This window comes from Hemiscyllium ocellatum, chromosome 9 (assembly GCF_020745735.1).
Source record: "Hemiscyllium ocellatum isolate sHemOce1 chromosome 9, sHemOce1.pat.X.cur, whole genome shotgun sequence".
Lineage (NCBI taxonomy): Eukaryota > Metazoa > Chordata > Chondrichthyes > Orectolobiformes > Hemiscylliidae > Hemiscyllium > Hemiscyllium ocellatum.
In genome coordinates, this window is record NC_083409.1 from 72,962,543 (window position 1) to 73,074,976 (window position 112,434).

A 112,434-nucleotide genomic window follows, 5' to 3' on the forward strand; every position below is an offset into this window, starting at 1 on the left:
CCACATGATAGGACACCATGCAAAACCTTCTTGGAACTTTCGCCTAATGTTCAACCATACAGCACTGATGACAGGCTGTTTGGAAGGAGACAAACAATCATAAATAAATCAGAATACAGTAATGTTAACTAAGGTTGTACAATTGCTTTTTTTTATCCCTTAATGACTGATTTTAAAATGCATAATACAAACTGGTGAGTGCAGGACAAAGCCCCTCTGATTTCACTCTAAACCTTTTTGTAGCTGGAGAGTGGGACAAAGAGATTATTCGGTTCCAATCAAAATTCGTGCGCTGAAAATATACTCTCTTATCTACAAGAAAGTAACTATCTTCTGGATTTCCAGCACCTCAAATATAAAGAAATCAGATCCATGTCTTATATACATTTTTTTTCCTAGTCTCACCTTCTCACCAGAATACATTTAAGTAAATTTTAGTTTTCATACAGTATTTAGGAACCAGAGTGTCACATTTATTCTGGTTACACAACCACTAATTCCGACACATATCCCACCACCCACCAAACTTCTAAGCATTAAAACAAACATTACAAGTTCAAAATAATTCACTCAAAGATCTGTTTAATGGGGGATTCTTTTTTTGCAAATGCATCAGTTTGGTCTTTGAAAACACCAGCTTATTTAAGAATTAATCAATGATTGCTCGCCATACAAAACTGATCTGTTCTAAATAAGTAGGTTTGAACAGAGGTAAAATAGGCAAAACAATTTTAAGTTTGATATTCTTCTCAATCAAACCCACTAGTTTAAAAACAGGTCTGCCGAATACATTTAGCACTTACAAAAGAATGCTTCAAGTGTTTTAAATGACATTTTCCAGAAAGCAATGACAAACCAAACTGCATAATTATTCAGATATTTACTGCTTTTCTGCCTCAATAAATTCTGGTGCAAGTGTATCATTATTAGGTGATCACTAAAATACAGACATCAAAATACACTCTTAAATTAACTAGTTATATTGACACACTTGCATATCAAGTTGCACCAATTTATGGTGAAATGCCTCTCCTCCTAAAGCAGAACACCATGAATCAGGATTTAATTTTACATGTAAACTGCATATTCTTAAACAGTGCATACTCTTCCTGTGACCTTCTCCAATTGACAAACATCATTTCAATATTTTATGCAAAGGGTAAAGTTTGAGTTTTGAATTGAATGCAGTTATATCATTAATGGTGGTTGCGTGCTCCATCTGAGGGGTCACAGGTAAGTAAATGAGCTGACATGCTTCTCCATGTACGAATTTTGATTCACATGAGGCGACATTGGTTAGATCTGGTTCATGTTGCCCATGTCCAGTCACCTGCAAAGCATCAAACCAATAAGAATGAGTACATTTGGATCTCCAATGAAATTACTGATATACCAAAAACAAATCTTACTAATGTTTGCATGTCACAGTACTTATTCATCATCCACTAGCAGACAATAAAATTACAAAATTAAATGGTCTACAGTTTCTAACTGCAGTAAGTTGCATACCGGGAGGAAGTACTTACTCAAAGTGAAAAGTCAAGTGCTTAAAACAGAATTTTTAAAAAATGACTGACAGTAGTGTTCATCACTTGTAAACTGTAATTTACTTGAATGTACATTGCAGGAAACATTTGGTTAAAATACAGAAATCAATTTGAAATGGGTGATAAATTTTAGAGATACTATACTACACTACACTTGGTGGAAGTGAATGCTAACCATGCAAGAATGCTGTGCAGTGAATAATTTATTTGCCAAACAAAATGTGACCCTGTAAATAAAGCAGTTAATGCATTCATTTAAAATAGATAATCACAGTTACCCCATACAACAAATAACAGAGTCCAAATTTCTCAAGTAAAAGCAAAATACTGTGATGCTTGAAATCTGAAATAAAAACAAAATGCTGGAGGAACCTGGTAGATCTGGCAATATCTGTGGAGATAGAAACAGGATTAATGTTTTGAGTCCTGCATAACACTTCAGAAAATGAAACAAGCTGGAAATTTGTTTTTTTTAAATGCTTTTGTGTTAGAGGGGGAGGAGGAGCAGATGGTGAGCGTACCCACAGCAACAGAAAAAAAGGCAGAGATATTGGTGGTAAAGGAGAGACAGAGATGTAAACTAACTATAAATGGTAGCTATAGAACAGAAAATTGATCATGCTGCTGACAGCAAAGCCAACAAGTTAGAACAAGACACAGCCCAGGAGAGTATAGAATGGAAGAAAAATGGTGCACAGAGGTCATGCTCTGAAGTTGTGGAATGTGGTGTTGGGTCCTAGAGGCTGTAGAATGCCTAAGTGGAAAAGGAGATGTTGCTCTAGTTTGGATTGAAGTTTCATTGGAACACTTCAAGTAGTGGTCCAGAATGGTCTTTATACTTGAAAACACTTAAGTGTTCACTAGATTTTACAACACAACTTGCATGTGAATATCTGTCAAACTCATTCATAATCAACTTATTGGTGTGAATGGAATAGTTTGAGTAGCTTAGGTAAAAACAAGGACTGCAGATGTTGGAAACCAGATTCTAGATCAGAGTGGTGCTGGAAAAGCACAGCAGTTCAGGCAGCATCCGAGGAGCAGGAACATTGACGTTTCGGGCAAAAGCCCTTCATCAGGAAGGTTTGAGTAGCTTGGCAGGATATTTTTTATGGATTAAACTTGGACACTTTAAAAATTGTATACCATATTTATGGTACAAATTGAGTTTTGAAAATGTTTTGAGCTGAAATTAGGGGGTTGACTTATACACGAGATATTGTTTTTGAGGGGTTGAAATTCATGCTTGGCAAGAGTCAGAAGTTGGACAAACAAGAGCCAGATCTCTACATAAAATCACAAGTAACAAAAGGAAAAATAATTATGGCCATTGTTAAATATTTAACTACAAAATAACTGTCTCCATTCAGCTTGCTATGGTAGTACCATAAAGTGCATATAGGTCTACACATAACGCTACATACAAAAGTTAATAAGCATACCAGCAAATACAATTCACGAAATAAAAACGAGCAGTAAAAAAGACAATATTTTATTTGAATAGACAGTTGTATTTATTAGCAGTTTCATGCAAACATTTTACATCACCATATATCACAAATATTATGGGATAGCTGCTTTAAACAAAAGTTACCGGTACATGCAAAAGTCTATTAGAAACCCTTAGATTCACTGTCCTCATCAGTTGCACCATTAAATAATTCATTCGAGTCGTCCAGGGTCAAGCATATTGTCATATGGATCATCTTCATCTGAACTCTCAAGGGGATCATCAATTGATTTGTCATCACTCCCATCTGACCATAAATAATAAATCATCCTCCATCCCATCTAAAAAGCATTAGAAATTCCACATTTTTTGAAGGCTTTCTCAATAATTTCAGTTTTCATCTCCTTCCAGGACTCAGCAATCCACTCTCATACAGTTGCAAGTAATGGAGCACGCATGTTGCCACCCTTTGTGAAGCTTTTTTTCCCCTTCTTGCATCCAAGTGTCCCATTTCTTCCGTACTAAGTCCTTAAAAGATTTATTGATGCTAACATCCAGTAGCTGCAACATGTTTGTAAGGCCTTCAGGAATCATTGCAATGTCAGGATTCTTAGCTCCAAGTTCAGTGGTAACACTTTTCACTCTGTGTGATTTGAACATATTCCTAACCAGTAAACCTTTTTCCTTTCTAAGTACACCTGGTCGCATATTCCAGATCTCCCTAATCAAAATCTTGCAGCCACCTTCATCCATCCACCCTTTATCACAATGCCTTTTGGAAATTTCTGCCTGGGCAGAGTTTTCTGTTCAAAGATCACCAACGGTTTTAACTTTGTTCCATCTACCATACAACCAATACCACAGTGAATCGAGTCCTTTCATGGCCAGTAATCTTAACCAAAACTGATATGCCAGGGAACAGAATTGTGGATAAGATTGGAGCAAAATCAAAGTTTATTGGGGTTTTATCCATATTGCCGACGCATGAGAGCCTGTATCCATTTTTCTTCCAATTTCCGATTACAGAGGAACATCAATTATCCAAATATCAATTATCGATATTGAATTATCCAAAGGAGATCTGGAGGTCCCGATAGAAACATTACAAAGAGATGTTTCAACCCTGACCGCATGTTTTGTTTACAATGATTGAAAACGTTCTCGGCTCACTGAAATGCTGCTGAGAACAGCTCTGGACATCGATGGGAGCCCATCTCCAAATGACTGACCTCCCACCCACTCACTTTCCCTCTCCCCCCACACTCCCTACCAGTTCTACATAGGGGTGAACCCTAAATTCCCCTTTCCCAGATATTCTCTCTAATATTGTCCTGTACAGGGCAGAGTGGGAATTTGTCAAAACATTGCAGTAAAAAGTTGTATGTGCATGCGCGCTATTTGGAGACTTACCCACAAATGCAGCAGCAGTCTTACTGTTGGTGTACAGTCCAGATGCCAGAGAGGGGCTGACAGGGGCAGGGGTGCAAGCAGGGGGAGCTGGGGGCATGGTGCTGGGGGGTGGGCAGGGGCAATGCTGGCCATGTTTTTGGTGGGTGGTGTAGTGTTGGACACCTGAACAGGGAGCAGACTTAACAGAAAACTCTGAGCCTCAGAGGAGAGGCATTGAATCGATTAACCGAATAATCAATTATCCAAATGAAATAGTGCCTGCCCATCTCAATCGGATAATCGGGGTTCCTCTGTACAAAGCAATGGAACCTCATTAACTTGTCATTAAGTTCTGCAAGTAGACATTGGGCAATCTTGTTTTTCTGTCTAAGCATGAAATCATACATTTTCATAAACCTACTGCACCAACCAGCACTGTCTTTGAAATCACCAAATCCACCCTTTTTTGCTTCGTTTTTGGTGCGAATTCTGATACATTATTGAGTCACAATGCTTCTATTCTGATGTCAGCAACCCTTTCTTCTAGTTGTGGCCGCTTGTTCAGCTTCCCTTACTTTGCATACTTTCTGTTTTGACATAGCCTTTTTCCTCCAATTTTAAACAAATTTTTCAGAAACAAAACTCCCTCGCAGCTATGGTATTGTCGGTCTTCTGTGTAACTTCAACAACATTTCGTTTAAACATTTCGTGCTGTGTATTTGTTTCTTCGTAAAGCCATTTTGTCGAGAAAATTTGGGGGAGCTTTACAAGTTTGGAGCATAACTGTATGCAACACCTACTTCTACGAAACTGAGGCAATGACGGGAAGACAAGGTCGAGGGCTGCCATAATGTATCGTAGATATTTGTAATGACGCAGATATTGCATTTGAATCAAAAATGTACAAGTCATGCCCTTTAAGGTTGCATATATGGTCAGGAAGAGACCCCCGAAGAACTATGGTCAATACATACACGAGGTACATGAAAAATACCAGACTTTGGGGTAAAATAATGCGTTGACTTATACACGAGATCGACATATACACAAGTATAAGATAGTTTGACTGGAAATATATTGAGGGAATGCACTAATCATTTAAGCAGTAGGCATTTAAAACAACTTTTTCTTTGTATGGACAATAAATACATTCGCAACTTACTGTTTTATCATCTCAGAATGAAGTAATTTTGTTTTACATGAGATATTACACCTAAAGATCATTTGAAATCAAGAGGAAATCTAATGGATGCACTGGACTTACGTGAATACTAAGTTTTTTACTCTTGTGTTCCTTGTGAGTTCTGAACCAATTCACCAAGTCTTCTTTGGTAAATGACTGAAGAGCTCGAATCTGTTAAATCAAAGACATATCAGGATAGCAACATATCTGTTGCTCTTCACAATGTAATCACAATTTTGATAGCAATGTTAATTAAAAAGAAAAAAAAACAAGCTAAAAATCATTCTACAAATTGCCAAAGGTATTAAAGACGGTGAACAAAAGGTAAGTCAATAGATGTTGTTTATATAGACTTGTAGAAGGATTTGATAAAGTCCCACACAAGAGTTTGTTAATTGGATAATGGCAAACCAAATCAAATCTGCTGATGAGACAATTGGGTAGCATTGTCGACAGTGTTGATGATCGCATAATATTACAACAGGATATTAGTAATTAGGTGACTGCGCAAAGCTGTGGCAGAAGGATTTTAATATAATCAGGCGAGGTTTCTATTTTGAACTGATAAAGGGTAGATCAGGGTATTTTGTGCCTTCTAAAACTTAAATACATGTTTGCCCAGTGAGATTTGGGGGGTCAGGTACATCGCTCTTTAAAATGCCACAAACAGGTGCAGAAAGTAGTCAAGAATGCTGGTCTTCTTATTGAAAGAACTGGAATACAGAATGCAGATGTTATGCTGCAATTATACAAGACCCTAGTTAGACCTACAGAGTAAGTAAGTAGATCTGGGCATCAGATCTTAGGAAGGATATCTGGGTCCTGGAGGGAGTTAAATGCAGGTTTACAAAGATGACTACCTACTTTTGTATCATCAGCAAAGATACATTGCACTATGCCCCCTCCTCCAAGTCATTATTATAGGTAGTAAATAATTTAGAACAGAGAACTGTCTATGTGATATTCTACTAATTAGGACAAAGCTGAAAAGACAGATTAATTAACACAGAGTCAGAATTAATTATACCCAGTAACAAGAGCTCCCATGCTGTGCAATAAGATAGATAATGTCAGGCTAATGACAGATGTTAGGTTACTAAGCTATAGATTCCTGCTTTCTGTCAGTCTTCCTGACCCCCACCATCATCACCTCTTGAACAGGGGAGGTCATGTTGGTGGTTCTCCAATCTACTGGAACCATTCTGGAATATTCTGGTCCATGTCTTCTCTATCATTGCAGGTACTTCCTTTAAAACCTTTGGATGCAGGCCCTTAGGTCCTGGTGACTTGTCTGCCTTCAATCCCATTTGTTTGTCAATACTTTGTCCCACGTGGTAAAGCCAGTTATAAAATCTTCCCTCCCATTAGCATCTTGCTTATCTGTTATCCTTTGTTTATGCTGTCCTCCTAAGTTTTGGTGAGTGTTATGAAATATCATCAGTTTAATTTTCTGCCACTGCTTAGCCTCTAAGTTTCCCCTTGATCCATTTTTCCAATTTGCTTTAGACAACTCTTTCTGCACACCTCAATCAATCTTTCTGGATTCCAGTACATTTCCCAGAAGAGAGTTGGTGGATTGGATGTTACTCTGTCCAATCTTCCCCAGCCATTAATTCACTTAGAACTGCATTTTTTGTCCTAATTGTCCAACTTTTGACTTTATTTTTCATCAATCTTTTGCAGCTGTATGTCTATTCAGCCATTCAGTCGGCATCTGCTGTTGATAGTTAGTACTCTGAAATTAGGCTGAAGACATTGGTTGGAGTCCCTCAAACTGAATTTGAAATTCTATCATGTTTCAAATTATAACGGGATCTTGATCAGATGGACCAATGGGCTGAGAAGTGGCAGATGGAGTTTAATTCAGATAAATGTGAGGTGCTGCATTTTGGGAAAGCAAACTTTAACAGGACTTGTACACTTAATGGTAAGGTCCTAGGGAGTGTTGCTGAACAAAGAGACCTTGGAGTGCAGGTTCATAGCTCCTTGAAAGTAGAGTCACAGGTAGATAGGATAGTGAAGGTGGCATTTGGTATGCTTTCCTTTATTGGTCAGAGTACCGAGTACAGGAGTTGGGAGGTCACGTTTCATCTGTACAGCACATTGGTTAGGCCAGTATTGGAATATTATGTGCAATTCTGGTCTCCTTCCTATCAGAAAGATGTTGTGAAACTTGAAAGGGTTCAGAAAAGATTCACAAGGATGTTGCCAGGATTGGAGGATTTGAACTATAGAGAGAGGCTGAACAGGCTGGGGCTGTTTTCCCTGGAGCGTCAGAGACTATGGGGTGACCTTATAGAGATTTATAAAATCATGACAGGCCTGGATAGGATAAATAGACAAGGGGTGTGGGAGCCCAGAACGAGAGGGTATAGGTTTAGGGTAAGAGCGGAAAGATGTAAAAGAGACCTAAAGGCCAACTTTTTCATGCTTAGGGTGGTACATGTATAGAAATGAACTGTCAGAGGAAGTGGTGGATGCTAGTATGATTGCAACATTTAAAAGGTTTCTGGATGGGTATATGAATAGGAAAGGTTTGGAGGGATATGGGCTGGGTGCTGGTTGGTGGGACTAGATGGGTTGGATATCTGGTCGGCATGGACAAATTGGACTGAAGGGTCTGTTTCTGTGCTGTACATCTCTATGACTCTATTACATCCTGGAGGACCCTTAACTATGAAACCTCTTGTTAATCCTACCTCTTCACACATCACTAGATCCATAAGAACCTGTTTTGCTGTGTAGGTTCTGCAAATACTACTCAGAAAATTTTGATGGACTCTACAAATATGACCTCCATGTTACCCTTGCCCATCTGATTTGTCCAGTTAATAAGCAGATTAAAATCACCCATAACAATTATAGTGCTCTTTATCATGGCTCCAACATTTCCCAATTTATACATCGGTCTACAGCAAGGCAACTCTTTGGGAGAGGGCCAACAGACAACTCTCACCTGTGACTTCTTGCTATTGCAAACTGAATCTACTTCACAATCTATGTGCACCTATATCACTACTCACTATTGCACTGATATACTCCTTTACAAATAAAGCTACCCCACCTCCTTTTACTTTTTGCCTATTATTGCAGAATACTGAATTCCCAATCACTATGCAACCATGTCTCTATAATAGCTATTTCTATGTGCTGTCAACCCATTATCCTGAATCAGAATAAAAGAGAAGCCATTTAAAACCTTTTAAAACGTGTTAGCTGTAACACAATTACATAGCCAACTTTAGGTACTGTTTCTAACGCGTGATTTTTCTATAATGTGGGGTTGCACAAGAGTGTTACCATTGCTTTATAGAAGAACTACCTGTAATAATACATAAATGGACTTTTGCAAATAAATTTGTCAAGCCATTTACCGTAAGTATGTGCAATTAAAAGCACACAAGGTTGGATGAAAAGCAGTATATCGTGCAAATCTAAAAGAGAATGTATTTTTCCTCAGTAATGCCATATCTAAAGTATCTCTATGGTTCTAAAGACACATGATAGTGGAGAAAAGAAGGCAGGGATTATCTTTGCTGTCCGGGATGATCATGGACCTGTGGGTAATTTTGGCAGATGAGGTCTGATATGTTGTTCAACAAGATCTGAAGACGTTCGTTCAACTACTGCTGTAAGAAATACACTCATATCTGTGCTCCAAGGAAATGAGAGAAAGAAAAGGAAAATATGCAAAAGAAGCACCATTTGAACCTTGACTAGTTTGTCAACAGCAGATGATGACTGAATGGCTGAACAGGCCCACAGCTGCAAAAGAGTGATGAAAAGCAAAGTCAAAAGCTGGACAATTAGGACGAAAAGTGCAGTTCTAAATGAATTAGGGGGTGGGGGGGAAGATTGATCAGAGTTACACTCATCCCATCAACCCTCATTTGGGAAATGTACTGAAATCCAGGAAGAGCAACTGAGTTAGAAAGGGATAGGAAGATGAAAATGGAGAATGTTAAGGAAATGATCAGAGATTTGTTTTTTGTGATTGAAATTGACTATAGAGAAGCCACCCACAGATACGAGGAATTTATCTCAAGGATAAGACTGAGGAGAAGAGGAGGTTAAAGATTACAATTTGCTACATACAAAACCATGTTTACCGCAACACAAACAGATGACATGGAAAATGAGAAATTTAAAACAGATATGATGGTGGTGGGAGAAAGTGAGGTACCATAGCAATAAGAGAAAAGATGTATTTTGATTATTTGAGCCAAACTGCCATGATGAGGGGTTTTAGAGGAGGCAAATATTTAGAAATATGGATTAAGTGTAGCAAGAAGTATAACATTGTTCAGGTTTTTTTTCTATTTAACTGGTAAAAGATAAAAAGCATAAAATAAATTTTAATGCATTTTTCTTGAGTTTCCCTGTACTCATCCTACGAGCTCTCACAATTAAAATCCAGCATTTTAATCATTGAAAGTGCAAGTATGGTATTTTGGTCTACTAATAAAATAATGGCATATTAACATTATTAAGTTTTGTCATTTAAGAAATTGGAATGATGCACAAACTATAAATCATTTATCTGTTGACTCAAGTATACTTAGTTATTTCTGCTGAGTAGTTTATCTTAATACCTCATGGACAAGTCTGTCGAAGAGATACTGTTGTGTGAAAACTTCATCCCAGTTTCTGTCTACTTCTTCTCCTAGATGTGTATCTTCACATAGTTTAAGTTTTATCAATGCTGTAACCTGTTAAAATAAAAAAAGGTGAGAGTTTGTGATGATGAAAAATTTAACTCGGTATGCTGGTTGTTTGAAACTACAGGGTGACCACCATAACCACGGGTCTGGCTACCGTAGTTTCAGTTACCCGCGGTTTAATGCAGCACAAACAGATGACATGGAACATTCCAGAACCAGGGACCAGGGGGCTGCCAGGGAGGTAAGTTTACCATTTAAATGAATGGGTTCGCTATTATACATGGTTTTGGACATCTGCGATAGGTCTTGGAGCGTATCCCCTGCCGACACTGTGGTCGCCCTCACGTTCAATGATTGTTTAATTTGAGAAATACTATCCCAAGTAGTAAATCGGGAAGGAAAAGCCAGTGAAATATCCTTTTCCCTTCAATAATTTACAGCTTGAACATTGGTCTGTAGGTTACTATATCATCAGTATCTACTATAAATTACAACTAATATTTCCTTAAAAAAATGATTAGCATTTCCTAAAAGGTAACACATGCGATCCAATAATCAACAGATCAAATGAAAATTCTGCAGTTTTGCAAAGTTCAGTCATAGATTATGGGGTTCTTCTGTATCATAAGACCTCATGTAATAGGTTCCACAGCAGTTACTTCCTTTCCCCAGACATTGACACTTCCAGTGGGTTACTATGTTCCAATAACCTGATGTCACAATTATCTGGTATCATAATTTACTGTTTAGAACCTGCATAGGATTTAAGGTAAGGGACAGCAGATTTAGAAGGGATGAGAGAATTCTTTTTCACCCAAAGGGTACTGGGAATCTTTGAAGACTGTAAATAATTCAATCATGTAATCAGTAAAATATTGACACAGAGTAGAAGAAGGAGACATTAAGGCAAAGCACTAAGGAAGTTGCTGAAGCTCTGAATTAGAGAGGCAATTCCACAACTTATGCACAAGAGATCATAACTGGAAGAACATCAGAGCAGAAGGAGATTAAGGATAGAGAGGGGTGAACAGTGAGAATTTTAAAATCAGGGTGTTGGTGAACCAGAAGCAAATGTAGGTCATAACTTGATATAAGTTGGGCATGATGTCAGTTCTGGATAAGTTTAAGTTTATGGAGGCTGGAAAATGAGAGGCCAACATGAGAGTACTGGAATATTTGTAATGATGTGGAGGTGCCAGTGTTGGACTAGAGTGGGCTAAGTTAAAAATCCCACAACACCAGGTTATAGTACAACAGCTTTATTTGGAAGTACTATTTGTAAGTGGAGGTAATAGCAGCAAAATAAGGGTTTCAATAATGGGAGAACTAAGAGATGGCTGACATGAAGACAGTGAAGCAGTCTGTGAGAGAGAGAACAAGGAGTTTGAATCTCAGCTCGTGGTCAAATAGGATGGAAAAGTTGGAAACAGCATGGTGCAGCCTCAGGTAGTGTAGGGAAAAGATTTTTTAAAAATCTATAATGAGGGAACAAAAGTTGTGACATGAGTAGAAGACGATGGTTTCAGTTTTCCAATATTTGATTTTATGGTACTTTGTCTCAGGCAGGATTTGACTCAGGTTAACCAGTCTGACAACAGAGAGCAGTGATAAGTTTGAGAAGAGGTATTAGCAAGTTAGAACTGGGTGTCAGGGAATTATAGGTGTCTACTGATAATATTTTTTCAAATTCATTCATAAGATGTGCATGTTGCTGGTTGGCCAGCATTTATTGGCTGTCCCTAGTTGCTTTTGAGGGGATGTTGAGATTCCTTCTTGAACTGCTGCAGTCCACCTGCTTTAGGTTAATCCACAATGCCATTCAGGAGGGAATTACAATATCTGAACCCAGTGACAGAGAAGGACCAGTGATATTTCCAGGTCAGGATGGTGAGTGACTTGGAGGGGAACTTGCAGTTGGTGGTATTCTCATGTAACTACTGCTCTTGGGCTATAGATGGAAATGGTCGTGAGTTTGCAAAGTGCTGTGCAAGAATCTTTGATAAATTTCTACAGTGCATCTTGTAGGTAGAAGACACTGTTGCTACTGAGATTCAGTGGTGGGGGTGTGGATGTTTGTGGTTGCAGTGCCAATCAAACAGGCTGCTTTGTCCTGGTTGGTGTCAAGCTTCCTGAATGTTTTTGGAGCTGCATTCATTCAGGCAAGTGGAGAGTATTCCATCATACTCCTGACTTGTGCCTTGTAGATGAAGAGCTGAAAATGTGTTGCTGGAAAAGCGCAGCAGGTCAGGCAGCATCCAAGGAACAGGAGATTCGACGTTTCGGGCATAAGCCCTTCTTCAGTAAGCCATTCCTGAAGAAGGGCTTATGCCCGAAACGTCGAATCTCCTGTTCCTTGGATGCTGCCTGACCTGCTGCGCTTTTCCAGCAACACATTTTCAGCTCTGATCTCCAGCATCTGCAATTCTCACTTTCTCCTTGTAGACGAAGGACAGGCTTTGGGAAGTCAGGAGGTGAGTTATTTACTGCATATTCCTAGCCTTTGACCGGTTCTTGTAGCCACTGTGTTTATGTGGGGAGTCAAGGTGAGTTTCTGGTCAATCGTAAACCCAAGGATGTTGACAGTGGGGGATTCAGTGATGGTAACACCATTGAATGTCAGGGAATGGTGGTTAAATTGTCTCTTATTGGTGATGGTGATTACCTAGCATTTGTGTACAGTGAGTGTTACTTGCCAATTGTTACCCCAAGTTTGGATTTTGTTGCATTTGAATATGGATTGATTCAGTATCAGAGGAATCATGGGTGGTACTAAATATTGTACAATCATCACAAACATTCCCATCTGACTTCATCATGGAAGGAACATTGCATCTAGATTAGAAATAGTATAATATTGTAGATATATTCACTGTAAATTTTCTGTAACCATTACAAACAATTATTCAAATTAAACCATGTTCAAATGCAGCAAGAAGATCTGGACAATATCTAGGTTTGAGCTGACAAGTGGCAAGTAGCAACAACATCAAGCAAATGCCAGGCAATAACAATTTCCAACAACAGAAAATCCAACCATTGCCCTTTTATATTAAAGGGTCTCACGAATGCTGAATCCCCCACCATCATGGATTTTTCACTGACTAGAAATGGAACTAAATTAGACATATAAACACTGTGGCTACAAAAGCAGGACAATGCCTGAGTCTCACAGCAAATAAGTCTCCTCTTGATTTTCCAAAGCCTGTTTATCATCTACAATGCACATACAAAAACAAATAAGAAGCTTGACACCATCCACTATAAAGCAACCTGCTTGATTGGTATCACATCCACAAACATTCACTGCCTCTACAGTTGACACTCTGTAGCAGCATCTAGAGTACGATGTACCAAGCACATTAAATAATTCACCCAGGATTGCTTCTATAGCATCTTTAAAGCTCACAACCACCTACAAGGTCACGGCAGCAGATCCATGTGACACCACCACCACCCTGACATGGAAATATATGGTCGTTCCTTCAATGTTGCTGGTTCAAAATTCTGGAACTCCTTCCATGATGGAGTTATGGGTCTACCTAAAGTAAATGGACTGTAGCCATTCAAGATTCAGCACCACGTTCTCAAAGGCAACTGGAGATGGGCAATAAATGCTGGCCCAGCCAGTGATGCCCACATTGCATGACTGAATTTTTAAAAAATGGTATAAAAGTGTTTTCAAAACCATACTGAATTCCTTCTAATATAGTTAATCTTCCTCACCTGAGAAGAGAAAGATTCTTGACTCATTGTTGCCAGCTTTGCAGAAAAGCTCTGAAGAAATTCTTCAATTTTGTTGTCCACTAATTCGGTGCTGTTTAAAATTTTAAATGCAATTTAAACATTAAAATTGCAAATCAGTATGATATTGGAAGTAGGATACTCTAAACAAAGATATAAGATGTTATCAAAATATGTAACAATTGAGAGTGGGAAAGACTGTGTTTCTATTAAATTAATATCAAATAAATGAATTAGCACAAGGCGATATCAGAAAATATCTGAGTTCAACCAACATCAAGCACATTGCAAACAAGATTTGACACTCCATACAATGTCTCAAATTGGAGGGCTCACACCTTTTTACTTTGGAATCAGGCTGGATCTTAGTGCTTAGATTGGCAATCTAAATTGAAGTTTTCATTTACTAAGATATTAGAATGGTGGATACTCTTCTGAAGTTGAGGTATAAATGCATTACTGAGCATTGTAAAATGGCATCGGAGTCTTTATTAGGCTATGTTCTACCTTAACTGGAACGTCATGCCACCAATCCTTGATTATAATTCATAGATATCCTTTATCCCTCAGCAATGTTCATTATCATCAAGCAAACATTTATTTCAAAGGCTGTCATCCAAAGAGGTATCATGGAATGATTTTGTCTACATTGTGATATTGTATTGTAACTTTGTACATAATTCCAGCTATATAACAATTGTACAAGAGCCACTGAAAGAGTAATATTGGACACATTACTTTTGCACACCTTAGAGGGGTTTAGAGTGATTATAGACAGGAAAAAATATCCATACAGTGACATAAATCCTCCCCAAAGTATCTTCTGGTTTGGTCATATTTCAAACAACAGCCATATTTCTGAATTCTGTGCTTACTTAGAAGAATGTAAAACTGAGTAAGAAAAATTAAATGCAGAAGCTAGAAGGAAATTTGATGACTGTGGTATTTAGGGCTTTGGCAGCCAGCTAAAAAAAAAATACTGGTGAGTGTCCCACGTTGCTTCTTTTAAGGAAAGCCTGCTGTATCTTATGCCAATCGGGCAGTTCCGAGGACACTGGCCCTTCCTTTGGAATGGTGTCTTTTGGGGCACGGGTCCTACCTGCCAGGAGGTGCCTGCTAAAGGTAAGCAGCTTCTGTATTTGGCAACACCACTGAGCAAGCTGTGGTTGCTGCCAAAATAGCAATCCAACAATCAACCGTGGGTCATGCACCCTGAACTTAATTTGGAAAGTGACAGGAGTATGGTGGAGATCAGGTATACTAACCACACTGCCTAATTAAATGCCCTTTCATGCTCTAATGTCGCTATCCCTGGCAGTACGAGATTCCTTCCAATAACAGGGCATAGAAGGTTAAAGATTAAAAGCTCTTCTACTCTCTCCTAACTTAAAAATTGTGGGTTGTAGGGGGTGGAGGTGGGTTAGGGGTAGTGGTGGTAGTGGTATTGAGCGGAGTGGGAGATAACATTTTATTTGATGCTATACTTTGAAAATCCTTGTGCTATAATTAGTATTTAAGTCAATCTACGCCTGTAATCTCCAGTGATCCAATGCCTTATTCAAAGCATAAATAAACAAGACTCACTTAAACTTTGATGCCTGAGTTTCCACTGTAACTGAAAATCCCAAGATTCCCGACGTGTTTCGGCAGGAAGGATACACATGGTATCTGAAGTACAAAACATAAAATAAAATGAAGTAAGCCATTCTTGAACCAACAAAATGAGCAATTCGTATATATTAATAAAGCTGCATACAGTCATTTCTCCTATAGTGTGATAGTTGTGTTCCTGTGTGATTCCGTGCTATATAAAAATCGTGCAATACAAATAACACAGTATTGGCGATGCAAATATGCTAAAGCCAATACACGTTTTAAAAGTTTGTGCTTTAGAAACAGCGTCCCCTATTCATCAAATGCCTTACTGCAAATTTGCGTTGACAAGATGTGCATTATAGCAGGACAACTTGTACTTTCGTTATTTGCAGTCAAAAAGCGTGGTGCTAGAAAACCATAGCCAGTCAGGCAGCATCTGAGAAGCAGTAGAATCAATGTTTCAAGCACAAGCTCTTCAGCAGGAATGCTCGACTCTGCTGCCTATTAAGTCACTAACCTGGGCTATGTAAGCCTTAGGAAAGATACAGAGCTGAAAATGTGTTGCTGGAAAAGCGCAGCAGGTCAGGCAGCATCCAACGAACAAGAGATTCGACATTTCGGGCATAAGCCCTTCTTCAGGAACGAAACGTCGCTTATGCCCGAAACGTCGAATCTCCTGTTCCTCGGATGCTGCCTGACCTGCTGCACTTTTCCAGCAACACATTTTCAGCTCTGATCTCCAGTATCTGCAGGCCTCACTTTCTCCTTAGGAAAGATACAGAAGTGTTAGAAGCATCAGTAGCAGTTCAGAAAGATCCGAACAGACTGAAACATACTATCAAATTTTCTCAACATAGCAACCATTGTGAAAATAGTTTGATAACTCATTAAGTCTTATAAACAAATAAAGTGAACTAATACCTCCTGACTCTGCAGGGAGAACAATAAGGGTTTTAAAATTTTGTCCTGCTATTAATCAACACAGTAATATTTCTATTCTAGTTCAATCTTACTATATATTTTAAAAAGAATCTTTGTCAACAAAATAACTTTGTTGTACTTTGTTTCCTTCGTATTTTTATTCTTGATTCATGTTTTTCTCATTTACTGTTTATCACTAGCACAGGAATGTTGTACAACCAAAATAAACCATGCATATTTAACATTTACCTTCAAATGTGTACTGGGACCCATATTCATAAAGGGTTATACAAGAGGATGATTTCTTAACACTATTGTGGGTGTTCCATTAACATTCCCCTCTTGTTCCTTCAAGCTGCAGTTGCACCATCCTACATGTGTTTGTACTGCTGTATTTTCAATGTTATGGGATCAAGAGTTAAATACATCGTTTTCCACTCTAAACTGTAAAACAACTTACTTCTTTATTCAATTGAAACCCTGAGCTTGACATCATTTAACAAAAGTGCTGTGGATGCTGGAGATTGAAATAAATACATAAAATACTACAGAAACTCAATGTCTGGCAGCATGTTCAGAGAGAGAAAGAGTTCACTTTGAACTCAACAGACAGTCATTTTGGACTATAAATACTATTTCTGTATCTTTCCGCAGATGCTCCTCCCAGACCTGCTAAAATTCTCTAGCACTTGCTGGTTTTATAGTACTCAGCCATCAATTTTTTTGATTTACATAATTTCTTATGTACTTTTTTCAATCTTCATAGCATCCCATAGTACAAGTGATCATTTCAAAGTACTTTATCAGTAAATTAGAAAACAAAATTCTTGCTGGCAGTGATCATGATACAGTACACTGCAGATCATTAAGCATGAACAGAAAAATACCTACCCAAGTGTTTCTTTTGTCCTGAGAAAATCAAAACAAGGTTCTTCCATGTGCATCTGAAATTCAAGCAGAAAAATCTTAAGAAGAAATACTTTGCTTTCAATTAAATGGTTTTTACTAAATTCATTCATGGGATGACAGTAGGGTGGCATGGTGCTCAGTGGTCAGCATTGTTCCCTTACAGTGCCAAGCACACGGGTTCAATTCCAGCCACCGGTGACTGCCTTGTGAGAGTTTGAACATTTTCCCTGAGTTTGTGTGGGTTTCCTCCAGGTACTCCGGTTTCTTCCCAGTCTAAATATGTGCAAGTTTTGTGGACTGGCCATGCTAAATTGCCCAGTGTCCAGAGATGTCTAGTCTAGATGTGTTAGCCATGACAAATGCAGGGTTACAGGGATGGGGTAGAGTGGGGTGGATCTGGGTAGATTGCCCTTCAGAGAGTCACTATGGACTTGATGGGCTGAATGGCCTGCTCCACACTGTAGGGAGACTATGATTCTGGGATGATGTAGGCATCACTGACTGGGCCAGCGTTTAATGCTCATTCCTACTTTACCTCAAGAAGGTAGTGGTGAACTGATTTCTAGAAATGCTGCAGTCCATTTTATTAGGGAGGGAGCTACAGGAGTTTGATCCAACAACCCTTAAGGAATGGGATATATTTCAGAGCTAGAGTGGTGAGTGGCTTAGAGGAGAACTTCTAGGTGGTGCTGTTTCCATGCATCTGCTACCCTTGTCCTTCTAAGTGGTAGCGGTCACGGGTTTTGAATGTGGTGTTCTTGCAGCCATAGTATTTGTATGGCTAGTCCAGTTCCGTTTCGAGTTAATGGTAATCCTCAAAGGTAAGCAGCTCCTGCATTTGGCAACACCACTGAGCAAGCTGTGACAGGAATGCCATTGAATGTCAAGGGGTAATGGTTAGATTCTCTTGAGAGAGTTGATCATTGCCTGCCATGTGCATAGCATGAATGTCATTTGCCATTCATCAGGTCAAGCCTGGATATTGTCAAGGTCTTGCTGCATTTGGACATGGAGCACTTCAGTATCTGAGGAGTCACAAATGATGCTGAACTTAGTGCAATCATCAACGAATATCATCATTTCTGACCTTATGAAGGACAGAAGGTCACTGATGAAGCAACTGAAGATGGTTGGGCCTAGGACAGTACCTTGAGGAACTCCTGCAGAGACATCCTGGAACTGAGAAGACTGACCATTTTTGTGCCAGGTATGACTCCAATCAGTGGAGAGCTTTCCACCTATTCCTGACTGATACTTCTTTTGCACGCGCTGTTTGATGCCACACTAAGTCAAATGCTGCCTTGATATCAAGGCCAATTATTCTCGCAGTACCTTTGAAATTTAGCTCTCTTGTCCATGTTTTAACCATGTCTGTAATGAGGTCAGAGTTGAGTAATCCTCGTGAAACTCAAAACTGAGTGTAAGCAGATTTTTGCTTGTCAATTGTTGCTCAATAGTACCACTGATGATCCTTTCCATCATTTTACTGATGATAGACAGTCAATATTTATTGGTGGGTTGGATTTATTTTGCTTTTTGTATATATTTCTACATTGCCAGTAGATGCCAGTTCTAGTGCATTTCCCTCTTAACTTTGTATAATTCATTGTGATATAAAATGTATTTCATGGATGCAAATTTGGCTACATGTCAACATGAACTTAAGAGACTTTTGAAATGGAGCTCATAGCAATTAGATACAGACTAAAAACAAAACTCCAAAGATTCTTTTTCTAATTTGGAGCAAACTAAGCTAATCCTAGATGGGATGCTAGGACAGACCGCAGTTATCTGTATTAGGGAGGGAGGGAGGGTTGTAAATAAGATCAACTGTATGCTATTCCTGATTGCTATCCAATGACACAAGATGGAAAGTGTAGACTGAAGATCAATTCACAATGTACAGGCTCACATGAGAACATGAATGGTGCTGAACATTAATCAATCATTGGTGAACATCCCCATTTCTGACATTATGATAGAAAAACCGCATTGAGCTGCTAATGCAATGAAACTGCACATTATCATGAGGTATAGAATTTATACTGTTTTTCTGGGAATTTTTAAAAAAATATTCACTAATGGGCCATGGACATTGCTGGCTGTCCGAAGTTGCTATTGAGAAGGTGGTGGTGGTGAGCTGCCTTTTTAAACTGCTGCAGTTCACCTGCTCTAAGTTGACCCAAAATGCCATTAGGGAGACATTTTCCAGGATTTTGACCCAGTGACAGTGAAAGAACAGTGATATGTTTCTAAGGATGGTGAGTGGCTCAGAGGGCAACTTGCAGGTGGTGATATTCCCATGTACCTGCTGCCATTGTCCTTCTAGATGGAAACAGTTACCACTCCACAGACAGTTGAAAGAACAGTGAGCATTGATTCAGCAAAGCAATGCCCTCTTCACCCAACACACTTTCTCGAAATTCATTACTGATTTGGTCTGCCATCCAAAATATCTTAGACCATAAGACATAGGAGTGGAAGTAAGGCCATTCGGCCCATCGAGTCCACTCCGCCATTCAATCATGGCTGATGGGCATTTCAACTCCACTTACCAGCGTTCTCCCCGTAGCCCTTAATTCCTTGAGACAACAAGAATCTATCAACCTCTGCCTTGAAGACATTTAGCGTCCCGGCCTCCACTGCACTCCGTGGCAATGAATTCCACAGGCCCACCACTCTCTGGCTGAAGAAATGTCTCCACGTTTCTGTTCTGAATTGACTCCCTCTAATTCTAAGGCTGTGTCCACGGGTCCTAGTCTCCTCGCCTAATGGAAACAATTTCCTAGCGTCCACCCTTTCCAAGCCATGTATTATCTTGTACGTCTCTATTAAGTCTCCCCTTAATCTTCTAAACTCCAATGAATACAATCCCAGGATCCTCAGCCGTTCCTCATATGTTAGACCTGCCATTCCAGGGATCATCCGTGTGAATCTCCGCTGGACACGTTCCAGTGCCAGTATGTCCTTCCTGAGGTGTGGGGACCAAAACTGGACACAGTACTCTAAATGGGGTCTAACCAGAGCTTTATAAAGTCTCAGTAGCACATCTCTGCTTTTATATTCCAACCCTCTTAAGATAAGAGACAACATTGCATTCACTTTCTTAATCACGGACTCAACCTGCATGTTTACCTTTAGAGAATCCTCGACTAGCACTCCCGGATCCCTTTGTACTTTGGCTTTACTAATTTTCTCACCATTTAGAAAGTAGTCTATGCTTTTATTCTTTTTGCTAAAGTGCAAGACCTCGCACTTGCTCATGTTAAATTCCATCAGCCATTTCCTGGACCACTCTCCCAAACTGTCTAAATCCTTCTGTAGCCTCCCCACTTCCTCAGTACTACCTATCTTCTCCACAATTGATATGAAACCTAACCTTTTTCAATTGCTTCATCAATGATCTTCTCTCCGTCATAATGTCAGAAATGATATGAATCTTTAATGAATTTCTATAGTGCATTTTGTTGATAGTAAACACTGCTGCTACTAATCAACACTGGTGGAGGAAATGATGCCAAGTGTCCTGCTTTGTCCTGGATGGTGTCAAGTTTCTTGAGTGTCATTGGAGCTGTACCCATCCAGGCATGTGGGCAATATTGCATTATACAACTGATCTGTGCCATGTAAAGAGTGGCCAGGCTTCAGGAAGTGCATTACTTGCCATAGTATTCCTAGCCTCTAACTGTTTTTGTACCCACTGCGTTTATGTCATGAGTCCAGTTGAGTTTCTGGTCAATGGTAACCCCAAGGATGTTGATAGTGGGGTTTCAGTGATACTTTTAACACAATGTCAAGGGGTGGTGATTAGATGGAGATGGGTACTGCCTGGCATTTGCGTGGCATATATGTTACTTGTCACCCTGAGTCTGGATATTGTCCAGATCATGTTGAACATGGACATGCACCTACCTGAGGAATCATGAATGCTGCTGAACATTATACAATCACTGATGAACATCCCCATTTCTGACATTATGATAGAGGGAAGGTCATTGATGAAGCAGCTGAAGAAGGTTGGATTTCATAACAATTGTGAAGAAAATATTTTGGATGATAGCCTAAACCTGTAATGTCTTCAAGGAAGTGTGTTGGGTAAAGAGGGCATTATTTTGCTGAATTAATGCTCCCTGTTCTTTCAGCAGGCTAAAATTTTTCAATTGTCTGCAGAATGGTGAACAGATGACATGGAGTTGATACATATTCAGTTTTCCAAAAACTTTTGACAAAGTCCCAGAAGAGAAATTAATGATTAAAGATATGGGTAAAGAAGTAGAAGTAAGTTATTGAACAGAAAACTGACTCAGAACAGGAAACAGAACATTTTCATGAAGTGCACTGCTCAGGTTGAAAATATTGTAATATTGGGTTACATTAACTTCAAAAGAAATTGTCCTTGCAAAGTAGACTGTGCTAAATAGGTTGCATTCATCCCAAGTTATCCTGAGAAGTTGGTAGCATTGCCTTCTCATGAAACATTCTAATTGACAAGGGAGGAAAGAAATGTTTTGAAGAAGGTTCACTGGTTTCTCTCTGCAGATACTGCCAAATCTGCCGAGTTTCTCTAAAATATTCTGTTTTGGTTTCGAATTGTGTTAGGACTTTATATATTCTTGAAATATTTTTGTACACATGAACAAATTGAGATGTTTGTATTGTATTTATATGACTAGTTTCAACAATGGTAAAATTCTATGGTTATGACTGGAACAAAGGAGTAAGTTTATTTTCACAGTTATTACAACAGAAAACACAAAATTCTAAATAATTAAAATAGATAATTGAGCAGTTATTTGGAGATTATGGATTTCTTGAAAAAGATCATCACTGAGACAAACATTAATGTAGCATCAATCATTCTTTCAATATTTGCCATATTTTAAAATGCTAATCTCGCACAGAAAAAGCTTAGTATAATTTACTTACAATAAGTAGTTCCATGAGAGCATAATCTTTTACCTTTCGAGGACCTGACTGAGAAGCAAGATTAAGGTTAACTGATGGTATTTAAATTAAACTATTAATGAGCTTATTAAGATAAGGAGCAGACCTTTAAAATGAAAGGGCAAAGGCCCATATAATCAAGTGTGAAAGTTGGTACCTGTTTTTAATATTAATATAGTTACATTATATGTAGTTTTAACTGTTAACTAGATAAAATTTTATGCTTTTTAAAAAAACAGTACATGCATGAAAAATTAATTAATTGTTTGAATAAGTTTCCATTTAGCAAAGATATAAACTTTCACGTTAAAATGAAGGTCTCATTAAAAAATCCTCTAAAAATTTACTGTAGTAACAAAGAAATACAGGGACATATTGACAGAATATCAACATCAACAATGTGTTGCTCTGATGTTTTGAACAAAAGTGTGCGCGATGTGGGTATTAGTTCCACTCTTTCAGTAGATACAAAGATTTTTGATACTTAAAACGTTCTTGACTTTGCCACAATTAAGATTGGAACATTGCTTGCGAGTGTACATGTGAATATTACAGCATAAAAGATGGTCCAATAAATATTGAAAACAGATGCAGTTAACACTCCTCGATGGCAATGTGTTTGCTATCTCAGGCAGATTATATTAAAAGTTGCAGAGTAATGTCAGTTATGCTCTCAGAGGAAAAGCAAGGGACTTAGCATCAATTGTTGTTTGTGATAGGTACATGTCAGGCACATTAACCACATGCAGGGCTAATCAGAGAGTTGAAATAACTAAAATAGAGCAAAAAAAAATTACTGGATGTAGGTTTGCTCACTGAGCTGAAAGGTTCATGTCCAGACATTTTGTCACCATACTAGGCAACATCTTAGATGAGTCTCCGGACGAAGCTTCATCCAGAGGCTCACTGAAGATGTAACCTAGTAGGGTGATGAAACGTCTGAAAATGAACCTTCCAGCTCAGTGAGCAAACTACATCCAGAACCTCAACTTGAGCTACAAAACTTGCTTTCAATGAATTACTTTTAGTGACGCACCTGGTAATAAACAGTGACCTCCGAATTTGCGTCATGTTTGTTGAGAGAACTCACTTTACACACATGTGCTTTATTAGGTAGTTCCACTACTTTGAACTGGACAGGTACTGACTTCACCAGTGGCTTACATTGCAGCTTCCTGTTACATAATTAATATATTTCTTATTCATGAACAGAAGCACATAATAAATATCTAAATTTAAAAATCCAGTATGAGATAACAATTAGTAAACAACATAAATAAATCATTCCTAGTAAGCCAAGGCAAGTCAGTTTTTAAAAAAGTGGCGACAAAGTTTTAGAAACAGTACTTAAAAAAAGATATTTAGAGACATTTGAGTTAATTAAGGAGCGTCAGCACAGATTAGTAAAAGACTGATCACTCTTAAGCAATCTGACATGATTTTCATGGATTAACAGAAAACATTGACAAAGAGACTGCCAGCAACACAGACTATAAGAAAGCAAGACTTTAAAGAAAGTATTTAATAAAGTGACACACAAAACGTTAACAAAACGTATTCATGCAATAGGAAGATCACTGTCAGCTTGAATAAAATATCAGCTTAAGGACAGATAATAGCAAGTCATAGTAAATAGATTTTCAAACTGGAGGATGTCGAACAGTGATACACATCATATTTACTAATGACTAAAATATTGGAATATACAGTAAAACTTTAAAAATTTACAATAATATCAAACTTGGAGATTTCACACAAACAGCATGGTGCCAATACATTGCAATATGACATAAACAGGATAAATGGGCAGACAAATGGCTGATGAAATTTAATGCAGAACTATGAACTGGTGCATTTTGCAGATACGATATGTACTGAACCAGTTCTAAACAGCATGCAGGGCAGAAGAACCTAGGGATTCATATGCTTTGATTGTTAAAAATAGGAAATAGGAGCAGGAAGCCATTCAGCCTGTCGAGCCTGCTCTGCCATTCAAACAAATCATAGCTGATCATCTACATCTACACCATTTTCCCCACCATTCCCATATCCCATGATGGTATTTCTACATTAAAGATGGCAACACAAAATGTAAGTGTTCTGAGCAAGGCATATGGACCTTGGGCTTCATAAATAAAGATTTGCACTATAGAAAACTAGGCAAGTTATATTAAGTCTGTCTGAAATTCAGTTACTGCCCAAGTAGAATACTGTATCTAGTGCAGAGCATCACACTTTAGGAAGACCACGAAAGTAAAAGAAGAAGTGCAAAAGAGATTGATCTAAATGGTTTCAAGGATGAGGAAACTGAGCTACAGGGCCAGGCTAGAGAAGCTAGGGTTGTTCTCCTTGAAACAAAAGGAGGTCAAGGGGATGTCTAATAGAAGTGTACAAGATTAGAAGGTAGACAAAAGCATACCTCTTCCTGGCACAAGGATAGATAATGGACATAGATTTTTTTTTAAACAGAATATTGTGCTATTCATTGGAATAATGCACCAAAGAATCAGTATGAATCTAGGCTTTATAGACTAAATGTTTAAAATACCACAAAAATAAAATACTTACTGTACAATATAGTTTAGAAATTCAATAGACTCCTTGGGAGAGGAAAAAAAAACAAACTGTTAGTTTTATATAAAAAATTAATGTTATTTATCTAAAAGTTAAAAATGTCATTTGATTTAAGTGAATAAAGCAAGTTTAATGCGTATACAGAGTATCAGTTGTTTAAATATTAAATATCTTCTGCCAGAATGGGTTTTAATTGGGGTTAAATGTGAGTGATGATTTTCATCTCCGTGATATATAAAAAATATATGTACATCAATACATGCAATTTCCTATACAATAATATTGGAAAATGACCTCATTATGGCCTCATCTGCCTTCAATCAGCCAAGTCCTAATGGCACTGGCAATAATCTGAGGTTAGATCACATGCCGACATATAGAAGTTAAAATGATAAAGATACACACCAGCATTATAAACATGTATTCATATAGTACATTTAACATAGAAAGAACATCACGGGGTATAATGAAGAAAATCAATGCCAAACAAAAGAATATTAAAAAACAATTAAAAGTTTGGTTAAAGAAATGGATTTTAAGAAGAACTTTAAAAGTGTGTGGTGGAACAACAGCGGAGAAGAATAAGGGAATTCTACAGCATGGGACTCCGGTAGCAATGATATGGCCACCAAAACAAGTCAGAAGAGATAGGAGAAATATACAAGCAATTAAAGTGAGAGAATGGTGAACTCTCAAGGAGATGGAATTTTACAGCGTTGAAGAAGTTAAAGATAGAAGATGCCAAGTCATCGGAGGATTTAAACACTGGGAAATGTTACAAATGAGACATCGGTTTGGGTGATCATTCGCATATGCATTAATTCTAAGACTACAGCACCAGAATTTCCAGGAGCATTCAAGAGCAGGACCTCATGACTATTCATACCCACTTCTACCAAGGGAATACAAGCCAGATTTTAGTATTTAGTGGTCACCCTAGCTGAGATTACCTATCTCTCTACAGTTAGAAATTCATGAGATGTTGATGAGATAGGGGAAAAAGGTGATTAGGGAGGTGGCAAAGCCTTTAAACTGGTAAGATAAGGGAAGGAGCTACAAAAATCTCATGTTGTGCATAACCTATATACAGACATTATGCAAAAGAATGATGAAAAATGTAACTCAGTAAGCCTGAAAAAATTATTGTATCAGTAGACAGTAAGTAGCACAATGGATAGCATTCTTGGGAGCCAAGAATGGGAACCCTGAAGGTTGTGTTGCCAAATCAATGGCAACATAAGGAATATTTGACGACGATTGGAAAGGAGATAAGTTCAGCTGTCAAGGCCCAGACTACAATAAACAATGTAGATTGGACCAACATAGTAGGAACAAGGAGAAGGCACTACTGAAAGAATATCAGGAGTTAGGCTTTAATTGAAAAACAGAGCCTTGAGAGTAATCATCTCTAACTGTTATCAATCTTTAATTGTTATTTGAACCACATGTGAAGTGGCACAAAAGCAGACAATTAACATGTTGCTGAAGAGCTAGCATGGAGAAGAAAGGTTCATCAATATGGGACGTTAGCACTAGTTCTAAGTCAAGAAAGCCTGTACTAATGAGAGGAAAATGATGAAATGGTGAAGGCTTTAAACTAATAAAATTGGGGCAGGGATCTACAAAAGAATAAAAGCAGCTTAATGTAAACAACAGAGGAGAACTTAGGAAAGAATAAAGCAAGAGAAGATATCGATGGTAAGGGAATTAATATAGACACTGAAATAGAGAGGCAATCCTATTAAAAATGACACAAAAGATGTGTATGGCAATGGACAAAGTACATATAATAAAAAAGGGAAGCTGGAGGAAATCATGCATTCGAGGAATCAGACAGTAGGGATTACTGAGAAATGACTACAGAAAATAAGATGAGGAATTACAAATCACAAAAAAAAACTACAAAAGATATGGGGAGGAAAGGGAAGGTTGGATAACTACGTATTCAAGATAACAATGGTTGCTGTAAAAAATGACAGATCTCAGCAACGCAAAAAAATCTATAATGATAACATTAATAGATATTGATGGATCAAACACAGCAATAAAAATAGTGTGCATCAACCAAATAGCAGAAGGGAGGTGGAGGAAGAACTATATCTATAAATTGGGAACACAGAGTAAAAATGCAGAATAATTCTCCTGCTCGGGTGAGCGACCTGTTCTGTACCATATTATATGAATGTAGAGAATGGAAATAAGTCTTCATCTACAAAATTAATACCCTGTAATAAAAGCTTCCTGGCTGGTGAACAATGTCACAATTTAAAACATTTACTTTGCTTGTGAAATTTCCTTGCACTAATCCTTCCACAAAAAGATGAGATTTGAAGTTCTTCACAAATGACATCAATGCCTCCAGCGTAATTCCACCTTTCATCAAAGTTTGATGTTTCTGTATCAAAGACCACCGTCCATGTTCTAGAATTGATAGGCGTACATCTCTGCAAAAAGGCAACACAACAGAAATTATATTTATCAGTTTGGATCCAAGACAGTTGATGAGATAGAAAATCAAGACAACTTCACTGTAGACAAACATTTTTCATTTGTTTGTTCTAGCAGCTCCTTCCACCCAGTGTTGAAGGTATCCCTAATTTTTAAATCATCCTGTTCAGATTCAAGTTTGGGACAGGTTAGTCTTGAAGCCAGGTTTTTTAATCCCAGAGGTAGGAACACTACCACTGCTCCACAAAAGCCCTCCACCACCATGTTTTCTAAACACTCTGTCCATAGCTGTCATGACATTTCTGGAACAGATGTAATGAAACTGAGCCTCCTGGTTCAGAGGTAAGGACTCTACCACTGCACCACAAGATGTTCTACCCTCCATATATTTAGGTTTTCGAATCAACCTGTTCAGAGACCTCATTTCACACCTCTGGAGCAGATGTGGACTTACAGCCAGGCCTCCTGGCCCAGAGATAGGGACACAATCACAGCAGCACAACAAATGTACTTACAACCAACCAGTTCAGATATACCTCCCGATCAGGTGGAATTGAACTCAAGCCTTCTCGCTCAAAAGGTAAGGACACTAGCACAAGGACTGGATGGAGAGAGCAAAGCCTCCGAATGCAAATTATGTGGACAATTCACAGCAGTAGTATCCAAACCTATGACTTCAAGGGGACTGAAACCTGAATCCAAAGCCATAGACTGCTCTGTGAAACCATTTAAATTAGACATTTTCAATCAGTCAATCTGTTCAGACATGTTCCAACACACATCCGGAATAGAGGAGACTTGAATCCTAGTTTTTCTGGCTCAATACCCAGAGGTAGGGACACTACCACCGTGTGACAAGAACCGTTATGATATTTATAGATATTTTCTTTATTAACCTGCTCAGAAATGTTAGATATTTCCTAAGCAATTTGTTCAGAGATGTTATTACACACCTCTGGAGCAAGAGGGACTTAAACTTCTTTGTGCAAAGGTAGGGACTCTACCACTGCGCCTCAAGAGCCCCTAACTTAAGAGATGCTAGATATTTTTCTAATCAACCTATTCAGAGATGTTGTAATAACACATCTAGAGCAGGTGGAACTTGAAAAGGAAGGACTGTAAGAAACGGGATAATTTGCTATGAGTGTCTAAGGAAATAAGAGAGGCTATCAAATTGAAATAAAAGCCATACGAAGTGGTCAAAGACAGCATGAAACTAGAAGATGGGGAAAACTTTAAAGGTCAACAGAAAGCCATGAAGAGCTATAAAAAAAGTAAGATAGAACACGAGAAAAAACTAGCACATAACATACCGATAGATAGCAAAAGTTTCTATAAATGCATAAAAAGAAAAGTGGCTAAAATAAATGTTGGTAAATGAGAAGGAGCATTTAGTTATGGGATATGATGAAATAGATGAGGCATTGAACAGATAATTTGTATCAGTCTTCACAGTGGAGGATACTAATAACGCCGAGGAACAGTGTGGTGCTGGACAGGGCTTCCTGAAGAAGGGCTTATGACCGAAATGTCGAATCTCCTGTTCCTTGGATGCTGCCTGACCTGCTGCGCTTTTCCAGCAACACATTTTCTACTCCTGTTCCTAGTTCTTATGTTGAACCCAAGTCTCCTGGTTCAGAGGTAGGGACACTATCAGTGCACCATAAGAACCCTCTGTTCTTCAGAGATGTTAGGTATTTTCTAATCAACCTGTTCAGAGATGTTATGAAACACCTATAGAGCAGGTGGGGCTTGAACCTGGGCCCCCTGATCCAGAAGCAGGGACACTACCCATGTGCCACTAGAGCCCCTATTTTCAACTAATAATTTATTTTATTCAATCTATTTTTCTAATCAATCTTTTTAGGTGGATGGGTCTGGAATCCAGGCTTCTTGGTCCAGGGTAGGGACACAACCACTGCACCATAAGAGGGCCCCCCCCTTCAGAGGATTTTTTTTCCCTCAGTCTGCAACCTTAAAAACAGGTGATCTTGCAGGGGATTTGAATGAAATAGTGAAAAGTGACCAAGTTCTCAAGAAAAATAAATTGGATTGAAGTCCAAAAAAAAATCAGAAGCATCCTGAAACTAATTCATAAACTGACTTAAAAGAACAACTGAAGTGTCCATTAAACCTCCATGAATTCTTGACTTACTTTCCCAGTTTTTCTGGTTTGATTAGAACATTGAAGTAGCACTTTTTTAACTGTTCCCCGATCATCCCAAACACGTCTGGAGTAGTCGTAAACTCAGCCAGGTGATCAATGATGAGTTGGAACAGAAGCTGGAGAGAAACAAAAATTGTTTAAATGATTCACACACATGAATTTACTAAACATCAATTGGAAACTGAGAAAACAATTCTTTCAGACATTTGTTATATAGTATTTTTCATCATTTGATATATTATAATAAAGAATATTCAAAATACATTTTCTCATATACTGTATTGAATTTTTCAAAATATTTTTCTTTAGATAAGCATTAGAAGGTGTTATGGGAATATATCCATATGGGAATATGGTCCTTATGGGAACATACCAATCCAACTTCAATCTGGGAGCTTACAGATTGCAGCAGCCAAGATGAAAACTTGAACTCTAAAACCCAAGACTCCAAGTACACTGTGTGATAATTTACCCCATGCTATTATTTGCTGGCCATATAAGGGACAGCAGCCATTGGAATCTGCTCTGGCAGTCAAGCTTTTTCAGTGGTTGTCACTACAATTCTCAACTGCTTTGCTTTTGAGTCATTCCAGGGATGTAAGGGCATTTGTGTGATCTTAGTTGGCTGCACAGATGTCTAATGCCATACTTGCCTAAAACAAGCAATTATGTAAAGTTTGACACCAATTATACCAATCAGAACCAACAGCTGCTCAGGTTTGTAACTTTGGCTGGTTTCCCCCAAATGCAGGGTGTCACAAACTGCATTTTAATGGCACTACAAGTGATTCAGCTGCACAAGATGAGTTGAAGAAGACAGGAGGAGCAAAAATAATAAAGAATTCATGATGGGAACAGACAAGCATTTGTATGGCCATCAACTTGACTCCAGTGTTGTATGTTGCCTCTCTGGTGCCAGGGCTCAGGGTGTCACAGAGCAACTGCAGGATATTCTTCTAAAGCAGGGTAAAATCCAGGATTTATGATCCAAATTGGTACCAATGAGTTAGGTACTAAATGGGATGTGGTCCTGCAATCAGAGTTAAGGGAGCTAGGTTGAAAGTTAGCAAGCACGTAGTAATCTCTGGATTACTTCCAGTGCCACGTGTGAGAGTACAGAAATAGAATGATAAGGCAAATGAATGCATGGCTGGAAAAAGGAAGGGCTTTAGATTCCTGGGGCAAAAACTGCCTCTGGGGAAGATAGCACTTGTACAAGCCAGACAAGTTCCAGCTGAACAGAGCTGGTACTAAGTTCCTTGCAGCGCATTTTGCTACTGCTATTGGCGAGACTGTAAAGGGAATTGGCAGGGGTGTGGAAATCAGGGGAGAACAGTAGAGAAGTTCAGGGTGTCTGAGATAGAACTGGCAGTAGCACAGACAATAGCAAGTTTAGTAGGCATGATGTGGAGGCACAGGTGTTGGACTGGGGTGAACAAAGTTAAGTTTAGTAGGCAAAGACAGAGTAAAGAAAAAATGAAGTCTAAATCAGGGTCACTGTGCATGCATTTGGATGCAATGAGTATAATAAATAAGATTGGGAAGATACAGTACTATGCGGGATTTTGGTGGTGTGGCTAGAGCAGATACCTGACTCAAGGATGGGCAAGATGAGATTTTAAATATTCCTGAGTACTAAAGTCTTCAGAAGAAAATGGAAAAAGATGGAGAGGAGGAGAGGTAGCATCTTATGTTAAGGAAAACACTGCAGTGCTGGAGAAGAAGGATACCTCCTAAGGCCAAAGCACAGAATCAATTTGGCTAGAACTAAGAAGCCAGAAGGGTACATAAATATGTTGTCTATTGACCACCAACTGTAAGAAAGATGAAAAAGGAAAGATATACCGACACTGAAGACAGTCCAAAGAAGGTTCACTGGACTTATACCAAGGATGGAGAGACAGTCTTATGAGGAAAGACTGAGTAGATTGGGCCTATTTTTATTGGACTTTGGAAGTATGACAGAAATCTTATTGAAACATACAAGATTCTTAAATGACTTGGCAGCGTAGATGTGAAATCTCTTCACTGAGAGTTTCATTATCACAGAGGGGGTGGGATGGGGAGGGCAATTATGTACATTTAAGGCTGAGATAGGCAGGCTTTTAATCAGTAAGGGAATCAGGACTTATTGGGAAAACATAGAAAGGTGGAGTTGAGAATGATCAGTTTAGTTGTGATCGCATTGAAAGGTAGAGCAGACTCACTGGCTGAATTGCAAAGTTCTATTTCTATATTTTATGTCTTAAAGTAGACAGTATCCTCAGCTTTATTAACAGGGGTGTAGAGTACAACAGCAAATAGGTGGTTTTGAAATTGTTAGACCTCTCCTGGAGTACAGTTCAAGGTGCTACAATATAAGAGGGATGTAAGCACATTGTAGAGAGTGCAGAAGCAGTTTACAAGAATGGTTCCAGTGATGAGGAACTTCAGTTATAAGGATAGATTGAAGAAGTTGGTACTGCCCTTCCTGGAACAAAGAAGGATGAGAACTTTCTTTTAAAATCAACAAAAAAATGTCGATAACTAATCAGGGAATATGTTTGATATAGTTCAAGAGTCTGTGATAAGGGGTCACAGCACTTTAAAGCTATCACTCAGAGAATGGAAAACATTGGAACATCATGCACATTTTAAGAGTAAATGGGATAAACATTTCCAGCAGAGCAATATATAAAGCTATTATGCTAAATTTTGAAAACATAGAATCTATTGGATTTATTACTTCTGTAAAGCTTTGTTTTAAACCACTGTTTGTAAACTTCAATGGTATCCATCTCAATCACTTTCCATGACTCTAGTTTTTCATGGAAGATTAATCTTTTCAGAAAAACCAAATTATGTTAGAAATAAAAATATTACAACTGTTCTGCTAGGAGGCCTCCCGGGTTAGGCTGAGGTGTATCATAAAAAGTACATCATTCTGCATTCACGTAATGCCAAAACTGAAAGGAGTAAAGAATTGAGAAAAGAAGAATCAAAGAAAGGATTCAAATATATATATATTTACACTACTATTAGCCAGCTGAAACTTCATATTACTGTTCAATTCTAAGCATTAACTACAGCAGGCATCAAAAAGTTTTAAATGTAGATCTTACTGAAGCTTGTGTGCTAGAAGTATAATAGAATTCAGAATAGCACCTACTTACCCCAAGTTTGTGGTTAAATCCTTTCACTTTAATGATTAGTCCATGTTCTTCAGCCACTAATTTATACTCTAATTGAGCAACATCAGCTTCATATGCAGGTTCAGCTAAGTTATGAGCCACAATATTGACAAATAAGTCAAACAACACCAAGCTAGGGACAAAAAGTGGTCTCATATTATTACTTACATATCAGACATTGGCTATAAATACTCTAAGACTGAGAATTATTATAGCTATTGCTCAAACGCAAACAGACATCATGCAACAAAAAAGCAAGAACCTAAAAGAAACAAACAGAAATTTATGGAAAAACTCAGCAGATCTGGCAGTATCTGTGGAGAGAAAGCAGAGTCGTTACAGATGAAGTGACCCTTTTTTAAAACTTCCAGCACAATTGCTGCTGAATCTGCTGAATTTTTCCAGCCTTTTCTGTTTTTGTTTGCTTTTTATTAAAATTATAGAAATGGCTGCTTTAGCCCAGCAAATTCATTTATATAAGCCACTTAAAGTCTGCTTTGAAATTTTTTTTGATATTTAGTCACGTGGAAAGAAATGTCACAAAACTTTTCTCTGAGCCATGAAGTTAGAGAAGAAAAATTACTAAATTGTTGTTATTTTTGGTAATAAATTATACAATGGAGGAAAGTGAAGGACTGCAAATGCTGGAGATCAGATTTAAGAGAGTGGTGCTGGAAAAGCACAACTGGTCAGATCATTCCTGATGAAGGGCTTATGCCCAAAATGTCAATTCTCCTAGTCCTCGGATGCTGCCCTACCTGCTGTGTTTTTCCAGCACCACAGTCAGTGCTTTGATGAGCTCAGTGGTAAAGGACTGGGTTCGAGTTTGTAGTGAGAGATGAGTTTCTAAAATATACTATTTCAGAAGGTGCACAGGCAGATTCAATTGTGGCATTAAAAAGGGAATAGGACATAGGGACAGTACAGTTAGATGTACAGAATGCATGCAGCACTATGCAGCATTCACCAGTAAGTGACACTGATGGCACAAAGACGTTTGGAAAGAATCCCAGTCACAGAACAACTAATAGTCCCCTCTAATGAGCCAGAGTGACATACAATGGAAGACGACTCAGTGAAGAGGATTCTACCCCCACAAGATGTTGTTATCATCACCATCAGCCCGTTTGCCCTCTAATCGGAGGCTACCCCTGCCTGGAGGCTAGTGCAGCAACCTCTAGAGGTGCTCCCTTAGCATCTCTCTAATGAGGATAACTGCTGCATGCAATTCAATTGCAAGAAGACAAAGCAGGTTCCCTAGATCCATTCTAGAGCACAACATAGAAGCTCAACATAGAAGAGGCTGAGCGCAGAGGCTTCTTGTCAGGCAAATTATATACTTTGTTTTGTTAATATTGAGAGTTGATCCCAGAAGTGTTGGCCTCATTGTTTTCTCAGCAAAACTGGCAAAGAGGGATCAAGTGCTCAGAGAAAACTTTGAATAGAGACAATTGAAATAGCTAGCCAGGTATACACCATCTATTGGTAGTAAGAGTGGATCCTGGGGATTGTTCTCATAACAAATCAAAGTGGGTTCCAGTGCATGTAGTCCACCTGGAGGTTAGGGTTAGGGTTAGCATTATTCAAACCCACCACCATGCACAATAGCAGCAGAATGTGCCACCTAAAAGATGCAATACAGCAACTTGAGGTTCTTTGGATAGTACCTTCCAAACCCAAGGTCTCTACCACCAAGAAGAACAAGGGCAGTAGATGTACAGCAGCAATATTTCCTACATGTTCCCTTCCAAGCCCCTCACCATCCAGACTTGGAAAAACATTGCTGCTCCTCTGCAGTTGCTGGGTCAAAATCCTGGAACTCCCTCCATAATGGCACTGTGGGTGTACCTTGATGACTATGACTGCGGCAGCTAAAGAAGACAGCTCACTGACATCTTCTAAAGGGCAGTTTGGGATAGACAATAAATACTGGCCTATCCAGCAATGTCCACATTCTATGAATGACTACAAACACTGCATACAAAGTCTTGGACTATATCATTCATTAGATTTACATGGAGGTGACAACTGTTCTGACTTCACACCAAAGCCTGAACATTGCTCTGAGCAATATTAACTTAAGGGAGGCTTCCCTCAACATTCCCCCAAATTACTGACAAATACCAAAAGGATATTAATTTCATCTCCACAATATTGTTGAGAACAAGAAAAATATTGTTGCAGCAGTGTACTACATTTTTGTTCCTTTTTTTATTGTTGTACCGCTGGTAAAATATTATCACAAACATATGTCAGTCTTTTGCACTTTAATTAATACATATGAAGCTGCGCCAAACAAGTGTTTGTCAAATTGGTAAATTCCTGCATAACTAATGACAAGCAACAAGAGCTAGACAGTTTGCTGGTCAGCCATAACATGGTTCCCAGTGCCAGATAAATAAGTGCAGAGTTAGCAGCAGTAAGTAATCTGGGAAAAACTAAGAACTGCAAATATTTGGCTGTGATATCAGTTAATTAATTTACTGAAAATAGTCATTCTTAGCCTCAGCTTAACAAATGTGTGATACATCTATGATGAGTTATTTGGTCATTATATAAATAGATGCTTACTTTTCTGGGCTTTTATGAATGTGAGGCGATATCAAGTGGAATCGGATATAACCTGTAAAGTAAAAATGTATGTGAATATCATAAAAAGCCAATATAATTAGCTGAAAATATTTACGTACATGCACATTAAAAACTATAAAGGTATACTGTAAAAGTAATATCCATAATTACACTAGATTATTTGAATAGAAATACATACATAAAATTACAGTATAATGCATAAATTTCACCATTATTACACACTTACCAAGTTTTTTTAAAACATGTCACTATTAATTCCACCATACTGAACTTCACAGAGTAACAATGTTTCAAAGAGGTAAAGCATGTTGACATATGCTCTACAGAGGCAGGAAGAACACAAACTTTAGGATGCAAGAAACATGCTCATGAAAGTTACCATCAAATTAGTGAAAATAGTGAGAAAAACCAAAAGCCATCTGCTCAGGAAGGAATGCGGAATGAAATAAACCAACCATTCATCAAAAAAAAAGCAAAAGAGGAAAGCAAATTGCTTCCTCAATAAAATATAATGGCATAAAAATCATGAATGAGATCAATAATAATATTGTGCTCTAGAATTACAAAGAAGTAAATGGACCTGACATTTATAGTAAGTAGCAACAAAAGAACTGACCTCAATGTCTTTTAGTTAAGAGCAAAACTTAGTTATATTTCTCCTTCTGATCCAGCAGACACTACCCATGGAGTTCAGATCTGGATTTCAAATAGTTGTATTAGGCTTGGCTGTGATGCCTTTAATGGACTTACTAGCCTGATGTCAAGTTTAAGGTCATCTGTCGGGCTACAGAGTAACCTCCAAGGCAAGGGGGAAGATCTGCTTGTTATGGTGGACAAGAGTGCTAACAACATAAGTAGGACTAAGAAAGAAGTTCTGGTTGGAGTATACAAGCATGCCAGGGTCTAAATTCTCAAGGAGAATCTAAAAGATATTAATCTCTAGATTATTACCTGAAGCATAAGCAAATTGGCATTGGGTAAATAGATGACTGAATGGCTCAAAGGTTAGTACAGAAAACAGTTTCAATTTATGACACATTGGCATGAACTGGACAAAGCAAGAGCTGAACTGCTGGGATAGTCTTCACCTGAACTGTGCTGGGGCCAGTGTTAGGATGTGGAGAGAGGCTTTAATCTATAGAGTAGGGGTGGAACTGAACAAGTGAGAAGTGATGTGATAAATCACAGGAAAGAACAAGAAAATAGAGCAGGGTAGTGATTTGGCTAATAATAACTACAGTGTGACAGAAAGAGCCAGTGTACGAACTTTGAATGCATTAGCAGATCAGACCAAAGATTGCAGAAAGTATAAAAAGGCAAAGTTAAAGGCTCTGTTCTGAATGCTTGCAGCATCACAAAATCAACAGTTAGCAGATAGAAATATATAGATATGATTTTAGCCATCACAGGAATGGGTAATCAAATATGGAACCTGAACATTGAAAAGTACCTGACATTCCAAAAACATAAACTAGGAAAACATAATATGATGGCTCTATTAATTAAGGATGTCAGTAATACAGTAATGAGAGGTCATGAGGGCAAGATGTAGAAGCCACCACCATCAATATTCTGTGGGCTATCATTAACCAGAAATGAATTTGGGCCAGCTATATAAACACTGTGGCTACAAGAGCAGATCAGAGATTGGAAAGTCTTCAGCAAGTAACTCATCCCATCTCCCAATGCTGTCCACCATCTACAAGGCACAAGTCTGGAGAATGATACAATATGCTCCACTGGTCTAGATGAATGCAGTTCATAAAACACTCAAGATGCTTGACATCATTCAGGACTGCACCTCCTAGCCACATCCCCCTCACATTTATCTCTCAGCCCCGGCTCACAAGCCTCAATCCTGATGAAGAGCTCATGCCCGAAACGCCGATTCTCCTGCTCCTCGGATGTTACCTGACTTGCTGCACTTTTTCAGCACCACGCTAGACTCTGACCTCCAGCATCTGCAGTCCTCATTTTCCCCATCATTCAGGACAAAGCAGCCCAGTTCAGTGCCAGTTCATCTACCACTTTCACCATTCACGCACAATGCACATCAAAATGTTGCAGTGAATTGAAAGATAACAGGTCATTAGGGGTGATGTTTATACAATTACATGGGACAGTGCATACAGGAATAGGTATTGCAATAATCATGGTAGACTGGATGAATCAGATTAGCAAAGGTAGCCTAGTAAATGCGCTTATGAAATGTAGTTGGGGCAATTTCCTGAGCAGTATGTTCTAGAGTCAACCATAAAATCCCTACAGTGACAAAGCAAGCCATTTAGCCCATTAAGTCCACACTGACCCTCTGAATAGCATCCCTCCAACGTACTCCATTCCCTATAACTGTGCATTTCTCAGGGCTACTCCACCTAGCCTACACATGCCTGGACACAATGGGAAATTTGGCATGGCCAATCCATCTAACCTGCACATCTTTGGACTGCGGAAAGAAACCGGAGCACCTGGAGGAAACCCACACAGACTCAGGGGAAATGTGAAAACTCCACACAGAGACAGAGATAGTCACCGGAGGGTGGAATTAAATCTGGGTCCCCGGCACTGTGAGGCAGCAGTGTTAACTACTGAGCCACAGTGCTATCCCTAAGGGTAGAAAGCTTTTCTAGACCAGATAATAAGCAATGAAATCGGATAAATCAATAACCTCAAAGTAAAGGAGCCTCTACTGACAATGATCATAACATGACAGAATATTACATTTAGTTTAAAAAAAAGGGAGAAGTGTGGGTCTCAAAACAGTGTTTGAAAACCCTAAAGGAATTACAAACAGATGAAGGCAGAGCTAACTAAAGTGGGAGCTAAAGATAAAACAGTATCAATGCAGTAAAAGGTTTTTAAGGATATTTAATAAGACTTATCAATGAATAATCCCTATAAGGAAGAAAGATTCTTCGACAAGCATCAACTCCGACTAAATAAGTGTGTTAGGGATTGTATTAGACAGGAAGAAAACTCTATAAGTCTGTTATTCTTCAGTGAGTGGGTTGGTCAGATTTTAGAAACCAGCAAAAATAAAGACTAAAGAATAAGTAAAAGGAGTAGTAGACGGTAGTAGATTAGCCAGCTTTAAGTACATTTAAGTCATCATTGGACAAGCATATGGACGTACATGGAATAGTGTAGATTAGATGGGCTTCAGATTGGTATGACAGGTTGGCACAACATCAAGGTCCAAAGGGCTTGATAATAAATCTGCTGATAACACCAAGATAAGAGGGAAAGTAAGTAATAAATAGAAGCAAGAAAATATACAAAGGGAAATGGACCAGGAGACTTTGAAAAAAAATGGCAGATGGGCCAGAAGTGGGAAAATGTGAACTTGTCCACTTTGTAATGATGAGAAAAGTTCCTGAACACTCTGAGGTATAGAGAAATCTGGTGTGCTAGTACATGAATCACAAAAAGTGAGTACTATTATGATCCTAGCTGATTTATTACCAGACAAGTATAGAGTCATAGTCATAATCATAAGATCACAGACAGGGTCCAAACTTGATAGATCATAACTCTATTTGCATTAGTTTTAACAAAGTAGTATCTTGCTGAACCCCCAGAAGCACACAATGCTGTAGATCCTACTTTAACTACAAAATGAAGTTTATTACAAAATGAATGTATATAAAATAGAATAATCTGAACGATCGTATCATACAAATTCAAATGGTTCTGAACACAAGATAAAAGTATAAACATATTAATGACAAAACACTTCTTTATAAAATGGAAAGAAAGAGAGAAAGAAAGAAAGCAACTTTTGTATAGCACCCAAAACATCTTTCCTCGAATAGTTCCAAAAATACCACGCATAATAAACTCAAATCCCTGTATCCACACTTTGGTAGTTTACGTCATTTACGACTACAAAGTAGAACTACCAAACATCTTGTTGTCAAGATGCTCACTTTAATAATCACTTCTGGGATTTTATCCTGACATCTTTGATATGGGATTAAATGTTTCATTTCAAGGTGATCTAATTCACTAAACTTATCACTGCATTCTCAGGAGCAACATTCCAAACAGTCATCCTGTTGCAAGACTTTACCAACAACATTATACAAAGATGAAGCTGTAACTAAAAGTCTCAGTTATGGGTATTTCCATTACATTTTTAAAAAATTCTAAAACTCTCTAACAAACTTTTGAGGCCCAATTATTTACCATTCTGATTCACAAATGATTTAAAATAAATAAAACTCCATTTGCGCACAAATCCATTCACTCTGGGGCCAGGCTTCAAAAACTCTTTTTAACAGAAATTGCATTGGTTACAGAAATACTTAAATGTTATCTATTAAGCTAAGAAACAAAGAAAGCCCACCAGTTACTAATTCATACACCAGACCCAAAATCACTCCAAATATTATACATACAAATCCCACAGTTTACATCACTGTATGCAGATACAGCAAGTTCCTAGGTATGCAAATTGATTGTTGCTATTTATTACAAGGAAAATGGAATATACAAGTAGGGAGGTTTCACTGCAACTGTATGGATCCTTAGTGAGGCCGCATATTGAATATAGTGCATAATTTCGGTCTCCTTATTTCTAAAAATGATATAATTGCTTTAAGAGCAGTTTAGAGAAGGTTCACACAAATCATTCCTTGGATGAGGTGGTTATCCTCTGAACGAAGGCTGGACAGGCTAGGCCAGTTTGGATTGATCTTACTGGTACATACAAGACCCTAAGACCCAAGAGGTTGAATACTGGAGAGATATTTTCTTTTATAGAGAATAAAACTAGGAGACAGTTTAAATATAACGGGTTTCCCTTTCAGAGAGATGAGGAGAATCCTTTCTTCTCTCAGAGGACTGTTAGTCAGTGGATTTTTTTTTCTCGAGAAACTAGTGGAGGCTGTATCATTTAATTCACTCAAGGCAGAGTCAGATCAATTTTATGGGAATCTAGAGTTATGAGAGGAGACTGGCAATGGATTAAGAATACAACCATATCAGACATTACCTTACTGAATTGTGAAGCAGACTCAACGGACTGAATGGCCTAATCCTCCTAAGTATTACAGATTCCTACAGATCAGTAATGATCACTTGCTACAGGAAGGTAATCAGCTTTTTAGAATTGTAGAAATGCATGAACTGCTGCTGCCCCTTTCACTTACTGCAACTGAGGCAAAGAGAAGAAATCAGGTAACTTACCTTTAGGAATTTGAAACTTGGTATCTTTTTTGTACCACAGGCGACCATTTTTGTTATCCAAAATTTTCACTGGGTACAGGGTATCTGCACGATCAGATTTCTTCAGTGCAAAATCAGTTGCTAAGAAAAAAAAAGAGGCACCATTAATTTTATTACTGATTTTAAAAAATAATTAATTAAATTATCCTTAATAAACTTCTGTAGTTTTTTTTTCCCCAAAGATCCTATTGTGATTTTATTTAGCTGTAAAGCAAAATACAAACTTTAAAAATGGCTCACCTATATACTTGTTTTCTCTTGGTAGATGAAGAGCATTATTTAATGGAAAGTCACCTGCCCATAAATCAGCCCAATACTTGTCAATGTCTGTCAGCAACAGATGAAAGAAAAAAGTCCTGTTAAGTAATGGACTGCCTGAAAAAATTATGATTTCTTTGCCTCTTCTTAAAGAAGGGATAGACATGTTCATCTATGACGAAATGGATAAAAGAAGCAATGTGCAAGAAGCTGTGCAAGAAATCACAGAGAATGAAAACCATTGAAGATTATTTCAAAACAAATTGATTTTATATAAATTGGTACTTTAAATGTGTTAAAAATATTGACAAGTTTTCTCACCCATAGATATAATACAATTTATCAGTAATTTGACATAGTATTGAAAATATCTAGTCTCAAGTCAAGCATAAACCCAAACTGGCAGGTGACATGTCATAACATTTCGTGGATGCTAAATCATTTAAACAACTACACTCAGGGCATGAAGAACTATATAAAATGACCTACATAAACTGGATCAAAGGGATACTGTAATGCAAGACTTCAACTCAATGGCCTTCTCTACTTGCAACTATCATGCGATCTTATGAAAAAATACACATAACTAAAAACTAAATTTGAAAACACTATTCCAAATGGATTGTTCTGCATAACACCTTCACATCTCAAGTCTACATTTATTCAAATCTAATGTCACTAACTCCATAAAAAAAATAAGAAGCCTGTCTATTCCCTTCATGTCCATACTCTCTTAAAAGCACAGATTTCTTGCTCAGACACAGGTCACTTTACCTTCAGCATCATATAAAGTGCCAAACCAACGCTCTTTTAGTGTACACTTTTCTTTGTGGTTGGGGGAAAGAAGAATCAGATTTGCTCTCTGTGGAGTGAGAAGGGAACATGCAGCAGCAATAACCTGTCAACAAAAATAAACAGAGAAAATCTACTTTGTATTTGAAGTGATAACTCACCTACATAGCAATATTAAAGCATTTGAACTATCTGAAGTGCTCTGGGATATTCCAAGAGATACAAGACATTTCAGTGTCTCTTTCCAATATTCAATTATTCATTAAAAAACAAATATAAAAATTGTAGTTTGTGTATTCCATATGTTTAACTGAATTTTTAAATCATATTAGAACATCAATATCCTATAAATTTATGTGTACAAACCATTAAACATCATTCTAAAACAAAATTGATCAATTCATTCAACATTTCTTTAATGTCTGAAAGGTTCAAAATAGTAATCTGTGCTTTGGAGGACCAAATTCCTTTGCCATCCATTGACAAAACAAAGAGGTGTGACACCCCGAAATTGTGGCTGTACAGCCATTGGAAAACAACAAAGACTAGTTACTTCAATATTGCTCAGAACAAAAAAAGGAAGAAATATTCAATGGAAAAAAGAAACAATGCAGATGATGGAAATCAGAAAAAAAACAATTTGCTGGAAAGGCTCAGCAGGTCTGGCAGTTTCTGTGTTGTCAGAAAACATCTCAGGTTCAGTGACCCTTCCCCAGTCCTGATTTCTCTCCATAGATGCTGCCAGACCTACTGAGCCTTTCCAAGTATTCAACGGACTTCTTTTAAATGGAAATATCCCAGACTCCTGCTTCACACTAATTAGCTAATAACCCCAGAACAATTGTGAAAAGTCAAATACTGTTCATACTGCTTTTGAGTGCAGACTCCAAAAATAGATTCTCAAGTACAAGCTCCAATTAAAAGCACAAAGTTGCATCAAGGTATTCATTGGAGGATGATCCAAAGCAAAATCACGCAACCTCTATAATGTAATAACTTTCGCTTAACTGGTGTGTCAATGGATTGAAGACAAATAAACCAGAGAAATATTTTGTTTGAAGGCAACCCCACATCCTCTAAGACCTCTATTCTCAAGAAAAAGTTAGCAGCAGCAAAAATATCTTTCTGAACAAATCTATAAGAGGACTTGAGAATTGTTGCTCTACAGAAGTATAAATATTAGAATTCATTTGAAAACTATTTGTAATGTTCCTGAAATTATTGTTGCTTCAGAGATTGGGAAAAAATGCCTCACCCATAGCACAGCAATTTTGAATTCAAGGCATATTTACCAGCAGTTTGATAGAAGCAGTTTAGAGAAGATATGCTTAAACTAAGTAAAACTGAGACATATAAAGCAATAAATATGGAGGCAAATTCACTTAATAGTAAACAAATTTGTATATACATATTGTATCAATTATATCATGAAACAATTTACTCTATAACATTTACCTCTGGGTTGTACTCAAACATTAACTGATCTCCAGTGAGGAAATCTTCTTTACTGAAAAGCTGCATATTTTCACAAACATTTTCTACAAAATCAATGGGATCAGTCTAAGGAAAAAGCACCAAAAAGAAAAAGAAATAATTTATTTTAGTTCCTTGCTAAATAATTAGCTTTTAAAAAATGGAGAAAAGAAGAAAGGGAAAGAGAAATGGAACAATATACCTGCTCCTGGTAATGGAATTCGTTTTCTTCAATTTTCTGGATCTCACAATAAATTCTAGGAGAAATGAAGTAGCTAAGTTACTTACACCATTATGTATGAATGAATTTATTTATTACTTCCTTAGAACAGAAAATAAAGCAACACTAATGCTTAGTATACTTAGTTACTACAAATACTAAGCAACATTGTTGCGGTGTTCAAGGATCAATCTCCTGTCGATAATGAACTATTACAGTTAATATAGTCATAAAACACCTGTACAAGAGAAATGATAAAAGAGTCATGGTTCTCATTCTTAATTACTACCCTCATGTTAAGAAGCACTTGTCAATTTCATAGAATCCCTACAGTGTGGAAGCAGGCCATTCAGCCCACTGACCCTCTGAAGAGCATCCCACCCAGACCCACCCTCCTACATAATCCCTGTAACCCTGCATTCCCCATTGCTAATCCACCCAATTTACACATTCCTGGATGCTATGAGCCAATCCATCTAACCTGCACAGCTTTGGATTGTGGGAGGAAACTGAAGCACCCAGAGAAACCCACGCAGACATGGGAAAATGCACAAGGCTGAAATCAAACCCAGGTCCCTGGTGCTGTGAGGCAGCAGTGCTAACCACTGAGCCACCATGCCACCCATGTCTGGGGTACAAATTGAGCCTGTATATAATTTTAGATAGTTTTATCAGAATGTGACAGACTGGATCTCAAAGAACACAATACATAGAAAATATAAACCTAGAACTTCACTCCAAATAAAACTATGAGATTAGGAGATGGTTACAATATGCCCAAATTAACTATTGTCAAATATATATCTGTTGCAGGAAGCTCCTCCTTCAGAAATACAGTGACCAATGCTCCATAAATTTCTGAATAGGCTAATTGAAACACACGCCTCAAATTATTTAAGGAATTGTTGAATTCCTGAATTTTGGTTAGATGAATTATTTTTGTGAGTGGGTTTCCTCATTTATAGGTATCTTGTGATTCACTTGTCTGTCTCCATGATTAACACTGAAACATAGAAACAGGAGCAGTAGGCTATTCAGCCCTTTGAGCCTGCTGCGCCACTCATTATCATTGTGACTGATCATCAAACTCAAAAGCCTGTTCCTGATTTTCCTTCATATCCTTTGGCGCCTTCAGCCCCAATTGCTCCACCCAACTCTTTCCTGAAATCATAAAATGTTTAGATCTCAACTGCTTTCTGTGGTAGTGAATTTCAGAGGCTTATTACTCTCTGGGTAAAAAGATTTCATCATCTCAGTCCTAAATGATTTTCTATGCATCCTTAGACTGAACCCCCCAGTCCTGAATTCCCCTATTGGGAATATTCTTCCCATGTTTATCCTGTTAGAATTTAAAGGTTTCTATGAGATCCCCCTCATTCTTCTAAATTCCACTGATTATAATCCTAACAAATTCAACCTCTCCTCATATGTTAGTCCTGCCATTTCAAGAATCAGTCTGGTTAACTTTTATTGCACTCTCTCTAAAGCAAGAGCACCCTTCCTCAGACAAGGAGGCTAAACTCCAAACCAATACTACAGATGTTGCCTCACCAATGCCTTGTATAAAAGGTAGCAAGACATTCCTGTTCCTGCACTCTCATCCTCTCACTGTAAAGGCCAACATGCCATTTACCTTCTTGACAGCTTGCTGCATCTGCATGCTTATCTTCAGTGACTGATGTATGAGGACACCTAGGTCTCATTGCACATTCCACCTCTAACAATTTATAGTTGTTCAGATAATACTCTGCCTGCCTCTTTTTACTCCCAAAGTGGATAACCTCACATTTATTCACATTATACTGCATTTTCCATGCATTTTCCCACTCACTCAGCTTATCCAAAACATTCTGAAGTATGTCCGCATCCTTCTGATAGCTCACTCTCTCACCCAGCTTTGTCTCATCTGCAAACCTGGAAATAATACATTCAGGTCCGAAAATCATTTATATATTGTGAGTAGTTGTGTCCTAGGGCTGATCACTGTGGTAACCCACTAGTCACTGTCTGCCATTCAGAAAAAGATCTGTTTATTCTTACTCTTCTTGTTTCCTGACTGTCAACCAGTTTTCTACCTATTTCAATCCACTAACCCCAATCCCATGCGCTTTAATTTTACATACTAATCTCTCTTACGTAAGACTTTGTCAAAAGCCTTCCCAAAGTCCAATTAAGTCTCACCTACGGCTCCCCCTCATCAACTCTACCATTTATATGCTCAAAGAATTCCAGATGACTTGCAAAGCATGATGTCCCTTTAATTAATGCTTACTCTGTACAATCTTGCCACTGTTTCCCAAGTGCTCAGCTATTAAATCTTTTATAATAGACTCTAGATTAGATTAGATTCCCGACAGTGTGGAAACATGCCCTTTGACCCAACCAGTCCACACCGACCCTCCGAAGAGTATCCCACCCAGACCCATTTCCCTCTGACTAATGCACCTAACACTATGGGCAATTTAGCATGGTCAATTCACCTGACCTGCACATCTTTAGACTATGGGAGAAAACCCACACAGACACAGGGAGAATGTCACAGGGAGAATGTGCTAACTCCACACAGTCACCCGAGCCTGGAATCAAACCTGGGACCCTGGTGCTGTGAGGCAGCAATGCTAACCACTGAGCCACCGTGCCACACCATTAGCATTAGCATTTGCCCCACTACAAATGTCAGGCTAAATGAACTATAATTCCCAATTTTTTCTTTGCCTCCCTCTTTTAAAAAGATTTACATTTGCTAATCTCCAATCTGTAGGAACTGTTCCAGGGCCTATAGTAGCTTAGAGGATGACCACCAATGCATCCACTATTTCTAGGTCTACCTGTTTAAGTACTCTCGGAAATGCATTATCAAGCCTTATCAGGATTCATTGGTCTTCAATGCCACCTATTTCCCCAACACCATTTACCTACTAACACAGAATTCCTTCAGTTCATGCCTCTCACTAAACCCAGTATTCTCCAAAATTTCTAATATTATTTGTATCCTCCTTCGAGAACACAGAACTTAAGTAAATCTTTAGTTGCTAAGTCATTTCTTTGTTCTCTTTAGAAATTGCCTTGTTCCTGTTTGCAAGAGGCCTCCATTTGTCTTTACCAATTTTTCTCTTCACTTATCTAACAAAAAATTTTATAGTCAGTTTTAATGTTCCCTAAAAGCTTATTCTGATACCTTATATTTATTTTCTTAACCAAAGAATTCTACTAAAGAATTTTACTGATTATAATCCTAACAAATTCAACCTCTCCTCATATGTTAGTCCTGCCATTTCAAGAATCAGTCTGGTTAACTTTTATTGCACTCTCTCTAAAGCAAGAGCACCCTTCCTCAGACAAGGAGGCTAAACTCCAAACCAATACTACAGATGTTGCCTCACCAATGCCTTGTATAAAAGGTAGCAAGACATTCCTGTTCCTGCACTCTCATCCTCTCACTGTAAAGGCCAACATGCCATTTACCTTCTTGACAGCTTGTCAGATCTATTGGGTTTTTTTTCTGGTCAATTATGGACAGCATTGTGGCTCAGTGGTTAGCACTGCTGCCTCACAGTGCCAGGGTCCTGGGTTCGATTCCAGCCTCAGGCTACTCTGTGTGGAGTTCACACATTCTCCCCGTGTCTGTGTGGGTTTCCTCCGGGTGCTCCAGTTTCCTCCCGCAGTCCAAAGATGTGCAGGTCAGGTGAATTGGCCATGCTAAATTACCCATAGAGTTAGATGCATTAGTTAGGGGGAATGGATCTGGGTGGGTTACTCTTCAGAGGGTCAGTGTGGACTAGTTGGGCCAAAGGGCTTGTTTCCACACTGTAAGAGAACCTAATCTAATCAAATTTGTGTGCCTCTTCTTTGGATTGAATATAATCTCTAACTTTCTTTGTAAGCCAAGGTTTGTCCACCTTTCCTGTTTTACTTTTATGACAGACACCTTTTTAACCATCAGTTGTTTAGGTAATGTGCCCCTTTCCCCAATCTATCATAGTGAACTTGCATCAACATAATTTCCTCTATTTAGATTCAGGACTCTAACCTCATAAATAAATATATCACTCTCCATGGTGATGAAAAATTCTATCATATTGTGGTCACTCCTCACAACAGGACTGCCAAATTATTCCATTCAAATTACACAATACCCACTCTATGCTGGCATGTTCTCTAGTTGGTTTCTCAATGTATTGGTCCAGAAAACTATCCCATCTACGCTCCAGGAATTCCTTTTCTATGGCATTGCTACTAATTTGATTTACTGAATCTATATGCAGATTAAAGTTACCTATTTATTGCATGCATCTCTGTTTTTCTGTTTAATGCCATTCCCATTATCATCCCTACAGTTTAGGTATCTATATACAACCCCCACTAATGTTTTCTGCCTTTCTGTGTTGCTCAAGTCTAACCAGACAGATTCCACATTGCCTCTGACAATGTCCTTTCTCTCAACTGTGGTAATTTAATCTTAATCCAGTATTTGTAACTCCTCTGCCTTTTCCTTTTTTTCCTGTCCTTCCTAATATCCCTCAATATCCACTTCCCATCCCTAGTCACCCTGCAGTTATCTGTCTGTAATTCTGACTATATCATCCCAGTTTTCATCTATTTGTGCAATTAGTTCATCCAGAAATGGCATTCATCAAAACCAACATTTGAAGAGGGAAATGGGGAAGACATCCATGGGCTGCCAACAATTGTAAACAAATACAAACTTGAGTAACGAGTTTAAAGAAAGATGGGAAAAGACTAGTCGGAACTTGCACACAGAGCATTTCTTTTAATTTCACCAGCAGTTTTCAAATCACAATGGAAGTCATATATTTCTGGAGGATTATATCAGCAATAACAAACAACACTATTAAAAATAACTACCTTTCCTGAGGGCCAAGCTTTTGTAGCATTTTCATGTACTGAAAAACAATATGTGCAACCTATATTGAAAGTAAAACAATAGTCATGAGACAAAATATATTTAATCTGTTTTTAATGACTTATTTAATAAATTAGCAATACAAATAACTTACTTTGAATTAGGATTGAATGTATGCAATTGTTGGGTAAGAGAGTCAAAATTTTGATATCATACAAATCTAATTTTGTTTGTAGTGCTATTAAACTGAAATCACCGTTCACATTCTATAGTTGTCAGCCTTAAGGCAGTGTTTTAAGAAAACCACCAGTGAAAGTACAGTTGGGTTTAATTAAAGTCAAGTGAAACCGGATTCACATTAAGTGAGCAAGGTATGTCTTTTGTTTTGGGTCTAAATGAAAATAGCCAACTTAGTGCAAATTTGCACTTGAGTGCGACTTACAAGAGAGTAGCAGAGTTACGTGAAATACAGAATTAAGGAATGGAGAGAAAAAGGTGTTCTGTTGCATTTGTGTTTCTTAAACATTTTCAGACTTGGTTCTTACTTAGTTATAGAAAAGAACAAATTGCTTGTTGAGCAAACATCCAGTAAGAGACTAAGGTTTATTGTGCGAGTAAGGTTCATAACAGGTGATAAACATAGAAACATAGAAAATGGGAACATGCACGCTATGCCATTCAGTATCATCAAGCTGATCATCAAACTCAAACTATCCTGTTCCCATTTTCTCCACATGCCCTTCAGTTCTTTTAGGTCAAAGGAATAAATCGGCCTTCTTATTGAAAATATTCCATGATTTGGCCTCAACCATCCCTCTGTAGCGGAGAATTCCACAGGCTTATCACACTCTAGGTAAAGAAATTTTCCTCAGAGTCATACAGCACAGAAACAGATCCTTTGGTCCAACCAGTCCATGCAGTGTCCTAAGTGGCCTCTTCCCTATCCTTCAACCATGGCTCCAGATTCTGAACACACCAGTCATCAAGAGCATACTTCTTGCATCCACCCTCGTAATCCTGTTAGAATTTAATATGTTTCTATGAGATTCCCCTTCAATCTTCTAAACTAAGTGAATTTATTCCTAAGCAATCCAGTCTTCCCTGTGAGTCATTCCAGCTACCCCAAAAATCAGTCTGGTAAACCTTTGCTATGCTCATTCAATAGCTATAACATCCTTTTTCAGATAAGGAAACCAAACAGCACACAATATTCCAGATGTGGCCAGACCAATGCCCTGAAAAATTGCAACAAGACATCCCTGCTGAAGTCATAGAATCATAGAAATGTACAGCATGGAAACAGACCTTTTGGTCCAACCTGTCCATGCCGACCAGATATCCCAACCCAATCTAGTCCCACCTGATGGCAGCCGGCCCATATCCCTCTAAACCCTTCCTATTCATACACATATCCAAATGACGTTGGAATGTTGCAATTATACCAGCCTCCACTACTTCCTCTGTCAGCTCATTCCACACACGTACCACACTCTGTGAAGAAGTTGTCCCGGAGGTCTCTTTTATATCTTTCCCCTCTCACCCTAAACCTATGCCCTCTCGTTCTGGACTCCCCCACCCCAGGAAAAAGACTTTGCCTATTTACCCTATACATGCCCCTCATGATTTTGTAAACCTCCAAAAGGTCACACCTCAGCCTCCGACGCTCCAGGGAAAACAGCCCTAGTCTATTCAGCCTCTCCCTGTACCTCAAATCTCCAACCCTGGCAACATCTTTATAAAAGTTTTCTGAACCCTTTCACATTTCACAACATCTTTCCAATAGGAAGGAGACCAGAATTGCACACAATATTCCAACAGTAGCCTCATCAATGTCCTGTACAGCTGCAACATGACCTCCGAACTCCTGTACTCAATACTCTGACCAATAAAGGAAAGCATACCAAACGTCTTCTTCACTATCCTATCTACCTGCGACTTCACTTTCAAGGAGCAATGAACCTGTACTCCAAGGTCTCTTTGTTCAGCAACACTCCCTAGGACCTTACCATTAAGTGTACCTTAAGACTTGCTTTCCCAAAATGCAGCACCTCACATTTATCTGAATTAAACTCCATCTGCCACTTCTCAGCCCATTGACCCACCTGATCAAGATCCCACTGTAATCTGAGGTAAACTTCTTCGCTGTCCACTACACCTCCAATTTTGTTGTCATCTGCAAACTCACGAACTGTACCTCTTATGCTCACATCCAAATCCTTGTGGCACTCCAATGGTCACAGGCCTCCAGTCTGAAAAACAACCCTCCACCACCATCCTCTGTCTTCTACCTTTGAGCCAGCTCTGTATCCAAATGGCTAGTTCTCCCTGTATTCCATGAGATCTAACCTTGTTAACCAGTCTCCCATGGGGAACCTTGTTGAACACCATACTGAAGTCCATATAGATCACATCTACTGCTCTGTCCTCATCAATCCTCTTTGTTACTTCTTCAAAAACCTCAATCAAGTTTGTGAGACATGATTTCCCATGCATAAAGCCATGTTGCCATCCCTAATCAGTCCTTGCCTTTCCAAATACATGTACATCTTGTCCCTTAGGATTCCCACCACCAATGTCAGGCTTACTGGTCTATAGTTCCCTGGCTTGTCCTTACCACCTTTCTTAAACAGTGGCACCACATTATCCAACCTCCAGTCTTCCAGCACTTCACCTGTAACTATCGATGATACAAATATCTCAGCAAGGGGCACAGCAATCACTTCTCTAGCTTTCTACAGAGTTCTAGGGTACACTTAATCAGGTCTTGGGGATTTATCCACCGTTGTGCGTTTCCCTCTGTAATATGGACAGTTTTTTTCAAGATGTCACCATCTATTTCCCTAGATCTTCCATTTCCTTTTCCACAGTAAATACTGATGCAAAATACTTGTTTAGTATCTTCCCTATTTTCTCCACACAAAAGCCACCTTGCTGATCTTTGAGGGGCCCTATTCTCTCCCTAGTTACCCTTTCTCCTTAATGTATTTGTAAAAACCCTTTGGATTATCCTTAATTCTTTTTGCCAAAGTTATCTCATGTCCCCTTTTTGCCATCCTGATTTCTCTTTTAAGTATACTCCTACTGCCTTTATACTCTTCTATGGATTCACTCGATCTCTCCTGTCTATACCTGACATATGCTTCCTTCTTTTTCTTAACCAAACCCTCAATTTCTTTAGTCATCCAGCATTCCCTAATCCTACCAGCCTTTCCTTTCACCCTAACAGGAATATACTTTCTCTGGATTCTCGTTATCTCATTTTTGAAGGCTTCCCATTTTCCAGCTGTCCCTTTACCTGCGAACATCTGCCCCCAATCAGCTTTCAAGAGTTCTTGCTTAATACCATCAAAATTAGCCTTCCTCCAGTTTAGAACTTCAACTTTTAGATCTGGTCTATCCTTTTCCATCACTATTTTAAAACTAATAGCATTATGTTTGCTGGCCCCAAAGTGCTCCCCCATTGACACCTCAGTCACCTGTCCTGCCTTATTTCCCAAGAGTAGGTCAAGTTTTGCACCTTCTCTAGTAGGTACATCCATATACTGAATCAGAAAATTTTCTTGTCCACACTTAACAAATTCCTCTCCATCTAAAACCCTAACATTATGGCAGTCCCAGTCAATGTTCGGTAAGTTAAAACCGCCTACCATAACAACCTATTATTCTTATAGACAGCTGAGATCTCCTTACAAATTTGTTTCTCAACCTCCCTCTGACTATTAGGGGTTCTATAATACAGCTGAAAATGTGTTGCTGGTTAAAGCACAGCAGGTTAGGCAGCATCCAAGGAATAAGAAATTCGATGTTTCGGGCATAAGCCCTTCATCGGACACTCTCCTCATTCCTGATGAAGGGCTTATGCCCGAAACGTTGAATTTCCTATTCCTTGGATGCTGCCTAACCTGCTGTGCTTTAACCAGCAACACATTTTCAGCTGTGATCTCCAGCATCTGCAGACCTCATTTTTTACCCGTTCTATAATACATCCCAATAAGGTGATCATTCCTTTCTTATTTCTCAGTTCCACCCAAATAACTTCCCTGGATATATTTCCGGGAATATCTTCCCTCAGTACAGCTGTAATGTTATCTCTTATCAAAAATGCCACTCCCCCTCCTCTCTTGCCTCCCTTACTATCCTTCTTGTAGCATTTGTATCCGGGAACATTAAGCTGCCAGTCCTGTCCATCCCTGAGCCATGTTTTTGTAATTGCTATGATATCCTAGTCCCATGTTCCTAACCATGCCCTGAGCTCTTCTGCCATCCCTGTTAGGCCCCTTCCATTGAAATAAATACAGTTCAATTTATTAGTCCTACCTTGTCCCTGCCTGCCCTGACTGTTTGACTCGCTTCTGTTCTCAACTGTACAGAAAGATCTCTCTCTTTCCTCACTATCTCCCTGGGTCCCACACCCCCCCCCCACCTTACTAGTTTAAATCCTCCCAAGCAGTTCTAGCAAATTTCCCTGCCAATATATTAGGTTTCTTCCAATTTAGATGCAATCTGTCCTTCTTGTACAGGTCACTTCTAACCCTAAGTAGATTCCAATGATCCAAAAATGTGAAGCCTTCTCCCATACACCAGCTCCTCAGCCATGCATTCATCTGCTCTATCCTCCTATTCCTGCCCTCACTAACTTGTAGCACCGGGAGTAATCCAGATACTACTACTCTCGAGGATCTCCTTTTTAAATTCCTGACTAACTCTCTGTAATCACTCTTCAGAATCTCAACCTTTTCCCTTCCTATGTTTTGGTTCCAATGTGTACAATGACCTCTTGCAGGCCCCTTGTCCCCTTGAGAATATTCTGCACCCTCTCTGAGACATCCTTGATCCTGGCACCAGGGAAGCAACACACTATTCAGATTTTTTGCTACTGGCCACATAAAAGTCTGTCTGTACCTCGAACTACAGAACCCCCTAACACAATTGATCTCTTGGAACCTGACGTACCAAGTCTCAATACCAGAAACTTGGCTGTTCATGCTACGTTCCCCGTGCTACTTCCTACATGAATCGATCACCCCCTACATTTTCCTAAACAGCAAACTTGTTTAAAATGGGGATAGCCACAGAAGATTCCTGCACTACTGCCTACCTTTCCTGGAGTTAACCTATCGATGTGAGTGTATCTGAGACTTTATCCCCTTCCTATAACTGCTATCCATCACATACCGTTGCTGTTGCAAATTCCACATTCCCTCTAACTGTCTTTCCAACCGATCCATTCGATCTGATAGGATTCACAACCAACAACATTTATTGCAGATACACCCCGCAGTAACCCGCAAACTCTCCTTAAACTCCCACATCTGACAAGAAGCGCATATCACTCCACTAAAGGCCATTTTTGCTCCTTCACAATCTACAGACCCAGAAAACAACAGTCATATTCCTCTCCAAAATACTGGTCCAGGTTAAGTAAATAGTTATTACTTACATTTTAAGTCTGATCAAGAGACTTATCTCAAAAACATATAATCAAGAAAGAACTCACTCTACTCACTACTGCAGACTTCCTATAGGCCACACTTAAAACAATTCATTTATCTGTTTCTGTGCTGTGACTTGGCCCAAACAGTTCCTCCAAGATCAGTTGTGAATTTCACTGTTTGATCATTTGCCCAGACGCACTCTGATATTCAGTGAATTCAAACAGCAAAGGCAGTAACTGTGCAGGTTTACTGTGGTATCAGTTTCTTTCTCTCTGTACTTGAATCCTCTTGCTTTAAAGGCCAACATAACATTTGCCTTTTTCACAACTTGTTGCATCTGTGAGCTTACTTTCAGCGATTGATATAAGAGAACACCTCGTGTCATTGCACCTCTCCCTTTCTCAATCTATCACCAGATAAAACCTATCTATTTTTGCTACCAATGTGGATAACCTCACATTTATCCACATTAATCTTGCATCTGCCATATATATGTCCACTCACTTAACTTGTTCAAATCATGAAGTAGCCTCTTTGCATCCTTCTCACAGCCTGCTCTCCTACCCAGCTTTCTGTCATAGTCAAACTTGGAGATACAGTTTCCTCATCTCAATCATTAATATATATTGTAAATAGCTGGGGTCCAAGCATAGATCACTGTGGTACCCCACGAGTTACTGCCTGCCACTCAGAAAAAAATCTGTTTGCTTCCTGGCCGCTCATGAGTTCTCAATGAATTTCAGTAGACAACCTCTAACCCATACGCTTTAATCTCTCATGTGGGACGTTATTGAAAGCCTTCTGCAAATCCAAGCAAACCACAGTTAAGTAAGGTTAACAAAATATATAAATATAAAAGAAAATATATAATTGAATAAATTATATCCTGACTTAGAATGCATTATGGATGCAAGGATGTATAATATGTCATAATCGTATATATAGACTGTAAAATTAATAATGGAAAATAAGGGAATGGAAAATGAATTGAACAGGTATTTTGCCTTTATCTCAAAGGAATGGAGTCTATAGACATAGCAAAATCATGCTAAAACCAACATATTAATTAGATCACACCTAGAATACTGTGAACAGTTTTGATCTCTTTTTCTGAGGAATGATTTAGTGATGCAGTATAGAGAACATTCACTTGGTTGTTACTGGGTATAGAGAGTTACTCTTACAAGGAGAGATCGGGTATGCTGGGTTAGTACTCATTTGAGTGAAGAATGATATCAGAGCCTATTGAAACATCAAAATTCTTAGGGGGCTCAACACGATAGGTTGTTTCAGTTTGTGGGAGATTCTATGACCTCAATCTCAGAGAATGAGATCACCCAGTCAGGATAGGGATGAAGGTAAATTTATTTTCTTCAGGGGCACTGAATCTGCAGATTTACTATAGATGGTTGGGTTGGGTTACTAAGGATATTCAAGGCTGAAATTTAAATCACTAAGGGAATCAAGGGTTATGAGGAAAAGGCAGGAAGGTACAGTTGAGGATCATCCATGATCTCAATGAATGGGAAAGCACACAGTGAGCCAAATGGACTACTTCTGTATCTATATCTTATGGTTGTCATAAATGATATTGCAGAGCTCTGTGAAGTACAGGAATCTCGGAACACGAATCACAAAAGGTTAATATGCAGCTGTAGTGACTAATTAGCAATGCTAATTGCTAGTAATTATTTATCATGTGGGAAAGTGAATACAAAAGGAAGGAGGTTATGCTTCAGTTATATATAAGGCACAGGTAAGACCACAGCTGGAGTAATTTGCACAGTATTGGTCTTATTTAAGGAAAGATGCAAATGTGATGGAGGCACTTCAGAGAAGGCTTAACAACCTAATGCCTGAAATGATTAAGTTAGCTTATGAAGAAAGGTTGAACAGGCTAGGCTGATCTGCCAAAGTTTCAAAAAGTAAGAGGCGACATGATTGTAACATAAATGATCCTGAGGGGTCACTGTCTAAAAATCAGGGGTCAACCATTTAAAACTTTTTTCAGAGGGTGATGAGTCTTTAGAACTATCTTCCTGAAGAGATGAAGAAACCAGAGCCCTTGAATATCTTTAAGACAAAAGTTGCTATATTCTTGTTAAGCAAAAAAGGCAAAAAAATTATCAGGGCTAAGCAGGAAAGCAGATGAGGTTACTATTAGAGCAGCCATGATCTGACTGAATGGCAGAGCTGGTCTGGCCTACTCTGGTTCCTAATTTTTATATTTATATGTAACTGTAATTTAGCTGTAATTAATAATTTGTACACCAAAGAGAGACTAAAACATTGTGGAAACATTCTTAAAGGTGAATATAAATGAATTAACAATCTCTACTGAAGACCTTTACCTCATAGAACTGTTGGTAACCATCATCAGTTAACGTAATGGAAATGTTGAACACAGAATATGTCGAGTTCTGCTCAAATCCAGTTTCACCATTTCCTCCAAATAAGGCAAGAGCTAAACACCTAGAAAAGATTTATTCTTCAGTATACTATCAGAGCTAAGTGCATGCTAGTGATGCTCTGTACGCACCAGTTCACAGAATACAATGTACCTTGAGTTTTCATTCTTAACCACTGCACCAAGCAGCAGGAAATGGAGGCAGCTGAAGGCAGCTAAATCACTATTCAAAAGACACAATTGATTTCTGAATAGAGAATATTTTCTTCTGGCATTTATACCAGTTTAGCAATATAAGATGCAATTCTTATTTATTTGAGTTCATTAATTCATTCTTAATTCAAATATTAGATAATTGTCTCTAAAACTAACCACCACTAGAATATGGTCACCAACACAACAATACAAATATTTAAAATTTCACTGGTCGTCATGCTGAAGAAACCAAGGTATTGTCAAACAAACAGCCACTGCACAATTTGTTCAGTTACATCTCTCAAAAAGTGTAGAAAAATAAACAGTCCGTTGATAGACTGAGCAATCATAAATTTCACTTCCAATTTCCATCTTGGTCTCACTTGCACCTGGTCCATCTCTGATTCTTCTGACTTCTCATTTCCACAGGCAGACTGTCTGTTAATATTCAGTACAATCCCACTGATCCCCACATCTATTCCTCACACCCTACTTCTAAGAACTGAATTCCATTCTCCTAGTTTCTCAATCTCCATTGCATCTGTTCCAATGATGCCAGCTTCCACAATAGGGTGCTTCCAACGCACTTCTCATTTTCTTCAACTCAGAATTCACACCACTATAGTTGATATGGGCCTTCAGCAGTATTCAATCCATTCCCTGTACTTCTGTCTTCAGCCTTTCTCCTCCCCATTGGAACCTCAGAAGGGCTCCCCTCAGCATCATTTTCCACTCCACAAGTCCCCTCTGCCACTTACACCACCTTCCGCACAATGCTAATATCAAGCACATCGTCCGCTCCCCACCAGGTATTCCACATGGATGATATCCTCCATAAGAGCATAAGAAACAGGAGCAGAAGTAAGCCATTTGGCCCAAGGAGTCCACTCTGCCATCAATGAAATCGGTAACACACCGATTTGTTCCTCTATTACTTCCATCACCTCATTCTCCTCCCCTCTCAGCCCTTCACACCATCTTCCCATGCAACCACGGAAGATGTAACAATTGCTCCTTTATTTGCATCACTGTTTTAAACTCCAAACATTCCTTCCAGCTGAAGCTGAGGTTTACTTCTACTTGTTTCAATCTAGTTTACTGCATCCAGTGATCACAATTGCAGCTTCTTCCACGATGGGGACAGCAAATGCACATTGGATGACCACTTTGCACAGCACCTCTATTCAGTCTGCAAGCATGACCTAAACCTTCCAGTTGTCTGCTATTTCAATACAATGTCCTGCTCTCATGCTCACATTTCTGTCCTAGGCTGGCTGTAATTTTGTGAAGCCCCATGCTTGCTGAAGGAACAGTACTTAATTTTTCACTTAAGTACTGTACTCGGCTCTCAGGCCTCAACTCTGTATTCAGGAACATCGAATTATGAATTTTGTCCTCCATTTTCATACTGAACAATTAAATAACTGCAAGTCATAGAGTCATAGAGATGTACAGCAGTGAACAGAGCCTTCAGTCCAACTCATCCATGCTGACCAGATATCCTAATCTAGTCTCATTTGCCAGCACTTGGCTCATATCCCTCTAAACCTCCCTACTGATATACCCATCCAAATGCCTTTTAAAATGCTGTAATTGTACCAGCCTCCACCACTTCCTCTGGCAGCTTATTCCATAGACACCACCCTCTGCATAAAACACTGTCCCTTAAATCTTTCCCCTTTCAACCTAAACCTATACCCTCTAGTTCTGGACTCCCCCACCATAGGGAAAAGACCTGTCTATTTATCCTATCCATGCCCCTCATGATTTTATAAACCTCGATAAGGTCACCCCTCAGCCTCCCACACTCCATGGAAAATAGCCCCAATCTATTCAGCCTCTCCCTATAGCTCAAATCCTCCAACCCTGGCAACATCCTTGTAAATCTTTTCTGAACCCTTTCAAGTTTCACACCATCCTTCCCATAGGAAGGAGACCAGAAGTTCATGCAATATTACAAAAGTGACCTAACCAATGTCCTGTGCAGCTGCAACGTGACCTCCCAACTCCCATACTCAATACCCTGACCAATAAAGGAAAGCATACCAAACGCCTTCTTCACCGTCCTATCTACCTGCGACTCTACTTTCAAGGAGCTATGAACCTGCACTCCAAGGTTTTTGTTCAGCAACACTCCCTAGGACCTTGCCATTAAGTGTGTATGTCCAGCTCTGATTTGCCTTTCCAAAATGCAGCACCTCGCATTTATCTAAATTAAACACCGTCTGCCACTCCTCAGCCCATTGGCCATCTTTTTTTTACATTAGATTACTTACAGTGTGGAAACAGGCCTTTCGGCCCAACAAGTCCACACCGACCCGCCGAAGCGCAACCCACCCATACCCCTACATTTACCCCTTACCTAACACTACGGGCAATTTAGCATGGTCAATTCACCTGACCCGCACATCTTTGTGACTGTGGGAGGAAACCGGAGCACCCGGAGGAAACCCACGCAGACACGGGGAGAACGTGCAAACTCCACACAGTCAGTCGCCTGAGTCGGGAATTGAACCCGGGTCTCTGGTGCTGTGAGCCAGCAGTGCTAACCACTGTGCCACCGTGCCGCCCACCACTGTGCCACCGTGCCGCCCACCACTGTGCCACCGTGCCGCCCAGATCCATTGGGATCTGGTCAAGATCCCAATGTATTCTGTGGTAACCTTCTTCGCTGCCCTCTATACCTCCAATTTTGGTGTCATCTGCAAACTTATTAACTGTACCTCTTAGGTTTACATCCAAATCATTTACATAAATGACGAAAAGCAGTGGATCCAGTACTGATCCTTGTGGCACACTACTGGTCACAGGCCTCCAGTCTAAAAGGCAACCCTTCTCCACCACCCTCTGTCTTCTACCTTCGAGCCAGTTCTGTATTCAAATGGCTAGTTCTCCCTGTCTTCCATGTGATCTAACCTTGGTAACCAGTCTACCATGAGGAGCCTGTTGAACACCTTATTGAAGTCCAAATAGGTCACGTCCACCACTCTGCCCTCATCAATCCTTTTTGTTATTTCTTCAAAAAACTCTGATTGCCTAAAAAAGGCTAATTACGATGAACTGGTTAATTAACATCCTTCCATCTGCAGGCAATAATGGAAATTTAGCCTCAGAAATTTGGCAATGTCAAATAGGTTAATTCAGAAAGGTAAAGTCTGCCACAAATGCAATATATGAAGCTATCCTTTGCTAGATTCCTTGCTTTGTCACCATGGTGGCAAGTTCTGGCCACAGCTAGTGTCTCAATTTGGTTAGAATCTTCCACTCATTGTGATTGATTGGAGGGCATTCAGGGGTCTCCTTGCACTACACCTTTAGAAACTCTGCTGATCCATTGGCAGGGCACCTGCATCCATAACATATCCATGGGGATGTGGTCATCTTCTATCTTGATCACATGCTCAAACCAGTAATGATCAGCTTTAACATGCTTGGCCTATGAATGGGGCTGTAGAAGGAAGCTGAGCATTATTCAGCACAACTTGTAAATTATGCACACTGTTTCCACCAAACACTGTTGATGGAAGGAGTGAACATTTGAGATAATAGATAGGTTGCTCCAGCAGGCTGCTTTGTTCTGCTTGGTGACAAGTTTCTTGTCTCGTTGCAGTCAGACTCATCCAGGCACATGTATTTTATTACATTCCTAACATGCACCTTGTACATAGTGTACAAGGATTTAGAGAAATCGAGGGCAGGGTTACTCAGCACAAAATTCCCATGTTCTGACCACCTGCTTCAACCATCATATTTATATGGCTGATCCAGGTTACGTTGTAGTCAATGATAACCCAAGAATGTGGTGCTGGCAAAACACAGCCGGTCAGGCAGCATCTGAGGAACAGGAGAATCGACTATTCCTGAGGAAGGGCTTATGCCCGAAATGTCGATTCTTCTGCTCCTTGGATGCTGCCTGACCAGGTGTGCTTTTCCAGCACCACACTCTTGACTCTGATCTCCTGCATCTGCAGTCCTCACTTTCTCCTAGTCAATGGTAAGTCGCCAGAATGTTGATGATCAGAGCTCACGGATGGTATTGGAGTGGATCATCTTACAAAGATGGTTTGATTCACTCTTCTTGGAGATAGTCATTACCTGATAACTGTATAGAATGAATGTTATTCCTCACTAAACAGTTCAAGCCTGAATGCTGTCCAGCTCTTGCTACATGCGAGTACAGACTGGTTGGGAAATTATGCATTGAACTGAACATCTAACACAACCATCTGCAACAAACAACCCCACTTCTAACCTCAAGCTAGAGGTTAAGTCATTGATGATGCAGCTGAGGGTAGTTAAAAGGTAGAACTCTGCCCTTAGGAACTCTTGTGGTCCTTACTTCTGAGCCAGAAGGCCCAAGTTCGAGTCCCACCTGCTCCAGAAGTAATGACATCTCTGAACAAGTTGATTGGAAAATATCTATCCTTAGGAAGTCCTACAGTAATGTCCTGATGCGGACATAATTGCTGTCCATCAACTATCTTCCTTTGTGCTAGATAAGACTCTGCCCAGCTAGAGAGATTACCCCGATTTTCAGTGACTTCTTGATCTAATCCTCTGTTAAATGCCACTTTGATGTCAACAGCAGTCACTTGGACATCACATCTTTTGTCCATGTTTGTTCCAAGGCTGCAATGTGTGCTCCAAGGCTGCAATGTGTGCAGGAGTTGAGTGGCTCCGGTAGAACCCAAACTCAGCATCATAAACAGGTTACTACCATGCATGGACCACTTATCTGGACTTAAATGATACATTCCATCACTGGTAACAATGAAACATAGGGTAGTAATTGGCTGGATAGGATTGGTACAGAAGCCTGCAATCAACATTAGCTCGTAATTGCTGCCATATCACTCCCTATAGCCTTTTGCAATTCAAAACAAATATGGAGTTGGCCAAGAACTTAGAAAAGTTCATCAAACATCAGAAGGAATCAACTAGCAACCAACTCAACAGCACTTCATAATTCCTTTAAACAACATGGCAGGGACAGGTTGGGAGGAGTCCTGGTAACGAACATACTTTACGTGGTTAAGAGCAAGGGTCAGCTGGGGAACAGGAAGTTTCAAAATGTCAACATTTTCATCAAAGCAGCAGTGATTGGATTGAGAGCTGTTGCTTTCCAGGAAGCATAAAAAAAGGACTTCATAATGGCCATCTTGAATGCACTAAGCTCTGCTTTAAATGCACAGAGTATAAAGTGGTTTTTTTTAGTAGAGAGTTCAGTGAAAAGGGCAAGTCAGTGGTTCTTTCTTTTCTCTCCCTCCATCAATGGGTGGCACGGTGGCTCAGTGGATAGCACCGCTGTGTCACAGCACCAGGGTCCCAGGTTCGATTCCAGCCTCGGGCAACTGCCTCACAGCACCATGGTCCCAGGTTCGATTCCAGCCTCAGGCAACTGTCTGTGTGGAGTCTGCACATTCTCCCAGTCTCTGCGTGGGTTTCTTCCCGGTGCTCCGGTTTCCTCCCACAGTCTAAAGATGTGCAGGTCAGGTGAATTGGCCATACTAAGTGGGCGGCATGGTGGCACAGTGGTTAGCACTGCTGCCTCACAGCGCCAGAGACCCAGGTTCAATTTCTGCCTCAGGCGACTCTCTGTGTGGAGTTTGCACATTCTCCCTGTGTCTGTGTGGGTTTCCTCCGGGTGCTCCAGTTTCCTCCCACACTCCAAAAACGTGCAGGTTAGGTGAATTGACCATGCTAAATTACCCGTAGTGTTAGGGGCCGGGGTAAATGTAGGGGGCTGGGTGGCGCTGCACTTCGGCGTGTCGGTGTGGGCTTGTTGGGCCGAAGGGCCTGTTTCCACACTAAGTAATCTAATCTAATCTAAATTGCCCATAGCTATAGGTGCATTAGTCAGAGGGTAGTGGGTCTGGGTGGGTTGCTCTTCGGAGGATCGGTGTGGACTGGTTGGGCTGAAGGGCCTGTTTCCACATTGTGTGGAATCTAATCAAAATCAATTGTCTCACTCTTTGCTGTAGTGAGAGAATCTTATAGGTGACAAAGTGATAAGTTATTGCTACAGTATGGCAAGTCAGTCCAACCAAGTGGAATTATCTCATAGGTGTACCTTGTCTTCCAGATGAACACATTTGTAGGAAGTATAACCAACTACACGTTTATGGAGGTAGTCGCACTACAGGTTAAGGTCACATAGGCAAAGAAGAAATTTTAACAGAACTGGCAGATCATGCAGAAGTCCCCTAAGTTGATTTTACTGCTAATCAGTTTTGGATTCTGCTTTGGATACTGGCAAGCAGAAAGTTCCTCAAGGCATACAACAGTGGTTCAAGAGGAAAGGAAAGAATGGAAGAGCAACAGTAATAGGAGATTCCATAATCAGGAGATTGGACAGGCATTTCTGTGACAGTAAAGTCCTGAAAGCTGATTTCAGTGAGTTAGGAAAGATGTCATTAAGCAAGGTTTCAAGAGCAGTAATTTCACAGGATTACTCATAGTGCCTTCTGTTAGCAAACATAAGAATGGGGGTGTTGTTTGAACATGGGGCTGGAGAATTGATACAGGAGGGAGAACATCAGATTTGTGATGCATCGGGACCATTTCTGGACAGCCGGGATCTGAACAATCTGGACAAGTTATACCTTAACTGGATTGAGACTGATATTCTTGCAGGTAATTTCCCCTAGTGGTGTTGAGGAGGGTTTAAACTAGCTAGGGGTTAGCTAGTTGGAAAGAAATAAACCCAGTAATAGAAAGTAGAATTCCTGAAGAAGGGCTTATGCCCGAAGGGTCGATTCTCCTGCTCCTTGGATGCTGCCTGACCTGCTGCGCTTTTCCAGCAACACATTTTTCAGAATAGAAAGTAGAAAACTAGCAAACGAAATTAGAAGAACAGCAACATTAAGGTAAGCATCAACTGAACTTTGGATGCAGAATAATGCTAAAGAGACAAAGTGAAGAGCACTTCATCTGAAAACACAAAGTACTAAGAATAAGGTAGATGACTTAAACTAATGGAAATAAATGGGTCTACTTGTCATCACAGAAACAGCCACAAGATGGCCAAAACTGAGAAGTGAATATTCAAAGATATTCAACACTTGTAAAGAGCAAGCAAAAAAGGAAAAGGTGATATTACACTGCAAAAACAGGACTGAACCAACATATTACTAAGGGAGGATCTCCAAATTGAAAAGCTAAATGCAGAATCTGTTTCAGTGGAGCTAAGAAACAAAGGGCAGCAAATATTGGTGGAAATTGTTCTTAGGCCACCAAACCATAATGGTAGTATGGGGCATAGTATTAAAAAGAGATTAGAAAAGCATTGGTATTCCAGTAATAACTTATGACTTCAATCTCCATTTAGATTGGGTAAACCTTAATGAGCGTTAACACTGAGGAATATTAAGTTATGAAGTATGTTAGGGGTGGTTTTCTAGAGTTGACGAACCAACTGAAGAACAAGTTATTGTAGATGTAGTATTATGTAACAAAAAGGGTGGATTAATAATCTTGCTATGAAACAACCTTAGAAATAATATAACAGAATTTCTCATTATATTTGAAAATGAGATTCTTCCAATATAATCCACTGGCTCCAGACTGAGCTAAGGAAATTATGAAGGTATTAAGGACAAATGGGTCAATGTGAATTAGGATAATACGTTCATGGGTATGATGGAACATTGTCAATGGATAGACTTTAAATAATTGTTACAGAGATCACTGCAACTACACACTCTTTCAAAGTACAAGAAACTAGCCAATTCGATACAGAACTGTCTCAAAGGTAGAAAACGGAGGGTGGTAGTGGAGGATTGTTTTTCAGACTGGAGACCTGTGACCAATGGAGTACCAGAAGGATCGGTGCGGAGTCCACTATTTTTCAATCATTTACATAAATGATTTGGATATGAGCATAAGAGGTATAGTTAATTAGTTTGCAGATGACACCAAAATCAGAGGTGCAGTGGACAGCAAAGCAGATTACCTCAGATTCCAACGGGATCTTGATCAGATGGGCTCAATGGGTTGAGAAGTGGCAGACGGTATTTAGTTTAGGTAAATGTGAGGCGCTGTGTTTTGGGAAAGCAAACCCTAGCTAGACTTATACACTTAATGGCAAGGTCCCAGGGAGTGTTGCTGAATGAAGAGACCTTGGAGTGCAGGTTCATAGCTCCTTGAAAGTGGAGTCGCAGGTAGACAGGATAGTGAAGGCAGCGTTGGGTATGCTTTCCTTTATTGGTCAGCGTATTGAGTACAGGAGTTGGGAGGTCATATTGCGGCTGTACAGGACATTGGTTAGACCACTGTTGGAATACTGCGTGCAATTCTGGTCTCCTTCCTATTATAAGGATATTGTGAAATTTGAAAAGGTTGAGAAAGGATTCACAGCTGTCAGAGGAAGTGGTTGATGCTGGTACAACTCAACATTTAAAAGGCATTTGGATAGGTATATGAATAGGAAGGGTTTGGAGGGATATAGGCCGGGTGCTGGCAGGTGGGACTAGATTGGGTTGGGATATCTGGTCGGCATGAACAAGTTGGACAGAAGGGTCTGTTTCTGTGCTGTACATCTCTATGACTGTCAGCAAACTCAGCAAAGAAAGCAAATTAAGATAAACAATTCTTTTTCTAACAGAGTTGTGTGAAATCACCAAAAATAGTCAAAAACCCAAAGGTTGGATTGATTTTTAGTACATGGCAAAGGTGAATAATAGAAAATGGTAAAGGGAACATAGAAGGTAAAAGTAACTAGCAAAAAAACATAATCAGACTGCAAAAGTTTCTATAAGTATCTGAAAAGGAAATATTCAACTAAGATTGTGCTCCAATTATAGTCAGGATAATTTATAATGGGGAATAGAGAAATGGCAGTGAAGTTAAATGATTACTTTGTGTCCGTCTTCATTGAGAGATATACAAAAGTCTCCCAGATCCAACTGACTAAAGAGAATGAGAAATTGAAGGTTGTGTTGGAGAAATTAGTGGTTGATGAGTCCTGGACCTGACAGTCAACATCTCATAACATTGAAAGAAGTAGCTATGCAATCAGTAGACGTACTGATGACGACCTTCTAAAACTCTATAGATTCTGAAATGGTTCCTGCAGATCAGATGATTGCAAATGTCACTCCACTACTTAAGAATAGACGAAGGGTGAAAAATGGAAAATTGCATCAGTAAAATGCGAGAATCTATCATAAAGAATGTGATAAATGAACACTCGAAAAACAAATGACCTATAGTGTAGGTCAATGTGGGGTTTTGTCAGCATGGATTTGTGAATGGCAAGTTGTGTTTGACTAACCTGTTATGTGTATGAGGATGTTATTAACTGGATTCATAAAAGGTAATTGGTTTAATAAACAAAATCATTCACTCATTTGCAAGCTGTGACTAGTGGGGTCTCGCAAAGATCAGTACCCAGTTATTCACAATACACAATCATCATTTGGAGATGGGGACCAAATATATAATATTTCCAAATTCATGGATGATACAAGGTTAAGTGGGAACATACAGTTTGAGGGAAGTGTAAAATGGCTTTAAGAGAACGCGGACAGTGAGCAAGAACACTTCAGATGAAGTATAATGTTGTGATGATACTACCTCTTTAAGAGGTGCATTTTTCTCTGGTTTTGAGGAGAGGAGTCGAGGCAGAGGTCACAAACAGTCTGCTCCAAGCCAATAAAGTAAACAGGTTGTGAGGCCTCGGGTTTTATTTAAAACCCTGGAACAACAGAAGCAGCCTGAATGGTGGGTTCAAGCTTCCACAGAACCCCAATTTTTAGTCTAGCTGTAGCTGTAGGGGTTTAAAAGCAACTACATCTCCTCTCTCTCTCTCTCTCTCTTTGCTACAAATAGAAGCTTGGGTTCTCTTCTTGCTGCTAGAACTGCATGTGAGACAATCTATTGTAATGAATTTTTCTTTACCAAGGATGTGCTTGTAAGATATTACTATATTGGAACAGTTAATGAGTAGCTTAAGTATTTCAAGAGTTACCATTAAGCCAATCTTTTTTTAAAATTTTGTCTGCATTTTAGCTATAGTGTATGAATAAAGTGTGTTTTGCTTCAAGCCTGAAAGTTTGACCAATCAAATTGCATTTAGAATGCAGTACCTGGCACTTGCCTTTAAAATAAGAAAAAGTTAGGGTCTAGGCTATTTCCGTGACATGCTTTCAGGGGATTTGGTCTGGTCCATAACAATGTAAACAAATGTGACACTATCTACTTTGATAGGAAGATTTGCAGAGTAATTCGCAAATAGTAAGAGGTCAAAAAGTACAAACGGACCTGAATGTCTTTGTCAATAAGTCACTGAAGAGGACTAAACAGATAGAGCATGTAATTAGACAGGTTAACGGTACACTAATATTTCTTGCAGGGGGATTTGAATACAGGATTCTTGCTTCAATTGTATTGGAATTTGGTTACATCACACCTGAAGAATTGTGTGCAATTTTGGTCTTTTTACCTTAAGAAGGAAATTATTGTCATAGAGAAAGTGCAATGAGCTATCCCTGAGATGACAAAACTACCCTAGAATGACTGGGTAAACGGAGCCTGCATTCTCTAGAGTTTCAAAAGAATAAAACCAGACTCACTAAAAACTATAAAACACTTAAACGGATCAAAGGGTGGCTGTAGGCAAGAGGTTTCCTCGCGTTAGGAAGTTAGAATCATAGGAAACTATTCAAAATTGATGGGAGAGCCACTTTGGACCAAGGTAAGGTTTTTTATTTACTTATAGGGTTGTGAATCTTTGGAACTCTCTACCCTACAGGCCATGGAAGCTCAGACTAAATATTTAGAATGGAGATTGACAGCTTTCTAAATACCAATGAGGTAAAGAATTTTGGGATAGTGTGGGAAAATGGCACTGCAGCAGATGATCAGCCATGATTGAACTGAATGGCAGAGCATGCTTGATATGCCAACTAGTCTACTCCTATGTTACTTTTTATTCCTATGTTACTTTTTATTACTTAACAATCTGTCTGATATGCGTATTTCTGGTGGAGGCTTAATGCTATCAATATATTTTTATTGTCGAAATCCATTAAGCACCTTGGATTTTTTTTTGTTAATTTGAATTTGCATGTAATTGTAAAGCAAAATCTAAACTATCAATAAATAACCTCTTAGTCCTGGGTAATTTGGTTTTTCAGCTATTGAATTAATGATTTTTATTTTAAATTATATCATCAATGTGATTTCAATTACACAGGAAATGATGTACATTGTTTTGCATTACAAAGCACTCTGACATAAACACTGACTTCTTAATTTAGATATGGAAACAAAGAGTACATGTGACCACATTATATTGGGGAGGTGATGGCCCTGTGGTATTATCGTGAGACTATTAATCCAGAAACCCAAGCAATATTCTAGTGAGCTAGGTTCGAATCCCATTAGAACAGATGGAAAAACCTGGAATTAAAAGTCTAATGATGATCATAGAACTATTGCCGATGATCAAAAAAACCAAGTTGGTTTGCTAAAGTTGCTCTTGGAGTCCTTAACAATGACTTTGGACACCACAAAGTGTCATAGCACCGTGTGGTAACTTCCTCCTAATTACTACGTACTGCACACCTTGGCTGATGAATCACTTCTCCTCCACTTTGGACACCACTTAGAGGATGCACTAAGTGTAGCAAGGGCACTGAACTCACTCATTGAGAGTACATTCTATGTCCACCATGAATGGCATGGCAGCAGCACTACTGATCAGTATGGGAATCAAGGGTTATGGTGAAAATACAGAAAAGTGGATATGAGCAATGTTGGCTCAGCCATGATCCTAATGAATGATGGAGTAGGTTCAAGGGGGCATGATTCCTGATGAAGGGCTTATGCTCGAAACGTCGAATTCTCTATTCCTGAGATGCTGCCTGGCCTGCTGTGCTTTGACCAGCAACACATTTGCAGCGGCAAACAGCCTAGTCCTGTTTCTATTTCTTATGGTTTAATAGACTGAACTCATTGAAGAACTCCATATTAGGCAGTTATGAGACACCATGGGCCATCAGCTGCAGCAGAATCACGATCTGTAACCTCGTGGCCTGGCATATACCCAACTCTGCCATTACCATCAAGTCAAAGGATTAATCTCAGTTCAAGAAAGAGTGCAGAAAGGCATGCCAAATGCAATATCTAAAAATGAGGTGTCAACCTGGTGAAGTTACCAAATAGGACTATTTGCGTGCCAAACAGCATAAACAGTAATTGATAAACAGAGCTAAGCAGTCCCACAACCAATAGATCAATCTAAACTTTGCAGTACTGCCACATCCAATCATGAATGCAGGTGGACAATTAAACAAATGATGATGACGACTGCACAATTTTCAGCACCATTCTTGGCTCCCCAGACAGTGAAGCAGTGTATCTCCAAATACAACAAGACCTGGAAAATGCCAGGTTTGGGCTGAAAAGTAGCAAGTAAAATTCATGCCACACAAAATCAGGCAATGATCATCTCCAACAAGAGAGAATCTAATAAGTGTTCCTTGACGTTCAATGGTATTACCATTACTAAATCAGTCATTATCAACAATCTGGGGGCTTAACATTGACCAGAAACTCAACTGAACTAACCACATAAATACAGTGGCTACAAGAGCAGTTTATAGGCTAGGAATTCTACAAATAACTCACCTGACTCCCCACCTACAAGGTACAGGCAGGAATGTAATGGTATACTCCACTCCCCATTTGCCTTGATGAGTGTAGCTTCAACAACAGCGAAGAAGCTTGATAACATCTTGGCTCAAAAGCCTGGAACTCCCTCCCCAACAGCATTGTGTTCACCTACAGCATATGGATCACAGTGATTCAAGCAGGCAGCTCATCACCAGCCTCTAAGGGCAACCAGCAATGGGCAACAAATTCTGGCCTAGCCAGCAACACCCACATCTCATGAATGATTTTTTAAAAATATATTGCAAGATTTTCCTTTTCAATGCAGTAAATTATAGCAAGATCAACAATAAAAGTTATTATGCATCATAAAACATTATTGCCATCTTTATCCAACTTCGTAGTATGAAGCACTTACCTCGTTCGAAGGAGGGACAGGATACTGCCTGTACCTTCATGTCCTATTAGCCATGATATATAGTGAAGTGGTTTAATCCTGACAACAGATTTTAAAACATACATAAAATAATGTTGTAAATATCAGCATGGAAACAAACTGCATCCTAATTTGACCAATGTTGCCATTAAACTACTACTTCTATATCAATGAGATTTTAAGGTACCTATCAATTTAAAAAAAGAAAATCCTGATCATGATGTGTGTAAAAGCTACAATTGCAAGTCTACGTTACTATATGTATTGGTTACACTTTGTAAAAGGCATAGTATAATTCCAGCCATATTAAACCATTTATAAAGGCTGTCATTGGCTCCAATGATTTTGAGTGAAATTTTAGAAATATCTGTACCTTTCCATAATATCACAAAAATATTTTGCTCATCTGCATAGGAAGCAGACGTTTAAAGCATGAATCCGAAATTGTACATATAATGTTCAGTTATCATTTAGTGACAGTGATTAGGGATTCTTTAGTCTTGCATCAAGAATTCAGGGAGCTAGACAGTAGATTAAAAAGCAAGACTGAGAAACTTGAAAGGGTTCAGAGAAGATTTGCAAGGATGTTGCCAAGATTAGAGTGGTGTTGGAAATATACAGCAGGTCAGACAGCATCCAAGAAGGAAGAAGATCGCCATCATAGAATCATAGGTTTCAGGCAGGAGCCTTTCGTCAGCAGGAATGAGTTTGGAAGCCTCGGGGATGGAGAGATAAATGGGAGGGGTGGGGCTGGGGAGAAGGTAGCTGGGAGTGTAATAGGTGGATGGAAGGAGGGATAATGATGGTAGGTCGAAGTAGAGGCTGGAGTGGATAGGTGGGAAGGAAAATTGACAGGTAGGACAGGTCATGAGGATGGTGCTGAAATGGAAGTTTGGAACTGGGGTAAGGTGGGGGGGGAGGGGAAATGAGGAAACTGGTGAAGTCCACATTGATGCCCTGGGGTTGAAGGGTTCCGAGGCAGAAGATGAGGCGTTCTTCCTCCAGGCGTCAGGTGGTGAGGGAGTGACGGTGGAGGCGGCCCAGGACCTGCATGACCTCGGCAATATGGGAGGGAGAGTTGAAATGTTTGGCCACAGGGCAGTGGGGTTGAATTGTGCAGGTGTCCCAGAGATGTTCATTGAAGCGCTCTGCGAGAAGGTGTCCAGTCTTCCCAATATAAAGGAGACCATATCAAAAGCAACGGATGCAATAAATGACATTTGTGGAAGTGCAGGTGAAACTTTGATGGATGTGGAAGGGTCTTTTGGGGCCTTGGATGGAGGTGAGGTGAGGTGAGAGGTGTAGGCGCAGGTGGCAGGGAAAGGTGCCAGGATAGGAGGATAGGTTGTTGGGGAGCAAGGAACTGATCAGGTAGTCACGTAGGAAACTGCCTTTGCGGAAAGCGGGTAGGGATGGTGAGGGAAATATATCCCCGGTGGTGGGGTCCATTTGTATGTGGCAGAAATGTCGGCGGATGATGCGGTCTTTGCGGAGGTTGGTGGGGTGGAAGGTGAGGACCAGGAGTTCTGTTCTTGTTGCATTTGTCGGGGTAGGGTTTGAGGGTGGAGGTGCGGGACGTGGATGAGATGCGTTGGAGGGCATCTTCCACCACGTGGGAGGGAAAATTACTGTCTTTAAAGAAGGAGGATATCTAGTGTGTGGAACTGGTCCTCCTGGGAGCAGATACAGCAGAGGCGGAGAAATTGGGAAAATTCTGAAGGACAGAATTAATACCCACTTGGACAGGTAAGGATTAATTAGGGATAGTCGGCATGATTTTGTCGGAGAGAGGTCATGCCTAACAAATTTGTTGGAATGTTTTTGAAAATGTGATTAAATGTGTGGATCAGGGAAGTTCAGTCAATATAGTTTATATGGATTTTAACAATGTTTTCGACAAGGTCCCACTTGAGAGACTGAGTGAGAAGGTTAATGCACAGAGAATTGAAGGGACCTTGGTGAGATGCATTAAAAACTAGCATAATAATAGCACACAGAGGCTAGTGTCAGAAGGCTGTTTGATTGACCAGAAGCCGGTGTCGAGCAGTGTACCACAAAGATTGGTACTGGGATCCTTAATGTTTTTATACATTTAAACAATATAGATGGAAATGTGGGAGAAATGTTAAGCAAATATGCAGACAACATCAAGACTGGTAGAGTGGTTAATAGTCAAGAAGATGGTTGTAATTTACTAAAAGATATAGATAGGTTGGTCAGACGGGCAGACCAGAGTCAGATGGTATTTAACCTTAATAAATGTGAGGTGATGCACTTTGGAAGAAGTAAACTGAGGGCATATTTAATGAATGGCAGGACACTGGGTCACTTAGAACAGAGGGACCTAGGGGAATTGTTCAGAGATCCCTGAAGCTGGCAGAGCACGTAAATAGCTGAAACATGTGTTGCTGGAAAAGCGCAGCAGGTCCAAGGAGCAGGAGAATCAACGTTTCGGGCATAAGCCCTTCTTCAGGAATGAGGAAGGTGTGCCAAGCAGGCTAAGATAAAAGATAGGGAGGAGGGACTTGGGGGAGGGGCATTGGGAATGCGATAGGTGGAAGGAGGGTAAGGTGAGGGTGATAGGCCAGAGAGGGGATGGGGGCGGAGAGGTTGGGAAGAAGATTGTACGTCAAGAAGGCGGTGCTGAGTTCGAGGGTTGGGACTGAGATGAGCTGGGGGTGGGGGAGGGAAATGAGGAAGCTGGAGAAATCTGCATTCATCCCTTGTGGTTGGAGGGTTCCTAGGCGGAAGATGAGGCGCTCCTCCTCCAGGCGTCATGTTGCCATGGTCTGGCGATGGAGGAGGCCAAGGACCTGCATGTCCTTGGCAGAGTGGTAGGGGGAGTTAAAATGTTCAGCTATGGGGCGATTGGGTTGGTTGGTGCGGGTGTCCCAGAGGTATTCTCTGAAACGTTCTATAAAAAGGTTAGTTAAGAAGACTAATGGGACACTTGCTTTTATCAGCTGTGGCATAGAGTACAAGAGCAAGGAGGCAATGTTGGAGATGTACTGAGTTTTAGTCAGGCCACAACTGGTCACATCACTACAGGAAAGCTATGACAGCACTGGAAGGGGTACAGGGGAGGGTCACCAGGATGCTGCCTGGGATGGTGAAATTGAGCTGCAAGGAAAATTTAGATAGGCTTGGGTTGTTTTCTTCAGAGCAGAGAAGACAGGGAAATTGGGAGTGGGGGGGGGGGGGGGAAGCATGACTGAGGTGTGTAAGATTATGAGGGGTATGGACAGGGTGAAGACAGAGCAATTGTTCCCCATGGTTAAGGGGTCAATCATGAGAGGACATAGTTTCACAGTAAAGAGCAGGAGATTCAGAAGGGATTTGAAAAAAAACTTAACATTCAGCTGGTGGTGGAAATTTGGAATGAACTGCCTGAGAAGGTCGTGGAGGCTGGAAAGCTTACAACTTTTAAAAAAAAGTCAGGATGACCACTTCAAATAACATAATATTCAAGGATATGGGACAAGTGGAGGAAATTGGGATTAGAGTACATTTATTGGTAGTTGTGTTGGTATAGACTCGATGAGCCTTTTCTGTGCTATATGAATTTATGAATCTATGAATCATTTAGTGCATACTGCAACATGGTTCAACTAAGCAATTTAATACGACTATACTATTGTGCATGACACTACAAAAATATTGGGATGAAGTTCATGCCATACCACATCGGCAGCCTAAAGTATAAGAAAGGAAGATATGAGAGAATCATCACTTATTTAGCAAAAGGCAGCTTTAAGAAAGCATAAATGATTTGAAAGCATATGTGAGTCAAATAAAAGTGCTAATAACATATCAGTGGAGGTTCCCAAACAACATCTCTGCTGACCTTCAATGATTTTAATAGTACTTGATGAAATTAAACTGTAGCACTGTCAGGAGTGATCTCAACTTACTAATACTTCCTCAGTATATAAAACAAAAAGAAGATTTGACTTATTTAGCAATCCTTCAAAAAAATGGCAAGCACACACACAGAAGTAGAATGGAAAAATTACATATAGTCAGATCCTTCATTTTTATTTTGCAAGAATTCCTGTGCATTCCCTCTGCAACTTGAATCTGTACAGGAGATGTGATGAAAGAGGATCCACTGAATCCTGAAGTGTATCTTTAAAGGGCTGATGATCAAAATTATTAGAACCAATCCCATCCCTCGTATAGGAAATTAAAAAATAGTACTAGTAATGGCAGTCACTACAGTTCTTACAAAAATTTCAACTTCAATTTTATTTTCATTTGTGCGATGGGTTGGCAAGCAAAATAATTGACACAAAATGGCAGAAATATTGATTATACACTATCGGAAGACGTAACAGAGAAACTAGCAGTGCAATTGTCTCAGCCCCCACATGATGGCTTGCAATGAAGATTTTACTTATAGTAGATGCACAAAAACTTGACTTGTTGACACTCCATGGATCTCTGCCCAGAGTGGAACATGCACTGTGCTCAAAAATAGCAAACAGCAAATGGGACATAATCTGCAGTACTAAAAACCTCATCATCTTCTGCATCTGTAAGAACTAATCAACTGAAACACATATGCACTTTTTATTACATAAAAACACTTGGCTAGATGCTTCAATCATGTTGAGTTCCTCCCTTAGATGGCAAGCAGACTGAATATAAGTCATTGATTGTAATGTAGCCCAAAATGAACAATATACATATGAGCTTGAAACAAATAGACTTACTGCATATATGTTGAAAGGAGCTAAGATAAAAATAACACAAGAAGAAATGCTAAAAATTGGAAATAAATGCAGAGCAAACTTGAAATACACAGGCCAGTTAGCATTCATAAAAAAGAAGTTATGATTTTTCTGGTTGATTAGTTTCCGAAAGTTGCAAGTAAAACATTGAAATACTTTTCCACTGGTTTATATTTAAATGCTGACAAACTCTAAGCATCTTGTTTTTTCCCAATAACAAAATATTATACCTGTAATACTGCTTCTGGGGAGGAAGTGCCCAAGTTATATTCAGAGAATGAACTTTCTTCACAGGGACAACTGGAAGATAAAATGGTTCAATATTTCATTTAAATGAAAAGAATCTTTATCAAACATGCAAGTGTAAACAATTATGTTAAAATTGTTGTATATAAGACATAATTTTTCAGGTACTTGTGTGCTTGGCAACTATTTCACGATACAATTTTAAATAGTGAAATGTTTATATGCAAACTTATTTGAAGATTAAGTTAAATTAATGTTGAATGCAGATGCAATAAAGCACTTCAAAATAACACTCATTAGTCAGAGACTTAGGATAGATCTTAAAAGATCATAAACTGACAAGAAGATAATGGGGTATTTTAAAAATGGAGTGGGCTGAGAGATAGTAGGTGAAGTTCAACGTGGAAAAATATGACATGATATATTTTGGTCAGAAAATATGGAGATGAAGACTAAAACAAAGGGTACTACTCTAAAGGATATGGAGAACCAGACAGACCTGGGTGTTTATATGATTAAGTTATTAAAAGGTAGCAGCACAGATTGAGACAGACAAACGAGGTGGCGGAAATGGAGACGGATGTATATGGAGGTTGGTGGGGTAGAAAGCATTGTCGATCACACCTGGGGGGAAATTGCGGTCTTTGAAGAAGGAGGCCATCTGGGTTGTACGGTATTGGAACTGGTCCTCCTGAGAGCAGATGCGGCAGAGACAAAGGAATTGGGAATATGGGATGGCATTTTTACAGGGGGGCAGGGTGGGAGGAGGTGTAGTCTAGGTAGCTGTTGGAGTTGGTCGGTTTATAGTAAATGTCCGTGTTGATTCAGTCGCCCAAGATAGAAATGGAGAGGTCTAGGAAGGGGAGGGAGGAGTCTGAGACGGTCCAGGTAAATTTGAGGTCGGGGTGGAAGGTGTTAGTAAAGTGGATGAACTGTTCAACCTCCTCATGGGAGCATGAGGCAGCGCCGATACAGTCATCGATGTAGCGGAGGAAAAGGTGGGGGTGGTGCCAGTGTAACTGAGGAAGCTGAACTGTTCCACATATCCGACAAAGAGGCAGGCATAACTGGGGCCCGTGCGGGTGCCCATGACTACTCCTTTGGTTTGGAGGAAGTGGGAGGATTGGAAAGAGAAGTTGTTCAGAGTGAGCACCAGCCCAGTCCTCAGGGTGTCAGTGGAAGGGTACTGGTCAGTATGACGGGAAAGGAAGAAGCGGAGGGCTTCGAGTCCTTCATGACGGGGGATGGAGGTGTACAGAGACTGCATGTCCATGGTGAAGTAAGGCGTTGGGAACAGGAGAAGCGAAAATCATGGAGGAGGTGGAGGGCGTGGGTGGTGTCCCGAACGTAGGTGGGGAGTTCTTGGACTAAGGGGGACAGGACCGTGTTGAAGTATGCAGAGATGAGTTCGGTGGAGCAGGAGCAGGCGGAGACAACGGGTCGGTCGGGGCAGTCAGGGTTGTGGATTTTGGGCAGGAGGTAGAAACGGACTGTGCGGGGTTGTGGGACTATGAGGTTGGAGGCGGTGGATGGGAGATCCCCTGAGGTGATGAGGTTATGGATGGTCTCAGAGATGATGGTTTGGTGGTGGGAGGTGGGGTCATGGTCAAGGGGGCAGTAGGAGGATGTATCCGCGAGCTGGCATTTAGCCTCAGCGGTATAACGGTCGATGCGCCAAACTATACCACGACTCCCTTGTCTGCCAGTTTGATAGTGCGGTTGGGGTTGGAACTAGGAAGTAGAGGGCTGCACGTTCCGAGGGTGAAAGGTTGGAATGGGTGAGAGGGGTGGAGAAATTGAGGCGGTTAATTTTGTGGCGGCAGTTGGCTATGAAGAGATCGAGGGCAGGTAAGAGGCCAGCACAGGGTGTCCAGGTGGATGGGGTGTGTTGAAGGCGGGAGAAGGGGGCGTCAGAGGGTTGGCGAGAATCCTGGTTGAAGAAGTAGGCGCAGAGGCAAAAGCGGCGGAAGAATTGTTCGCTGTCTCGCCGCGTGTTGAACTCGTTAATCCGAGAGCATAGGGGAATGAAGGGGAGGCCTCTGCCGAGGACTGAACTTTCATCCTCAGAGAGGGGTACCGAAATCAACCCAGATGGTCTCCTTCTTCAAAGACCGCAATTTCCCCCCAGACGTGATCGATGATGCTCTCCACCGCATCTCCTCCACTTCCTGCTCCTCCGCCCTTGAGCCCCGCCTCTCCAATCGCCACCAGGACAGAACCCCACTGGTCCTCACCTACCACCCCACCAACCTCCATATACATCGTATCATCTGTCGTCATTTCCACCACCTCCAAACAGACCCCACCACCAAGGACATATTTCCCTCCCCTCCCCATCAGCGTTCCAAAAAGACCACTCCCTCCGTGACTCCCTTGTCAGGTCCACACCCTCTACCAACCCAACCTCCACTCCCGGCACCTTCCCCTGCAACCGCAAGAAATGCAAAACTTGCGCCCACACCGCCCCCATTATCTCCCTCCAAGGCCCCAAGGGATCCTTCCATAACTGCCACAAATTCAGCTGCACCTCCACACACATCATTTACTGCACCCGCTGCACCCGATGTGGCCTCCTCTATATTGGGGAAGACAGGCTGCCTACTAGCAGAATGTTTCGAGAACACCTCTGGAACACCCACACCAACCAACCCAACCACCCCGTGGTTCAACACTTCAACTCCCCCTCCCACTCCACCAAGGACATGCAGGTCCTTAGACTCCTCCATCACCAGACCATAGCAACATGACGGCTGGAGGAAGAACGCCTCATCTTCCGCCTAGGAACCCTCCAACCACAAGGGATGAACTCCGATTTCTCCAGTTTCTTCATTTCCCCTCCCCCCATCTTGTCTCAGTTCCAACCCTTGAACTCAGCACCACCTTCCTAACCTGCAATCTTCTTCCTGATCTCTCCGCCCCCACCCCCACTCCGGCCTATCACCCTCACCTTAACTTCCTTCCACCTATCACATTTCCAACGCTCCTCCCCCAAGTCCCTCTTCCCTACCTTTTATCTTAGCCTGCTTGTCACACTTTCCTCATTCCTAGTGGTGTTGAGGAGGGTTTAAACTAGCTAGGGGTTAGCTAGTTGGAAAGAAATAAACCCAGTAATAGAAAGTAGAATTCCTGAAGAAGGGCTCATGCCTGAAATGTCGACTCTACTGCTCCTTGGATGCTGCCTGACCTGATGCACTTTTCCAGCAACACATTTTCAGCTTGTATAAGACATTATTTTGGCTCAGCTGGAATACTGCATACAATAAGGATGGCACACTTTTGGAAGAATGTGAAAGTCTTGAATTGTGCACAGAAGAGATATACAAAAACAGATCCAGAGATGAAGTCAGATTGATGAAGCTGGGACTTTTTCTTGAAGAGGAATCTAAGAGGAAATCTGATTCAAGAATTCAAAATCATGAGTAAACAGAGCAGATAGGGACAAAATGTCCATACTCATGAAAGGATCAAAAACAAAAGGGCACAGACTTAAAGTAATTCATAAAATGAGAAAGGGGAGAATGGCACGAAGTGAAATGTTCATTTGGAAAACCAGCGCAGACATGATTGGCCAAACGGTCTCCTTCCGCACTATACCAATTTTGTAACATCCTGAAGGAAGTCATGCAAACTTGAACACTTATTTACAACTATGACCATTCAAAAATCCTTTTCTTTAGAAAAAACATAGCTAACCTGTCCAAAAACTTCAAAGTATAGTGGTGCCAAACTAGAACTGAATGGATAATGGTTTCCTTTCCCTTTATTTAGTCCAGTGTTGTAGTTAAGAAGCAATTAAACTATCATCAGCTATTAAACTTAGTAACAGAAAGCATAACTCTATACTTATAAATACGAAAGTATATAAACAATTTGTAAATATTCATTTAACAGGTTCACATTTTCACATTGAGCTATTAAGGCATTTCAAGAGAATATGGTACCACTAGAAATTAATTTATACATACCTCTATAAAGTTTATTAAAAGCAGATGTTTCAAAGGGATCCCTGAATTCGGAGAAGTCTGGTTTGGGTAGACCACTTCATACATGCGATATGAGGAGAAAAGAAAGGTATGCTTTGTAACAGTTTTCAGAAATTAGTACTGTTGTTCACATTTCACTCATATAGAACAATTTTAATTGATTTGCTGTACCAAGATGCAGATAATAATCCCATTTATCTGATCACATTCAAAAAGCTTGACACCATCCAAGACAAAGTAATTTCCTCGATACAGATCCATCCATCACCCATACAGTGCCTTGACCGATACAAGATTAAACTTGCCAAGTCTCCTTCAACGACACCTTCCTTACTCACAATTTCTACCACCTAGAAAGCCAAAAGCAGCTAATGCATGGGAATACAACTACATACAAATTCTTTCCAAGTACAAATCGCCCTCATTTGGATATATATCATCATCCTCGAACTCCCTTCCTAAGAATCTACTGGGAGTACTGTTATACAAAACCAAACTACACCACAGGCACTGCAGTGGTTCAACACAGCAGCTCATCACCTGTTCTCAAGGACAATTAAGAACAGGTATTAAATGCTGGATTTGCCAGTGACAGTTATATTCCAAGGACAAATTAGGAACGAAAAGCTGTTTATGACAAGTTTTAAAGATAAGTTTTAAACAAGTTTGATTTGCAGAGTCAAGGCATTCTTTAGATTTGCTTACAGGTGTTATTAGACTTCCTCCAATGACTGTAAATTTACTCTCCGAGTGCAGAATTATACAAACTAAAGAAATCTCTGATTCAGTCTCCAGTCTGTCCTGTGCATTTCTCAGGCAATTGACAGTAAGTTTTATTACAATGACTGAGCCTTCCTGTATGAAGGATGGCATGGTGTAAGAGGAAAAATAGAGTGTTCCTCATCACTCCTCAGTGATTCCCCACTTGAGGGGGTTATCAAGGAAAAGTTTATGCTCACAAAGCCCTCAGAATGAAATGGCATGCGAAGGGTCATTGTAATAAATATTCATACATAAAGGTTAGCCACCTGGTTAAAAGATTAAATATAGACCGCATCCCAGAGAACTATACTCCAGCAACAAATCAAAGCTTTATGAAAAATCAAGAAGAAAGTCATTAGAAAAGCACAAATATTCTTAAAAATATAAAAAAAAGGAATGTTTGCCAGTATTTATTTTCTATCATATTTCATAATACAAAGAATAGGTCTTACTTGTTTGGTACTTGAGAAAAGATTTCCTTCACCCAAGCTTCCAAAGTATCCAACGTTTCTACAATTGGTCAGATTAAATTAGCAACAAATCAATCACATCACTGTTTGTGAATCAACATTTACATTGACCAATGGAAATAGTGGACAAGATGGCCAGCCCAGTTGACAAGATAGCAAGTATATGGTATGGAATCATGCCAAAAGCATGGGTTCAACCTCCATAACATCTTTGGCGGTTCATGGAGGCCCACATTCTTGACTTTCCCATGTTGATGGTAAGTGGCACTCCTCTAGCTCCACAAGAGAAATATTTCTTTCAAGTGGAGGAAAATGCATTTCTGGTCCTTTGTAGACAATGGCTAGTTTACTATGTAAAGAAATCATAGTTGTAGTCTTGGAATATCTTGAATGTATACATACACTAATTCATCACTTTCTACTGGATTTGACTGAATCCATTTTAAATTTTTTTTTTATAAACTATGAATTCTATCCATTTCTATTGAACTATTATTTCCCAAACTTGAATCCTTACTGTAACAAAACAACAATATATGATCCCAACAAAATCATCAAGTATCTGTTGTAAAAAAAAATGTTCCTGCAGAAGAAATAAATAGTATGGAATTTACAGTTAACTATACTTAAATACTAACTACAATACCTGTTCCATGATTCTGTCCTAGCAGCCACGACTTTTAAATTTTTCAATATTTTTAATCATTGCAGACAGAGAGACATGGACAAATACATCTTTAAGCTAGGGAGTTATAGAGTCTTGAAAGGTAATTGAACTAGGACAGACAGTTATAATTCAATCATTTTACAACAAGCAACATATCCTATGTCTGCATTTCATAAATTATGTTGAAAACCACTCAGTTTAATTGCTAAAAATCTAAATATAACTGTGCATATTTCCTGTCAACTTTTTTATTATAAATATGTGTCCACATTTGTTATTAATTCCTAGTAAACCTATCAGAATGGAATTACACTATCTGACTAGTGTAAGCACTAAGATATGACCACTGGCACAATTCTGCAAGTAAAAAAAAAATCATGATTCCACAGTCAGTTTTCATTAGAAATTATATTCGTCATTTGTCAAACAGCTTTGATGAACACGTAGTACAACAAGCATTGCGGTATGGCCTAAAAATGAAACGTATATCATACCATTTAAAGTGAGCACTCAATATTCACCTTTGGACTGGACAGCCAGAGTCATGTAATGAGCAGAATAATGTCGCTTACAAAACTCTTTAAGTCTTGCATAAGTGTCGATGTTACTCTCTTTTGGCATAAGTTTCAACGTCTGAGAATTTCCTATTGATATTATAGATGAATATTAATTCACATAATAAAAAGATAAAATTAAAACATTTAAGCTAGATCAGCAAAGTAAAGATACACAGCCATCTTACCCCAAAAGAATTTTCCCATGGGATGGCCAGGCCTGGCAAGGCTTCCAAATAACAGTTCTTTCCTGCTAGAATCAGATGGCGAAGCAAGCTGGAATTCTACCCAAAAGAAGAATATGGAAGTGGTCATTAAACATTAGCTTCTTCATCCACACCTGTAACAAAGACTGCTGGGAACTATGACAGAGTATTCTTTTACACGCACAAGTTCAACTAACTGCAGCAGCATGACAGAGTTAGGAGTAACAGATCTTTTTCAGCGTGGAAAGATGCATCTGGTGAAGTACCAGAAGGTTCACTCCTGCAATGTTAAATTTTTTAACCTATATTCATGACTTGGAGGAGGGACAAGTGTAATGCATCCAAAATTACAGAGATACAAAAATAGATTGGAGGGCACATTGTGAAGGTATATAAGGAATCTCTAAAAAGGATATAGATGTTGAGTGTATGGAAAAAAAATATGGAAGATAAAATTTTATGCAGAGAAGTGTGAAGTCATGCACTTAGTCGGAAGAATCAAAAGGCAGACTATTAATACAATGGAGAGACGCTCCAACAAAAAAGTCCATCACAGAGAGATCTGGGTGTTTTTATATATTAAACCCAAAATGTTAACATAGAGAGCATCAGAGGCTGAGGGGTGACCTTATAGAGGTTTACAAAATTATGAGGGGCATGGATAGGATAAATAGGCAAAGTCTTTTCCCTGGGGTAAACTAGGGGGCATAGGTTTAGGGTGAGAGGGGAAAGATATAAAAGAGACTTATGGGGCAACGTTTTCACACAGAGGGTGGTACGTGTATGGAATGAGCTGCCAGAGAATGTGGTGGAGGCTGGTACAATTGCAACATTTAAGAGGCATTTGGATGGGTATATGAATAGGAAGGTTTGGAGGGATATGGGCCAGGTGCTGGCAGGTGGGACTAGATTGGGTTGGGATATCTGGTCGGCATCTGTATGACTATGATAAGTGCAGTAAATGATTAAGGAGGGAAATATTTTTTGTCCTTTACTGCTGGGGGTTGGAGTTTAAAAACAGTGAAGTCTTATTACAACTTATATAGTGTGTGGATGAAGTACCCAACAGAAGCACTGTACACAGTTTTGGTTCCAATATTCAAAGAAGAGATATCGGACATTGGAAGCTTTTTAAAAGAGATTCACTAGGCTGATATCTGGGATGAAGGGGTTGACTTTTAAAGAACGGCTCTTATTCGTTAGAGCTTTGAAGAATAAGGGCTGACCTTATTGAAATGTACAAGATTCTGAGGGAGCTTTTGAGGAGGTGTTTCCATTCGTGGGGGAATCTTGACCTAGGGGACATGGTTACAGAATATGTGATATGCACTTAAAACGGAGATACAAAATAATTTCTTCTCTCAGAGGGTAGTGAATGTCTCGAATTCTCTACCCCAGAGAATTGTGGAGGGTATACCACTGAAAGTTTTTAAAAAGAGGAGGTATATAGATTTTTGACAAATCAGGAAGTTGACAGCTCTGCTCAGTTGACAGGAGAAAGGAACCGAGGCCTGGAGCAGAAAAACCATGATGTTGTTGAATGGAGGACAGACTTGAGGGGCCAAATGGCCTATTCCTACTCCAATTTATGTCCATATTCTATTAATATTCATTACCTTTAACTGTAAGGCAATAGTAGAAAGAAAATGTACACACTGAGATTGTACATTACCACTATCCACAGCTTCTACTTCCCGATCAATAGTATCTCGAATCATTAATGGACCAATAAAGAACTGTGCCCATCTGGAAAAAATGCACAATAGATGAAATGTTTTTCAGGATACTCACAGACAATCAACAAAGTTCAGTTTTAGAAACGTTTTAATGTCATTCTCCTGCTACACTATTTTAAAAAAAGGAGAGATTATCTGAAATAGGCATGTCAGAAGTGGGATAAGCCAAATGCTTTTGTGCACAATTCTGTTAGGATATACAAATCTAATTCTTGTCCACATAAACAATGAAGATCAAAACAATTGCAAACTAGTCATATTGAACAAGTAATGTAGACAGCTGATGAAAAGCCTGTAAAACAATTTGGTTGGTTGCTGCTAGATTAGCTGTGCTACTGCCTAATCAGATAAACCTGGTATTTCATGTACAGAACAACAATGACAAGAGAAAATCATTAGAAATTTGTTGCATGTGGCCATCTGGTGGTGAGCCCACAAAGACTTCATAATATTTGACAACAAAACTTACTAAGAAATATTGGCCTAACAAGTTAGGCGCAAGGAATCCAAAGATCTGAAGGTGCAGGGTGAAGTTTTATTCTACGGTATTTAACGGTAACTCAAATTGTGAGAATAACTAACACCAGTAAATTCAAGTTCCTAATCAACAATAAAATAACTCACTTATAATCTATTTGTAATTGGTATTAATAGAAATAATGCCTCAAATTCTTTTGTCACGAGAATTCTATAACCCACTAACATTCACCCTGATACCAAATCGCCCTACTGTACAAAGCATGATCAACCTTCTGAGTCAACGTCACTCTTAACATACTCAATCTTTGTTTCTTTTGCCTTTAATACAGACTCCAGCTTACATGAAGGTGATAACCCTGATTTGAGAGTTACTCAGCTAAATCTGCAAGTGAACATGATGCTCTATAATTGTGCAAAGATTAATCTGAATCATTGAAGGAGATTGCACATAGATCAGTGGACTCAGTGTGTCTCATGGAATATCATTTAGCACAGGGAAATTAGATTAGATTAGATTACTTACAGCGTGGAAACAAATCCACACCGACCCGCCGAAGCGTAACCCACCCATACCCCTACAATTTACCCCCTACCTAACACTACGGACGATTTAGCATGGTCAATTTACCTGACTCACACATCTTTGGAACGTGGGAGGAAACCGGAGCAGCCGGAGGAAACCCACGCAGACACGGGGAGAACGTGCAAACTCCACACAGTCAGTCGCCTGAGGCGGGAATTGAAACCGGGTCTCAGGCGCTGTGAGGCAGCAGTGCTAACCAACTGTGCCACCGTGCCGCCCACAAATGTGGAGTTATGCACTTTAACATGAAGAATAAAAGAGCTGAATATGATTTAAAGGGAAAAAGACCAGAGAAAGCTGCTACACAGAGTGATTTGGGAGTCTTCATGCATGAATCACAAAGCTGACATATCATTTCAGCAGGTAGTAGAGAAAGCAAATTGTCCTTTCTTTTAAAGGGAATGGAAAATAAAAATAGAGAAGCCTTGCTAAAGCTAGAAATCACATGATACCAGGTTATAATCCAACAGGTTTATTTGAAAACATATGCTTTTCCTTCAGGAGTGAGGCTCCGAATGCTTGTGTTTTCAAATAAACATGTTGGACTATAACCTGGTGTCGTGTGATATTTGACCAACACCAGTACCTCCACATCATTGCTAAAGCTTTACATGGTACTAATACTGGAGTACTGTGAACAGTTTTGGTCCCATTATTGAAGGAAGTGCGTACAATTAAATTGGAGGCAGACCAAAGAAGATTCACTACTGATTACGGATTTGGAGGAGGAGTATGAAGCTCAAGTTGAATTTAGGCCTGTCATCAATGGAATTTAGATGAATGAAAGGTGACCTTATTAAAATATGCAAAATTCTTTGAAGGTTTCACAGGTAAATGCGGAGAGGTTACTTCTCACTGTGGAAGCATCTAAGCACAGAAAGCATATTCTCAGAGTAAGATGTCATCCTGTAGAGATGAGAAGGAATTTCTTCTCTGAGAGGGCAGTCAATCTGTGAAATTCTTTACTGAAGTACACTGTAAAGACTGGGCTGCATATTCGAGACAGAGATAGAAAAAACTTTTAATAGTGTAAGGGAATAAAGTGTGATGGGGGAAAAGACAGGAAAGTGGAATTAAGGATTATCAGAGCAGCGATAATCTAACTAATCTCTCACTAACTGGTAGAGTTAACTTGATGAACTTTTTTTTTTGATTAGACTTAGATTAGACTTACAGTGTGGAAACAGGCCCTTCGGCCCAACAAGTCCACACCGACCCGCCGAAGCGCAACCCACCCATACCCCTACATTTACCCCTTACCTAACACTACGGGCAATTTAGCTTGGCCAATTCACCTGACCCGCACATCTTTGGGACTGTGGGAGGAAACCGGAGCAACCGGAGGAAACCCACGCAGACACAGGGAGAACGTGCAAACTCCACACAGTCAGTCGCCTGAGTCGGGAATTGAACCCGGGTCTACAGGCGCTGTGAGGCAGCAGTGCTAACCACTGTGCCACCATGCCGCCCACTAAACTTCTGCTCCTCCATCTAGTAGCACCAACACTACAAGACTACTCCTGAACTCAGACACTATAAAGGCAAGATTTCACAGAATTACAGACATTTCAATATACAAGACTATTCATCCTAATGTTAAAGCTTTTCTATAACTCTACTTTCCATATTATGTCTTTTCAAGTTTATCTATTTAAAATAAAGTGTTAGATTCTGCCTCAATCATCACAAGAAGTACAATGAACTTTCCTCTTTTTCCCTCATTTCTTCCTCATTTGACATTCTTTAGTTATCTACCCACAGTCAGAACAACAGTCAGAACTTCATGTTTTGCTTAACTCTTTCTTCAAATCCTCTCCTCTCTCAATACTACTACCAGTCATCATCCCATCAATGCATCTCTTCGTTCTTTGGGAAATCCATATACAATAGAAAAACTTGTTGGAACTTGCAACTCACATGCTTCATCATCTAGTTTTTCCAACTCAAGTATGATCCAAAAACAAGTTCAAGCCCATCACTGGATATTTAAACTGATCGAAAACAAATTTCAGGCAGTTACTTCAATCCACCTAAGAACAATGAGAGCCAATATGGCAGTTGTGGCACAAAGGAAGTGCTGAATCCAGAATGATGCACATGCCCACTTTACACCTAATGTCTTCCGAATATGTCCAAAAGATTAATGTTAAATGAGACATTCAAAGATAAATGTGAGGTGGTGCAGTTTGGTAAAGCTAAGGGCAGGACTTATACACTTCATTGTAGGGCCCTGGGGAATGTTGCCAATCAAAGAGACCTTGGGGTGCAGGATCATAGTTCCTTGAAAGTGGAATTGCAGGTAAACAGGGTAGAGAAGGCGGCATTGGACACACTTGCCTTAATTGGTCAGTGCACTGGAGTATAGAAATTGAGATGTCTTGTTGTGACTGTACAGGATATAGGTTAAACTGCTTTTGGAATACTGCATTCAGTTCTGGTCTCCCAGCTATAAGAAAGATGTTGTGAAACTTGAAATGGTTCAGGAAAGATTTACAAAGGTGTTGTCGGGGCTAGAAGATTTGAGCTATAGGGAGAGACTGAATAATCTGGGGTTATCTTCCTTGGAGTGTCAGAGGCTGTGGGGTGATCTTAAAGAGGTTTATAAAATTATGGTGGACATGGATACGTTTAAAAGATGAGGTCAGTTTCCCAGTGTAGGGAAGTCTAAAACTAGAGGAGACAGGTTTAAGGTGAGAAGGGAAAGATATAAAAGGGATCTAAAGGTGACTTCCTCATGCAGAAGATGACGCATGTACGAAATTATCTGCCAGAGGAAGTGGGGAGGCTGGTGCAATCACAACGTTTAAAAAGAATGAGTACATGAACAGGAATGCGTTTAGAAGGATATGGGCCAAACGTGACTACATTAATTTAGGATATCTGGTCAGCGTTGATGAGTTGGACCAAAGTGCCTGTTTCCCTGTACAAATCTATGATTCTATAGATATTAAGACTTTGGGTTAGGCCCAATATGTAAACTGATATCCAGTACAGATGAAACTGGATTCACAAGGCAAATGAAACCTAGCACTGCTAGATATATATTGTTACACAAGTCACAAAATCTAAGTCAAAGCACACAATTAGTGGAATTAAATTACCACAGTGAAGTTTAAGGAGAAATCTGTGAATCAGCAGATATTGAGCTTTGACCGAACAACTCATTAAAAAACAAATAAAAAAAGGTACATGAACGTAGGTATATGGGAAGATATTGTTACATCCAATTAGTCATACAGTCCACATATACTTTTGATTAACACACTACAAAAAAAGTACTACATCAGAAAATATTGAACAGTATTAAATCAAAGCCATGTGAATAGGATGAATTGAGGAAACAAATAGTCTTGCCCTTTGACTAGTGGCTTTTTGTCTTTACTTAATGCTATCTGCATGAGCCCGGAAGTGTCTATAGCCACAAATGAAAAACGTAATCATTAATGACAGCATTGCAGGCCAAAAGCGTGGAGGTTACAGATACATGCTTACCTATCAAGGGCCTCTTTAAAATATTTTCTCTGGATGTCAAACTGAAATACGGTGTGCTCACAATCAGTAGACGCATTGTCACTACCACCATGCCTTTTCAGAAAAGCATCAAATCCATTTTCATCAGGATATCTTTCACTTCCCATGAAAACCACTACAAAAAGAATCAAATGCATACAAAAAATCAAGTACTGAGATCAGAAAATGTCCATTATTAACAGCAATGTGATTAACTCCTGATAAAAAGCAGTATTCTTTCAAGGAAAAAAATCAATTTGATTGAAAGGTTCAATTAAACTGTCAGGTTGAAATTGCACTTTAATTGTATAACCGCTCTGCAATAATAGCAGACTTCTGTGAAACACCAGTACTTACATATTAGTTGGCAGAATAATTTGGTCTGCACTTTAAGTTCCATATAACAGTTGACACAAAAATAAGTAGAAAGGAAGTACTGAGTACGATACAGAGTCTACACAGAGGGATATGGTACAGGTTGAGTTAGCAAAAACTTGGAAGACGGAATATTTTGTGAAAATATGAGATCATGAACTTTGGCAGGATGAACAGAAGAGCTGAATATTATTAAAATAGAGAAAAGCTGGAAAAAATCAGCAACACAGCATGATATTGGGAGTCCCAGCGCATGAATCACAAAAGACTAGCATCCAAATTCAGCAGGTAATAGGAAAGGCAAATGGAATATTCGTCTTTATTTCAAATAGATTGGAGTATAAAAATATGAAGGTCTTATTGAAATTATACAAGTCTATAAATATCATGTCTGTTCCAATCATCAAACATCCATCTTTTCTAATGCTATTTTCCAGCATTTGCCAGACCGCACCAGGAATACTGTAAACAGGTTTGGTCCCCTAATTGAACGAAACATAAAATTTGCATTGGAAGCAGTCCAGAGAAGGCTCACTCGGTTGATTCTGGATATGAATGGATTTGTTTATGAGGAGAGGTTGAGTATGATGTAGAGTATAGAAGAATTATGGAGACCACATTGAAACATGTAACATTCTTAGGGGGGGTTGATGGGTTAGACATGCAGAGGTTGTTTCCCCTCGGCTCCGACCAGAGGGCATAAGCTCCGAATAAGGAGTAGCCCATTTAAGATAGGGCTAAGAAGGAATCTTTTTGCTCAGAGGGTGATGAATCTGTGGAACTCTTTACCACAGAGGCCTGTCAAGACTGGGTATTTAAATACATTTAAGAATGAGACAGACAGAATTCTAACCATTAAAGGAATCAAGCATTATACGAATAAAGCAGGAATTTAGAGTTGAGACTTATCAGATTATAATGATCTCAAAGAATGGCGAGGCAGTCTTGATGAAAGACCTATCCCTGCTCCTCCATCTTATGGTCCGACCTCTACATTTATAACTTTAAATTTAGATTGTTGCTTTGTTACTCAATCTTTAAGTGATATGTTAAAAGGAAATGTGGTACATCAGCAACCACAACTATTGAAAGTCATCAGAAAAATCAAATACTACACTAACAAACAGATTTTCATCTGTAATGTTACTCCTAACTTACAAACCAGTTTCTACAATATAGCTTACATAATAAAATACTCTTGTGTGCTTCAATCATCAAAAACTAGTGGTTGAATAATAGTGGTTAGCTGTGGAACAAAAATCAAAAAAGGTAGATTGAGGAAGTACAAGTGGGCTTCACTCCAAAGTGTCTAGCCTTTGCAGCTAAAGATAATGTTGGCAACTTAAATTCTAAATGCCTTTATGAGAAGATAGGAAAGATGTGCTTGTGAACAACTTACATGTAATTTTCAAATTTAATGAAAAATCCTTAGATGGAAACTCTAAATTCAAGCAAATTTCTTAAATTACATTTATTTTAATTCCCTGAACATATCCTAAGATCGCTACAGATTGAAACATGTCTGAAGAATAATTTGTGCAACTAATCTAAATCAACTTATCAATGCAAATATCAATGCACTAGAAACACCACATTACATCGAACTTACAAGTTTAATATAAACTGTATCCTACCCAAAGTCCTACATCAGAATTAACCATTATAGCATTACCATATTAATACAATGTGACAATACTTAGCCCAAAATATATTAATGTTTGATTATAAACAAATTAACTCACTGTGTTCCAAAAAATGTGCCAGTCCTGGAAGATCATCAGGATCGCTAAAACTCCCAATTCCAACACAAAGAGCAGCTGCTGACTACAAAAATGAATGCCATTAGAAAATCATTGGTTGGAACAAAAAAGCATTTTTCCATTTTCTTCAGAATACAGTAGATAATTTCCTCCTAGGCATGTTACCGGAAAACAGTTTAGCCAAGCATCGAGACCTTGCGATCTTGCTGGATAATTCGAAATTCAGATAATCGAATGCCAGATAATCGAGGTTCCTCTGTACTCCAACTCCTTGAAATAAGGGCCAACATTCCATTAGCCTTCCTGATTAACTGCTGCATGTGTGTGCTAGCTTATTGAGTTTTGAGCACCTAAGTCTCAATACGTCACAGCTTTCTGCAATTTCACTCCATTCAAATAACACTGATTCCTGTGGAATCCCACTGGTCACAGATCATCAACTTGAAATATAATCTATTATCCCCACTCACTGTTTTCTACCCATTTGCCAATTCTCTATTCATGCCAATATACCACCACCAACACCATAACTTCAGTCTTATGGCTGAATCTTTTACAAGGTACTTAGTCTAACACTTTCCAGAAGTCTGGAGTGGGTCTTTTACTCTGAGGTCATTTATTACACCTGCCTCATTACCCATCACCAGATCCAAAAGAGACTGTTCTCTGGTTTGCTCCATGACATATTGCTCTAGAAATTTATCCTGATACACTCTATGAACTTGTCGTCATAACTACCTTTTCCATCTAGATTAACCTAAGCAGCATGAAGATTATACCTGTAGTTCCTGCTCTATACTTCTGTTCCTATTTTGTTGATCTATACTCTTTCCTCCAGTGTGACCATTGTTTAAGGATTTATACACTACTCCTCCCAACATCTTCTTTCTTTTGCTTTTTTTTAAAAAAACCTTTGTCCAAATGGACTCTACATCATCCAAGCCTAGCTCATCTCTCAGAACTGTCTTAATTTCATGCCTTACTTACCCCAATTTTCCTTCCCTCCTGTCTTGCAAAAAGGTCGAAAATCATTAAATGTTAAGTTCCCAGTGTTGATCTCTTTATAACTATGTTTGTGTAATGACAATGAGATTATATCCATTTATGTCTATTTGTGCCAGCAGTTCTCTTACTTATTTTGAACACTTCGTGAACTAAGATAAAAAGCCTTTAGGGTAGTCTTTTTGCAATTTTTTAAACACCCTAACTTTTCTTTGTATTGTGGCACTAATCGCCCCTTACCCCTGATTACCCCTTCTACTCTTGCTGCATTTTACTGTTCTTTCTTTTATTACTGTTTTTGTTTCTTTTTCCCTGCAGGGAGCAGTCGGAAGGAGGAACAGCAGCAGCACAGAATGAGTTTAAAACTCATTGAGCTCAGGGGGCATAGCCAATCTGTGAGGAGCTGTTGGAAGGAGGAACAGTAATAGCAGCAGTACTGAGTGAGTATAAAACTCACAAGAGCTCGGGGAGCACAGACTAGTCTATGGGGAACAGCTGGAAGAAGGAACAGCAGCAGCACAGAGTGAATCTAAAACTCGCTGAGCTCAGGGAGCATGGCCTAATCTGTAGGAAGCAGTCAGAGAAGCAGAACAGCAAGGAGTGAGCACAAAACTCACTGAGCTCAGGGAGCATAACATAGTATACAGGGAGCAGTCAGAGAAGCAGCAGTACAGAGTGGGTATAAAACTCACTGAGCTCGGGGAGCATGGCCTGGTCTGCAGGGAGTGGTTGGAGAAGTAGCAGCATGGTGTGAGGAAAAACTCAGGGCTCACTGTAACTGTGAAAAATACTGGAGTGACGCCACAAGGAAGCTGTGACCTGATTGGCTGGTACAAAATCTGCACTAAGTTTTAAAAAAAAGCTAAGAAGTATTAAGAAATTAATTCACTCATAAGTTTATATAGATTAATAAAGTAACTAAGTAGAGATGGCTGAGCAGGTAATATTGTGTAGGTGTATGATGTGGGAGCTGACAGTTCCCATTGTGAGCTGCAGTGACTACATTTGCAGCATGTGTTGGCTGCTGGAGGAACTCCAGCTCAAAAATGATGATCAGGAATTTGAGCTTCAAATATTGCAGCATGTCCGGAAGGGGAGAGGTACCTGGATGCTTTTGTTTCAGGAGGCAGTCTCACCTGGTAGATTAAGTACTTCAAAATTCAGTCAGTGATTAGGGCATGACTGCAAGTGAGGCAGGTAGGGAGATCCTCAACTCTTGACCTTGAGCAACAGATAGGAGGTACTTGCTCCCTGTGTGGATAAGGAAAAGGGTTGCAGGCAGGATGAGCTAACTGATCAAAGCACCATGGCAAAGGAAGCCATTCAAGAGGTGGGAGCAAAAAGATAAGTAGTACTTATAGGGGATTCTACAATTACGGGGATAGAGAGTATCCTTTGTAAGCAGGATTGAGAGTTCCGCATGGTGTGTTGCCTGTCCAGTGCAGGACATCTCTGACCAGCTTGAAAGGATATTGGAGAAGGAGGGCAAGGATCCAGTTGTTGTGATCCACATTGGGACAAACAACATAGGCAAGGCTAGGAAGGGAATTACCTGTTCGGACTTATGCCCGAAACGTCGATTCTCCTGCTCCTTGGATGCTGCCTGACCTGCTGCGCTTTTCCAGCAACACATTTTTCAGCTCTGATCTCCAGCATCTGCAGTCCTCACTTTCTCCTGTTTGGGGATTATCAAGCACAGATCCTCAAAGGTTATAATCTCCAGATTACTACCAGAGGCACGTGCAAATTGGTTTAGGAGTAAGAAAATTAGGGAAGTAAACACGTAGCTAAGGGAGTGGTATGAGAAAGAGGGGTTCCATTTCATGGGGCATTGGCAACAGTTTTGGAACAAGAGAGATCTGTATCAAAGGGACAGCCTCTACCTGAACCAGTGTTCGAGCGAAAATGATAAATATAGTGGTCACTAGGGCTTTAAACTAGTGAGTTGGGTGGGAGGAATGATTGGAAGTATGGTGCTAAGTAAAAAGGAAAGATGCAGGTTAGCATGAGTGCAGGAGTGTTTAACTCTATGACAAACTATGAATGAATTAAAAAGGAAGCTTAACTCAGACATTATTATTATTGGAGACGTTGGAATTCATAAAGAGGATGCAAAAGCTAGCATAATGGCACTTTGCCAGAACGCTCACAGAATTCGTAACAAGGTAACTGAGTTAATGCACAAATCATCACAAATGAATAGGATGCAGTAGCCACTGCAGAGACACAGTTGCACGATGGTCACAAATGGGAGTTAAATATCCACGTGTACCAGACTATTCAGAAGGTCAGACAGAGAGGTAAGGGAGATGGTGTAGCTCTGATATTAAAGGAAGATATCAGGGTGGTGGTAAGAAATGATATGGTTTTTATGGACAATAAGGTTAAAACGAATAGAATTATGGTCGCTGACCCCAAAGTGCTCCCCCAGTGATACCACAGTCACCTGCCCTGCCTTATTTATCAAGAGTAGGTCTAGTTTTGCAACTTCTCTAGTAGGTACATCCACATACTGAATCAGAAAATTGTCTTGTACACACTTAAGAAATTCCTCTCCATCTAAACCTTTAACACTATGGCAGTCCCAGTCAACATCTGGAAAGTTAAAAACCCCTTTCATAAGTACCCTATTATTCTTACAGATAGCTGAGATCTCCTTACAAGTTTGTTTCTCAATTTCCCTCTATCGGGGGGGGGGCTGTAATACCCCAATAACGTGATCATCCCTTTCTTATTTCTCAGTTCCACCCAAATAACTTCCCTGGATGTATTTCCAGGAATATCTTCCCTCAGCACAGCTGTAATGCTATCCCTTATCAAAAATGCCACTCCCCCTGCTCTCTTGCCTCCCTGTTGTGGTTCTGTTCGCCGAGCTGGAAGTTTTTGTTGCAAACGTTTCGTCCCCTGGCTAGGCGACATCATCAGTGCTCTGGAGCCTCCTGCGAAGCACTTCTTTGATGTTTCTTCCGGTATTTATAGTGGTCTGTCCTTGCCGCTTCTGGGTGTCAGTTTCAGCTGTCCGCTGTAGTGGTTGGTATATTGGGTCCAGGTCGATGTGTCTGTTGATGGAGTTTGTGGATGAAGAAACATCAAAGAAGCGCTTCGCAGGAGGCTCCAGAGCACTGATGATGTCGCCTAGCCAGGGGACGAAACGTTTGCAACAAAAACTTCCAGCTCGGCGAACAGAACCACAACAACGAGCACCCGAGCTACAAATCTTCGCACAAACTCTTGCCTCCCTTTCTATCCTTACTGTAGCATTTGTATCCTGTAACATTAAGCTGCCAGTCCTGCCCATCCCTGAGCTATGTTTCCATAATTGCTATAATATACCAGTCCCATGTTCCTAACCATGCCCTGAGTTCATTTGCCTTCCCTGTTAGGCCCCTTGCATTGAAATAAATGCAGTTTAATTTATTAGTCCTATCTTGTCCCTGCCTGCCCTGACTGTTCGACTCACTTCCGTTCTCAGATGTACCCGTCTCAGATCGATCTCTTTCCTCACTATCTCCCTGGGTCCCACCCCCTACCTTACTAGTTTACATCCTCCCACGCAGTTCTAGCAAATTTCCCTGCCAGTATATTAATCCCCTTCCAATTTAATACAATCTGTCCTTCTTGTACAGGTCACTTCTACCCCAAAAGAGATTCCAATGATCCAAAAATGTGAATCCTTCTCCCATACACCAGCTCCTCAGCCATGCATTCATCTGCTCTATCCTCCTATTCCTGCCCTCACTAGCTCGTAGCACTGGGAGTAATTCAGATATTACTACCCTTGAGGACCTCCTTTTTAAATTTCAGCCTAACTCTCTGTAATCTCCCTTCAGAATCTCAAACTTTTTCCCTTCATATATTGTTGGTTCCAGTGTGGACAATGACCTCTTGCTGGCTCCGCTCCCCCCGTGAGAACGTTCTGCAACCACTCTGAGGCATCCTTGATCCTGGCACCAGGGAAACAACACACCATCCTGCTTTTTCTCTACTGGCCACAGAAACGTCTGTCCGTACCTCTGACTACAGGATCCCCTAACACAATTGATCTCTTGGAAGCTGACATACCCTTTGTTGCATTAGAGCCAGTCTCGATACCAGAAACTTGACTGTTCGTGCAACATTCCCCTGAGAATCCATCACCCCCTACATTTTCCAAAACAGCATACCTGTTTGAAATGGGTATATCCACAAAAGACTCCTGCACTAGCTGCCTACCTCTCTTACCCTTCCTGGAGTTAACCCATCTATGTGACTGTATCTGAGACTTTCCCCCCTTCCTATATCTGCCATCCATCACATACTGTTGCTGTTGCAAATTCCTCATTGCTACTAACTGTCTCTCCAACCGATCCACTCGATCTGATAAGATTCGCATCCAACAGCATTTATGGCAGATATAATCCGCAGTAACCCTTAAACTCTCTTTAAACCCCCACATCTGACAAGAAGTACACATCACTGCAAAGGCCATTTTTGCTCCTTCACAATCTACAGATCCAGAAAATAATACTGCCTTATTCCTCTACAAACACTGCTCCAGGTTAAATTAATAGCTACGGCTTATATTTTAAGTTTAATCAAGAGACTTATCTCCAAAAACATATAATCAAGAAAGAATCCACTATACTCACTGCTGCAGCCTCTCTCTTGGACAGACTTAAAACAACAATTAACTTATCTGATTCTGTGCTATGAGCTTCACCCAACAGTTCCTCCAAGATTAGTTGAGTGGCACAGTGGTTAGCACTGCTGCCTCACAGCGCCAGAGACCCGGGTTCAATTCCCACCTCAGGCGACTTATTGTGTGGAGTTTGCACATTCTCCCCATGTCTGTGTGGGTTTCCTCCATGTGTTCCAGTTTCCTCCCACAGTCCAAAAATGTGCAGGTTAGGTGAATTGGCCATGCTAAATTGCCCATACTGTTAGGTGCAGGGGTAAAAGTAGGGGAATGGGTGTGCTTCAGCAGGTCGGTGTGGACTTGTTGGGCCGAAAGGCCTGTTTCCACACTGTAAGTAATCTAATCTAAAAAAAAGGTTGAATCCATTTGGGTGGAAATTAGAAATTCTAAGAAAAAAAGTCACCGATAGGTGTCATCTGTAGGTCACCAAATAACAATATCACATTGGTATAGGCAATAAACAAAGAATTAACTAATGCCTGTAAAAATGGTACCTCAATTATCATGGGACATTTTAATCTATATGTTGATTGGTCAAACAGATCGTTCAGGGTAGCCTTGAGAAGAGTTCTACAAGGGAGCAGGCTATCCTAGATCTGGTCCTGTGTAAAGAGACAGGAACAATTAATGATCTCATAGTGAGGGACTCTCTTGGAAGGAGTAATCAGAGTATGGTTGAATTTAGAATACAGATGGAAAGTGCAAAGATAAAATCCATAACCAGGGTCCTGTGCTTAAACAAATGGAAACTACAATAGGATGAGGGAGGAGCTGGCTAAAGGAGACAGGAAAACAAAGACTTTATGGTGGGACAGTCAACGAACAGTGGAGGACTTTTGAAGCAATTTTTCCTTGTGCTCAGCAAAAGTATATACCAGTGAAAAGAAAGGACTGTAGAAAAAGGGGTAATCTGTCATGGGTATCTAAGGAAATAAGGGAGGCAATGAAATTGAAAGAGAAGGCATACAAAGTGGCTAAGATCAGTGGGAACCTAAAAGTTTGGGAAAGTTTTAAAGGTCAACAGAATGCCACAAAAAGAGCAATAAAGAAAAGTAGATAGATTATGCAAAAAAAACTAGCTCAGAATATAAAGTCAGATAGCAAACATTTCTATAAATATATAAAACAAAAAAAGGATCAAAGTAAACATTGGTTCTTTTGAGAATGAGAAAGGGAATTCAGTAATGGGATATGAGGAAATTGCCGAGGCATTGAATAGATATTTTGGGTCAGTCTTCACAGTGGAGGACACAAATAAAATGCCATAATTTGACAAATAAACAAAGGTAGGTGAGGACCTGGAAATAATCATTATCTCGAAAGAGATAGCGTTGGGCAAGCTAATGAAGCTAACAGCAGACAAGTCTCCTGATCCTGAGGGTGCTAAAAGAGATGGCAGGAGAAATTGCAAATGCACTTGTGATAATTTTCCAAAATTCACTGGACTCTGGGGCAGTTCCAGCAGATTGGAAAACAGCAAATGTGACACCACTGTAAAAAGGAAGGTAGACAAAAGATGGGGAATTATAGACCATTAGCTTAGCTTCTGTAGTGGGGAAAATGCTCGAGTTTGTTATCAAGGAAGAACCAGCAAGACATCCGGATAGAAATTGTTCTGATGGGCAGACGCAGTATGGGTTCATGAAGGGCAGATCATGCTTAACTAATCTTTTTGCAATTCTATGAAGGCATTATGAACATGGTAGACAATGGGGACCCAGTAAACGTGTACCTGGATTTCCAAAAAGCATTCGACAAAGGTGCTGCACAAAAGGCTGCATAAGATAAAGATGGAAGGTGTTACAAGCAATGTATTAGCATGGATAGAGGATTGGTTAACCGAAAGGAAGCAATGAGTGGGAATAAATGAGTGCTATTCTGGTTGGCAATCAGTGACTAATGGTGTGCGTTAGGGATCAGTACTGGGACTACAATTATTCACAATTTATACATATGATTTGGTGTTGGGGACCACGTGTAGTGTGTCAAAGTTGGCGGATGACACTAAAATGCGTGGCAGAGCAAAGTGTGTAGAGGACTGTGAAACTTTGCAAAGGGACATAGGTAGTTTAAGTGAATGGGCAAAGGTCTGGCAGATGGAGTACAATGTTAATAAATGTGAAGTCATCCATTTTGGTAGGAATAACAGTCAAAAGAACTTACTTGAATGGTAAGAAATTGCAGCATGCTGCGGTGCAGAGGGACCTGGGTGTCCTTCTGCATGAATCACAGAAGGTTGGTCTGCAGGTACAACAGGCAATTAATAAGGTAAATGGAATTTTGTCCTTCATTGCTAAAGGGATTGAGTTTAAAATTACTTGAGAAAGGATGGACTGGCATCAGAAGGGGTGCAGAGGAAGTTCATTCGGTTGATTCCAGTATTGAGGAGGTTATCTTATGAGGAGAGACAGAGTAGACAGAGATTATATTAATTGGAATTAAGAAGTATGAGAGGGGATCTTATAGAAACATATAAGATTATAAAGGGCAAATATAAGATAGAAGTAGAGAGGACGTTTCCACTTGCACTTGAAACTAGGACAGAAAGGCACAGTCTCAAAATTAGGACCAGATTTAGGACCGAATTGAGAAGGAACACCTTCATACTGAGGATTGTGAATCTCTAGAATTTGCTGCCTGTGAAGTGGCTGAGGCTTCGTCAGTAAATGTTTTTAAAGGGAAGACTTTTTGAAGAGTAAAGGAATTAAGGGTAATGGTGAGAGGGTGTGTAAGTGCAGCTGAGGCCACAAAAAGATCAGCCTTGGTGTTACTGAATAGCGGAACAGGCTCGAAGGGCCAGATGGCCACTCCTGCTCCTAGTTCTAATGTTCCCTCTCACCCTGCTTAGGTTCCCATGCCCCGGCTAATCTAGTTTACATCTGTTCAAGCACACCAGCAAATACTATCTGAACTGTAGGCCATTTTTATGATACCCTTCAGCAAATCATCAAGGTTTCTTTAATAACACTACCAAAACCAGGAAGTTTGATTAAGTCTAAAGAAAAGACTTAAGCCTTAAGGAAACATCAGAACCTCCAAGTCACACCCAGCATCCTGATTTCAAAACAAATTGCAAGTGCTTCAATCATTGGATCGAAGACTTGTAACTCCCTATCTAACTTTAGGAGTATCTCCACTATAAGAGCCTATAGCAGTTCAAAATGAAAATTCATCACCATTTTCTCAATGAACAAATTTGGCAATTGCAATAAAGTTGGCCTTGCCAGCAGTGTCCTTTTTCCAAGAATGAATAATAAAAGACAAGAGCAACACAACGTACAGGTTCAGCCAGGTCTATTTAAAAATGGTTTAGCCATTTATCACTAATATACATTCAAGTATATGGGTAGAGAACAAAACATGGAAATCAGCAGAGATGGCCTTATATTTGATTAACACAATAGGAATAGTGAGAACAAGTGAGATGATATGTCAAGGTGGCGGCAGTGAATACGGATTCCGGACCTGACATTCCGGAGGGACAAATTAAGGGTGATAGAAGGACAATGAATTCAAAGGAAAGAAAGTATGGTGAATTCAGGTGGAGTTTAAAAGATGGGAAGCTGCTTGACACAGAGACTAAGGGAATTGTGGTAAGAAATGTTTTAATAGTATTGGAGACAGCAGAAGAAAAATTAGGATTTTAAATAGTCAAGTGGACACGAACAAGGTAAAATGCAAAAATGGACAAAGTATCAAAACATCATGGAGAAGACCAAAAAGTCAATTGGTAATAAAAATGACATTTCCATTGTACCTCTCTAGGCAAGGCAGATGTTCGAAGTTATAGTTAGACAGGAACATTTCATTCAGGGGGAAAATGTCATCATAGGTTTGCATCAGTCATAATGGCAAAATAAATCATCCACAATGAGTTCATGGATGTCAAGTGTCTTGTCATAACAGGCATACTGAATGGACACGTAATAAATATCAGCTGGCAAAGGTTAACTGTCCCCTTGGATAGATTTACATTACAGGTTCACAGAGGGTGTAAAATAGTTTTCATTTTGCACCAATACTAAACTTGTGAAGAGTTAATGCACACCTCAGGCACATGCTGACACTGGAGTAGAGGGGAGTGCAGCTCTTCCCCTAAGTGTCTTAATCCACATTGCTTCAATGACAGATCAGATTACAATTAAATGAGAACTGTTCTAGTGTAAAAATGCACTCTTACTTACAAATGGAAACAAACAAAATAAGGTCACCAACATAAATTTAAACAGAATGTAAAGGTAGAGTCACCATAGTCTTACCAGACCATAGGGCTGCTCTCTCATTAGAGAGGAATGACTGATGATGGTTTAACCTGAAGGTCACTACGCCTCAGGCAAGGGGAGAGGTTGCAAAGTAGAATCCTTCATGGTAATCTCAGCCGGTGTGGGAATGGAACCCACGCTTTAGGTATCACTCTGTATTACAAACCACCTGTCCAGCCAACTGAGATAACCGACCCCTAAACGGGAAGTATATGCTAAAGAATTCATAGATAACCCTAAACTTTCCAGTTGAAATATTCATACACACTTTAACTTCTCGGAGATACTCATTGCTGTGATGTTTTGAGTTTTATAACTGCAAGTGCATATATTTCAACTGAGTTCTTCTCATGGCATCAAGAATCTCACCATCACTTCTTGCTGCCCATTAGATTGTAGCTGTACTATTGCTACTCTTCATGGTCACTTATGTGATTTTTTTAAAAAACTTAATTATATTTTAAAAATACAGAAAAGATTTAGTTTCACCAAAATAAATGTTTACCTGCTTTTCGGAATTTTTTTTGCTTCCAGTACATGATCCAGCTAACTCTCCAAATTCATCATCATAATCCTCAAGATGTTCTTCTATAGATTCACCATCTGAGGGACTCTCAGAACCCTCATCATCATTGTCACTTTCCTCTTCTTCAGTCTGCATGACTGAATCAGACATTTCTTCCTCTTCTTCTTCTTCATCTTCTTCCTCATCTTCTGCTTCATCACCTCCTCCAGTAGACATGTCAGAAATTAAAAGCGTGCTTAAACCATTTTCAAGTTTAATATACCTGAAATATAGTTTGAAAGTATACCTTAAACAAATCTTTTTCATATAAAATCAGTATTTCATACCACAAGAGATAAAAGTGTAAACATTCCTTAAAATGTGGTTTTTGTTCTTAGCCACATTCTATTTCATAATTATACAGCAAATTTTCTTTGAATTCATATGCTGAGATTTTACCCTCATGCATGTTCATGACCTTATGTTTTTTATGTTTAAATACTTAATGCTTTTTTGAGCTTTGGTCCACTTTGGTCAGTCTAGTGTTGGTGCTTGCAACCCAAGACTTCATCCCCACATCACCACATCCACAGTAGGCCATAACTTTCTTTAGTAGTTCTATAAATTATATTCACTGTTATAGAACAAAGGACTGTGGATGCTGGAGATCTGAAACAAAAACATACAGTGCTGGAGAAAGCATCTATAGAGAGAGAAGCAGAGTAAATGGTGTGAGTCCAGTGACCCTTCATCAGAATTGATCTGCTGAGTTTCTCCAATATTTTCTGTTTTTACATTCACCATTAGTTACACTCCACTTGCTTTTTTAATTGTATTGTTGATTTTGCAAGATAAGTTGCAAGCATCAACAGCAACATCACAACAAGGGAAACAGGGCCTCTGGGATCTAAGAGAACAAGAAAAGCAACTGAATATCTACTTAAGCAGATTGCAGATTATGAATTAATGGTGCAGGGATTGAGAGTAAATTGTAAATTAAAGGAATTACATTAAATATCAAATCAGGTACAGAAAAAAGAGAAACAATGGATGGGAGAAGAAGACAGAACAATGGTAAATAGAAAATTTACCATTTTAAACTTTATAAAATCTCAAAAAACTAAAACCTTTAAGAATGAAACCTTGGGTTTCTAATAGTTAATTTTCAATTCTTGAAAAGTTGACTGGAATAATTAACAGTGTCACTTCATTAAGAAGAGGACTGAGACTTGAAACTAAAATAAAAGCAAAATACTGCAGATGCTGAAAATCAAGTAAAAAGTTCAATTACTATCAGTAAAGAAGTAGTATTAGACAAACTAATGGGCTAAAGGCAGGTAAGTCCCCTACCTCAGGAAAGATATTATCAAGCTGGAGAGGGTTCAAAAATGATTTACCAGGATGTTGCCAGGTATGGAAGGTTTGTGTTATAAAGAAATGCTGGATAGGCTATGACGTTTTTCACTGGAGCTTGGGGGGGTTGAGAGGTGACCTTGAGAAAGTGTATACTGTATAAGCAGGTAAGGAGAGAGTTAAGTTCTGAGTTTTCTGAAACAAGAGGTTCAGCTGAGCATGACTCAGATCAGATAAGAACTTATAGTTAACAATGGGGTGCTGGAGGCAAGGGTAATGGCTTAACAAGGTGGAAAAGCATTCATTATATAGAGTCATTTTACAGGATGAGGTAGCATTCAGTATGTAACATCAGTTAACAAGGTGAGAAGTATTCATTATGTGAAGTCAGTTATTCATTGTGTAACTGCAGATAGCTTAATCTTTACTATTGATACTCACTGACTAACAGTCAATTAATATATATGTCACCTTATCTGGATGCTCCTCCCTGTAAAATGACTATATAGTTCATTGAGAAACTACTGTTCCAGAGAAGACAGTGAACTCATATCTCTGTGCACACGGGTGATCATTCTCTCTCCCTCCAGAGCCCGGAGTAAAGATGAAGGAGGTAAAACTATACTGAGTCTTTGAGCATTTTGCTTTGACGGGGGGGGGGGGGGGGGGGGGGGGGGGGGGGGACGACAACCTGATAGAAGTTTATAAAAGAAGAGAGTGGTATAGATAAAGTTGATGGTAGTTGTCTTTTCCCTAAGATGGGAAATTTCAAGACCAGGGGACACAATTATAAGGTGAAAGGAGAGAGATTTTAAAAGACGTAGAGACAATTACAACATTTAAAAGACATTTGAGTGGATGCACAAATAGGAAAGATTTGGAGGAATATGGGCCAGAAGCAGGTGGGGGGAACTAGCTTAGTTTGGGATTATGTTTGGACCGAAGGGTCTATATTCATGCTGTATGATCTACTTTAAGTAGCTAGAGATAGTGGATGTGGTCATGAATGGACAGGCATTAATTTTCCAAAAATCCTTGGATTCTGGAAAAGTACCATAGGATTGAAAAACTGCTAATGTGACACCTCTATTCAAAATGAGAAGGGAGCAAAAACCAGGTAATGATATGTCAAGTAATTAGAGTAGTATTGTAGGAAAAAAAAGTGTTGAATCAGTCATGAAAGAAGCAGTAGCAACACATTTGGAAAATCATTCTAATCAAAGAGAGTCAGCATGGCCTAATGAAAAGGAAATCATGTCTGACTAGTTTATTAGTTTTTTTTTTAAAATTCCATTCAGAGTGCATACAGGGGACCAGTATATGTGTTGCATTTTGACTTCCAGAAGGCGCTCAACAAGGTACTACATAAAAGTTTAGGTAATCAGTTAAGAGCCCACACTGTGGAAGTATATATTGGCTATAGATAAAGAATTGGCTACTGGGCAGAAAACAGTGAGTGGGGATAAGGGGTTCTTTTTCATGTTGGTGACCTTTAATCAGAGTAGTTCTACAGGGATCAGTTCTGGGGCCACAAATGTTTATAATACATATCAATGGTTTGGAGGAAGGAAGTGAATATATTGTTGCCACATTTGCAAATGACAAAAAAATGTGGAAAAGCAAGTTGCGAATGGGTTGTAAAGAGTTTAGATAGAGATGTTGATAGTTTAAGAAAGTGGGCAAGGAGTTGGCAAATGGAGTACAATGTGGGAAGACACAAAGTTATTTGTTCTGGAAGGGAGAACAGAAGAACAGTATCATTTAAATGAATAAAACCTGCAGAAAGCTGCAATACAAAGTAACTTGGGGTGCTTATGCATCGAACATGGAAAGCTAGCACACAGATGTTGCTTATACTCAGCAAGGCTAATGGAATGCTGGCCTTAATTTCAAGAGGTTTATAGTATGAGTAGCAAAATCTGACTGCAACTGTACAATGTGTGGTGAGATCACATCTGGAGTAGTGAGGTCAGTTTTGGTCACTTTACTTAAGGAAAGATATTATTTCATTGGAGGCATTTTAGAGAAGGTTTGCTAGGATGATCCCCAGTATGGCCAGACTGTCTTAATTGCAAAGCAGACCCGAGGGATCAAATAGCCTACTTTTGTTCCTATTTCTTATGGTCTAACTCAAAATGTTAACTCTGTTTTGGTCTGTACAGATGATGCCAAGTCTGCTGAGAAGTGTTTTATTTCAAGTTTAGACCAGACAATGTGACTTAATTATTTTGCTGCAAGTTTACATTATATCTACTCTGCAGGTACATTCACCATTCACAAGTCAAAATGCTTTGAGTGGCATTGCATTCCTGAACCTGTAGGTGTTTTATTGAATGAATGCTGGAGACGCAATAATTTAAATCCTCTCAACTTTTAACAAAATCAGAATGTATCTGGTAGATTAGATTTACACCAACCTGACGTTCTTTTGAATCACCATCTGTGATTGTTGAGTGTTTAGCTAATCAGTGGACTGAATAGCACAGTTCATATTCACCAATTCAAATCATGACGGTTAAACAGTCTAACATCCAAAACTGAAATCAGACAAGTGCTTCAAATAACTTCGGAGCACACAGAGAGTGTGACAAAGTGTCACTTCAATATGCTAGATCATTAAGGGTCTAGGTTAAACTATGCATTTCTAAAATGACAGAAACCTAAAATGTAAATTCTGTCAAATTTGTTCAAAGATCAATCCATCCAACATAAACAAATTTTAATTCCACAGTCAGAGAATTCTAGGCTGACAAACCGCTTGAGATTTGCTTACAGTTTGTAGCAACACTACAATGATCTTAAATTTGTGGGTTTCTTTCCATTTTCATCACATTGTATCATTTCTGTGTGACATCTCAAGTCACAACAAATTTAACAAAAGTTTTGAAGTTTAAGAAAACATATGATAATGCAGACCTATGACAATAACTTGGGAAGACAGCAGTATAACAATACTGGTCACATTCCTATACAAAGGTCAGTAAAAGTATGACTCACAAGTCAGTGGGGTAATTGCATTTTAACAATATTGAACACAGTTATATGAAAGAGTATCCTACTATAGGAACATTTTAAAGCATTCAGTAACAGTATAGATAATACAAATCTATTGTATGTGGAAACATTGCAAGTGATGGAAATCTAAAATACAGAAAATACTTGACGAAGATAGATAGGGTAGTGACGGTGGCATTTGGTATGCTTGCCTTTAAGGGTCAGTGCATTGAGTATAGGACTTAGGAGGTTGTGCTGCAGCTGTGCAAGACAATGGTTAGGCCACTTTTGGAATAGCATATTCTATTCTGGTCTCCCAGCTATAGGAAGGATGTTGTAAAACTTGAAAGGGTTCAGGAAAGAGTTACAAGGGTGTTGCCAGGGTTAGCGGGTTCAAGTTATACAGAGGGACTGAATAGGCTGGGAGACAAAAAAAATACTGCAGATGCTGGAATCCAAAGTAGACAAACAGGAACTGAAAGAACACAGCAAGCCAAGCAGTTTCAGGAGGTGGAGAAGTCATTGTTTCGGGTATAACCCTTCTTCAGAAGGGGCTATTTTCCTTGCAGTGTCAAAGCTGAAGGCTGATCTTATAGAAGTTTAAAATTCTTGAGGGGCAAGGATAGGATAAATAGATACAGTAATTTCCCTGGGATGGGGGAGTCCAAACTTAGAGGACACTGGTTTAAGATGAGAGGGGAAAAATTTTAAAAGGACCTAATTGGCAACTCTTTAACGCAAAGAGTGGTGCGTGTATGAAATGAGCTGCCAAAGGAATTGCTGGAGGCTGGTACAATTATAACATTTAAAAGACATGGGATGGAATGAATAGGAAGAGTTTAGATGGATATGGACCAGATGCTGACAAATGGGACTAGATTTATTTAGGATATCTGGTCAGCATGGATAATTTGGGCCAAAGTGTCTATTTCTGTGCTGTACATCTCTATGACTCTATAAATGCTCAACATATCTGTGGAGAGAGGAGATCTAATGTGAACTCCCCAGATGCTACTAGACCTGCACAGATCAACTGCACTCCTTTCAAGTAATATAGTGAGAAAATAATACACCAGGTAAGTACGAAAGGCTTAAGTCTCAAAAATACAGGTGTATTACACTTACTAAGTGAAAAACAGCACTGTAACTGTATAAATTTATGGACTCACCTGGAGTAACTGCATTGTAACAATATGGCTGCATCAGAAAGCTCTAGGAATCAGATACAATAACAGCATAATTTTCTTTGCTAAATTAATTAGCAGGTCAATTGGATTATCAATCCTACAGTTGGTTTTACTGGTAGAGTATTAAAATTTTCAACCAAGGTAACATTTTTAAACTGATTTGAACCCTCATTCACTTCTTATCAGCTATTCTGATTATTAGTCGAAAAGTGAATCTTCATCAGTATGAAGAGCTGATGCTCGAAACGTCAACTCTCCTGCTCCTCGGATGCTGCCGCACCAGCTGTGCTTTTCCAGCACCACACTTTTTGACTTTAATCTCCAGCATCTGCAGTCCTCACTTTCTCCTATTCTGATTATTAGTTCAGTAATATAACCACTACACTGTTGTTCCTAGATTCATGGGAGTCTGTGCCCAGGAATAACTTTCTCCAGTACTCTGTAGGCAAGGGGCTCCAAAGATTCACAATTCTCAGAAGAAATTCCTCTTAATTTCAGACTTAAATTGGTGCCTCAATATTTTGAAACCAAGCTCTCTGGTCCTAGACTCTCCCATGAGAGCAAACATCTTTTCAGCATTTATCCTGTTAAGCATCTTAAGAATCCTATATGTTTCAGTTAGGTCACTTCATTCTACTAAATTCTAATGACTCCCAATCTGTTTAACCTTTGTTCATATGATAATCTCTAATTAAATAATTTTGTGTGTAAATGTTGTACATATGTAAAAAACCAGAAGGGTCCAAAATAACATGATAAATCACCATATAACTCATTTTGTTTGTGTTGCAGGAAAATCGACACTTCGTCGATTTTCGTCAAAAGCCCTTCATCAGGAATAGAGGCAGGGTGTCAGCAGAGTGGAGAGAAAAATGAGAGGAGGGGTGGGGGTGGGGAGAAAGTAGCATAGAGTACAATAGGTGAATGGGGGTGGGGATGGAGGTTGATAGGTCAGAGAGGAGGGTGGGGGAAGGTAGCAAAGCTTACAATGGGTGAGTGAGGTGGGGATGAAGGTGACAGGTCAGAGAGGAGGGTGAAGTGGCTAGGTGGAAGGGAAGATAGGCAGATAGGGCAGGTTAGGAGGGCGGTGCTGAGCTGGAAGGCTGGAGCTGGGATAAAGTGGGGGAAGGGGAAGTGAGGAAACTGGTGAAATCCACATTGATGCCATGGGGTTGAAGTCTTCCGAGGCAGAAGATGAGGCGTTCTTCCTCCAGGCGTCAGGTGGTGAGGGAGCAGCAGTAGAGGAGGCCCAAGACCTGCATGTCCTCGGCAGAGTGGGAGGGGAGTTGAAATGTTGGGCCACAGGGCAGTGGGATTGATTGGTGCGGAAGTCCCAGAGATGTTCCCTAAAGCGCTCTGCTAGGAGGCGTCCAGTCTCGCCAATGTAGAAGAGACCACATCGGGAGCAATGAATACAATAATTTTTTTCCTAAGGGATAGATATTAATTGAGTGAGATCTCACTGCTCTACTCAAATTAGTAGCATGGGATAATTTACACCTATTTAAGAAATACAATAGTTTAACATCTAATTAAATAAATGACATCTCAACAACACAGTACTCTTTGTACTGGACTATCAGAGCTGTCACCTTTTTGATTAGATGTTACTGTACTGAAAATTCAGGTTCAGTTATGTGTTCAAATCACGGTAGTTTGGTTTGAACCCAAAAACATGTAAGAGAAGAAAAGAAGTATTACTATTGAGCCAGAATAGGTAATAATGTGGCATAAGTTCATATGAAACACTGAGATCTATGTTTTAATTTAATTCATTTTTAAAAAATATAAGCAATTTTAAGTAATCAAAAGTGGACAGCTGTGGGACATAGTTTATTACTGTATGTGTATTCACTATATAGATGTGTAATTCACATCCCATGCATATAACATCCATGGCTGTGTATCATGAAGTAAGAAACAATATGCTGCAACAAGAACTAGTTCTAAGCAAATAGTATCTAGACATTGCTGTTGAAAATATTGATCATGTTAGAAACATTCTACTTTTCAGAATAATTTCTTCTCAAAAGTATATTGTTGTATAAATCGCTTTCCTGTCTCCAAATAATTTTATAACTGAGACCCCTCAAAACGTTTGACACTGCAATTATCAGCTGTCTATTCACCCATCAAAATATTGTTACGAGTGAAAAGTGACCAACTTTCTACCTTGGCTGGAAGAACGTTTGCCTCTTCAGCGTTCACTACATTTTTTGATTTCTTGAATTTGATACGTTCTTAATACGAGTTTTAAAAAGCTTCCTGAATGTATTCTACTCTTAACAAAAATCAGGTCAGCAACTTACTCCCAGATCATCGGTTTTTTTTTCAAAATGAGAAAACATTTCCGTGGGAGCAGGGAAAGGTGGCAGTCCCCGCTCTGGATTACATTGTAGCTTATCCATTCCCAGCACGAATGGATAAGGATACAAGTCGTTCTTCTGGTGTTTTTTTTAAACTCCAGAAGCTGGAGTAGGCTGTCTACGGGAAGAGTGTTGTTCAGGCTGTTTTTACCTGTACTCTTTGGGGTCGTTGGGAGATTTGACAATGCCCGGATCGCCGCGATTCTTCTCGGGATTAAACTCCTCCCCCTGTCCCTGCTCCTGCTCCTGCTCCGAAGTGTCCACTGCTGCTGTCGCCGCCGTAACAGAATCTACATTCTGACCTTTTTCTCGAATCGACGATTTGGACTTGTTCCTCACAGGCATGGCCAGGTGCCGCCACACAGCCCGGGGAGGCGAGAGGCACGACGCGGCCGATCCGGCTAACGCGAGCTGCGGGCACCGGCTGCTGCTGCCGCCGCCACCAGCTGAAGGCCTCGACCACCACGCCGCCCAGCCCGTTAACCTTGAAAACAGTTTAAATGCTGCAACAGACCGTTTATAAAACGTAATCAGGCCCGTCGTAATGTGAATAAATAAACAAACAAAGCCCTGCCCGGGTCACCCAGTAAATGAATAGGTATTGCGGCCTGATCCCTCGGCTATAAGGTGGTATCTAATTGGAGCACTGAGCCACTTGACACTCGGCCTCGAAAGGAAACCAGCAAACCGTTCGCACCGTTCTACCAACCCGGCTCGTTCCCGTGGGCGGGACCAGGCACCGATAGCTCCGCCCCCTTCATCCTAATGGGGAGTTTTTGCCCCGAGTGACGTGTTTGTATGGTTCGGCTACATGTCAATCATCGGTCTCGGGCTATCATGCTTGGTTGTGAAGCTGCTGCTTGGTGACACATTGTTGACTCGCCGCCAGAGGAAGCCCCCAGTGGTAGCACGAACAGAGAGTGCAATCGCTGCAACTCCTCCCCTCCGTCCGCCAACACGCACTCGCACTCCATCAAACTTCCTCACATTTTACTACTCCCACCCGGAACTCTTGTCATTCGCCTCCTACACTGTTCCAGTGAAACTCGAATTAGGATGGAAGAACAGCATCTCATGTTTCCATCAAGCACGTGGGAAGTCAATAATCTCAAATTATAAATCTGCCTTTTTTTTTGTTTTTAGATTGCAATTGTTAATGATTTTGCTTCTCTAGTTTACACATATAGATTTTTTTTTAACCAACGATACAATTGCAAGCTATCAGTTGCTAAAGGTGCTAAGGAAGTTCAATTTCCTTCTTGAGCCATAAATAGACTTTCACTCTTAACATTATAGATTAATAGAAATCATAACTCTTGGCATTATTCAACCTGCTTTAATTCTTACGATGTTTAAGTGTTCCTGTGTCTATTTTACTCGTATTGTTCAAATGTTGCATCGAGTGCAAAGGTGACAAAGCGAAGAGATTGGTAAAAGGATGGAGCAAGAAAGGAAGGGGAATTCCAAAATATAATGTGACAAGTATTTGAATACTCTGAAAGGGGTAAATACCTTAATGGTTGGCACATCTCTTAATTTTTATATACTTTGTTCGGCAAGCCTTGGCTTTGACTTAGATAGAGTCATACAGCATGGAAACATACCTTTGATCCAACTTATCCATGCTAACCAGGTTTCCCAATCTAAATTAGTCCCATTTGCCTGTGTTTGGCCCATATCTCTCTAAACCTTTCCTATTCATGTAGTGTCCAAATCCATAACGCAACAATTAATATTTTAGCACTGTTATTAATCAAAAATACCAGATTAGAACTTTTCAAACATCACTGTTTATTTAAGGTGGGTACCAATTCTACTCAATGCCCAGTCATAGGAGTGAATCCCACTATAGAAAGATTGCCATCTGGGTGAACAGAGGCAATGCTGCCTTAGATGTCCTGAACTTTAGGATGGATTATACATTGTAAGTTTAAGTTTTAAGTTGATTTAAGTTTTTTACAGCATGTTGAAAACAGATTTATATTACATCTTTGGTGTGATTCATATTTGCTGTCAGGATCTGAGTAATATCACATTTGATATGTTCTCAGGTTTTGGGTAATTCTAGAAACTCTGTCTTAATGGCTTGAAGGTAGAAGAAAGAAGGTAGTGGTAAAGGGTTGCTTTTCAGACTGGAAGCCTGGAGGAGTGCCACAAGGATCAGTGTGGGTCCACTACCTTTTGTCATTTATATAAACGATTTGGATATGAACATAGTTAAGTTTGTAGATGACACCAAAATTAGAGGTGTAGTTGATAGCAAAGAAGGTTACCTCAGAGTACAATGGAATCTTGATTAGATGGGCCAATGGGCTGAGGAGTGACAGATGGAGTTTAATTTAGATAAATGCGAGGTGCTGCATTTGGAAAAGCAAATCAGAGTCGGACTGATACACTTAATGGTAAGGTCTTAAGGAGTGCTCCTGAACAAAGAGACCTTGGCCTGCAGGTTCATAGTTCCTTGAAAGTAGAGTAGCAGGTACATAGGATAGTGAAGAAGGCATTTGGTATGCTTTTCTTTATTGGTCAGAGTATTGAGTATAGGAGTTGGGAGGTCATGTTGCAACTGTACAGGACATTGGTTAGGCCACTTTCAGAATATTGCATGCAATACTGGTCTCCTTCCAACCAGAAGGATGTTGTGAAACTTAAAAGGGTTCAGAAAAGATTTACAAAGATGTTGCCAGGTTTGGAGGATTTGAGGTATAGGGAAAGGCTGAGTAGGTTGGGGCTGTTTTCCCTGGAGTGCGGAGGCTGAGGGGTGACTTTATAGAGGTTTATAAAATCATGAGGGGCCTGGATAGGATAAATAAACAAAGTATTTTTCCTGGGGTAGGTGAGTCCAGAACACAAGGGCATAAGTTAGGCTGAGAGGGGAAAGATATAAAAGGGACATGCACAGAGTGGCACATGTATGGAATGAGCTGCCAGAGGAAGTGCTGGAGACTGGTACAATTGCAGCATTTAAAAGTCAACTGGATATGTATATGAACAAGAAGGATGTAGAGGGATATGGGCCAAGTGCTGGCAACTTGGACTAGATTAGGTTGGGTTATCTGGGGTCAGCATGGACAAGTTGGACCGAAGGTTCTGTTTCTGTGCTGTATTTTTCTATGACTCTATATGCCTTCTTAAACCTCTGGAGTCCTTGCAGTAATGACGCTCCCACTGAGTTCAATAAGATAGTTAGCCATAGCTCACAGAGATCTGTCTCCAGTAGAGAGATACATATTGATCATATGCAGTTTGACAGCCATTATTCCACAAGTGATCACTCACCACTGCAGAGCTCAGAGTAGAGTACTTGTTTAAGGTGTTTGTATTGGCGTGGACAAAGTGACAGCTGTTTGCATGTGACCAGTGGCTTGATACTGGGGATATTGGCCTGGGAAAGAACGTTTGCGTCTATCCTCTAATGGATTTGCAGAATTTTGCAAAGGCAGCGTTGGTGATAACTCTCAAGGGATTTGCAGCATCTACTGTACATGGTCCATGTTTCTGATGCATACAGGAAGTTGAGGACCATGGTTGCTGTGTAGACCATGAGTTCATTGCTAGGTTTCAGTCTTGGGGTTCAAACACTCTGCTCCTCAGTGTCTGAAGGCTGCACCGGCACTTTGGAGTCAATGTTGGATTGCATCAATATCTGCCCACACCAAAAGGAGGCTCCCAAGGCATAGGAAATGACCTATGTTTTCCAGGGGCTCACCATAGATTTTGATAGTCAAATGCCAGTGCTTTGTGGCAGGAGTAGGCTGATAGGGAACCATCATTTTCCAGATATTTATTCTGAGACCTATTCTCTTATGCCTTGGTGAATGTGTTGACAACAGTTTGTAGCTCGTCATCTGTGTGTGTGTGCACATGCAAGCGTCATCTGTATACTGCAGCTTGATGACAGAAGTTGGGGTGGTCCTAGGTATGGCTTGAAGTCATTGAAGATTGTACTATTTTCCACTTATCATCTAGGTTAGCTCCACCCAAGCAGGAGCTTCATGGAGATGGAGTGGAGTGTTGCAGCGAGAAATAGAGTTATGTAGCATAGGGCTTCCTAAACAAGTGATTTACTAAGAGCTCTGCAATGGTCAGCCATCATTCAAGGGCAGAGAAAACACCAGTCACTTTGAACTTCACTGAGTAGAGCATATGGAGGCCAAGAGCAAGCATAAGAAATAGCATGCAGGATTCAGACCAAACACTGCCATACGAAAAACCACCTTCCCCATCTCCAGCAGAGTCTGCAGCTCCAAGATTGAACAGTTATGCTGTCGCAGAACCCATCCCCCTTAGATTGAAGCAAGTCACCCTTGACCCTGAGAGACTGTCAAAGAAGAAAGAAGATTCCACTTGGGGATAAGGTCAGAAGGCACGACTCTATGAATTACCACAGCCCAGACAGAGATTGAACTTGCACCATTGGTATAATACTGTACCATACTCTAGCCCTCTAGGAGAAAGTGAGGACTGCAGATGCTGGAGGTCAGAGCTGAAAATGTGTTGCTGGAAAAGTGCAAGGTGGGGGGAGGGAAAATGAGGAACCTGGAGAAATCGGAGTTCATCCCTTGTAGTTGGAGGGTTCCTAGGCGGAAGATGAGGCGCCCTTCCTCCAGCTGTCATGTTGCTGTGGTCTGGGGATGGAGGAGTCCAAGGACCTGCATGTCCTAGGTGGAGTGGAAGGGGGAGTTGAAGTGTTGAGCCACGGGGTGGTTGGGTTGGTTGGTCCGGTGTCCCAGAGGTGTTCTCTGAAACGTTCCGCAAGTAGGCAGCATGTCTCCCACATGGGGTGCAGCGGATGCAGTAAATGATGTGTGTGGAGGT

General features: G+C 39.8%; 1 protein-coding gene across 1 annotated transcript; it reads right to left on the reverse strand.

Annotated features, from left to right (window-relative positions):
- Positions 1-565: 565 nt before the first annotated feature.
- On the reverse strand, positions 566-108,311 carry nrd1a (nardilysin a (N-arginine dibasic convertase)). Its single transcript, XM_060830451.1, has 31 exons — positions 107,768-108,311; positions 99,717-99,999; positions 89,255-89,336; positions 87,120-87,273; positions 82,501-82,574; positions 80,811-80,906; positions 80,590-80,712; positions 79,384-79,441; positions 78,152-78,225; positions 74,171-74,240; positions 69,193-69,270; positions 55,912-56,032; positions 48,128-48,186; positions 43,244-43,298; positions 43,024-43,128; positions 41,551-41,674; positions 40,759-40,845; positions 40,480-40,599; positions 35,272-35,323; positions 32,683-32,833; positions 29,519-29,646; positions 27,194-27,359; positions 24,910-24,941; positions 23,378-23,516; positions 22,324-22,371; positions 17,380-17,432; positions 15,556-15,639; positions 13,954-14,044; positions 10,162-10,278; positions 5,651-5,740; positions 566-1,330 (listed from the first exon to the last, which is right to left on the reverse strand). Exons 1-31 carry the CDS (start codon positions 107,959-107,961, stop codon positions 1,136-1,138), a joined length of 3,303 nt encoding a protein of 1,100 aa, XP_060686434.1. The 5' UTR covers positions 107,962-108,311; the 3' UTR covers positions 566-1,135.
- Between the last annotated feature and the right edge of the window lie 4,123 nt (positions 108,312-112,434).

What these genes read in the sequence shown, in the direction of transcription:
- nrd1a (XM_060830451.1), bottom strand. Translation starts at nt 107,961, where the DNA reads ATGCCTGTGAGGAACAAGTCCAAATCGTCGATTCGAGAAAAAGGTCAG. An exon ending in ATTCATAAAAGCCCAGAAAA is followed by an intron (nt 32,834 to 35,271) that starts GTAAGCATCTAT and finishes TTTTGTCCCTAG; the next exon opens with CTTGGTGTTGTTTGACTTAT. An exon ending in GTAAAAAACTTAGTATTCAC is followed by an intron (nt 1,331 to 5,650) that starts GTAAGTCCAGTG and finishes GATGCTTTGCAG; the next exon opens with GTGACTGGACATGGGCAACA.